A 144,179-nucleotide genomic window follows, 5' to 3' on the forward strand; every position below is an offset into this window, starting at 1 on the left:
ATTAGTTGTTTTCATGCCTTTTGCACAACATTGGACCATTTCATGCTTTTCATCTTCAAAAAGATCTTTCTTCCTCCCCATATTGCATGAGAACTGTGACTTGCTTAATAATGTGGAACAAACTCTAAGTAGGGTTTCCATAGACCTGGCAAATTATTTTGTCTGAGATTGATACCAGTTATCTAAAAAGACATGGATAAATAAACATCTTAGAAAAACTAAAATCTCAATGTTTATTGTACTGAAATCTTACTGATATGTCACTTGGATAATAATTTGGAACACGGTGTAATTATGATGGTAACCAAGGAGACAGGTGAGTGAAGGGAAACTGAACAAAGGAACGTGACAAATGAAAACAAACTGAAAGTCCATGAAAACAACACTAAACTGAACACAACTCTGAGAGTACACCCCTCCGAAAAGGTGTGACCTCACGCCACAACTGGAAGAAGGTAGAGGGAGCAGTGGAGGAGGTTTTGGAGGCGGAAGAGGATGAGGCGAAGGGATGGTGGCAGACAGATGACAACGAACACCCTGCAGCGAAGATGTCGAGTGCCTGGTGGCACAGACCCAGAGCTCCCCAGTGCCAACAGCCCACGGCAGAGTCGAGGGAGGAGCAGCCAAGGTGGTGTAGTGACAACAGCTGGGGGATGACCGTGGGAGATGAGGACGAAGGATCTATAGGCACAGACGGAAGACAGATGGTACTGAGCGGCGTCACTGGCACTGTAGACCAAGGCGCAGTCGCGGCGACAAGCAATGGAGGTGGAGCTGGAGATCCCAAGGGCTGGGCCAAAGCCAGTGTGACAGAGGACAGAGGCGACACTGAGAGGGAGGAGGAACCCGCTGCACCTGTAGGGGTGGAGAAACGGAGTGCAACAGATGGCCCGAAAGTCTGTGGTGGAAGAGGTGGGAGGACTGACCAAGGGGGAGCTGGCAGGACGAGGCAACCCTGTTAAGCTGCAAGTCCGAGGGTCTCTGGTGGAGCCAAATGTGGGAGGAGCCAAGACGGAGCCAACAGGTCAACAGACCGAGGTGTAGCGAAGGGATCAGAGGCCTGAGGCGGAGCCATAGAATCCACTTTCACAAGCACCGCTGGCGTTTGCATGACCTGCAGCTCGACATCAAAGCGGGGCTTCCACGGAGATGATGCAGGGCTGCAAACCACCGGCAGAGATGGGGCTGGAGGACTGGCGGAGTACTGAGGTGGCGTAGATAGGAGACTGGCCACCATGAGGAACACAGTCAACGCAGGTCAGTGAAAGGTTTAAATCCCAGTCCATAGCATCCTCCATGCTGTCATTAAATAGCGGTAAATCCAAACAGACAGATTTGAGTCGAAACATTTCTCATAATCCAATGAAAATTCTGATAGTGGGTGGGATAGGGAGGTAATCAACAAGTCTCCGTCGAAGTCCATCAGCCAGTCCTCCGTCTTCGTTCCCCCAGCTGCTGATGTCACTGTCTCACACCCTTGGTCAGATTCTCCGGGGAGTTCCTCCTCCAGCGTGATGGTGGGCGCTGTCCTCCCTTTCTTGGGCACAGGCTCACTAATTGCCACGAATAACTCCTCTGTCTCTGCGGGGGGCTCAAGTGACTCCCTAGCGGTCGTCAGTGGTGGAACGTGCTCTGGGTCTGGCTGTGTTCCGGATCGAGACGCAACACTCTCCAGACACCAGATGACGGTCTCCCTCCGGTGATGTCTGGGAGGTTGATGGATTGGTTGAGCGTAGCCCCGATCTGGAACAAGGTCCTCAGGGTCTTGTCGTCGAGGGAGCTGGTTATAGCTAACCATACAAACTCCCTCATAAACTCCAAAAAATCGAGACTCTCCTAGGGCATGGCGATGAACTTTGCCCGTTCATCCATCTCAAGCAGTCCGATCATCTGTCACGATACTTGCAGCAAACAGATGAAGGCAGAGGTATATATCAACACGACAAAGTTTAATAGAAATTCAGACAGGCAGTGCAAAACAACATAGCATAACAGTGATCAGACAAGGACAGAGTGAACAGGAGGAACTTAAGTAGCAAACACAAATGAGGGTAATTAATAGAACACAGCTGACACAAATTAACTAATGATGATGGTAACCAGGGAGACAGACGAGTGGAGGGAAACTGAACAAAGGAACATGTGACAAATAAAAACAAACTGAAAGTCCATGAAAACAACACTAAACTGAACACAACTGTGACATATACAGCATGACCAGTGAATTATAATAGTCAAGCCGGTTCTTTTTTTTTAGTGAATCAAAAATGCTGCAAATTCAGTCCATAAAAATAGAGCACAATGTTTGGTGTTAATGTGAAGGAAATCACAGGTGTTTTGCCCATATTTTGAATTATGCATTGCATTGTTTATTAGGGTTAAGGGAAATGTCCATAAAACTTAACGAATAATATTCTGGCAGAAAATTACCTGTACCTTTTCCTGTTTTTTTTTTTTTTTTCTTACAGTATGCTTCTGAATCAGTTGAAGCAGTTTCTCAATTAATCTGACTGAACTGTAAGTCATGAACCAAGTGTGTAGTTAAAGATGCAAATCATTGTTTTTTTCACTGGTGTTTAATACAAATAAAGGAATGAATGAAATATATTTGAAATAACAATTTTGTTCTTGTTTCATATTTATCAGGCTATTGAAATGATACCAGCATTTGGCAACTGAATTGTATTTCTTCCTTCCCCAAAGGTTCACGATGGAACATACTGTATAACCGGAAACAAGAAGAGCATTCCGAACTGTTAAATTTGTTATGATTCCCTTTCCATTTCCTTGTTCTTCTAATGAGCAAACAGATTTGTAATTGAAATGACTGTTTCACCTGTTTTTTTGTTTGTTTTTTTTGTCACAGACAAAAGACATTCTTGATTTTTGTGAGATTTTATTTTTATCGTGTGCTCATGTGGCAAGCAATAATGAAATAGCTTCTGCTACAAAATACGTTCATGTCTGTAAGGTACAGTTGGCACGCAGAATATGGTTACTAAGCTTTTTTTGTAATTGACAAGAGCAATTAGGGTGCTTTATAAGGCCTAAGTCTGTACAGTGCAGCTCACATATTACTTTCATTCAATAATCATAATTTGGAAACACTCATTGTAAAACCTTATTAATGTACAGTATGATGGTTTAGCAATAAAAACACACAGGAGCTCTGGTGCTGTTTTAGAGCACCAGCACTACACACATATAACATCTGATTTAGCTTTTTAAACAATGCGTATTGGACAAAGCTACAACACAAAGTTAATCTAAAGGGCTTGGCTGATAAACTGCAATGTGAATTGTTGCCATAACGATGCTGAAATGTTTGCACAATAAATAAATAAATAAAGAGATAAATATCTGGTGCAACATGGAGCAAGAAAAAGTCATTTGGACAGTACAGTATTGTGCAAGTACAGACATGATAATGACGGTGTGTTGAGGACTATAAAGCAGAAGGGTGGTGCCGTCTCTCGCTTCATGACTGCTAACAAGTGTAATCCCATTATGGTTTTAATGGAATTTAATTTGATTCTAAAGACACTGTTTGATTATGCTTGGTAGAATCGAGGAAATGTGCGAGGTCAGCACTGGTCATTATGATTTTATAGTTCTACGCAGAGCTACGATTAGCAGACACTTTCCTTTTGAGCTTAACGCTCATACAACTCATACTTTTAATGTTTGAAGCTTGGAAGGGGAAAAAAAGTACTCCTGGCTATGATTTAATAACCTCTGACACCTAAGGTGTTACTCTTTTTCATTATGGAAGCACTGGCTCAAGGCGAATTCCTCTGCTCTGGATTCAAAGGAATTCTTCACAGGTCAAACACTAACTGTTGTGGAGAAGTGACAGATTTTGCTCCCATTATGGAATCAATACCTTGTTTTTGATCATACCATGTCTTGAAAGTCTTCTTTGAAAGTCAGAAAATTTTAACTTTACAAGCTCCACATACCAGGCCCTAATGATTCTGAACAGGGAAGAATACCAAAGGATTTTCCCCCTCTAAAATGAGGGGAAATGAAGTAGTGGGTTCACTGGTTGGCAGATGCAACACACAAATCCTAAATTAATTTATTTTATGAAACATAATAATCACCACTATAAAAACCAGAAATATTGTTTTTGACATTTTTTCACCGATACCATTCCCTTTCGGTTTTATAGAGGTGACTGAAAGGTTAAGGAAATTTGGAGGGAACTGCATTCTGCAGAACTGGAAACAAATGTGAAACAAAAAAAGAACATCAAACAGCAACAGGATATTATATCACAAAGTAATGTGAGTTGCCAGTCATTTGATCTATTGAAGTGTTTTCTGATGCTATGATTCATAAAGTTCATAGGTCATCTCTTTTTGGAGGCAGCATAATAGAAGAAAGAGTCACAGAAACTGTAATAAATTGATTAGAAAAATAAAAAGTGAAATTAACATGACTCACAAACTTTTCCAAGCCACATTTTCAAGCCGGACAGCATTCCAGCAGATTCCAGTATTTCTCTGAATGGTAATAAAGATGTTAACCACTTTATTACTTGAAAAAATAGTTCCTTCACCACACTGTATCATTTTCGTTGTTTTGCATCAGTAAAAAGGAATGATGAAAATGTCCTGTCCAGAACTGATTGCAAAAATTGCTAGTAAAACACCACTGATGCCATAGTCTTTTGTCTTTGGTTTAGGAAAGCTTCTGCAAACATAATGTGGTAGATTTGGAAACGTTGTGGAGATTAAACTTTAGGTCATGTAGAAAGCCAGTGGTATATTAATAAAAACAGGTACCAGCATGTAGACACAAGTCATCATTATGAATGTGAATAGTCAAGGATTTAATGTTTTAGGTTCTGCTTTTGATTCCACTCATTAATAATTGTGGTCCCTTAATTGTTCTATTAACAATTCTTTTAGTGCTTCTAAGGAATAGATCCTTTTTTCAAAATGTTTTAAATATTTGGGGAAAAAATACAATATCATACTGCCAAATGATGATATAATTTCAACAATAAATACAAACCCGATTCCAAAAAAGATGGGACACTGTACAAATTGTGAATAAAAAAGGAATGCAATAATTTACAAATCTCATAAACTTATATTTTATTCACAATAGAATATAGATGTTGAAAGTGAGAGATTTTGAAATGTCATGCCAAATATTGGCTCATTTTAGATTTCATGAGAGCTACACATTCCAAAAAAGTTGGGACAGGTAGCAATAAGAGGCCGGAAAAGTTACAGCTGGAGGACCAATTTGCAACTTATTAGGTCAATTGGCAATATGATTGGGTATAAAAAGAGCCTCTCAGAGTGGCAGTGTCTCTCAGAAGTCAAAATGGGCAGAGGATAACCAATTCCCCCAATGCTGTGGCGAGAAATAGTGGAGCAATATCAGAAAGGAGTTTCTCAGAGAAAAATTGCAAACAGTTTGAAGTTATCATCATCTACAGTGCATAATATCATCCAAAGATTCAGAGAATCTGGAACAATCTCTGTGCGTAAGGGTCAAGGCCGGAAAACCATACTGGATGCCCGTGATCTTCGGGCCCTTAGACGGCACTGCATCACATACAGGAATGCTACTGTAATGGAAATCACAACATGGGCTCAGGAATACTTCCAGAAAACATTGTCGGTGAACACAATCCACCGTGCCATTCGCCGTTGCCGGCTAAAACTCTATAGGTCAAAAAAGAAGCCATATCTAAACATGATCCAGAAGCACAGGCGTTTTCTCTGGGCCAAGGCTCATTTAAAATGGACTGTGGCAAAGTGGAAAACTGTTCTGTGGTCAGACGAATCAAAATTTGAAGTTCTTTTTGGAAAACTGGGACGCCATGTCATCCGGACTAAAGAGGACAAGGACAACGCAAGTTGTTATCAGCGCTCAGTTCAGAAGCCTGCATCTCTGATGGTATGGGGTTGCATGAGTGCGTGTGACATGGGCAGCTTACACATCTGGAAAGGCACTATCAATGCTGAAAGGTATATCCAAGTTCTAGAACAACATATGCTCCCATCCAGACGTCGTCTCTTTCAGGGAAGACCTTGCATTTTCCAACATGACAATGCCAGACCACATACTGCATCAATTACAACATCATGGCTGCGTAGAAGAAGGATCCGGGTACTGAAATGGCCAGCCTGCAGTCCAAAGACTGCGACAAAGAAGACCTAAGACAGTTGAGCAACTAGAAGCCTGTATTAGACAAGAATGGGACAACATTCCTATTCCTAAATTTGAGCAACTTGTCTCCTCAGTCCCCAGACGTTTGCAGACTGTTATAAAAAGAAGAGGGGATTCCGAACAGTGGTAAACATGGCCTTGTCCCAACTTTTTTGAGATGTGTTGATGCCATGAAATTTAAAATCAACTTATTTTTCCCTTAAAATGATACATTTTCTCAGTTTAAACATTTGATATGTCATCTATGTTGTATTCTGAATAAAATATTGAAATTTGAAACTTCCACATCATTGCATTCCTTTTTTATTCACAATTTGTACAGTGTCCAAACTTTTTTGGAATCGGGTTTGTACATTTAAAACAATTTTTGCAAAAGGACTTTTCCCAGAGTTGACATAATTGTAGTCAAATAGTGATTTGCAGTCAAATAATTGTACTGCTTTTACTATGTAGTAGACAACCAAACAAAGCATGTGTTTGATTTCCTAACAAAAACCGACTTCTTTGAGTCATTCATTCAACAGGAATGTTTCTGATTAACTTAAAATATCCACCTCAAAACAGTATTTTGTTTGTGAATCAAGTTACTGATTCAGTAGCCATGTTGCACCTCCGCTGGCTGAACTTGAGTAAGTTTTTCCTGTCCATATCAGTGGAAGAATTGTAAACAGAACTTAATGTCATTCATAATGGGTTTTCCATAAGAGGTAGATTAAAATTAGTAGATGACACAAGAGGTATTTTTTTATGATTTGTCGGTAGAATTTCAACATGGAAATGACAAACTTTCTCCCTCCAGCTGATTGGAAACCACCAGAATGTGCTTTTTATGAAGGTTTGGTCAGCTGCTCATATGTTTCCCTAATTAAAATCAATGTAAGCGTAATAGAGGGCTTTCAGCTGTAATTGGAAATGAGAACAATGTACACTACTGATGCTACATGTTATTTAGCGCCCTGTTTTGCTGGAAACAAAAGAATTGTGGGCACATCTAAGCATGGGTAAAATGAAGTGGTAAAACCAAATACCAATGGGGACGACAATGCAATTTCCCACAACAAAGGAACACATTGTTCTAGCTGGAGAAGACGACCCAAAGGGCTAGATGCTTAAAGCTAAGAGCTTAAACTCCCACATTACAGCTTCAAAGAAAAGGGCATTTTTCACTTCCTGTTAGCTGACCTTTAATGCTTCCTCCTGCTGCACTGAGAGGAAAGAGGCCGTCTGTGTAGTTAAGTTCCCAGGCATCATAATGTGAGACTGATGCCTTTACATCTGAAATACAGCCAGTAACAACCGAGTGGCCGCAAGCCACACACTTGTCTTCTATCACTAAAGGTCCTGTAAGGACTCATCTGAGCTCGTCTTTCCTGTTGTCGTTCAACACCCTCGGCCCCTTCCGCCTTCATAAACTTGGAACCACAAACGATTTAATTTAATGTCTTAATAATCAGCATCCCTCGCGTTCCTCAGATTGTGTTTCGGTGACTGTAGTTGTGATTTTCCCAGCAGTTTTCTCCTCTCCTCCCTTCCTTTTTTTCATCATGTTCTCTGCTGCTTACTGTCAGGCGCTGTGGTAGGTCGAACTAATAGTCTGTTTGAAGGTTTTGTGGATGAGAACTAGGCAGACCTGTAGCAGGAGCTTTTATTGTCGTGGTCCAAACTCAAGGATAGGCTGTGAGCCAGACCAGTCTCAGTAGGGCATCACATGTGTGTACCACCCTGCTGCTTGCAGAATGCATGGAGCGGGCAAACAATTATGCACACTGCTCTATAAAAACCACCTTCTTTGTGGTTCCCATGAGTGTACAAGGGTAAAAGGGCACAGTAAGGCCAACCGGCCTGTTGTAACGGGAAAAACATTCATATTGTTAAAGAACATTTGCATGTTTGGATATGCTTTAATGTACAAACGCTATTTCCAGAAAAGCTGGAACATTTTGTAAAAAACTCAATAAAAATCTGTTATTTGTTAATTCTCTTGAACATTTGTTTAACTGACAAAAGTACAAAGAAAAGATTTCCAATGTTTTCACTGACCAACATAATTGTATTTTGTGAATATAAACAAATTTTAATTTTGATGGCTGCAACACACTCCAAAAAAGTTGGGACAGAGGCAAAAATAAAAGTGAAAAGATTATATAATATCCAAGTTAAACTGCTTTTAAACAGTCCACAATTAGCAGGTGAATTGGTAATAGGTGAGGATATCATATTTGGGTGTAAAAGAGCTTCTCAGTCTTTGCAAGAAAAGATGGGTCATGGCTCACCACTTTGTGCCAAATGTCATGAGAGAATTGTCAAACAATTCAAAAATCACATTTCTCAATGCAAGATTGCAAAGAATTTATGTCTTTCACCATCTACCATACATAATATTGTAAAAAGATTCAGGGAATACAGAGAAATCTCTGTCTGTATAGGGCAAGGTAGGACACTTCGGTTGAATGTGCATGACCTTTGAGCCCTCAGATGGAACTGCATTAGAAACAGTCACTATTACTGTGTTAAAGGGTTAGTTCACCAAAAAATGAAAATTCTGTCATTAATTACTCACCCTCATGTCGTTCCACACCCGTAAGACCTTCATTCATCTTCGGAACACAAATTTAGATATTTTTGTTGAAATCCGATGGCTCAGTGAGGCCTCCATAGCCAGCAATGACATTTCCTCTCTCAAGATCCATTAATGTACTAAAAACATATTTAAATCAGTTCATGTGAGTACAGTGGTTTAATATTAATATTATAAAGCGACGAGAATATTTTTGGTGCGCCAAAATAACGACTTATATAGTGATGGCCGATTTCAAAACACTGCTTCAGGAAGCTTTGGAGCATTATGAATCAGTGTGTCGAATCATGATTCAGATCACGTGTCAAACCGCAAAACTGCTGAAATCACGTGACTTTGGCGCTCCGAAACGCTGATTCGACACGCTGATTCGACATGCTGATTCATAACGCTCCAAAGCTTCAGGAAGCATTGTTTTGAAATCGGCCATCACTATAAGTCGTTATTTTGTTTTTTTGGCGCACCAAAAATATTCTTGTCGCTTTATAATATTAATATTGAACCACTGTACTCACATGAACTGATTTAAATATGTTTTAGTACATTAATGGAGCTTGAGAGAGGAAATGTCATTGCTGGCTATGCAGGCCTCACTGAGCCATCGGATTTCATCAAAACATCTTAATTTGTGTTCTGAAGATTAACAAAGGTCTTACGGGTGTGGAACTGTACGAGGGTGAGTAATAAATGACATTATTTTCATTTTTGGGTGAACTAACCCTTTAAATACAGACACATGGACTCGGGAGTACTTGGGAAAACAGTTGTCACTTAACAGTCTGACGCTGCATCAAGAAATGCAACTCGAATTATGCATTACACAAGGAGAAAGCTACACATCTGTTCTATGCAGAGATGTTGCTGAGTTCTCTGGGCCCGAGCTCATCTTAGATGGTCTAAAAGACAGTGGAAATGTGTGCTGTGGTCAGATGAGTCCATGTTTCAGCTTGTTTTTGGAAAAAACGGACATCGAGTTCTCAGTCCCAAAGATGAAAGGGACCATCCATCCAGACCAAACATCTGTCATGGTATGGGGGTGCGTCAGTGCAAACGGCATGGATGACATGCATTTGTGTGAAGGTACCGTTGATATGGAGGCATATATTTGAATTGTACAGAAACATAAACTGCCATAAAGACGAGATCTTTCCTGGGTAGCAAGACAATGCCAGGCCTCGTTCTGCACGTGAAATATCAGAGTGGTTTCTAGACACTCTACACCGCAGAGTGGATGTGCCTAACTGCCTGCCTGCAGTCCAGATCTGTCTCTTATTGAAAATGTATGGCCCATCATGAAAAGGAGAATCAGACAAGGATGACCACAGACTGCTGCGCAGATGTCTTGTATCAGGCGAGATTGGGTAAAATTTCCACTTGCAAAACTGCAACAATTAGTATCATCAATTCCCAAATGATTAAAAATTGTAATTAAAAGGAAAGGTGATGTGACACAGTGGTAAACATGGCTCTGTCCCAACTTTTTTGGAGTGTGTTGCAGCCATCAAAATCAAAATTTGTTTATACTTATAAAATACAAGCTGTTCAGTGAAAACATTGGAAATCTTTTCTTTGCTCTTTTGTCAGTTAAATAGAGGTACGAGAGAATTAACAAATAGCAGATTCTTGATTTTATTGCATTTTACAAAATGTCCCAACTTTTCTGGAAATGGTGTTTGTACAATATGGACATACTGGCAGCATCTAAAACATATTTACAAAGTAAAAAGTATCTATATATGCACAGAAATCTAAAAACCTATATGTATATTTGTATAGTTACATTATTATTATTATGTATTTAATTGAATTTCTATAAATGAGCGCAAAACCTGATTTCACCAAGTACAGCATGTTCCTGGATCAACATCTTTGTTGATCCTGGAACAACCTTCCAATCAACCAATCAGATTTGAGGAACAAGTTTACAGTTTATGTTTAGGCTTACAACCAAAGTTAGGTGAATAACACTGATGTAGAAGCACCTATCACTTACTTCTGATTTAAGGTATAACTTACAGTTAGGATTAGGTTTAGGGGTAGGGATATGGTTAAGATTACATTTTCAGACAGGAATGTTGTTCCAGGGACAACAAAATATGTAGACCTAGGAATGCGTCTAACTTGGCAAAATCAGTAAGTGCATAAATGTATAGTTACAATTTAAGTGACCATTTTTAAATAGGAATTTTGTGACTGTAACCATTATATCAACTTAGCAAAATGGGTAAAATAAATTTAATCATTAATCTTATTGATTAAATATAATAAAAATGTCATGAATTCAATATTCTTGCAACCCTAAAAGGATTTTTTAAGGTTTATATGTCTCTAAATTTTTAAAGGCGTTGTCAATACAGTATGTTTTGAGTGTCTTCGCACATGTACAAAAACGTAGAACCACACTTTATGTACCTATGATTACTAATGAGATTATGCTGGATGATCAAGTAATATCTAAAAAAGTGTCTTGATTTTTTAAGTGCATTATTTTGCTGTTCAGACAGAGCAAACATGCTAATGCTTTGTCAAAACAAGGGCAGGAGAAACAAAGGTGACTCAACACATCAAAAATCTAGTGATTGCTCAGCTTGTAAAATTATATAGCTTTTTCCATTTCGCAGTTCAAAATTCCGCCTTGCTTATTCAGTTGATAATTAAGTGTAAAATGAGATAATACATATGTATATGCTTGCAAAAAGCACTTTAAGAGGCCACTTAGCGAGACTATTATGCAGTTAGCTGCCATAAAGGCAGAGAATAAACATGCAACAAATGCAAATCCAAAGATTGCTAATTATTGAGAACCCACGTCCAACATCATCCATTTCTTACAGCACCCATGATGTTCCCATAGTTCTGGGGTTATTAATCCATTAATTCTGCCTACGTGGATTTGGTCTATGGACGTGAGATAGTGACTGGGGGCAATCTTGGCAAGGTCAGAGCAGTCAATGCAGATGTGGTTTTATAGGAAAGGCTTTTTGATGTTGACTGTCTGGATTTTTCCATGTTCTCACTCAAAAAACATTAAAAATAAGTTCTGTTAAGCCCAATGATCCTTTTCCATTTGGGGAACAAGTCACGCATTTGCCTCAAACATAGTAAAACCCATTACAAGGCCTATTCTAAACTAGGCTAATATTTAAGTATTACAGATATCAGCGTCAGTTCAAGCTGATATTGCATATTTCCATATTTACTAGTTGCATCAGGAGCCTAATTTATAGGAACCCCTCAGCTGGTGACATCTGATATTTCCCCCCAAAAAAGGAGAGACCAAAAGTGGTGACAAGGGTCTGGCTCCTGCCTCCCACCCATGCAGAATGTGGACAGCGGTCAGGGAGCACAGGAAGTTCACCAAGGCTGAAATAACACACCCAAACCAAGCCTGACATTCACGTGCCTGTTATCTACACAGGGCGAAGTGTAGAAAGCGGGAGAAACGCAGCAGCAATTAAGGAAAACTAGAAGACTGTTGAAACAAAGTTACAGTCAATGTTTTGCATACTTCACAAGTTCACGTACAGGTCAGTGAACAGAGAACGCATTTTACTTCTTTTTGCCATTTAAGAGAAGAGTTAATTGTCTCGTAAGACTGACATAACTATGATGTCACTTCCTTTACAGAAAGATGGTGCACAATTCAATACCTGAGACTGAGTTGATTTTGTAGTTGGGGAAATAGTTTTTTTTTCCTCCTATAGAAACACAATATGTCCTGCTCTTGTTCATATGTCTAAAGTGTCAATGAGCCTGTTTTTAAGCAATTGTATATCAACTGTTGCATTGAGAAAGCTCTCCTTGAATTGAATCCTAAATTCCTAGATTTCATTCTACATTAAATGCGACAAATAAATAAGCATGTATAATGGAAGTAACTGACATAGAAATATTCTTTTTATGTTTGCAGAATTAATACTAGTATGCCAATAATGTGCACTGACCTGATTTTTTAATCACATTATGAGAAAATCACAAACAGCACTTTTGCGCCCTTGAAGGGCACTTCGGGAAGGGGATGCCATTTGTAGGGGTATTCCAAATGAGAGTGAACAACTGAATCCCTTCACAAAGGGCCCTAAGTTCCTCAAGTCGAAAGGTTAAAGTGATAGTTCACTCAAAAACGAAAATTCTGTCATCATTTACTCACCCTCAAGTTGTTCCAAACCTGTATACATTTCTTTGTTCTGCTCAGCACAGAGGAAGATATTTTGATGAAAGTTTGTAACCAGGCCACTTTGGGGCACCATTGACTTCCATAGTAAGAAAAGAAATACTACGGCAGTCAATGGTGCCCCAGAACTGTTCTGTTACCCTCATTCTTCAAAATATCTTCCTTTGTGTTCAACAGAACAAAGAAATTTATACAGATTTGTAACAACTTGAGGGTGAGTAAATGATGACAGAATTTTCATTTTTGGGTGAACTATCCCTTTAAGGTACATGTGATGTTCACTTCAAGTAATTTTATCGTTTATGGTCATGTGACCCAGGGTGGCTAATCTTCGCGATGCATAGGGATGCTCACTTCCGATTGGAATTTGTCTGGAATTTATATATAATTCGCATAATTTTAGCAGCCACTATTCCAGTCTTCAGTGTCACATGACCCTTCAGAAATCATTCTAATATGCTGATTTTGTGCTCAAGAAACATTTATTATTATGATCAGTTGAAAACAGTTGTGCTGCTTAATATTTTTGTGGAAATGGTGATTTTTTTTTTTTTTTTCAGGAATCTATGACGAATATAAAGTTCAAAAGAACAGAATTTATTTTAAACAGAAATGTACTATTTACTGCTTTAGTGCCCTTGCTGAATAAAAGTATTAATTTCGTAAAAAAAAAAAAAAAAGAAAAAAAAGAAAGAAAGAAAATCGTACCAACTACAAACTTTGGTAACACTTTATTTTGATGGCACCCTTTAAACAATCTGTTGACTATAAAAGTAACATTGCACCTACAACTAATTCTCATTATAGTGTTCTCATTATTAGTATTTGACTGTCTGCTTAATATCTGCTAACACTTTATTGTGATGGTCCCCCAATAGACATTCTACTGACTATAAGTAACTTTGCAAGTATGTCAACTTATTCTACTAACCCTACCCCTACCCATCTCCTAATACTCTTTTTAATACTTAAACTAATACTCTAATGAGAGTTAGTTGACATGTAGGTGCAACGTTACTTATAGTCAACAGAACATCTAAAGGGGACAAAGTAAAGTGTAACCCAAACTTTTGTATGGTAGTGTATATATTATATATTCCTGTAGATACAAACATTGTCACACATATATTCACATGAACTGGTGTCTCTAGTCTCATTCAGATGGGCCGGAACATTACTCAGAGCTACAATGAGGATGTGGTGCCAAATATATCACTCTGTTATAACATGCACTGGATACTATAATGTGGCTATTTCTCTATAGTGTAACCTGGTTACAATAAATGTGAGAGATACAGTGCCCCTTCAAAACGGTGTCATACTCACCAGATTTACGACGTTATAACATTTAACATTTCCTCCCTGCACTGTTATGTGTTAACAAAACCCATGCAAGAGTACCCTACACCAAAAGAAAAGTGAACTGAGAACACTGTATTATTGTATCAAAGAATATGCAGTATGATTTTTTTTTTTTTTTTTTTAATCACTCACTTTACAGAACAGCTGGTAGAAATGCAATAGTAAGTTGCCGTTGGCTCCATGAATCCCTGGCTAGGCACTGGAGTGCTTCTAATTTGCTCTCAAGTCAAACACCCTGACCAGTCTGTTGTGGTTTGGCTTTAAAAGGTTAAATCTGCACATAAGGTGGTCCACAGATCTGGTGGGGGGAAAAAAATCAAATCAAATCAACACGGTTCTTTAGAACAGACTCCAGTTACATCGGACTCAAAATGGCTCAATCAGAAAAGATCAAAATATACAGAATATAATATATATAGGTATATATTTGATCATAGCATACAGTGCTCATGAGATACAAATATAGTTGATTTATCACAGTGAATTCATGATAGCAGAAGCTTTAAGGCAATTAGACGACATGCATCATTACAGTAAAACTGCAAAACATCATTCATAAGTCCGATAACAGAAATATCCATCTTGATTGTCAAATTAAGAGAATTGTTGTGAAACTTGTATATGAATGACAACTTTTTATAGATGCTCAGCATTACCAGAGGGGATGTGTGTTTGCATAAATGCAGTTATTCAGCTATATACTGTACAATATTTGGCAAGAGTATTTTTTTTTACTTAAATGCAAGGATTTTTGATTCATTTTACTTTCATAAATGAGTGATAGTGTAGATCCATGCACAGATGTGCAGAAAATAGTGTTATAAATGAGAAAAAAAAAAATTAAATTGAAATTACACTTCTTGTATTTTCTGTGACTGAGATAGGAATGCATTCTCTTTACTGTCGAATCAGTGACGTTTATGAAAACACCAAATACTTTCTTCTTTACATTACCCTCATTTTTTAAGAATAAAATGTAAACACTTCTGGAAATCCTACAGATTATGTCGGATTAACCCAAATCTCTTGACATTTCCTGTTCATAGAGAAGATAGTATGATTTTTGCCATCAGATAAATGTAATATGAGAATGCACAAAGTTGACAACAGATGCCCCTTGTGTAACACAGTTTTGAGATTCCAGTTTTACTAACTGTGACTCCACAACAGTTTATACTCACTTAACTAGGTAGAAGAGGAGCCCATGACCTGGTCATGGAGAGAAAACAAGCAATTTTTGTATTTTGTCATGTAACAGCTCATTCACAGGCATGTTTAGAAGTCTGGCAACTTCTTCCAGATGCGCCTGTTCATTTTCACTTTACAGAGTAAAAAGCAAAAAGGCACAAAGGCACCGGAGCCCGAGTGTAACATTTACACAAATAAACAAGTCTTTTATCTCTTGTTCTCATTCACAGCCCACATTCCACAAACATATATACATTCACACAGATATAGCCAACCCACAGTTGACCTCGAATCCATTTAGTGGGGATTTCGCTAAAGCAAAATAACAGAGTGTGATAGTAATCAGAGAGGTGGGCTTGCTGACAGCGGGGGATCAGCTAATAACCAGCCAGTCTTGGACCTTACAGCCTAACTGTACAAATCAGTGGTTAACCTAAAGGAAGGAAAGGAGAGGAACGAATGGACAGGAGGTGGTGCGACACGGCTCTGTCTCCCTCTCTCTGCGTGAAGGAAGAAGAAAGAAGCATCTGGCTGTGAAGAAAGAACCCTGTTTTACAGGAGACATGAAAAAGGATTAAACAGGCAGGGAGATGAAAGTGTAAGTGGGAGTTAAAGAGAATATTAAGTGAGTTCAGGACCAGGTCAGACACAGGGCAGGGAGCTTGATGTGTAATACATGTACAAACACACACAGATGATGTGCAACTTTCATGCATATAGGACTAGAACAGGCTAACGAACACATAAAGGCACACGCACACAAGACTTCAAATAATCTCAGCGCGTCTTCAGCTTTCTCTTGGCTTGCACATGTGCACAAGTAATCTCTCCAGTAGGACGGACAGAGATGCGTGGATGGATTTTTGGTGAGGTTGGTTTTGAAACGTGAGGGTCTGTGTCCTTTTTCCATCACAGTCTCACTGTGTTCCCTTTCCTACTCCACTGAAGGGTCCAACCATCTTCATAGCAGCATAGTTCTGTAAAAATTATAATAATATTTAAAAATACAAAATTCTAAAATGGGTATATTTACATTAATGTAAAAAAAATTATGCATGATCATTCTGATATGGTGCTCAAGTAACATTTCATCATCAATTTCGAAAACAGTTGTGCTGCTTAATTCTTTTGTGTAAACTGCAATACATTTTTTTAGAATTATTTGAAGAATATTGCAAAAGAGCAGTGTTTATTTGAAATAGAAATCTTTTGTTACATTATAAATTTCTTTACTGTTACTTTTGATTAATGTAATGCAGCCTTGTTCAATAAATGTATTAATTAAATAAAAAAATCTGTAAAATATTTTACTGTCCCCAAACTTTTGTATAATATAATATAAATACATTGAACTATATATGATACAGTACATTGACTATGTTAGACAAAACTGTATGAAATGTCTTCAGTGTGAATGACTCTGCGTGTATGAATGTGTCCGCAATACTGAATAACACATGCCACATTCCTGAACTACGATCAGAGACACACATCTCTGATTGCACTTCATGATCACAGAAACCCCCATTTTCACTTTAATCCTCTTCTTTCATTGACACAATTACTACCATAAGCTTGTACACACACATACACACAGATACTTACAGGGAAGGCGTAGAGAAAGACTCCAAGGAAGAGAATAATGAAAAAGAGTATAAAGAGGCCCAAAATAAGCCACTTAAACCTCCTCCACACAATGAACCTAAACGTCTTATATGGGGATGAGAACCAAAGGAATGAGGTCTCAGGACGCCTGAAGATAGAAACAGACACTATATTAGTAACCTTATATTAAATTCTATAAATCCCACCTTGTGATGAGGACCCATAAAAAGGCTAATATTAAAAGCATTTCTTTTTTTTGGTTATTTGGTGAGAGGAATGACTGTGATAGGCGTGCTTGACTTACTGTGGCTCCTCTAGATGAGGATTCATATTGGGCTCATCTCTGCCATGTCCTGCAGGCCTCTCATCCTGCTCCTGCTCCGAGACGATTTCCAGTGACATTTCCAACTTTCCCTGAATGACAAAGAGAGAGAGAGAGAGACAAAGTGGTAGTTGGAAAATGCATACTATAATATTTAATATTAATATTTTAATGTTAATATATAATATTTAAATGATTTAATATTTAATTTTAATATTAATATTAATATTTAATAATATTAATAATATATATATATATATATATATAAAACTAAATAAAACGGATTGAAACTAAGCAAACTATAAATGTGTATTATGCTATAAATAAATAACATATAATAGTGTCCATAAGTGATGTCCGGCATCTTCACCCTTTATTCAAATGTTAGATTTTGTAAGCATATTGTAAGTTGTGTTTGGAGTCAATTGTTTTATTTGTGATAAAGCAATGAAACAAATTGTGCAGACATCATTTTTGACCAAGCTGTAAAACAAAGAAATTATAAGCACATGCAAAAACAAGAGAGAACCAACAAAATATTATTAACTGATTATGTTGTAGTCAGTGTATGCTTTTTCCTGTGAGCTTTTTGTTTTTCTACACAGTAAAAAAGTATTTTCATGATTTGTTATCACAACATTTTTTCTTTTGTTAAATCAACTTAGATAATTAATGTGGTTCAGATAACATAATATTTTAAGTTTCTGTTGATTAAACCAATCGCGTTCATTGTATTAACTCAAATTTTTAATTTCGATGAACTCAAAATTTTAAGGCAACCAGGTAACTTAATTTAAGTTAAATCAACAAGTGTATGCATTTCTTTTTTGCATAGTAAAATAAAACCTGTAGCTGTAGTTTGCCTTTTTTTGCCAAATAATAATTGTCAGACAAATACCTTAAGCAAGTTTAGTGTTTCGTTCTTCCTTCATAGTTAAAATATTTAAAAAAATATATATATATATATATATATATATATATATATATATATATATTGGTAACACTTTACAATAAGGTTCATCGGTTAACTACATTAGTTAACATGAGCTATTAATAAACTGCACTTATACAGCATTTATTAATCTTTGTTAATGTTAATTTCAACATTTACTAATACATTATTAAAATCTTGTTAACATTAGTTAATGCACGATGCACTAACATGAACAAACAATGAACAACTGTATTTTCATTAACTAATGTTAACGAAGATTAGTAAATACAGTAACAAATGTATTGCTCATGGTTAGTTCATGTTAGTTAATAAATTAACTAATGTTTAACTAATGAACCTTATTTTGCTCATATTTTGATGGTTTAATCGAACTTGTAGACTCATTAGAATCAAATATCCCATCCGGACATCACTTTTGGTCTCTATTGTATTTACAAGAAAAAAAAGTGAATTTCTCAACACAATAATAACCCTGGTTTGTGTGCAGCTCTTACAGCAAGTATCTTCTCGTTTTCTCTGTCACACACACAAGGCCACCAGCCTTTTACACTTTTCTGCTCAAACAAAGACACCAGTTTGTCCTGGGACTGAGAGAGCATGTCAAGGCCACACTTCTCTGGAGACTTTGCTGGACTCAGCATATGGTTCAGGTCCATCTCCAAAGAGCCTTAGAAAGAGAGAGAGAGAAGAACTTAAGCACCACAATCGTGAAGTTCAATGATACACCACAGCAGTAAAATGTGCTGTTGACTTCACCTAAGACTGCACATTAAATATAAGAAAAGAGAATGTCTGTAAATTTAACACAATTGAAAATATGTAAATATATATTTTCTATGTGAAAGAAAGAAAGAATATAATGGAGTAGAATAGCAAAAGTCAGCAAGTGTTTGAATCTTGCTTTTCCCAATCATTTCCCATAATATCAGTCAGAAAAAATGTTTGTCCTTCAGCCTTTGCTGTTGGCAGTCTGTCATTTTCTTTGAGGTTTTCACATTGTGGTCAGATGCTAATTATTATGTTACGAATGTACATAGATCTGTGTATTTTATAGAGGTCTTTAAAGAGTCAGATCATAACTTATTTCTCTTCCAGTTGTGCTGACATGTTGGAAATTAGGTTCAGTTGATAATAATAACATTAGCAGTAAAGATGTTATAGAGGACCCGTGTGGTCTGAATGATGTATTTGCGTTAAGGTTGTTAAGTGCATTTATGCTGACGGTCACGCTTCATAATAATGTGGTGGGTAACCTAACACAGGTTAAGGAGGTTCAGGTTTTGGTAACCATCTCCCTGTGCACTCATATCCATATAGACAGACATATAGGTTAATGACAATAAACCACACACATGGTCCTATCAGTGTGGTCCAGTCCCACAAAAAGTTTTTCATCTTTCTTGTCAAGGCTGAAAAATTTGCTTGAAAAACAGCTTTGTGGTGCCGTGCAAGGTTAACACGACTAAATTTGCTGAGGGTAGCAAAGCTGAGGAAGGGAGTTGAGGAGTTATCTGGCACAAGGGATGACTATTAGGTCTTACCAAGAAAATCATCAAAGGAGAACTTGTCATTGTCCCAGATCTGGATAGAAAGTTTAGGAGGAAGTTTTGTTTCAACTTTATCCAGACTCCAAAAATGCTCCTGCAGAAAAAGAAACGCAGAGAGATTGACAGAAGTGCAATCAGAACTACTTACTAATTTGTCATTTTGCTGGTGTAAGTGTAACCGTTCATTTTATTGTGTTACTGTAACCATGGCAAGTGTAATTTTTTTCGGTTGTAATCGACATTATGTAGCAAATGTTGTCTAGTGAGCCTAACTTGTATATTACTTCAAGCAACCTGGACTAGGTGCTAGAGATGCACCAATATCAATATTTTGGCTGCATAAAAGTCAAGCCAAATAATGTAAGTCTTTTAAATATTAACTTAAAGGAGTGTTAGATGATGGAAAAGGTAATATAAATGTAGAAATAAGGTAAATGAGCATGCACAATCAAATATCCAAAATCGAGTGATACCAATAAATTAAAAAAGCATCAGTAATATGTGACCCTGGACCACAAAACCAGTCATAAGTCGCACAGGTATATTTGCAGCAATAGCCAACAATACATTCTATGGGTCAAAATTATGGATTTTTCTTTCATGCCAAAAATCATTAGTATATTAAGTAAAGATCATGTTCCATGAAGATACACTACATTGCCAAAGGTTTTGGGACGCCTGCCTTTATGTGCACATGAACTTTAATTCTTAATCCGTAGGGTTTAATATGGATTTGGCCCACCCTTTGCAGCTATAACAGCCTCAACTCTTCAGGGAAGGCTTTCCACAAGGTTTAGGAGTGTGTTTATGGGAATTTTTGACCATTCTTCTAGAAGCACACTTGTGAGGTCAGGCAGTGATGTTGGCGAGAAGGCCTGGCTCGCAGTCTCCGCTCTAATTCATCCCAAAGGTGTTCTATTGGCTTGAGGTCAGGACTCTAAGGGCCAGTCAAGTGCCTCCACACCAAACTCACTCATCCATGTCTTTATGGACCTGATTCTTGTTCTAATCTGAATGCCACATGAAGTTTGGAGGTCTGTAGCTATTGACTCTGCAGAAAGTTGGCGACTTCTGCGCACTGTGCGCCTCAGCATGCGCTGACCCCGCTCTGTGATTTTACGTGGCCTACCACTTCATGGCTGAGTTGCTGTTGTTCCCAATTGCTTCCACTTTGTTAAGATACCACTAAAATTTGACTGTGGAATATTTAGTAGTGAGCAAACTATCACGGTACCATGCTTGAATTCACTGAGCTCCTGAGAGCGACCCATTCTTTCACAAATGTTTGTAGAAGCAGTCTGCATGCGTAGGTGCTTGATTTTATACACCTGTGGCCATGGAAGTGATTGGAACATCTGAATTCAATGATTTGGAGGGGGTGTCCCAATATTTTTGGCAATATAGTGTATTTTGTAACTTTCCTACCGTAAATATATCAAAAATGTATTTTTGTGAGTGGATATGTATTGCTAAGGCAATTTTCTCAATATTTAGATTTTTTTGCACCCTCAGATTCCAGATTTTCAAATAGTTGTATCTCAGCCAAATACTGTCCTATTGTCCTAACAAACCATACATAAATGGAAAGCTTATTTATTCAGCTTTCAGATGATGTATAAATCTCAATTTAAATTGACCCTGGTTTTGTGGTCCAGGGTCACATATCTTTAGAGATAAGTTAGTATTAGATTATGGCCAAGGTATTCTAAAAAAGAAAAATGAGCATTAACAATTAAATGTATATATCAGATACCAGTACATTAAATAATGTCCAATATCAGCTAATAATTGATATATATTGTGCATCACTACTAAGTGCCTAACTTGTGAGATTAGCCCCAACAACCTTTTAGTTACCAGCCCAAGAAATGAGCTACACCACCAACAGAGAAGCAGAAACAAACTGACAGATCAAGACAACGACTGAGAAAGACAGAGTGAGGAAATGATAGCGTGAATGTGCGAAGCAGAATTAGAAAGAGGGTGAGAGACAGAGAGAGAGTGAGAACCACCAAGAGCGACAGAAACGTCCCAGTCAGAAAAGAGTGTTAGCGACTCCCACTACAGCCCTGACTCTGCACCCCACCGCCAGACAGGATTCCATCTGCATGATAGCATTCCCACCGTACTGTACCCATGATGGATGTGTGGACAAACACGACGAGGATAATAAACTGAACTGCTGCCGTTCACCGGTAAATAGGCCCCGTCGGTTTGCACATCCTGCCTGACAACCGCATACAGCTCCATCAAAACAAACACTGCAAATAAGCACTCACTTCCAATTATCACTGAGAGCAGTGTTTCATTCAAGAGAATCTGTTTCACTATGTATCGCTTCTATTGTGTATTGCTTCCAACAAAGCTCAGCCAAAGTGGATCTATCGTTTGACAGCTGTTGCGGGCCGCTCTCAGTTTAATGGGTGGAACCGCTATCTTCAATCTTACTATAACTGATCTCTTGCCTGCCAAAACCTCACTTTAAGTGCCTTGTCCATCACAGCTGTTTTCCCTGAGCTGGCTTGGCTGAAGTCTGGACTGTCTTGCTGTTACAAGATGTTCATGTACCACTTTCGGTAAGTGGGAGTGTGCCAGATGCAGCCTGCAACATATCTGGGTTTGAAACATTGCATTAAACACCTGCCAACTGCAGTGATATCCTTCAAAATGTGGGCGTTAGACAAAACCTCTGCAAATCACGCAGGGTGACCTTCGGATTCAACTATTCAGACTCAATCAAGGCAGAAGATTTGTGTTTCAGCAACATAGCTGAAGTGCAGCGTGCGGATATAAATGCTGACAGGGTTGGAGTTTCCCTTTCATTTCTTTCTCACTTGTTCTTTATTTCCACTAAACCTAGATTACGCCTCACCTTCTTATCAATGGTGCAGAGCTGTTCTGCAGGTAAATAGTGGAAGGGGAAGAGGAACCGCCAATTAAAGTTGCCTTCACCTCCCAGCGACCGATAGTGCACGTCAGTTTTCTGCTTGTTCTCTTCGTAGCCCTGCATCCAGCTAGGATTGAAAAAATAACATTCGCAATTACCCAACACATAATTTCCAACACATTAGAAGACAATGGAGCTTAGCTGTAATTGACCTACAGCTTGGGTCTATGGTTGCCTTGCAACTGTGTGTTTGTTGCTACTGATCGATAATTTTTGCATGCCGTTGTTACTATTGGTCACAGTGGCAACAGACAAGCAACAGGCCCATGACATGGGAAACAATAACAACTTAATCTAAACAGAGCTCATACACACAAACCCAGCAACCCATTTATGACACCCAGATGTACCCTTTCACATAAATGTCACTCATCTTCTCCCCAGTAACACTGACATCATCCAAGATAACATCTCTTGTGTTCCATATAATACAGCGCAGGAAGAACCTATGGGAGCAGAAAACATTGACATGTTATGCTTCTGAACGTGTTTCGAGACAAACTGATAGATATTAAACAAAGGCGAAGCTTTTACTTTTTAGCTTTGCGTGGTGTGATGTTGAATGGAGGTCCTGGTGGACCTAAAGATTTAGGGAACAGGTCCACCCACAACTGTATCCGCCCCTGTGTGTTGGCAAATAAAACCACTCAGAGAAGACTGACAGGACAACTCATGAAAAACATGAAAAAAAAGAAATAAATAAAAATAATAAAAATAATAATAAAAATCATTACATTTTTAAAAACAAATTAAAATGAAATAAAAAGCATTACATATTTAAAATAGAATAAAATAAAAATAATTAATAATAAATATATTATAAATATAATAATAAATAATTAAATGAATTGCATACTTAAAATAAACTACACAACTACTAAAAAAATCTACTAAAATAAACATTTAAATTAATAAATATAAAATAATATGTTTTTATATATTATTTAATATACAGTCAAACCAAAAATTATTCAGACATTTTTGATATTTTTGATATATTTTTACTAGTGGGTGCAGGAAACTATATTTCATTTATGTAAGTGAGGATAGCAAAATAAAGTAAACTGTGACATATTATACCCAAAAATTCTTCATACAGTGGACTACCAGTAAAATTGATAAATTATTCAGACACTTTGACCATGTTTTGCTTAAGTGTTAGCATTAGTTTGCATTAGTGACATAATTAAGATTCATTTTTTCTGATACAGTTTAACTCTGAGATCTTGTCATATTTTATTACCAATTTTTTTAAACTATAGTGACTAAACTGTATTAATGAATGAAATGTTCAAGGTGTCTGAATAAATTTTGGTTTGACTGTATAATATATAAATATATAATATATTTTTGGAATAATAAATGAGCCTGTGTAACCTGTTCTATATCTGGCTGCAGGGGGCTGTAGAGGGGTCGCGTCTCTACATGTTCAGGCACCAGACCCTGCCTTCTCAACACCAACAGAGCTAGACGCTCCATCACTGGTCCCAGGTAAGGGTTTAGAGGTTTCCCTTCATCTGAGGGCCAAATGTAGTCAACCATAAGGTCATTGTAGTTTATAGTCACATGATGCAGAAGGTCCAAAATGTTGAGACAACTTTTTTTTTAGCTTAAAATTGTTTAACAGTTATAAGGAAGATTCATCATAATGTTATTTTCCATTAAAACCATGAAATGGAACCACTATGTAACCTCTGATTTGATATGAAGAACATTTGGGCATCGGGTTTTATGAAGTCATAACCGAGAGCAGAAAAAAAGCCAACATTCATGAAGCATTCCACTTAAATAGTCGGAAATGTTTATCTTTCCCCGTTCCTCAGATGATGCGTTGATTTCATTGCTGTTGATCTAAGAAGAGAGTTTCCCCTTTCAAAAAGCATAAAAAGAGAGCGAGAGAAGAAAAAAAATAAACGTCCACTGTTGAGTTTATGGTTTGAAACCCTGTGTCATGTCCCTCAGGGAAACATGGTTGGAGTGTGGAGAAAAGAGGAAAAAGATTGAAGTGGAGGAAGACAATTTCTGCCATGAAGTTGGATGCCTGAAATGGCCACCTGATAATTGCTTTGACGCGCGGGTTGCCGCAGTTACGTGGGCCAAACAAAAAAATGTAGTATTCCTCCGCGGCGAGACACGGGAGCAGGAGGCTGAAAAACTGGCCACAGTGTTGACCTTGGCTGAACATGCTTGCATGCTAGTTCACCATAAATTTGAAGCCGACCTCGTCCCAAAGCATCATGGAAGAGAAAATGGTTGGAGAGCTTGGCTTTCTGTAGGCCCTGTGTGACATCTGACTGGTAGAAAGACGGCCATGGGACTTTAAGGGCTAAGAGGTCAAACCAGAAGTGTTGGGAGGATCTGATGGAGGTTACACATCAGTAAGATCAACATAATGCACACCTAATGGTGAACTAGCATTAGTTAGCATTGTCATCCCAAGGGCACACTTTAAAGCAGGTCGGGACGTCAGTTTGCTGTGGCAAGGAATGATATATTTGCTGTGAATGAATGACTATGTCAGAGGTGCTGTATGTTTACACAGGTCCTTCGTCTTTACAATATCGCACTTGTTTTTCTTCACACAGAGGAACAACTCACTCTTTCCGCTCATAGCGCCCGAGCAAGAACAGCCAAGCGGCCTCCCCGACAGCTCTGTGATCCCACACACACAGATATGATGTATGGCACAAACTGAGACATATATCGTTATTCTTTTTCTGTCAGTGTTTTCACAGAACCGCAGCCGATCTCGTGCTCGGCTCACTTTTTTTAATGACGGAAGATGTGATGGAGTCAGGCTGCTGCTTTGATTAGCTCTTACTCGTGACTAATGCTTTCAGCAGCTCCAAAGAAAAGACTTCCAATTTCTTTTTTCGCCATCCAGCCGGTGGGTTTGATAGGTCGTGATGCTCATGTTTATTCGTACGTACGCGCTCATGTGCATTGCTGCGCACAGTTCTCTAAGAAGCTGCTCTTTGGTAACAACAATCGCAGAATTAACGATTTAATATCATGACCATTCAATTCAGTGGTAGGAAACTAGGTCTAGTTGCAGTGAGTGTTTGGGACACTGACCAAGGTCTGCAATGGTGTATTCCTGTCCTCTGAAATAGACTCTATCTTGCTTGTAGACAGGCAGTTTGTAGTTTCGCCTCTCGCACAGACGATGAAGTAACTGGGATGGTTTTAGCTGATCTCGCCACTGGTTAACTCCTGACCTAGAGTCGGCACAGAAACATAGAGTTCATTTGTAATGCAAAACCAAGGTTGTAACTGAGCAGAATGTGTTATCACAGTTGTTGGGACAGCCAACAGTTACTCCAAACTTTAATTATTATTATTTTGTTTTACATTTAGGGCATGATTTCCCAAGTTTGGAGACCAGAAAAAACATCTTAAATCAGCTAAGACCAGCAAATGTCTTTAGGCTGGTTTAAAGGGTTAGTTCACCCAAAAATGAAAATAATGTCATTTATTACTCACCCTCATGTCATTCTACACCTGTAAGACCTTCGTTCATCTTCAGAACACAAATTAAGATATTTGTGATGAAATCCGATGGCTCAGTGAGGCCTCTATTGAGAGCAAAGCCACCAAACCTCTCAAGATCCATAAAGGTACTAAAAACATATTTAAACAGTTCATGTGACTACAGTGGTTCTACCTTAATATTATAAAGTGACGAGAATACTTTTTGTGCACCAAAAAAACCCCAAGATAACGACTTTTCAACAATATCTCATGATGGCCGGTTTCAAAACACTGCTTCATGAAGCTTCTGAGCTTTACGAATCTTTTGTTTCGAATTAGTGATTCGGATCTCCCATCAAATGGCTAAACTGCTGAAATCACGTGACTTTGGAGCTCTGAAGTACTGATTTGATCCGTAAAGCTCTGATGCAGTGTTTTAAAAATCGGCCATCACTAGATATTGTTGAAAATTCGTTATTTTGTTTTTTTGGCGCACAAAAAGTATTCTTGTCACTTTATTATAGTAAGGTAGAACCACTGTACTCACATGAACTGTTTTAAATATGTTTTTAGTACCTTTATGGAAAGTGGATTGCTGGTCTTCACTGGTCTACCAGCTTGGGTAAACTGGATTCAACTTGTTTAGCTGGTTGTCCAGCAAAACAGACAAGTCTAAACAGCTTGGCCACACTAGAAGACCAGTCAACTGATTTGAAACTGATTTAAGCAGTTTTTTTTCAGCAGAGTCAAAGAAGATGGAGATCAAATATGACTGAATCCATGGGATTCAAAGGTCAAAGGCTAGGTTATAGCTCCCAAAAGATAAAACTTAAACATGAATTTCCTGTTCTTTACATTTTTTATAATGACTACTAATAATAACTGGGAGGTGAAAGGAAATAGGATGAGAGACAGAGCCATTTCTTACAGACAGTAGGACTGTGGCAGCCCACAGCGAGCACCATGGCGCGACAAGAAGCGATTCTCCAAATCAATGATGGTCTCTCCGATTTTCTCATCTTTAGTGACCATGTCATAATCATAAAGCATGATCTTTAGGTCCTTCTCAAGAGGCAGAGAGCATGTCAGCTCAAACATTCTAAATGAGAAGCAAAAGAGACACATTAATACTTCCTTTTGTCAGAAATTATTTTGCTTAAAAGTTTTCAAAAGTTACAATTCACATGCTCTGTATTTTGTCTCTGTATCTTTTAGCCACCAGATCAAACATTCCTTCTTGCACGTATCCAACATCAAGACTCTTAGAATTAGAGGAGTCAGCATTATTATGAGTGTGGCGGCCCCTGCTGGTATAATCAGTCCTTGCCATGACGTATTTCTGAATGTGTGTGTGAGAATCTGTTTAAAGAGACAGAAAGAAAGAGAGAGAAAAAAGAGACATACTCACTTTCCAAAGACAGGGTCCAAAGTACAGGGTATGTAATTGTCGTGGTCATCGACTGATTTCTTGCCAAGTGTGATCTTAACATAGGGGTCACACTATGAAAGAACAAGAAGTGCTTGTTAGTATGTGTTAACATAGCCACACACTCACACATATATACTATAAGCAACAATATCCAAAAAAGCACACCCTCTTTTTGTACTTAAAACAACCGCTCTTTGCTCTCACGGTGGAAAAAAGCATCAAATCTCTGTGATCAGTGCGTGTTTCATAGGCAGCGAGTACATGTGTGAAATGTTCCATATCATAACTCCTGGCCTGAGTAGGTGATGAAAGGACGTCATCTTAGCATATTCGCAACTAATGAAGGGAAAGCCCATCTGACGCAGGGCCAACGGTGGTGGCGTGTTGGCTAGGTCTCGGGCAGCGATTGAGAGTTTATGGTTGTGGGTAAAAGGGTGGCTCCATGTTTTCATAAAGCAATTTCTCTGCTCTCTTATGACTCTGGCACTGCAGAGGCTTTCGCAAAGGGCTCGTCTGGCTGACAAAAAACTACAGAGATTTGTGAATGCATCTAGTGAAAATACAAGGGCTGTTGTAACAACCTCTCCCAACCCCGAGCCGTATACAAGGACACTGAAAAGCAAACGGCTAGTTACCATGTTCCTTTCCTTTTTGATGTATTTTATGTCGCACCTACCTTGCCATTGGCATCTTTGGGCTGTAAGCCATAGGCCTGGATGATGTAGACGCGTACCAGGCACTCCTCTATTCCGTTCGGGGGGAGTTTGCAGAACCGGCGTGGGGGTACAGGCATAGAGGGATCATCAGGCAATGGATAGATCTTAAATGAACCCTGAAGGAGGACGGGACAGGAGTCAGGGTAACTCATGGTGCAATTTAGTTTTACTTTTTTTTTTTCTGGAAACCTGCTGTCTGGGGCCTCCAGACAGACCTCAAATTACACTTTAATCCCTCAAATTTAGTTCCCTCAAATCCTACTAGAACTAAACCAGTTGTAATCCAAATAAACCAGAAAAAAACATCTACACTCTTCAAATTAAAGGTTCCAATTAGAACCAAAATGGGTTTTACAGCCATGTGCCGGATGCCATAGGAGAGTATTTTTAAAGGAATAGTGCACCAAAAAATGAAAATCATTTAGTCAAAATAAATCATTTACAAAACCAAAAGTTCCACCCCATATTATTGTCAGGAGACTTTTTTAGATTGTGTACAACTTTAATAAGTTATATGGACTACTTTTATGGGATTTTTTTGCTTTTTTTTTTTTTTTTTTTTTTTTTTTTTTTGTGGTGTAAAAAGTTTTTTTGTGTTAAAATTAAAACTATTAAAAATTGTTTTTATTAATTGAAATAGAGCTTAACTTATAAATATTACATGAAAACATTTTAAATTACCAAAACTAAAATAAAAACAAATTAAAGCTAAATAGAAAATAAAAATGAATAAAATTACAAAATCACAACTAAAACTTAAACTAAAATAAAAACTAAAAATATAAAATCAAAATATTAATAAATACTATACTTGTGTCATTAAACTTCTAGTCTGAAATTATATAAAACATCAATTGTTTACCACAGAAGAGAGATAATAATGACATGTTGACAACATTAAAATTTTTGTGGGAATATTAATTTTGTTTAACACAAATGTTTTATTCCCTATTCTTCAGAAACCATCAATGTACTGGTGATTTAAAGGGTTAGTTCACCCAAAAAAGAAAATTCTGTCATTAATTACTCACCCTCATGTCGTTCCACATCCGTAAGACCTTCGTTCATCTTCGGAACACAAATTAAGATATTTTTGATAAAATCCGATGGCTCAGTGAGGCCTCCTTTGACAGCAAGTTAATTTACACTTTCAATGCCCAGAAAGGTACTAAAGACATATTTAAAACAGTTCATGTGAGTACAGTGGTTCAACCTTAATGTTATGAAGCAACGAGAATACTTTTTGTGCAAAACAAAATAGCAACTTCATTCAACAATATCTAGTAATGGGCGATTTCAAAACACTGCTTCATGAAGCTTCGAAGCTTTACGAATCTTTTGTTTCGAATCAGTGGTTCGGAGCGTGTATCAAACTGCCAAAGTCACGTGAACCATTGAAATTTCAAAACACTTATGACATAACGTAGCCTTGTTTACTGAAATCACGTGACTTTGGCAGTTTGAACCACTGATTCGAAACAAAAGATTCATAAAGCTACGAAGCTTCATGAAGCAGTGTTTTGAAATCGCCCATCACTAGATATTGTTGAATGAAGTTGTTATTTTTTTTTATTTTATTTTTTTTTTGGCGCACAAAAAGTATTTTCGTCACTTCATAACATTAAGGTTGAACCACTGTAGTCACATGAACTGTTTTAAATATGTTTTTAGTAGCTTTCTGGGCATTTGAAAGTGTTAATTGTCTTGCTTGCAATGAAGGCCTCACTGAGCCATCGGATTTAAAATATCTTAATTTGTGTTCTGAAGATGAACGAAGGTCTTACAGGTGTGGAACGACATGAGCGTGAGTAATTAAAGACAGATTTTTCATTTTTGGGTGAACTAACCCTTAAAGAACCCAGAAACCAGTACAATGACCTGAGGAACCCAGAATGTATCTTTAAGAACATTTTAATCTCCATTAAAGCCATATAGCCACCCCAAGAACCCATAACATGGCTCTTTATAAGATGGTTACGGTTACCTATAGGCCCTGCAAAGAACTACTGAAGAACCTCTGATTTTAAGAAGCAGTGTCTGTAAAGAAGACACGTTTTGGGAGTTCACCAAAGGAATGGCATGAGACTCTATCTGTTGCAAAAAGCTCTAAATTAACAAATTATTCGAAGGTAAATTTGACAAAGTACAAACTGAACCTGCCAGATGCAAGTATGTGTTCAGATAAAGTCTCAATTAATTAGAAGACCCGATTCATTGACTTTTTATTAGCTCAGCTAATAAGCATTGACACCCATCCCCTGCTTCATCTGCCGATGTGTGAATGTTTTCCCTCTTGGAGACTGAGAGCACATGTGATTGCAGCTGATAGTAGCTGAGATATTATAATGACCCTACCTTGAACTCTCCAACAACAGAAGGGTCTTCACTCTCATTCTGGGTCCTTCCACGGTAAAGTTTAAATGTTTGACAGAAATCGGCAAACTGCTCAAAGCCTTCAGTTTTCTCCAGTTCTCTGTCATATACCTGAGAAAGGAAGCACATGAGAATGAGTATTTTGTGATATATGATTTGTATGCAGATCTAGTTCTTTAAAAATGTGCTCTAATCAACTCAAAGGGCTGAAAGGACACACACTATGTACAAGACATCCATTGTTTGTCTTGCCAAAGCAGTTTTCTTTAAGAATCTTGGACTCTGGGATCTTTAATTGTGGGTTTAACATTTCAGGCACAAATCAAACTACCTCAAATGCACCATTAATGCAAAAAGATCTGGAAATTCCTGATTATGAGAATGTTTAAAAACGGCAATAAAATGCGCAAAAACGATTTGTGCCCAAGGAAAATATGCTTTGCCGTGACATTACACAACTTTTAACTAGCGGCGCACAACTCTCCAACCAAACGGCCACCCAGGAGACAACTTAGTGACAAAAGTATGAAGGAATCCTCATAAGCGAGTCGCTCTGTTTTTCTAGTTGACTCACTCAGGCCCGGTCCCTGAACGTGTGACACGGCACACATCACATGAAACCCTCTCCCAGTCTCTTTTGCTCTTTCCCTGCCTTATCTCTCCCTCAGGCACCATAAGCCCAAAATAACAGCTCATCTCAGCAGTTTTAGGGAAAGTGTTTCTGTCTGCCGCTCCTCCCCGTGCGTGGGACACTCTCACACGGTGGCAGCCAACAACTGGGCCTGTTCCTCGCAGGTAGTCCTGAGACCCAAGGCCCCTGCCAGATGACTAATGGACACGTTTAGATTGGAAAGGTTGGAAAGAGTGGCTAAGGCAAGTAGAGAGCAAACGTGGTGACAGGGGAGATCGCTGACAAACCGGCCAGAGATCGAGGGATGATAGGGAGGTGTGGGCTGGGGGGAAAACGGCTCGATGACGTCAGTAACGGAGCCCTTGTCTGCACTTGGTTATCCCCCTGCGGCAACCCCGACATGAATTCATCGGAAAAGTTGGGAATCTGGCAGCCACTGGCTCTATTATAAATGGATAAGCTTGTGGGAAGTGGGCTGGAGTGGACTGGAGTTGGGGTGAGTGAGTGTTTGAAAGTAGGCATATGCACTCCCTAAGGAGACCACAGGGCTTTGAAGTTCGACTGTGGAGCTGATGTTTCTGCGACCTCTGATTCTGGCATCCTTATGTTGGTTTCGCTTGGGCACTGATAATGTCACTATAGTTACGATAAACTTTTGTTGTTAATCTCCATGTACAAATTTAATACCGCTGGGATCATGTTAGACGTGCCATTGAGAAGACATGAGTATGAATAAACAATGACAAAATGTTCATTTTTGGGTGAATTATTCCTTCAAGTTCCACAAAGAACTTTTTATTCTCTAGCTCTGTAGGAAAGCATGAACTGTTTTTTTCAAGAGGATAGTTCCCTCCAAACTGAAAGTCATCATTTACTCATGTTCATGTCGTACCAAACCAGTATGACTTTTTTTCTTCTGTGGAACACAAAAGATGATATTTTTTTAAAATGTCTTGAAGGCTTTTCATTCTAAACCCTGTGTAAATGGAATCCTGGGTTACTTTGTTTCACACTGCTCATACTTTACCCAGGGTTAAAATTGAATTCTGTGTATTTGTAAGCTGACGTTTCACACTGTTCATTTCTAAACCCTGTGTTATAGGGTTAGTTCACCCAAAAATGAAATTTCTGTCATTAATTACACACTCTTATGTCGTTCCAAACTTGTAAGACCTTTGGTCATCTTCGGAACACAAATTAAGATATTTAGTAATCCATACGACTCCAGGGGGTTAATAAAGGTCTTCTGAAGCGAAGATAGAAAGCGAGAAAAATATCCATATTTAAAACTTTATAAATTCAAATAACTAGCTTCCGGTGGACGACCGTACGCAGAATGCGCAAGTCGATTTGCGGCGGAAGAGTATCCTTTGACCTGACGCACAACGTAATGACGAACATGGAGGCGCAGAGGATAGAGCAAAACAAATCACCGGTCACGGATTATAAGTCTAAAACAATCATTTTTAAAGAGAAATGTTTGATGATTTCGATACAAGAGAAGAGGAGCTTAAATTTGTTGCACAGCCCTATTTGTTTGAACTGCGAGAGGCGTCTAAGCTTACAATACTCCAACATCCTGCGTCATACATCGCGTCAGGATTACTCATTTGGGCAAGTCGACTTGCGCATTCTGCATACGCTCGTCCACAGGAAGCTAGTTATTTGAATTTATAAAGTTGTAAATATGAATATTTTTCTTATAAAAACGCATTGCTTCACTTCAGAAGGCCTTTATTAACCCACTGGAGTCGTATGGATTACTTTTTTTATGGATGGATACATTATTTTTGGCTTCAAAATGCGGCCCCCCATTCACAACCATTATAAACCTTGGAGGACTAAGGATATTTTTAAATATATCTCCGATTGTATTCGTCTGAAAGAAGATAGTCATATACACCTAGGATGGCTTGAGGGTGAGTAAATCATGGGATAATTTTAATTTTTGGGTGGACTATTAATGTTATGAAGCAACGAGCGTTGTCATACGCTGTTGGCGTAGTGAACGCAGTGCAGCACTTCCAGGTCCTACATCAGAATGCCGACTCAGTATTGGCCGGCTCCTGCGTATTTCACATATACAGCGTCGGCCAATACCGAGCCAGCATTCGAACGTAAACACGGAAGTGCTGCACTGCGTTCACTACGCCAACAGCGTATGACAACAGTTCAAATTGTTGAATAAAGTCGTTATTTTTTTTTTGTTTTTGCGCACAGAAAATATTCTCATTGCTTTATAATATTAAGGTCGAACCACTGTAGTCACATGGACTATTTTTAGTAGTCTTTCTGGAAAGTGCAATAAAGTTGCTAGCTATGTCTGGTTCAGAAACCCTCGGATTTCATCAAAATTATCTTAATTTGTGTTCCGAAGATAAAAGAAGGTCTTACGGGTTTGGGACAACATGAGGGTAAGTATTTAATGACAGAAATTTCATTTTTGGGTGAACTAACCCTTTAATGTTCTTATTCGCAGATTTGCAGTGTCAAAGTCATTGATTGAACGAACACAGTATGCAACCTATTTACATAAAGGCTCTTGCATTGCACATCCTAGTAATATATATTGCCCTGTGCCCTGTATATATTGACCTTTATCAAGTTTTTCCCGTATGAGACTTTTTGCACTATAGAATTAAGAATAAAACATTTTTCCCCGCAAACATTGAAACAACACAACAGTGTTTCTGTGACTATCCAAAGCATGTGAATATGAGGCACGCAATTTGGTTTCTGTTTCTAGCTGTAACATTCTAACACAGCATTGTTTCACACTGCACAAGTTTGACACCGCAGAGTAGGTTAACACTGCAAAAGTGGTGCTAACCCTGCTCCAGAGCAGGCCAGGGTTTCATAATCCCGGGTAAAAAGTGGTGCTAACCCTGTTTCTAAATTATAAGTGTGAAACGTTCTATGCCCTGGGTTAAAAGCACAGTTTAGATCACTGATACCCCAGGGTTAAGTGCAGTGTGAAAAGCCTTAGTGTTTTTTGGGGGGGTCTAATGTTGTTTTGGGCCCCATTGACTTTCATTGTATGGACAAAAACAGTTATTCAAAATATCTTCTTTTGTGTTCTGCAGAAGTATGAAATCGAGTCGGTCATACGTGTTTGGAACAACATAAGGGACAACATTACTTTGATGTCTTACCTGCAGTGTATCGAAGCCCTTCTCCAGATAACTTCCGCACTTGTTCCTCTCACCTGTGGAGGCATAAAACTTGCTCCACCAGTCCATAAAGTCATCCTGCTGTTGACACAGAGCAAGAAAATAAGAGAACAGAAAGAACGAAACATTACAAGCAAGGATGGTCTATACATATCTGACACCACATCCCTCATTCAGTAGACCCTTGCTTAATTAAATCAGTAATTTCATGAATAGGAACGTCAAGTCTGAAAGCCTCAACTTACCCACCGCCCCATCTAAAGCATGTCCGACAAATTCAACACAAAAAAATAAGACAAGGTTAGAAAAAGTGAAGAAAGAAAGAGTCAAGAGAAAATGCCCTCAAATGTCAAAATATTTTAAGCAGACACATGCATGAGTGACAGTGACACCATCCAAAGACCAAACGACCAGTGGAAACAACCTTTTCCATAACTTAATCTTTCCCATAAGTGACTGATAAATCATTCCTCTGCTGTAATGCTGGTAATTGTAAACATATCAACTGAAACTAGAAAGAAAGCTTTTATATTGTCATTTTCCTGGTACTTTCACTGGTATAATTCAGGAGCGCTGATGTTCTGCTGCAATTTGATGTGCTAATCGCCACTGATACCGCTAGTCTCGCCAACGCTCACTCATTTCATGTGGAAAGTGTGGGAATTTTTCAAAAAGGTACAAATCAGCCAGTTCCCACCTTAGCCAGCACCACATTCCCATCCAAAAAAAAGACAAAAGAGTGGTGTTAATGAGGACAACACCCTCTGCAAGTGACACTGCCTCAAAACAAGAAACAAAAGAGTAGTCTGATTATGTGAGTCTTGTGCAAATTCATGTGTGTGTGTGGGTGTTTGACAGATGGATGAAAGACAGACTGAGCCACCATGGCATAAAACACAGTGTGTTTGAGAGAGAAGAGATCCCTCCGTTGGCTGCACCCACACACACTTCTTTCTCTTCTAGAAGGCCAGTTTCGACTCGAGGAACCAGAGGAGAGACTTCAAGTTTCACTTCCATCGTTCTTTTAACTTTTACGATGAGGGAGGAAAAACAGTAGTGGTGGAGCAATGCCGGGACGTGCTGGTTTTTTTTCCTCCTCTTAGTGGTTGAGGAGTGTGGCGGAGTGGTGTGCATTTTGGTGGCCAGGCAGGGGGGCCAACAGTGTTGCTTAATTACCCCACATGCCACTGCAGTGCCAAGGAATGTGTGTGTACTTGTGTCAAAGTGTGTCATATACCACTGCTGTACAATATTATGTGTGTGTTTACAGTATGTCTGTACATGGAGGCAATATCCTGTTTACTGTCACACACTGTGTTTGTACATGTGTGTTGTACAATATATTTATTGCCTATAGCAGTGGGTGCACTTCCTCTGACACATTGAGTTATGAATGAGTTATATGTGGGTGACATGAGTTTGAATCTACTTTGCTTTGGAAATGGTTAAAAAAAAAAAAAAAAAAATTAGCAAGACAAACTTTAAATCTTTCGTACATACAGCTTGTTTTGAATTATTCATAGTTTGCTAAAATAAAAAGGCATTAAATGAGTTTTTTTTTTTCTTTTTTTTTTTCTGTGTTTTCGTCATTTTACAGAGACTAATATAATCTGAGCAATTCTGGAGCTTTGTTTATCACACTTTTCATCTTACTATCTCCCTGGAAATATTACTGGCTTGTTTTGATCATATACATGCAACCTTGTTGCGCATAAGAGACTTCTTTCAAAAACATTTAAAAAAAGACCTTACTGACACACACTTTTGAATAGAAAGTTCAGTATTTTCTCTAAAGAATAATTTCAATAGGAGTCAAGTGTTTACATAAGAGACGTGTGCATAACCTGAAGTCAGAACAGGCTAAAGGACTGAGGAGAAATAAAGAAGAAAAATTACTCAACAACACTGGTAATCCACAGAGAGAAAGAGATGAGCAGAAAAAAAGCAGGAAGGTGAAGGTAACATGAAGGGAATGTTTTTGGGGGAAGTGTCCCCTGGTTCAAGCGTCTACCCAGAGGCGGCACACGGGGTAAATGGGACTGGGTGTGCGGAAAGGATTTGCAGTGTATTGTGAAGCAGCCTTCAGAATCACTTAAGCTGAGTTGGCCTGGCTGTGCAGCAGCCTTAACGGCCCTGAATGGTGCTTTTCATAGTACTGCCACATGTCTCCTCTCTTTGTCTGACAGAGCTATTAAAGCAGAGCCTAAGGACGCCGTGACAGCCATGTTTCCATCTGAGTTACTGTGTGTGCGTCTTAGGTGTTTGTGCGAAAGTTTGTGTTAATCGGAGTGCATGTGACCAAGGAAATAATGTTCCATTTTGCCTCTGAAATGATGTGTAATGAGCGTGTGTGAATGTTCGTCTGGTCACCCAGACACTTCAAGTGCACCAGATGTATGTGTTTAGTTATTCTATACTCTACCCAAAGGTTTTAGGGCTTAAGGGTATTATTAAAATAAGTACTGCTCCATATAAACCTGCGTGTATATGTGCGTGCATGCTCGCAAAAATGGAAACACACCGTCGAAAGAGATGTTATACAGATGAAAAGATAATGTTATGGGTATGATAAGATTTCAGACATCAGGAACTTAGAAATTTATGAAAATGAGAGTATTTATATTGGTTTCTATGCCCCAGGGTGGCTTGGTACTGGAACAGGGTGGTCGGAAAGGCAGAGGGAAAACAGGGAACTTCACTGCTCCTCCAAAAATTCATTCATGCAAAACCTGTTAAAATGGTTGCAAACATTCTCAATTCCTGAGGTAAAGGTTGATGTAGGGCACTGGTAGTGTTAGCTTTGGGTCTAAAAAGGCTTATATGCACTAGTAATGAAAAATAACCAAATAAAGTTGGTAATAATTGAGCACTGAACAAACTTTTGAATATACTGTACATTCAGAAATATAAACATTATCCTAAATGGCTTCAGGAATTTGTGACAGAGTTGGTGGAAAACCTGTAGGTTCTAAAGTAGGTTAAATTTCTTCCACGACTTTACAATTCAGTCCTTAGTTTTTCATGAATGCTGTGATGGAGTGCAGTAGAGGCTGCCAGCGTATACATATATACATATACCAGGGGTGGCTAACGTCGGTCTTGAGAGCCACAGTCCTGCAGAGTTCAGCGCCAACCCTAATCAAACACACCTGAACAAGCTAATCAAGGTCTGAAGGGTTGCTAGAAAGCTATAGGCAGGTGGGTTTTTATCAGGGTTGGAGCTAAACTCTGCAGGACTGAGGCTCTCCAGGACCGGAGTTCGCCACCCCTGATATATACTAAACAGTATACATTCTGAAAACTACAGTATACTTCTGTACTCTTCTACCTGGTGGAGCAGTACAGTAATGCTGTTTAACAGCAAAACTTCACTAGTCTGTTTAGGCTACATTCACACAGTCATTGTTTGGGGATAACAGCCGTATTCACTAGTAACTGTGCCTGCATCCAAATATGTCTACTTTCCTACTATATAGAAGGCGATAAACAGTACGTGGACCAAAGTATGTCCAAAATTCATGGTATTCATAAAACAGTAGCCAAAAAGTACCTACTACTTCCGTTGAGTAAGGTAAGGTGACATAACTGACATAACTGACACTGCAAGTCACATGACAACATGGCAGATCCGAATTTCATTCATACTACACGCATACATACTATGTAGAACATACTATTTTAACAGTGACAAGGTAATTTCTTATTTGAATGAAGTACCTACTCAGATATCATGTGATTTTAGACGCAGTGAGTAAATATAAAAGATGTCGATGTAAATCGCAAAGTCTTACCACAGTTGACAACAATATTTCATAACTGAGTCCAATGGCGGTGCAAGTTCATTTGTCAAATTGTATGTGTACAGCACTTGACTGATATGAGCAGCTTCAATGAAACTAATTGGATCTAAAATCTTCAGATGACACACAGCTCACATTGTCTCTTTGAGTGACATGGGTCGGCAAGGGTCGGCACATGGTACATAATCACTGGCACATGACAATAGCTAGGTATTTAATTTAATTTTATTTTATTTTATTTTATTTTATTATATATATAAATATATATATATATATTTAATGTGTATTTCATTTAAATAAAGTCCCTCGAACTTGCATACGGACGTACATTTCAACTCCTTCTCTTTGCTTTTCACCTTTTTCTAGCTTGTTTCCTAGTCTAGCTTTCTAATAAACCCATTGGACACTATGAATAGTTATTTTGGCTCTGTGACAAACTGCATATGTTCCTCTATTGTAAGTTGCTTTGGATACATAATTTTAATTTGGAATGTAATTGTATTTAGCATCCACAATATCACATCAATATTATACCAACGCTGGCCTTCTTAACCAGGAAGTTGGCTAGACCTAAAGGGACTTTTCAATGCAAGTATATATTTATAACTGAATTTATTTTGGTTTTGGGCATCTCTTGTTCACTAAGAAGTGTGCTGTATTCCTTCACTGTCTGCACATTTCAGCAGAGTCAAAGCATTCTTTCATATAACCTCCAGCATATTTGCATGGTCTGAAGAAAATGAAGCCACCAACCAATATTCCATTTTATGAGCAACCACAGTTTCTTTTTCTCCTCTCAAAACTACTGATGCGTTTTGGATCTCGACTGCTAAGACCGAAAAACTGGCAAAACTGTTGAACTGTTGTCCTCCGGAGTGTCTGAAGGTTTGGCAAAGACAATCACAGTGCAGGGCCTATGTGCATGACAGTTCTCACAAAGAATAGAATAGAATATAATAGAATAGAATAGAATAGAATAGAATAGAATAGAATAGAATAGAATAGAATAGAATCTAAATTAGAAAGAATCAGTTAAAACAGTTTTCAAACTTTTTGATACCAAGGACCTCAAAATATGATGATCCCCTTGTGATGGAACTTATCCAAAAATATAAAGTACATGTCATGTACTAGGTCAAAATTATACTGCACACTGCAAAAAAATCTGTGGAAATATAAAGAAAAAATATTTAAATGGTTACTGTACTAAAGACAATTAATAAGCAAATTATTAAAATCTGGTAAATGTTTACTTTGTATTGAGCTGAGAGTGTCTTTCTTTTTCTATCCACTATTAATGTTAGATGAATAAACCTGAAGAGACTGAAGACTTTTTCAACAAAATTGGTGAAGCGCTTTTCACAAAAATATTGCTCCAAAGCAGTAGGGTTTTTTTTTTTTTTATGTTAACTTAAAGTAATGCTAACTTTGACAGCCCTAAAAACACATTTTGTAAAATCTTTCTCTTTTCTCTTAAATATTTTCCAGACCCTCTAGCACCCCTTTGTGGATCCTAGACCCCAGTTTGAAAATCCCTGAATTAGAAGACCTCAAAATAGTGAAGCACACCTCTTTATAATAACATTGAGGAAAAAGTGTGATGAACAGTTCTCTCCTCTCTATCTTTTCTCTCTCCCTCCTGAAAGCAACAGGACAGGACAAGCATATAGAAAGTCTGCATCTTCAAAATTTCATTAGAGAAAAACTGATTGAATACACATTTTCGTCTCTCTCTCTCTTTCTCTTCCTTTCACTCATTCTTTTTCTTTCTGTTCTTGACATTTGGCAATGAGGGGAAATGCACTGGGAATCTTTTAACAGCCCTATTTACTTTGGCTCTGGTGAGAGAGAAAATTTGGGTTTTTGATCATCTGGTTTTAATGTTTTCTAATAAAATAAATATCTTTGTTTGCAAAAAAAAAAAAAAAAAAGAAACCTCTATGTCTTGGCAAGAGTAGGGAAAGAGTACTACATTTAAAGTGTGATATAAACAAGAAGTTGTATCAAAGGATTCTGCTTAGTCCTAGCCTGGTGTAATGTAGTTGTAAGGACTAGAACCAAAGCCCTGAAGATGTGGAGATCATTTGACTACAACTAAATTGGACCACACTAATACCTGCATGACATCCAAGAGCAGATGGGCCTAAAAAGATGATCCTCCTATATGCTTGCTTCTCTTTTCTCTGTCCCTCATTCATGATCTGACTTTTTTCAGTTGGAACTAAATTCCTGAAACTAAAAAAGTGCAGAAAGAAGGATAGTTTGAATCCATTAAGTCTCATTGATCTTAACACAAAACAGGATTCATCTCCGTGGAGGAATTGTGTTCTGCAACCAATCTGAAGCGTAACAAAGCGAACTTTACAGAGTCGAAGACAAATATGAGAGCAAATTAGCTTTGCCTCAGAAATATATTTAAAAAAACAAACAAAAAAAAAACAATAAAATTAAAATAAAATAAAATCACCCAAAAGTACAAAATCCTTCTTTGAGTTAGAAACGTTGAGTAACCACTCATAAAGCCAGCTAGATCTCCCACTTGCATATATCTTCCTGATTAGAGGCACCCGCTAACCTAATTAGACTGGTGTAAATATCATTTGGAAATACACTTTATGGTCAGAAGTATATGGACTCCCGAACACCACACCCTTATGAGCCTGTTTGGACTTTGTGTAGGCCAGTCAGGTTCTTTCACAACAAACTCAGTAAACCATTTCTATATGCTAGAGAAGAAATGGCCTCAGGCAGCTGAATGCTTGATTTTACGCACTTAACAGCCAAATCAATTCCTTAAAAGAGGGTATGCACATATTTTTGTCCATGTAGCGTACTTTACATTATAGTGTCAACATTACACATATTACGCAAATACAATGACTTAAAATAGCACTTACAATTCTTACAGGGAAGAAAAATTCTTACAGGTTAAATAACAGTCAAATGAAAACGCTCCCGTTAATTATTCAAAACTTTTTTTCTGTCAAATCAGTATTGTTATTATTTACTAAAACTAAAACCAATAAAAATCATTTGTGGTGTGTAATTGAAATAAAGCTGAAATAAAATATAAATATTAGATGAGAAACATAAACTTAATAAAGCAATAAGCCCCAAGAAGCCATGGTTTACAGTAAATTTATAAATTATAAAGCTGTTATAAATTCACTGTAAACCATGGCTTCACGGTTTTATAAAACGGTTACCACACAATATAAATATTAAAGCCAAAAAATATGTATCAATGCAACTTTCATGAAGTAAAATCATTAAAAGCCTTCCTTCCGCTGGAAAAACTAGTCCCTGACCATGGACAGCAACAGAAGTTACATTATTACGCCATTAGACGGCAGAAAAGATTGTCTTTATGAGCGAGTCACTCAGTCGCAAAACTTTTGATATTGAAACTTGTTGTGAACACGGAACAAGACGCAAATGACAAATGCTTTGACTACCGCTGTCAGTGTCAGCAGGATACCGGAAAACCCATTAAATGTTAAAAGGACAAGATCGCAGCAGACATTCAAACGGATTTTTTATTATGAACACAGGACTGACCTGAAGGAAAATGCTAAATTTGAATGCAGGTAATACACTCACTCACTTGATCTCTTTCTCAAAATACTCTTATACACAATACAGTAAGCTTTAATGAACAAAATCAATTGAGAACAAACATATGTTTACGTTGCTAAGAGTGGTTGCTAAGACACTCAGTGGTCAGCTGTATGTTTTCGGGAATTTTAATAAAAAAGAAAGAAAGTCATGCAGTTTTGGAACAGTATGAGGGTGAGTAAATGACATCTTTAAAAATCTCTTAACATCCTTAAAGTAAGATACAAATTAAGTGAGAGGCACAGTGCCTTAGTGACATTAAGACTTGTTTCAAGAGAATGCATCTTGACATCTATTTTGTCATATTTATAAATCTTTATGTAAATGTCAGATCTTGGTCTGGGTGATGTCACTTGTCCAAGCATCATTGCATCGTCATAAACCAAGGGCATGCAGCATAAAACACAAGCCACATTGACTTTGTCACAGCTATTCTGACTGAATAAAGATGGCATGCCATGAGCCACAAACATATAAAGAGACAAATAAAAAAAAAAAAATCTAATATTATCCACTCAATAAGCTTTAGTCAGGATGAAATGAAGGTTGCAGAGAAATGGAAAGAGATGGTGAAAGGGGTGATGATGTCATACGTACATGGAGGCTGGACTGAGAAGGCGATATGTTAATAATGGCAGAGCTGGTGCCGTCTGCCTGTTATAAACCAGAAGCATTGGTTAGTTGGTTAACGTTAGTAAACACCCTTCATTCACTAATCAACACACTTTCAAAAACATCCAATCATAGTAAGAGGAGCATTCATAGTGTCTAAGAAAGCTGAATCTTTCAGTTTCGTTATTCCTGGTCTAAAGCAAAACAGTGTTTCCGGTTTAAATGGTAAATGTTAGAGGTTGTAATTGGAATGTATAATATTAAAAATCCTTATCAAGACAAATCTAACTGAACTACACGTTATACCACACTCTAACAGTTCAATCCTGGCCGCAGTAATGATGAGATTTTTTTAATAGCATAATGAGAAATGACATAAAAACAGAGCAACACATTAGATCAGCTGCATATATGGATGAAGTAAGATGACAGCATATATTACGGAGCAGACAGTGGATTAGATCGCCAGGTCTGGAACTCCCAGACTAAGATGCAACAGAGAGCGTCAATGAGGTACAGATGGAAACCCTACCGAAGGCTCAGACTTGAACCTGCGGTTTGTGAACTCAGACAGGACTGTGTTTCTAGCTGATAGATAAATCATTACCAAGGTCAGGACCATGAAATGTGATTCCCCGATGAAGAATGACACCCCAAAATTGTTGTTTTTCCTGGATGGGGCTCAAAAGTGTTTTTTTTTTCCCCCCTCCCAATAATAGCTTTAACAGATCAGGGGCCTCTACAGTAGGATAAGTTCATGCTGCAATGTATGCGCTAACGCTAATTAGCTGCAGACACAACACGCATTTATATTCCGCATTGTTGCACCTCCCAACGTTAAATTAAACCATTTTTTCTATGGGAACGTGTTGCAGCGAAAGTGCCACGCCAGCTATTAAACAACACTGGTGAAAATGCATTTTGCGGACAGAACAATGTAATAAAATAATTAAATTCTGAGGAGAGAGCTCTCTAAGGAGTAACAATAAGCTAGTATAACAGTATATTTTTCATTTTAAAGACATTTGTCCCTGTACATATTATGAGATGTGTTGTAATAAATAATATAATCAGGGCAAACATTTAATATAATTCAAGTTCAAATTTTATTACATCTATGTCAACAAATGCTCCCCTCAAAAGGATAATATATCATGCAAAACATAACAACAGCAGTTCTGCTGTTACATGGAGAATAAAAAGCTCTATTATAGTTTGTTAGGGGTCAAAATATAAGTTAACGTGTGTGTTTAAGCAAAGATAAAACAAAATAAAAGAAAAAAGTAGCATTAATTGGTCCCACTTTATATTAGGTGGCCTTAACTAATATGTACTAACATCAAAAAATAAGTACAATGTACTTATTGTGTTTATATTGTATTGCAAAACACTTTTGCTGCTATTGAGGTGGGATACAGGTAAAGTTAGAGACAGGTTTGGTGGTACAGGTAGGTTTAAGGGTGGGTTAAGGTGTAAGGGATGGATCAACAGTGTAATTATAAATGTAATTACAGAAATTAATTACAGATGTAATTATATGCAGGTATTTTTTTAAAATATAAGTACAATGTAAAAACATGTATATACACAATAAGTCCATTGTATCAAATAATTCATTTAAATGTAAGTACATTGTAGTTAAGGCCACATAATATAAAGTGGGACCCACTCATTTAAAAGTAATAATAATATTCCATTTCTATTCATTTAGTTTAATATTAATATATTAATTTATTTTAATAATTATCAATTGATCATTAATATTAAACTAAATAAACAAAAACAGAATTTGCATATATTATGTTTAGGAAAGATGTACCCATAAAAAATAAAAGTTTATACTGCAGGGGGGAAAAATAATAATAATAATAATAATAATAATAATAATATGACATTAACTGTATTTTGTTTTTCCTGAAAGAACCAAACAAGTTTCCTCAAAATTGTCCAGTAAAGCTGATTCTTAAGAAAATAATAAGGTCAAAAGTACTATTTTATTTTACACGAAATCAGTTTCTCCTCATAATACCACATGCACATGTTTAATATTTTCTGCATAATTAATTAGCACAGCTAAATATATTTTGTGATAGGTTAGATGGCAATAAATAAGTGACACACCTATCTCTATTAGGGCTATTTAGTGAGCCTAAAACTATTAAAAACATCGTTGTTAATTGAAATAAAGCTGAAATAAAATAAAATATAAATTTTAGATGAAAAAAATATAAACCCATTTAACTGAAATAAAAATAAATTAAACCTAATTTTTTTTTTTTAAACTAATAAAACTGACAAAAACACAACACAAAATAACAACAACAAAAAAAAGTTAAAATGAAATTAAAATGAAAAATCAGAATATAAAAATGCTAATTCAAAATATTATGCAAATAATAATACAATAACATTGGTCTCTATCTTGTGTGAATTGGTGATAAGCATTACATACAGTACATTATTTATTTTTACATACATATATCCTGAGAAGTAATCTAACCCAAAAATGTCTTGCAACAGCTTTAGCTAAAAATGAAATTTTACACATCCCATCCTGATGAGCCTGGGAGACTGATGCACATGGTGTGGGTGATTACAATGCTATGGTACGCTGGTGTTACAAACAGCAGAGCCGTGCCAAAGCTGTGTCTTCCCATGCAGCAACCACATCCTGCTGAAATTATGTGAAATCAAGCTTACTCTTTTACACAGCAATCTAAATACAATCAAGAATGCTGGATGTGGTGTTAAACATCAGGAAATAAACTGGCTAACTGTTCTAATAAGTGCAAAACATACTGACAGTTCATCCTGTCTTTGCAAACATTTTCCTAAAGACTCATATAAGAAAGTCCCGAAAACTCCGATGGCTCAACAAGCCATCAGACTGGCTGCTCATAAACAGCGACCTGGTCGCAAAGGCCTGTCATCGAGTGCTCTCATTCCCCCAGAGTCGACCCCTAGCAGGGGAGGTGTGGGGGTAGGGGGTGGCAGTTATTGTGGCGCCGGTGGTGAGCAGCCAGGAGCGGGGGGATGCAGTTGCCCAAGACGAGGACTTACCACATCAGAGGGAGGACTGAACCCTCGCAGCGCCTTCTGCTGTGTAGTGCCAGGGCATAATAAATACAACAAGAGAGAGGACTCCACACAGCTACTCAGTAGAACAGCTAATTAGGACCAGGCCACTTTGTTTGCTGTTGTCCTCCAACTAGAGGAGTTGCATTACAGAACATTTTGAAGTACACACATAAGTAGGGCTGTTTGCCTCCCTTGCTGTCTAAAGGCCTTTGGGCGAAGCCACCAGGACGTAGGATCAAAATCAAACCTTTTCAGTAGTTCTCCCTCAAGTTTAACCTCAGAAACCTCTTCAAAGCTCCTCTACATGGGTACTTGCTTTTAGCGCCCTGTTTCTGGAGTATATCGTTTAACCCACTCAAAACCATAGCAAATCCACAAAGCCACCGGATTGGTGTTACTTTCCCCTATGAGGTTGTGTTTGGCCTCATCAAAAACCTGCTTTAAAGGAACACTCCACTATTTTTGAAAATAGGCTCATTTTCCAACTCCTCTAGAGTTAAACAGTTGAGTTTTACCATTTTCGAATCCATTCAGCTGATCTCCGGGTCTGGCGGTAGCACTTTTAGCAGCTGCATTTAGCAAGTTTTAAATAGGAAAAATATCGAAACTCTTTGGTCATTTTTGAGCGAGATGCTAACGGTCTAATCAGATTCAATGATCTATGCTAAGCTGCGGCTAAAAGTGCTACCGCCAGACCCGGAGATCGGCTGAATGGATTCGAAAACGGTAAAACTCAACTGTTTAACTCTAGGGGAGTTGGAAAATGAGCCTATTTTCAAAAATAGTGGAGTGTTCCTTTAAGTGATGAACCTGATCCAGTGAACTTTTTTTATGAGACCGCTAAGGAATAGTATTGGGGTCTGGGCCAAGCCAAAGCAAAGTCTTTGGGGGGATGATGGGGCTCGAGTTTCATTTAATGCACAGGGGAGTTCGGACCAGCTTGCTGTACCACTCTGTACACCACCAAACAAAAAATACAAGGCATTAGAGGTGAAGATATTATAAGTTATAATGCTTAAGGGGGAATACGTGAGTGCTAGAGGCTGTGGAGGATGCAACAGACTATCAAGATCTAGCATAATTTAGTGGGACTATACAACTGTCATGTATTTGGTCCAATCCAAAACGCTTGATGAAGATACTTTTAATTCACACAGAGAATCACACAAGAGAAAACCAGGAGAAGCAGCTGCATAATCCACACAATTACTAACGACAATATCTAACCAATACAGGGGACAAATAGAGGCATCTAAACTAGACACAAGGGAACAAGGGAATTAAAGGAATAGTTTATTCCTAAAAAATAATTCCAAAAATTAAAATTATCCCATGATTTACTCATCCCTCAAGCCATTTTGGGTGTATATGACTATCTTCTTTCAGATGAACACAATCGGAGATATATTTTAAAATATCCTGGCTCTTCCAAGATTTATAATGGTAGTGAACAGGGGGAGAGATTTTGAAGCCCAAAAAATGCATCCATCCATCACAAAAATAATTAAGCGAAGCGACGGGTTTTTGTAAAAAAAATGTGACGCTCTACATTATACATCTCATCAGGGGTTACTCTTGTGGTGCAAGTCGTCTTGTGCAGTGTGCGTACGGTCATCTGCCAGAAACTAGTTATTTTAGTTTATTAAATATGGATATTTTTCTTACAAAAACTCTTTGCTTTAGAAGGCCTTTATTAACCCTGGAGCCGTATGGATTTTTTTTATGATGGATGGATGCATTTTTTTGGGCTTCCAAATCTCGCCCCCTGTTCACTACCATTATAAAGCTTGGAAGAGCCACAATATTTTTAAAAATATCTCCGATTGTGTTCGCCTCAAAGAAGATAGCCATATATACCTAGGATGGTTTGAGGGTGAGTAAATCATGGGATAATTTTCATTTTTGGGTGAACTATCCCTTTAACAAGACTAAACTGAGGGGCCATTTGCACAACACTGTTTTAAACTAAAAACGGAAAACTTTTTTATGCATTTTGGCCATTCATTTAAACGACAACTGTGTTTTGGGGGCCTGAAAAAGCAAACTTTTGAAAACAGGTTTCAAAGTTTTTTCAAAACGATACCATTATCGTCTCCGTGTAAGCTACATAAAAGCGAATCTGTGAAAACGGTGACAGCATGCATATGCATGTTACGTTTTTAGTCTAGAGGCATGTGCGTTTGGTGCGAGTGCTTTGTAAAATAATGCGTATGTGTGCAGTCTCTTTCTTAACAAAGTGACGTCGCCAACCGCTGGCCTGGCATGCATAATACAGCATTTTTAGTCGTTTTAGTACATTGTTGTCATATAAACGTACCCTAAAAGGAAACACAAGAAACATAGGTACATGAATGAAAAGACAAGAACACTGAACATAACCCTGACAACATCACATAACTGCTGCGATTCAGGCACCTAAATCAGCTCAGCTGAATCAGACTCAACCATTCAAAGGTTTTTGGTCAGTAAGTTTTTGTTTATTTGTTTGTTTTATTATTAATTTTATTCAGCAAGGATACATTAAATTGATCAAAAGTGAGAATTAAAAAAAAAAAAAAAAATTATATATATATATATATATATATATATTGTACAAAAGTTTTCTTTTTTAATTAAATGCTGTTCTTTTGTACATTCTATTCATCAAAGAATCTTGAAAAATTGCATCATGGTTTCCACAAAACCACAAAAAGTTAAACAACTGTTTTCAACATTGATAAGAAAATTCTTGAGCAGCAAATAATCATATTAGAACCATATTAGATTTCTGAAGGATCATCTGACACTGAATACTGGAGTAATGATGCTGACAATTCAGCTGTCATCTGAAATTAAAACACTTTAAAATAAAAAAGAATTATATTAAATTGCAATAGTTTCAAAAAAACAAAAACAAAAAAAAACTGTTGAATGGTTGTGTAGGTTTTTTCACTTAAATACGGCATGATTTTTGTGGATTCTGCACTCTTGCAAACTGTCTGAGGTTGATTTTTGGTAAATTGTGTAAAACATTCTCAAAAAACAAAATCTCAAGACAAGCCACAAGATAAGGTATTTTTGACCAAGCTTAGACATGCAGGCTTTGTCATTTTTGCTGTGTTTTTGTGTTCTGTTTTTAAACAGTCAAAAGTTACTCTGCACAGGATATTGATTGAAGATATTAAGTATCTTCTTTCCAGATCTCACAGAGCAAGTATTAGACCTTTTACTGCCACCCAGTTCCAAACAGTAGCCGCATGGAGACGATCAGATTTTCCTCTGTGGCTTTTCCTGGTTTCCTGAGTGGATCACAGCAGCCTCAGGCTCCCACTGGAATGCTAAAAGTCATGCGGGATTGTGGCCCAGGGATCAAATTGCTTTTGCTTCTAGTGCGATAGACCTCTGAAACTTCACTCTGAACCAGTGCAGCTGGCCGTTACAAAAAACCTTGCTACTGTATGTCAAAACCACCCTGGAGGAACCTGAGATATCTATGAATGCTACATGGTATAAAACAGAAAACGTAAAATGAAGATGAGCTGCCAAAACTACTAATCAAATGCATGTTCTACATGTGCGAAACAAAAACAACTACACCCTCAAGCAAAAATAAAATGTGATGGGCATAGAAACCCGTGCAACAATAGCCCTTTACAAAAGTGAACAGTTACCATACCCATTTTCCCACAGTTCCTTCACTTCCTATATACCATCAAACATCTTTGATAGACAAAAATGAGGGTCATTGGGGATTCTACCACAGATGACTGTGGTTGTGGTCCCTCTTTTATTTATTTTAGCAAGAACGAGCCATTTGATGGCAGCCCTCATACAAATGCACATTTATAAATCAAGCCCATAGTGCAGTGGTCACGAGACATCTGAAATCAGGAGCAGAACTGGAGGGGGTGTTTACTGTGTATTCAGCAATACATTTTCAGAGTCAAACATGTGGTTATTTCTTGAGTATTCAACTGATTTCAGTCAAACCACAAATGGTGTGGCCAATGATGCCATCTGAATCGCCTTGAGCATTTGGACGTCCAGGGGTGCGTTTTCCAAAAGCATCGTTAGCCAACTAACATTGCAAGTTCCGTCATTACTAACACAGTTCAACAATTTGGTGTTTCGAAACCATAGTTCAAATTAACATTCACAAACTGCATCGCAAACTTGTGTGGTTAGAACAACAGCTCTCCAGCTATGGTTGGAAGCATAGTTTCTTGTTGTTATGACATGTGGACTTAAAGGTGCAATATGTAATATTTTCTGTCCGCTAGAGGTCGCTAGAGGCCTATTCAAAACAAAGGTGTAGCTTGATGACGCCAAGTTTGAGAGCGGAATCTTGAAACATGTGGTCTTCACCTCACAGCCGGTGGAAAACAATTGGGATAGGACTCGGGCAGAAATCATGTTCATGGATGCGATTATTAACATTACTGTAGCATGAAGCAGAGCAGGACCGAGTGTTGTGGGAAATGAACGAGGCCGCTGGAGCGATTGTGCAACACACGCCGCAAGCAGCGGAACTTTTATTATGCCACAGTCGCCGGCGCTGCTTCCGCTTTCCGGTCATGAGTATGAGGTAACACAGCTCTGTTTATCATATTAGATACATTTGAGTGTTTAAAAATGTTATAACGTTACTCTGTGCGTTCGCTCGGTGGCTGCTGTGAGACACTTGTTGCACACTGCAGTAAGCTAGATCGATATTAGAATATCGTACTAACGTATTGTATGATGGAGAAAATTCTGTATTAGTGTTACTAAAAATAAAGCTGCATCTGATTACTTCACAAAATAGTGTTTTTCTCTGAGGAATGGTAAAGCATGGTATTCGCAAAAAAAAAAAATCAAGAAAATTAGATTTAAACAACAAGACTAAACGTGTTGAGCTATATAACAATAATTAGTTTTCTGTCTATAAATATATCAAAATAGTTGTTCCCTTGTCTATTAAAACATGTAAATATTAAAGCGTCTTTGGTGTTTCCATGGTTTCTACAAAATAAAACCGGAAACCGAGGGTAACGCGGGTATGACGCAATTGACAGGCGACTCCTCACACGTCCCGGAGCCTTGGTTAAAATTGCAATTTTCTTACAATTTACAAATAGTTGCAAACATTTGGGATATTGTAAGTATTCAAGTGAACAAAATATATAACACTGGCCTAGTGGTTTTTGGATATTTTACTGCAAAATTCTTACATATTGCACCTTTAATAAATTGTTATCTTGAGCAAAATAAGCAAGCTGACATTAAGTACAATGTATATCTTTTATTTTGAATATATACAAATGTCATTTACATATTTTAGTTTGTCAAGAGATTTTAAGCACCGAAGAGAGCGCATGTGCGTACGATGTGCTCTGGTACGTAAGAACGAGACTATGATTGAATCTGGAAATAAAGCAAAATAACATGAGAATTAGTCCTCAGATGCCATGTCCGTAATTTATAGCAAAAAATCTAGCATTAATTCAATCTCAAATGGATTCATTTAAAGAAGTTATTACTCTACCACCTGCATGACATCATTCACCAACGTGGCTGAACGACAGGTTTGCGACAATACGGATTCAGGAAACAGTCGTGACTAGCTAGTTGATTTGTTCAACGATGCATCGTGCTATGGTAGTGAAGCAGCGAGTTACGTTGTTGTACGGGAAACGTACCCCAGGCCAGTGGCACCATGTTATGTGACATTTCAGGTTCATCACACAAATAGATGAAATTAAGGCAAGACATTGCAGGTACAAACATTACTTTGTCACATTCTATGGAATACAAAGAAATTGAATCTTGGTCTTGGATTAGATCAACGGAAAAGGTAGCAAGTGCAGAAGAAAAAATCCCCATTAATGGCTCTTAACTAGAGCTGGGCGTGGGCTTATAAAACTGAGCTCAAAAGGGCAAGCGTGAAGTATTCCTCTTTCCATTCAGCAAACGACAGAACGTCTTACATCCACAGCGAAGCACTGCCAGCCAGGCTGGAAGGTCAAAAACCTAAATAAACTGCCGTTTGTGAGTACGATACATTTCCAAGGAAACCAAGTGGGCCATGCGGGCCCGAATCTGATATTCTAGTCTCCTTTTTCTCCCAGTGACTGAACAAGAAAAGGCTGAGAGGTTAAAGCTGAGACATGGAAACAATTTTTAAATTTTCCTAATCCCCCTTGATCATTTTTTATGTTGTTTTTATTTATTTTTTGGGAGTATTTTTAGGTCGTAGTTATGAGAGGGAATTGATGACAGCTCGAGGAGGCGTCATTAAAGTTGGCTCTCTTTTCTCAGAAAGCGAAGCGTGTCATTGTCTCAAGATGGTGTGAACCTTCATCATACATGCTAGTGCCAAACAGTATTCCATCATGTTACTGAATTCATGATTTCATCACACACCCACCCCCAATTATGCCGTAAGTTGACTAACATGGCACCATAGCAACATTACAAGGCTAGTTTGGATACATTTTACATCTCATCTTGAAATCACAAGTCTAAAAGGAAATTCAAGTAACAGATTTCGAACTAGATTTAGAAACAGCATTTCAACTCTTTAGCCTTCTACTAGTCACTTTCTACAAAAGCCTCGCTTTCTTGGTGCCACAGACATTGTGTCCCTCTGGGGCAATGCTGTAACCCAGACTTTATAATGAACAGGATGTGATTGCCATGTTTCACAACTAGAATCACACTTAAATTCCACCAATAAAGGCATGGATAAAACTACCCCTAGAAGATCTTATAAAGTGGTGTGCATGCTCAGAAGTGCTTAACCTCGCCATGACAGCATACCTCATACACTAACAAGGCTCTAAAGGAAACCTGGAGAAACCCAAGCTATGTGACCAATGAGCTACTGACTAACAGCCAAGAGGACTAACATCATAACAGACAACAACAACAACAACAACAACAACAAAAAGTGTATTCATAGCCATAAAGCAATGGTTCTCAACATTTTGACCTCATTGTCCACAACAATATTTAAAGGCTCCATAACTTTTCCAGTTGTTCATGATTTACTGGATAAAGATTTAGGATAAAGATTTTTACGTGTACCCGATTAAACATTTCAGAGCATTTAAAACATTTTATTGATTTAAATGACTTTCTGAGGCTCCCTTAAAATTTTGCTGAGGCCACCCTGGTTGAGAATGACTGCTATTTTTCCAAAGAGCATTTCTGAGGAAGTTTCTGAAGAGATCTGGATACAGCACTACATGTCACCTTGTCAATCAGCTAAAGAAAAAGAAGGAAATATTGCAGGTAATTATTGCAGGTAAAAGGACAGATCATACCTGTCCAGGAATGAGAGGCTCCTTGTCATCGATATCAACCAGAACTTCATCTCTAGGGGTCTGAGCAATCGCCTCTGTAGATGAAAATACACCAGAAATACTGTAAGCATAAAGTATAATGTGTCATCAATGGAACCAAGGATCAAGAAAATCATTTGATTCTTGCAATTTGTTTGTTTTTTGAGTTGGTTCACAATAAGAGCCGGTTCTCAAATCCAACCCTAAACAAAAGTTCAAAATAGATCTAATTTTCTCCAATATGATTGACTGATTGATCGATTGATCGATTGGATGGATGGATGGTTGATTGGCTGATTGATTGATTGATTGATTGATTGATTGATTGATTGATTGTGACAAGCAGAACACACACACCTTTAAATGTATCTGTTGTGTTTATAATATTTCAAATATGTTTTGATGTGTACTTAGGAACAATATGGTTCAAACAGTTAAGTCATTTTCTTATTTCCTCTGTCTCACCAAATTCCTCTTCGGTAGGATCTCTCTCCAGGTCCTCTGGCTGACAGTGAAACTCATTCAGTGAGTGGACTGTGCACTGGCCCACCACAGGCTTCCTGCCGAACTGTCGGTTGTCTATAACCTTGATCACCAATGGGGGCATGTAGAGCTCTTCCTTGGGCAGTCGCTAGAGTGTAGGAGAGATTATAAAAGGGCAGAGATGTGAACAAAAAGAGATGCAAGACTTCCAAACTTTTAACTTGTAACATAATGACTTGTTTATTTCTCTATTTCAGTTGTTATTCCAAAGAACCTTCCTCTCTCTCTCCTCTCGTCCTCTGTGAAAGTATTTCACACCCTAAACTGAGTCAAACATGACACAGTATGGCACAGGACTGACCACGACTGACAGTGCAAATAACTTTCCCAGTCATTCAGCATTCTTTCCATGCGATGCCTCCCAATCTTAGATGAGTATTGGAACGGAATCCAGACTATCTTACGTTTTAGAATTAAGAACTGACGCGCACTGCTGGGGAACATTGTTACTGTGCCAGTCATCACTCATGAAACATCCACCATGTGAAGGACACCATGACCACATTGTATATAAGTTTGTCACAACTGGTTAGCAGCATGCTGTAACAAAAAAAATGTGATACCTTAACTGGATTCCTACATGAAGAATCTATGAGAATCTCTGAAGAGGACTCAGCCAAAGGTCAAGTGTATTTACTATTAACCCTTGATAATTACAATATATGTTATTTTTGTTTTCATCCTTGATGAATGCATATTCAAGTTGAATCTTAATTAATTAATTAACACCTAATTGTACCTGCTTTATTTCAACAAAATTATGTAGATAACTGACAAATCAAGATCAAAAGCTTACGACATCAATGAAGAGGGTGTTGACGTCAAAGTTAGGGTTCTTCTTAGAATTTCGAATGACGCACGACTGAACCACACATGCTCCACATTCCACCTGAAGGCTGGGAGATGTCACACTGGCCAGCTGGAAGCTCTTCAGGTTGCGCAAACCCCATGCCAGTATCTAAGAGTTTAAAGGTTAAAAGGTTGTCACATCAGGTGCAATGGTAATACGGCAATGGCAGTAATCATAAAAGGTAAAAAAGCATTGTCAGTGCATTTTGTAAGGTTCAAATCAAGTCTACACAGTGCTAGAAGTTGGCCAGAGGAGAACTGGGCCCCTGACCAAGCCTGGTTTCTCCCAAGGTATTTTTCTCCATTCTGTAAACTTATGGAGTTTGGGTTCCTTGCCACTGTTGCTTCTGGCTTGCTTAGTTGGGGACACTTAATATTCAACAATATTATTGATTTGACTGCACTGACACTATTGGATGAGAACTTAACTTGATGATCTTTACAATGGAACTGAATCAACACTGAACTGACTTCAGCATCATTGAATCAATTCCTGTTATCATTGTAAAACTGCTTTGAAACAATCTGTATTGTATAAAGTGCTATATAAATAAAGGTGACTTGACTAGAAGTGTTTTTAAACTGTGTAAATGGATAAGTGAGGATAGGTTGTGAGCCCACCTCAATAGCAGTGCGCTGTAGGACAGGTTTTATCCCCTGTGGCACCATGTAGACATTTGGTTCCCTCTGTGGTGGTGGATAGGGCAAATCAGAGTCCTCTGACTAACAATAAAGAGCAAAACATAATAGGAAAAGTCAATGAAGATCAGGGTTATTACCATTAACTAAAACTATTAAAATTTAAATAAAATAAAACAAAACAAAACAAAAAACAAAATAAAATAAAATAAAATAAAATAATAAAATAAAAGACAACATTCTTAAGTGTTCCCTTGGTGACTAACTGAAATAAGTTTAAGTTAAAGCACTAAAATAAAAATAAAAAATAAAATGAAAATAAAGTAAAAATAAATTAAACAGAAATATATATAAAAAAAAAAACACCTATAAAAACAGCAAAAGCACATAACTAAAATTAAAATAAATAAATCATAAATAAAATGAATAAAAAAGTATATGAAAATATAAAAATAAAAGCTAATTAAAATATTAATAAAAACTGTAATAGTATGTAAATAATACTAAAATAACACATAAGGATAAGGATATTCTGTATGTAACTATATAAGCATACACATATATACTGTATAATATATGTAAGAAATAATTGACGACCGGCCGTTGGATTATTAGAAAATAATGCACACCTGAGGTGGTAATGCGGCCATAATGCAAAGCATCTGAAAGCGTCTCTCTCTCTTTTACGTTTGAAAGAGAGAGAGAGCGGGAGAGAGTATGCGCTTTCAGGGCATAATAAAACGTATTTTGTGGCAAAAACCATGACAATAATTTGGCGTTTTTATCCTATTGTTTACTATATTTATTTGCTTGGTCAGTGTCGTTGTGGGTTTTGTTTCTTTTGCGGTTGTAGGCTGTAAGGACCTATTGAAATAAATGAAATCATTGGCGAAGTGATATGGAACTGCAATGCGGTTAAAACCTGCCTATAACTACTTTAGCCGTGCGTTTTCCTGAAAACAATTGTACACCTTAGAACGTTCAGCAACCAATCAGAATTGAGCATTCAATAGCCCCGTAGTATAAACGTAATATATATATATATATATATATATATATATATATATATATATTCTCTTTTTAGTGCAAGGAAAGATGGCTGAAAATGCATTCACAGTTTCAAAAGCCATGTTATCTTCACATAATTGAAGGAGACAAAGTGTACATTTAGAGGGCTCAACTTCACAAACACTGTTTCCATTCTTCTTTTAGGAGTACATTTGCATGACGCACCCAAATTTGAAAATGGGTGTGAAAACAAACAAGAAATTGGTTACTAATAGCAGCAACAAAAAGTCAAACATCATAACTTCACATGCCAATCAAAGTTAGCAATCACGCCACAATACACACGCACACACAACGATTAGCCAGGACTGCATTGAGCCAGTGCAATTGTTTGATGAATGGCACTACTGTTGAATACAATGGTGTTCTGTGCAAAGGGACCTTCCGAGATATGCTTCAGCCATGGAGAATTGTGATGCCTAACTTTATTAAGATGGATTTAAAAGAGCGCCATTAAAGTCAGCATGAAACAAAAGTTATGATAGTTTTTTTCGAACAAGAAATGTAGGGTGCGACTTGATTTTGTCTATTGGAAATTGATTGGATCGTTGTGGTTTGCTACTGCTGTGATCTCATGTGAGTGACAGGTTGTCCTGCCCTTGCACCAGTAAACACATCATCAGAGAAGAGATGTCATTGTAAGAGGGAGAGAAAGTTAATTTGATTAAAGATTATAAGGGCACATGAATTTTTAAATTATAATGTGCACGGATAAATTATTTATAATAAATGCTGCAATATTCCACAAAAAAGATTTGTCAATTTTGATTTCATGATGACTTTAAAATAAAGCATTGATAATCTACTTGATAAATGAGAATGTTTCCTGACAATTATGCAAACTCAGTGCTCAACATGCTCAAGCCTTTAGACACAAACATCATTTTGGAAAGGCCACTGTATTCACTGTATTCAAAGGTTAAACAGAACTTTAAAAAGAAGGTTAAATAAGATCTTAATAGGGATTCACAATATGCACTTACATTTATTCATTTGGCAGATGCTTTTTTAAAGTAACTTAAATTGCATTCAAAGTATACAATATATCAGTCCATGCATTCCTTAAGAGTTGCTAGTGCCATGCTCTACTGTTTGAGATACAGGAATGCAAAAAGAAGAAAAAATGCAAAAAAAAAAAAAAAAAAAGAAGAAGAAAAAAGAAATATTGTATTACACATTCCTTATTGGCCAATATAACTTTTTTGTTTTAAAATTACTGGTATTGGAAATTTAATTTTGCATGCTTTTTCCCCCTTTTTTACATTTAGATTACATTTTCTGCCATCTAACGCTAAAGTTATGTAATATTTATGTAGTATTACATATGTAATATTTACCAAACTGAATATTCATGATGAATAATTGAATATCCATTTTCATACTGTACATTACAATGCTGTGATGCACTTGTAACATTTAAAACAATTGATTTTTAGTGTTTAATTTGTTTAGACAAAATATTATAGAATTTCAATATTGATCATTTAAAATAATTGTATTCTTAGATATCATAATTCTAGATGATATCATGCAGTTATTTACAGAAAAAAACAAGGACAGTAAGGTGGAGTACAGAGGAAAAGGAAAAGTGCAAGACCATGAACCCTTGTTTTCAGCGCCGTATTTCCCATGTATTGCCAATGTTTTCATTTACTATTGGCGACACAAAGCACATGTGCTAGTCCAGTGTGTTAAAGTCCCTAGTGTGTTTGTATATAATGAAGAGTGGCTATTATGCAGTCTAATAGCAGCATGTTAGTTCCACCATTAGCCCATCACTTTGTGTTTTTTTGAAATGCCACTGCAGAACAATACAAATCTTTGTGCAGATGAAGTAGAATCCAGCAGATAGGAGAGCTGGGAATACAGACAGATCAGAAAGGGCTCTCAATTTCCAAGCCACCTCCCACAAGATCTTGTCCTTGGCAGGCCTCATAAAAATTGAGGAGGTGCGTAGAAGTACATAGAGTTCTGGAGGAATCTACCCACCAGGAATAATAATAAAAAAAACAATCTAGATCTTAACACCCTACATCTACAGCCTAATGAAATCCAGTGGGAATGACAATTTGGAGCTAACTAAACTGGTTCAAGCTCAGTATCTTCCATTTTGAGTTATGTTGTAACATTTGAAGAGACGTTTGGCTGCTATGGAGATCTGAAGGACTTTTGTAATCCTTAGGTTTTTTAGTTTAATATGATGGAACCACATGCCCTGTGTTTTTTGAGTCAAAAGTTCCAGCTAAATAGAATAAAATGTGTTTGCGTATGTGTGTGCATGCTGAATTGTACCCATTGCTGTTGACTGTCAGAGAGGAACCCTGGAAGCACAAGCTTGAAGATGCCCAAAACAAACAGAGAGGGGAAAATGAACAAGAGAACAGGAAAGAGATGCCATGGGACAACTGCAAATAAGATTCATTGTCTATTCACTGAATCCTCTACCAACACTTACCTCATTCATGATATGTGAGGGTGGTATAATATCCCCCTGGGGGGAAAATGAAAAAAAAATCAAATAAATAAAGTGTTACTGTGTGGGCATTTGTTTGTGTGTGTGCGTGGGTGGGTGGCTTGACTGTTCTCTAAGGGTTCACTTTAATTCAATTTCCCTTTGATTATCCCACTCTAACAGATGCCAGCTGGTCAGGTCTGGACTGGGTGGGGCCTCTGGCACTCTTAAACTCCACTGGCATCTCCAATCAGTCTCCTGGCTGTCTGCATTGCCCAGACAGGGCCGTTTAACTGAACTGAGAGCTGCCGAGTGGTGCCAGTCTCCAAACAGACAGGGCTAGTGAAACCGGTTCAGATACAGTGGTGTTTATGTCATTTACAGCAGCTCTATCCAATTACTTAGTCGTGCGTGACTGAGAGAACAGGGAGTAGCGGTAACTTGAAGGAGGACAGGAAGTGTGTGTGTGTGTGTGTGTGTGTGTGCGCATGTTTTATATATATCTAGATTGTTATATATATAAATCTATATATATATATAGAGAGAGAGAGAGAGAGAGAAGACAGAAAAAATGACAGAAAAGGGCTTAAACTTAAAAAAAAAAGACTAACCTCTTGACCTGGGATGTGATGAACTGCAGGCTGTGAAGAAAGAAAAAAATAACAAATTAATACATTATTTCAACACACATCTATGTGTACACAGATGTACTATAAAAACTGAGAGCGGTTTTGAATTTTAATTCATATGTTGTCAGACGCTATGCATACAAATACAACTGCGTGGGTGAAGGAGCCACTAAACTTCCTCTGTGGTGCTGGAGAAGCTGTGATATGTGCCATGTAAACACTTGTGGGTTAAACTCATAACAAAAGCATCTCTTTCAACAGAGATGCTGCGGACAACAGCTGTGCTAGATGTGTCTAGAGGACGCAAAGAATCCCGCAGAATCATCATTAAGGTCATCTTAATTATGATGGATGGCGACCCTTATGGCCTTATCATCACTGTGGTATCATCACTGTGCCCTTTACAAGGAGCACCAAAAATTGGAAAATGAAGGCCAATGATGCCAATTACAGTATCACAACTTATGGTAATGACTATGAATGATAATAACTGAGATAACTCTTACTTTTTCTCTACGAATCAGCTCGAAAGCAGCAAGCAGTTCTCCAGCAGCCTTCCCAGCTTTCTGGATGGGATACCAGGCGAGACGAGGGGAAGACACCATTGAAGGTTGGCAAACACAGCGGCCCATAAACTCATCAGCACCCTGTAGAGGTCAAATAACTTGTCAAGAATTTTCTGTTTCAAGACCTGGTTAACAGGAGGATACTATGACTGTTCCTGGGAAAAACTAAACACAGCAAAGATTGTCAAAGTTTTTCAAAGTTTGCCAAGTTCAGGCTGGGATTGAAACACTCAGAGTTTTGTTTGAGACGTTTGGTAGCAAGCAAACTTGATATTTATACCTGTCTTAGCTTTTTGTCTGTGAAATAATCATATAACATTATTTGAATTAATTTTTCCAGTGTTAGGCTATTACTGTGGTATCATTAACCTGTCCCTAAATGGCATATAAAACAAAATTAACTGTGATTAGTTGTGGTACACCAGGGATGGTGTACTTGTACAAATATGAATTCGAGAAATTATAACACTCAATATAGATTCTGTAGTCCTGCTTTCGGTTAAAACCTGTTTGTTTAAGAATACAAAATTCCAAATAGCTGGACCAGCCTGAAAAATAGCATTATTAGTATTATTTATATACTAAAATAGAATTTTGCAATGTGTATATTCTGTTTTGGTTTGGTTCTGTTGTTTCCGTTTTCCTGTGTTCGTTGTCACTGTTAGTTGACCTATGCTGTGTTCGAAATCGCCCCTTATGCTCTCATTCACTATTCCTTACATTAGTCCACTAATATAGTCCACTTGAAGAAGTGAATGAAAACAAGTGAGTGAATTTGGACGCTGAATGCGCCGGAAGGGCTGTCGCTTTTGCATAGTTTGTGCTTGCTGTTTAATAATCATTTGAAACTTAGCAAACTGGCAGTTGCAGTAGTAATGAAAAGATTTATCTTGAACTCGGTCATGTAAACTAGTAGGCCTGGGACAATACATCGATTCTCGATACAATGAATCTGGATCGATCCTGATATTTTCCCTCTCAAATCGATTCTAAGCTTAGTTTTAACAGCAGATGGCGCTCTAGGCTAGTTTTTAACAGCACACTCAAATGCTCATGAAGAAGAATGCTGGACAGCGATCGTGCGTTCGGCAGTCAAGTAAGTGGTTAAATATACTTGCGCCACGGCTCAGAATGCTTTTATGATGCGAGATTAATGTAAACACAGCCCACGGCAAACACCCTTGTGATTCACTTCAACCTTTTCAAACGTTATGATTATTTTAGGTTTAAGTGGTGTGTGTAAAGGAACTGGAAACAAGCAGAGTACGGGTGTTTCTAAAGCACGTAGTGCCATCTGCTGTTAAAAACTAAGCTCAGAATCGACTCGAGAGATTGTGATACATCAGTAAATATCATAATCGCTCCAGATTCTTTGTATCGTGAATCAAGAATCAGTGTGTTGTCAAAGCCCTATAAACTAGCATGTATAAACCTTAATTAAACAATTTAATAATCAAGTAAAAATGAATTTATACCTGTATGATATTACACTTCAGCCATATTGGTAAGTGGATGGATGGAAGATTCAGCTGCGGGCGCCATCTTTGGCGCTCGGCGTGACTCTCACAGAGCATTATGGGTATTCCCTAGCCGTTGAGTGTACATTGGTTGTACACTCATTACTGCGGGATTGAATGAGTGCACTCGGTAATGTCCACTATGGTTTCCTGCCACGTATTTGCTATATTCTTCTTCTTTGTGGATTATCTTTTGTTTTTGTTTAATAAAAGTGCTGCAATTCCTCCTTTTGCCTGACCACACCATGACAGATTTATTATTTTAAAATATTTTATCAATTTTAAAGTTTACTAATTTTGTTATGTGCTTCATTGTTGATAATTTTTTTTAAATATTTCTATTTAGCTTTAATGTATTTTTATTTCATTACTTATTTTATTTCAGTTAGTTGTTAAGACAACATTTCTTATTTTTGTTTAAGATTTTCATGTAATATTTCAATTTTATTTTATTTCAGCTGTATTTCAATTTAAAAAAAAAATAGATTTAGTTTTAGTTAACAATAACATCACTGGTATAAGAAGTGCAATTTATGATACCAGCATTGTCAGATTTTAATAATTCAATTTAAAATACATTATTGAAACGTACATTTGTCAAACAGTTAAATGGATTTCAGTCTTTTCTAATTCAAGTAGATAAGAGCTGTAATTGCTTGGCGTTATAATCTCTGCCTGACAAAGTTGGTGGTTCTCAACCTGAATAAGCTGTAAATTGGACCAGACTTCATGTCACTGGTCAAAAGTCTGGCTACGCAAGACAAATTTGACATGAAACACACCAGCTTATAAAATAACACATACCAACACAATGAAAACTCACATAGGTGTCCTGATCGTACAGCTCCACCACAATGTGTGGAGGGCTCCTCTCAGTCACTTGGCAGTCTCCAAATATTTCCACTTCGTAGAAGATGAGGGTCTGGTCCCAGGTGGGATTGAGTGTGTTCCGAACAGTCACCGTCTTCTGACTTTGATGCAGGAAGGACACAATGGCATAGGGATCTAATCAAAGAGTCAAAGATCAAAGGTCACTGAATCGCATCGCATTTTCATGTCAGGATGAATGAAGTAGTATGGCATGAGTTGCGAGTTCACTTTGAGAGGGAATAGCATAGGTAACGTGCATTTGTATACTGTCAAAAACGAGATCTAAACTGTCAAGTGAAATGAGAAAGACTTTGTCAGGTCAGATGGAGGTTATTGCCACGTAGATGGGTAAATGCAATGGAAAGAACTGCATCAAGAGTTGGGAAAGATGTGCAGCCATCAACTCATTGAAGTCTGTTTGCCATCAAGACTGAGGCAGTGCTTCGGTACGTTCTCCTCAGAACCAGACTTTCAATGCATCAGTAAACACAATAAACACAAGTATTTCTGTTTTTATTTGGTTCTGTAATAAGGGTGACTTTGCCAAGAATATAACATCAATTATGGAAGTGAAAAGAACCAGAGATACCCTGAGTTATGGTGCAGGGAGTGTGAGACCATTTTTTGAACTTTAGTAGGTCTATGTAATGTCTGAAAGATGATGTGTGGTTGTGAGACAGAGAAAGGGGGAAAAAAGTGAGTGAGTTAGCGAAAGCATGTGCATGTGTGAGTGTTTATGTATTTAAGTGAGTGTTTTAAACAGATAGTTCATCCAAAAATAAAGAATTATGTCATTGTCATTCCAAATCTCTATGTAGTTAGGTTCAAATTTCAATTTTTTTGTCAAATAGGCATGTGTGACATGTCTTAAGAAGCCAAATTTCAATTTGAATGCAAGCCTAAATTCAAATTTGTGAGCTTTGTCAAAACGGGAATTTGACCCAAGCTTTAATATGATTTAAAGAACACTAGGAACATAACGCACAAGTAGTACAGATTACTTTTTTGTCCTTTCTGGAGTATGACAACTGTGGTCACTATGAACTGTCACTGAAAACAGATTTCTCTGCATTAAATAACATCATATTCGTTTTAATGACATGAGGGTGAGAAAATAATGGCATAGTTTTTGTTTTTGTAAACTATTCCTTTAAAATGCACAACATCCAATCATTTATATTTGTGTGTGTGTTCGCGTGTGTGTGCGTGTGTGTGTGTGTAGAAAAATAATACAGTGACATCAACTACTTAGGAATGCCAGAGATTGGAGGGACAGTCAAAGTTTATTATTTTAGTCGACGTAAAGCAGCCTCAGTGGGATAGTTTCACTTGGGAGGGAGAAACAGACACTTTTCCCAGCTCTTATTAAACTAGCCCAGTTACACACATACACACAGCTTCCCACTTCCCACAAACACAGTGGCTCAAATAAACAAAGGGATAAACAAGCTATGGGGAGCGTGCACTGTTACCCAGGAGCCAATGGGAAATAAACACAGGCAGTGTCTAATCTGCCTGCTTACAGTGAAATGTAAATAAACTGTCTTCCCCAAGGGCATTGTGGGACTGGACATGTCGACGGCTGCCCACGTGTACGACTCAAACATGATGCATGACCCTTGGGAACAATGACATGCTCAAAGAAAATAGAGAAAGGATTTTGGCAGTGGATTATTTCCCATATATCAATACTATACAGTGTTTAACTGTACAAAATCTTATTCTAATGCATGTCAAAAATACTGTTTGTACATATTATGTGGACTTTAATTTGATCTGTTTTGTGTATGTATAAAAACTTATAAATAAAATATTTTTTAAAAAAAATGTCAAAGTACAGTAAACAATAGTTTGAAAGATCAGTAGACTTTAGATAGATAGATAGATAGATAGATAGATAGATAGATAGCCAACTTTAGCACAGAGGGGGCCTACAACCATATAGCATCTGGCAAGAACCTCTGATTTCATCTAATCCCCCTGCGGTAGCCAAAGCACTGATGCTGCTCTACATTTTTCCCTCCTTTATAAATATTGTGGTCCATCGATCATTTCCCTTTACCAAACTCCTTCTCAAGCGCACCAAGGACAAGTGATTTCTGCCTCAAGCTTGATTTATTCATTTTCCTCAGAGCTCAGAACCCTGTAAAAGATCTAGGTTGGGTTTTGTGCATCAGGAGACTGACCCAAAACTATTTGTAGATTTGAGATCAGAGCGCCAGACTGGCCTGATTTATACCAGGCCTGTATTTTTAAAAGGATCCTCAATGTTTTTTCATCTGTACTTGCGGGTTCAGAATAAACCTTAAACGCATAGCCCGGGTAGCTACATTTCCAGGATTTCACAAAAAACAAAAAACAATATACTTCAGATCTTTCTCCACCTTAAAGTCTCTTTTCTTTTTTCTTTTCATCCTTGTCCGCTTTGTTCCCATTTTTAGACTATGGTTTTTCCATGCATAGGAGATTTATACCAGACATCTCTAATGGGTGATAACCAGCAGGCGTATTTTGCCTGCATTTTAATGATGTGGAGCACTCTGGGTTAAAAATTTCACTACCACAACTTAGAGCTTTAGACCATGGCAACACTCGCTATGGTTTAAAGGGGGTGAAATACTGCTCCAGTGTTGCCAAGAAAGCTCTTTTATATTTGACTTTTTCAGGGACTGTTTTTTTGCCAACATCAACAATCAGTGTCACATTTTGAATGAAAACTCACTTCATGTTTATTAATAGGTAATATTAATATAAGGTAATAACAAGGCCCACACGGAATCTGCACATTTATGAGGGAAATTCTGTGAAATGGCTTAAACAGAGTCAAGAGCACTACATATATTGGTGGCTGAAATACATTTACGACTCTTTCAAATTGCAATTATTAAAAGAATAACCAATAAACAAACAGACAAGTGGCAGGACGGTGCAGAGCTTTGGGAATGACAAACTCTGTGGATCTGCAAAGCTTTCTGTAGATTTTTGTGGAACCTGATTCCGTTTTTTCTTTTAACCATGAAAAGAAAAATTCACAATTCCACAATATTCACTACACGACTATAACAATAAAGCATTAGTGAAAAACCTACAAAAGGTACAAAAAAAACTACAAAAAAAAAAAAAAAATCTATAACCAATAGCTTTATGTTACAGCATAAAGATATGATTATAAAGGAGAAAGAAGCACTTCTACAACTGCAAAACCAGAGAATGTTTCACCTGAAATTTGTAAAGAAAAAATTCATCCAATTTTTTATATCAGCTATGCATTCCGTTAATTTTGAGAATTGGTAAGTTTCGTCAGGGCGCGAAGAAATATAGAGCTGAATATCATCAGCTTAACAGTGAAAACTAACGCCATGCTTCCTAATGATATCTCCCAAGGGTAGCATGTACAAAGTGAAAAGCAACGGTCCTAGTACTGAGCCTTGCAGTACTCCACACTGAACATGTGATCGGTGTGACATCTCTTCGTTTACTACTACAAATTGATAACGGTCAGATAAGTATGATTTGAACCATGCCAATGCAATTCCACTAATGCCAATATAATTTTCGAGTCTATTCAAAAGAATATTGTGGTCTCGATATTCAACAATGTTTTTGATCAGCCTGCACTGACACCATTGTATGCGAACTGAACTGAGTTGGACGATGACATCACTGTTTTCTCCAGAGCCAATGTATAGATGAATTAACTAAATTAATAACTACTGCTTTTTACAAAGGAATGAATCAATACTGAATTTACTTAAGCTGGACAATGACACCATTTTCTTCTAGAGCTGCTGTGCAGCCAAAATTATTTGCCAGTTATCACTGTAAAGCTGCTTTGACACAATCTGCATTGTAAAAAGCACTATATAAATAAAGGTGACTTGACTTGACCTGATGTGTGTGTTTAAACAGTTTACATAAACTCTTTGTGCTCTAACCACAATCCCAAAATTAAGTCCCTTCCTTTGACCCAACAAAACATTACATGTGCATCTTGAATTTAAAAAAATACATGCAGTGCACGTGCTTTATGTGCTCTTGTTTTGATACTTTTTCAAGGACACAAGTCACGGAAGATTATTTCTTATGAAAAATTAGCTTGGCAAAAAAGAAACCAGCGCCAGTAAATCAAAAAGAAAAATGGCAGAGCGGAGCAACAAATTCAGCATATAATATCTCATTTTTTTCAGGGCTTTTCACTTTTTAAGATTCAGAGAAGGCAGGATGTGATAGGGAGAGAAATAAGGGGGTTGCAAGCCAGATTCAAACTTACTTCGTCCATAAGAGTAACAGCATCAGAGCTCATGCACTAACCACTAAACCATGGCTCCGACTTGATTTGTTTTACTTCATGTACCACCTCTTCTCAATACAAATGACATTTTTTATATCTTTGCTGCCAACGTCTTCTCTCATGGACACCATTGTAAATCTACTTCATTTCACTTCTCTGGGCTACAGTTGACCCAAACTGCCTTGGCCCAGCCTGTGCCAGGCACAATATTTCACCCCCTCTGACGTAAGCTCAGTTAAGGTTCCTCTACCATTTCATCTCAAAAGACTTCACTTTTATGATTTTGTTATTTATAAAATGCTCCTATTATTCTAGGCAATACTGACCTTAAGAAAATCATAAAATCATAATTCTGCCGTGTTACGCTATTGCTCTCAATATGCTTCACATTAGGACTACACATTGACCTCAATTCGTGTCACCACATGACCTGGAAATATGTATCTTATTTTATGTCAACTTGACCAAAATGTCATTGCAGCTGGCACAGCACTCTTCATGCCATGTGATATTGTAATAAATGTCTTAAAAGGCAGATTTCACCGATGCCTGCTGTGCGTCTGAATGTCATGTTATTACTGCATTCAGAAGAGTATATTACTCAGAATCCATGCAAATAACCATAAGTTCAGGATCTGAGAGGTCACAGTGCAATACAAGCTGCTTTACAAAATGAATGACTGTACATATATTTCTTGGTACTATGCAATAGCTTTGATCAGATTTTACCAAACAAGTTTGAGCCACCTACAAAGCTTTTGTTGATTTTTCACCAAGGTTGGGCTGAAGAATTGGCTCCTTTTAATGTCTTAATTTCTCCTTTTTCATACCCAGACCAAACAGAGTTAGCTTCTGTGCTTTCAGCAAGCGCTATATGTGAATCATATGTCCTATTTATTGTTGTCTGTCTCTTGCACGAATTCAAGCACACACATATATATATATTATTATAGCGAGCGAACAGCGATTCAGGAAGTGTGTTCATCCCTGCCCACGTTTTTAATCACAGGTTGGGATACACATGTTCTGTGTGCTGTTTGTTTGGGAGCGCAGCATGCTTAGTCATCCTTCGAGGGTGCTGAATGTGAGCACTGTAAGCAGCTATCGTTAAGAACGCTGCCGTTAAGAACGCCCGTTCTTACGCTGCCTTTAAGATACCCGCCGGGCGCTCTTTGAGTGGGGGCGCCTCGGCTCGCAATTCCTCATTGCTCGGGTCCCGCTTCTGCTGAGGTATAGCAGCGGCTCAGGTCGTGGTGTTCACAGATGAATTATTTATAGGGGTTAGAGATGGGCCTCGCCCTTTCTCTGCCTTCACCTGCCAGGTCCAGTGTTTCATCTCAGGGTTTGGAAGCACACTCTGTGGTTACTTCCGCAAGCTATCTCTCCCCCGAGTCTGCATCGTCCCTTAAAGCCCCGACGATACCCACCAAGCCACTGAGAGCTACATTGGCGCTGGTGGTTAAAGCTTATTCGGCTGCAGGTCAAGCTGCGGCATGTCTGCATACAGTGTCCATCTTGCAGGCATTCCAGGCTGACCTGCTTAGAGATATTGGTGAGGGCGGGGAACCCAGCGCTGACGCGATTAAATATCTGCGTCAGGCAGCAGATTTATCTCTCCGGGCCACTAACGAGACGGCCAAATCAATCGGCCATTCTATGGCAGCCCTGGTGGCCACGGAGAGCCACCTGTGGTTAAATCTGTCTGGGATAAAGGATAAAGATAAAAGCTTTCTGCTAGACACCCCGTTATCTCCTTCGGGCCTGCAGAAAGACTGGGGGTTGGGGCGATGCTCTGGGAGAAGTACGTTTCCACCTCATTATACGGTGCACATCTCCTCTCTGTGCCCTCAGGGGGCTGTTCTGCCAACCCCGCCACCTCATGTTTTTCAGGGCGCAGGGGTTCCCAGTGAGTGCACATCCCAACGTCCACCCGGAAACGTAGCGGCGTCAGGTTGCTCGCTTCCTCCGAGGAGGAATCTAGAGCAGTCAAGTCAGTTGTTCCCTGCCGGTTCGCTGCTTCAGGGTGCTGCACTAGCTGCTCAAATTACACCAGAGGTCAGTCTCGAGAGCCTGGTTCCCTTAGTAGATTTTTTGACAGAGTCTCGCTCACCCCAATTCAGCGGGGTTTTGCCCACGGTGGTGGGCCCCGAGCAGGCTCTGGTTATGGAGCAAGAAGGAAAATCCACTCTGCATGATCAAGGTCACGTGGTGATGGCTTCGTGCATTAGCCATGTAGAAAAAACAAGGACCTGCGCCGAGAGCTCCTTGTCGTCACATCACACTAACGACGGATGCATCCCTCACAGGCTGGGGGGGGCGATCATGAGAGGTTGCTCGGCTCAAGGTCTGTGGTGGGACCATCATCTCTTGTGGCACATAAATTGCCTCAAAATGCTGGCCGTGTTTCAGGCTCCGAAACACTTCCTCACAGACCTAAGAGGCCATCATGTGCTTACAGACAACACATCAGTGGTCTCTTACTTAAACCATCAGGGTCGTGCCCGTTATACAAGCTGGCTCACCAGATCCTCCTCTGGACCCAAGGGAAGCTGCTTTCTCTGAGGCAAGTTTACATCCCGGGGTATTTAAATCAGACTTCACCCCGAGGTATGGGTTAAACAACTTCAGATTTTTTAAAGTTGACATTTATGTGATTAAAGTCGAGTTGACGTCGACTAGTCGATGACAACATCATTAATGAACAAATATGTTGCCGTTTACACAGAAGGCGTTTTTCCATTCCAATGTGCTACTTTTCCATAGTTTTTCTATTTAAATACTTGCTAGACAGACAGTCTTGCGTCTTTTGCATGGCGTTCTAAAAACGCATCGCTCAAGTTCAAATCAGTTCAACTTTTAAAAAATGCGTCTCGAGACCTTGGGGTTTTTTCCCTATTCCACTGCCCACGTTTCGCGTTTCTGAAAGCAAAAATGCGTTCTGTGTGAACGACCTTGAGCTGAGATTGGAGTGTGGGTTGCCTTGTGCACAGCTATGGCATGTGACACAGCGCTGCCCACAAGCCTATGCTCCAACGTAAGTTTTTTTTTTTTTTATCAGTTATTTTGTCTTTGGGTCGTTATATTTCTCACAGATTTCTGCTCATTCTAAATCAGAAACAGATAAAGTAGCACAGTAAAGATTACATTTATATGAATGCATTAGTGAGAGAGCAATTGCATGTGAATTAGCTCTACCTGGCAGTGTCTCTCTACTAATAGTGAAGCTGTGTGTTTTATTTACTTAGAAATATATGCTAGAACTTTTCAGGTTCTAAACTATTTTATTGATAAATCACAGAACAGTAATGACAATACATTTCTGCGCTACTGAATGATTCTGTATGCGTGCGATCTATCTGCACATGATGTGCACATGTGTAGTGCATGTGTAGCAGCGCAGTTTAGAATGCCGATTAACTTACCTGTACAATAAGCTGTTTAAAATGTGCATTCACCCGATCAATATTGATGGTATAATCAAACTTATCTTGTGGAGCGCTCTCGGAGTATGCATTTATTTATCATTAACTGTAGAATACGGAGCGTAAAGGTGGACTTCAAAGATTTTTTATCCTGTTGCACCCATAGGCCATGATCAGCGACTAGTCTGTGAAACCCCTACCCCAAGGTGGTGGAGCTCCTGTGGGAAAAGTTCATCAGAGCCAAAGTAGATCTGTTCACATCTCTGGAGACGATACACTGTCCACTATGGTTCTTCCTCACTCATCCAGCTTCTCTTGGGCTGGACACTATGAATCAGACATGAGGTCGCATCTGTATGCCTTTTCCCCGATAGCTCTGCTCCTGGGAGTTCTGGAGAGAGTTTGCCGGGATGGGGTCAGTCTTCTGCTTATAGTTTGTGTTGGTTCACCCAGGAAGGGGTTCCCGCATCTAAAGCCCCGGGTATACGTCGGCTGTCCGCGTTCGTGCACCGTCTGCATGACGTAATTTTCGTCATGTGGAGGGCTCGCGGCTGGCACGGTGCGCGTGCAACAGCGCATGCGCAAGCAGGACAGAAGAGTCCACTAGGTGGCAATACGCACAGTACTGAGCACAATGTGCAGTCGTCGAAGAAGAGTGTGTAAAGAGCGATTCAAAAACAAGACGAGTAAACTCAGAAGCATGCCTTCTCCATCGTTTTTGATTCCTATTCTCTTGGTGTATCTTCTGAACTATATTGCAATGGTGGATGCACTATTTTTCTTCTCCGATCCTGCCCAGCGAATGTCCGGTTGATGACACAATGTCTGGTAAAAGTATAGAAAAAAATTTACTGTGCATGTGTCGAACTCGGTCATCCGCGAGCATCCTTGATTTAGTATACTTTAAAAGATGTGCGGACGCGACTGGAGTATACCCGGGGCTTAAGAAGAGTATGAGCAAGCGGGTGGTCAAGGCCATTTCACTTGCTTATGAGTTAGTTGATCAGCCTTCACCTCTACGGGCCCACTCTACCAGGAGTATTGCTGTTTCCAAAGCATTGCTTTCAGGATTTTCTCTCCAAGATGTTTGTGATGTGGCAGACTGGTCCTCACCGCACACGTTTGTGAAGTTTTATGAACTGGACCTCGGCTCCACTCAAGGGATGCAGGTGCTCTTGTCTTAGTGTGCACATACGATTTCACACGGACAGGCACTTGTTCGTACGGCGGCGTGGGTATAGTGTTCCCACAGTGTTTCGACGCAGTGCGAGTTCCCTTGAAAGGGAACGTCTCGGTTACGTATGTAATCATGGTTCCCTGGTTCCCAGCCTATCAGAAGCTAACTCTGTTTGGTCTGGGTATGCTTTATAGTTTCCTGGTCGATGACATCACCCGCCTATGACGTTCTATCACGCCATAGGACTGATTCCATATGTGCTTCACAAAGCAATCACACAGAGGCATTCCCACAGTGTTTTGACACAGCGTCTCATTCCCTTTTCAGGGAACCATGGTTACATACGTAACCGAGATGTTATATGTATTAATACTACTTTCAAATAAATGCTGTTTTTGAACTTTCTATTCATCAAAGAATTATGACAAAAACAGCATATTAGAATGATTTCTGAAGGATCATGTGACACTGAAGACTGGAGTAATGGCTGCTGAAAATTCAGCTTTGCCATCACAGGGATAAATTGCATTTTAAAATACATTTAAAAAGAAAACAGTTATTTTAAATAACATTAAAAAAAAATACTTGAATTGTGCACAACCCGGATTCACACAAACCTTGATATGTCTGTAATAGCTATGTTTGGGTCATTTATGGTATGCTCACCTGAGAAACTGTCCTTATCCATTGCCATCAGGTCTCTGGCCTGATACAAGTAACATCGCAAATGATAAAGGGTCCCATCTGAAGAATCAAGAAGAAGCATGGCAGTGTTGTTTCAGTCATCATTTAAACCTGTTGTTATTTTAAATAAAACAAGAAAACTAACATGTTCGACTCACTTTCGAAGAAGCAGGATATGGTTGGGCGGTTGACACCAAAGGTTGTTGTAACTGATTTATCATCATTTTTTTCATCAGTAACACTGCTCTGTTGACAAAAAGAAAAAAGAAAAAAACACTGTGAGACACATTATGTTACTTCAACCTAAACAGTAGACTCACACATTTTGGCGTTCAGACAAAAGCATTCATGTTGGATCAAATATCACAATATTCTGACCAAAAGGGTAAACAGAGTATGTGTTAATGATAACTGCTGTCAGTTGTGGAAAGGGCAACTGTATATGTACCACAAACCACTGGCATGAAGTGATTACATGTCACCACCCCAAGACACTCAAATATCATTTTGACACATAGAAAAATCCTGATCTTCTCTGAATAAAATGCCTGATGATGTCTCTGAACCAAAATGAAACTGCTATGTCATTTGTGGCTCACAATATTTACATAACCCAATACCCTTGTACAGTTTAGGAGAAAAAAAAGAAAAGAAACACACCCTCCAAATTGCCCTCTAAAACAAAAACAGAAATTGGAATTCAATTCCAACGAGTAGCTGTGTAGTGCAAGCAAACACTGAATCGCTATTTTTAATGTCACATTGTTCGCACATGCAGCTTTTAGTGCTAAGCAAGCTATAATCAAACCTGCTTTTCGGTCTCTCATAGGAAAAGTTAGATTCATTACAGTTAATCAAATCATCCTAACTCTCTTGCATATGTAGAGGTAGTCTAAGCCTCAGACGTCATGCACACAGACCGTTGGCTGTTGTCTGATGCATATGACACACAAAGGCTGTGTCAGAAAACTGAAAAACGCTGCCTTTGGAGGACGCATTCCAAGGCAGGAAGGCATCAAGGTACGTCCGAATCTAATGTTAGCTTCACTTCCTGTCTGAGATACCTTCATCTAATCGATTCATAAATGTATCCTTCATTGCCTTTGATATCCCACAATCCTTTGCTTTTCATTCTGTGACAGTTGAGTTCAAAAAATAAAGATGGCGTCTGAAAGTTGTGGTTGGCAGTCAGTTTGTGTGTAAATGTACGTTTTTGACCAACGTTTTCCACTTCTGAAGTCATTTCTAGCAAGAAATTACTAGTTATTAAATATTTGCTTAGTTATCACCAAAGCTCGCTCTATTTTGTTGTGGATCATTAAACCGTTACGCTGCCTCAAAAGTCTCTCCAAAATTAATGGAGAGATTTTTTGTAAGGTACTTTTATGCGCAAACGCTGGCTGCAAAGTCACTGGCTGATATAGGGCAGCGAGGCAACAAGTCAACTGCCTGCATTTTCGGACACAGCCAAAATTGGAAACACTTCAGGAGTTTCAAAGTCGTCATCTGATTGGTTGAATTCTATAGGATTTCCAGGAGACGTGTGTGTACCTTTCTTTACTGGTCCACCTGGAAACAAAGATGCCATGAGGCGAAACATCAGATCAGATCAAATAAACGCTGGATTTTCAAAATTATATGAAGTATGTTTTGCGTAAAATACGTCCGAGAATTATTTGGTCTGTTATTGTAGGGACATCGACGTTATATTCTCACGACCCTAAAATGACGCTGAACAAAATGAACTGTGATTGGTTGCTTTACATGTCAGTCGCACGGCGGTCCTTGGCCAATGAAAGCTGCCATGGAGTCCAGACCTGCTGCCGCCAGTCTGAAGGTCTGGCTACGCGAGACTAATGTAGAGATGGCAAAAAGCGTGATTCATTGGACAAATGGACAATAGGTTCATCTTAAAACAACTCTGTATCTCTCATATGTAGCAATGAAAAGTCTTATTCACCTAAACAACTTTTTTATCTGTACTAGTGGTGGAAAGTTTAATTCATTCTAGTAAATCAATTCATCCAAAATAGCTCTCTCTCATATGTAGCAGTGAAAAGTCTGAATCATTCTAATAAACTAGTCTTAAACTGCTCTCTATCTCATAAATAGTGGTGGAACATCTGATTCATTCTAGTTAATTGGTTCACTGTAAATAGTACTATCTCTCATATGTAGTGGTGAAAAGTCTGATTCATTCTAAAAGACTCTCTTTCTCATATGTACCTTTAAATGAAATGTAAATGAACAGATTATGCTCTAGCAGCGGAGCTACAGGAAGAGCAGGATTTAAAAACTATAAGTTAAACACTCTACATCACATGAAAATAATTGAAAAATGACTAAATTATGCATTTGATGTGATTAATTGATGTCTATGGATCAGAATTTTCAGAAACATCTAGTGCACTACTGCACCATGGATCCATTCCAGACCATCGTCAACTCTCAATTTTTAACCCAGCCAAGCCCACATGACATCTCGTGCCAAAGCTGCCTGGAATAGACCCTGTAACAATGGGCCCAGTGGACCAGACTATGAGTAAAAGAATAAGCATGCTAACTAGACTTTATGCATAGACCGTCTTTCACACTCACTGCTCCATCTCTGTCTCCCTGTAAATGATATCCCATGATGCCCTTATTTTACCATGCTGATTCCACTTTGCTTGCCCAGTCTCTCTCAGCACCTCCGATTCGTCCAAACTCAAAGCCCTCCACACCCATTCTCGCCTTTGCCTTGTCTAAATTGCATCTCGCCTTCGTTTGATTCTCCTCGACCACTTTCCTTTCCTTCCATTACTGTCTCTCTTTCTAAATCTCACCCCAATTCCAACTCCACATCACTCAAATAGTCAACCCTCATTACCAGCGAACACTCCAAGGCAAAGATGGCTGCCGGCCCCGTCTTTTCTAATGGTTCCATACGACATCTCCAGCGGCGGCGACGGAAGGAGTCCGTCTTTTTCTGCTTGAGGTGAAACTTCCAGCCAAATAAAGAGGCATACTCCCAGCCCTCGCGTTCTGACTCGTCCGGACGCTGCTGTAGAAGATTGAGCACACACAGAAAAAGACTAATTTACATAATTGAACTTGATTATATTAAAGTATTTTTCTCATATGCATGTTCTGCATGTTCCAGTGGTGTACAGTGCAATAAACATTAAAAAAGACAAATAGCAGACATGAAGATCTTTAGATTAGTGAGGAAAGGATTAGTGAGGAATTAAAGTTATCTAATAGAGTAGAAAGACGGGAGGTACCACAAGAGAAACGTTTCTAAATCTGTGCTTAAAGAGTGCCACCATGAGGACACTAATTTTACTCATAGCAACCCCAAAAACTATTTGGACACTTCAAAAATATATAATACTGCATTAAATAAATTATCTAAGTGGTCTTTTTTTTTTTTTCTATTTATTTATTTAAAAGCACACTTTTCAAGCAAAACATTTCACAAAAACAATTTATACTTTAATAAATTATAAAATGATGGATGGATAAATGCTTGAAATTAGAACAAAACTGCTCAAAATTAGGATAAAAGACTCCATAGTTAAAGTGATGAACCAGGTCAAATTTAACATTTTATTAATAAGTATATTAAAAGTAATTGCAAATTTGCAAAGTTACAGAAGTTCTGGAAGTATTTCTAGCATGATTTGTTTGTCTTTTGTTTCAATAATAAATTAACTGCATAAATAATATACACTACCATTCAAAAGTTTAGGGTCAGTATAATTTTTTTTAAAGAAATTAATACTTTTATTAAGCAAGTGACAGTAAAGACATTTGTAATGTTACAAAATATTTCCATTTTTTAAAAAAGCTGTTCTTTTGAACTTTCTAATCAAATAATCCTAAAAAAAAATGTATCATGGTTTTCAAATGATTGTTAACTGTGATAATTCTTGAGCACCAAATCAGCATATTAGAATAATTTCTGTAAAAGAAAACAGTAATACTGTGAAATATTATTACATTTAAAATAACTGTTTTACTATTTTTGATCAAATAAATGCAGCCTTAGCATAAGAGCACATGCTGTAGACTTTTCAAAAATATTTTAAAAAATTCTTACTGACCCCAAACTTTTGAACTTTTAGTGTATTAATAGATTTTTATTTATTTAGTTGTCCAAATACTTTTTAAAATAAAAATGTAAGTAAACAATATAATGCAAACCACCTTTTGAACTCTCTCTCAAGCACCTGTACCTTGTAGTTCTTTACCCACAAACGTAAACACTCTGAGCCTCATTCAGGAAACACGAGCAGAACAAATTAGTGTGTAAATCGTTCATAAATCCATTCTTATGTAAACTGTCACATCGAATTGAATGTGAAAATTTACATAAGAACGGCTTTACAAACGATTTACAAATTTGTTCTGCTCGTGTTTCATGAATGATGCCCATTGCTATTCTCTGTGACTCTAAAAAGCAAATATGTTGATGTTGTTCAGACTAACATTATTATTATCAGAAACAGTGATCTCCAGATTTTTTTTTTTGATCTTTATTAACAAAGTGTGTTTTACCCAAACTTGTTTGCCTATGTGGATAAGAACTTTCACAGATTAAAACAAAAAGTCTTTATCGCTCTCTCTGTCACACACACATGCCCCTACACACACCCTCACACAGATGATGAACATTAAACATATTTGCGGCGGGACTTTAAAGTTGGACCCGGGTTTTCCTGCCAAGTGGATTAGAGGTGGGGGATTGATTTCAGATTATTCTCAGATGGCATGATTAATTAGGTGTCCTCTCAAGCTCCATCTGCCTCTCACCAGATGCGTTCAGGGACAGGGGAAGACCTCCTGAGACTACACAGAGCTCTTTATGTCACGCCACCCTGAGCTTTACCAGAATCCCCCAGAATTCAAAGGGAACAAAACGAAACTTGTGCCAAGATTCTTCATTTTGTTTATAAGTTGCTCTCAATGCGAAACTTCATTATTTCTTTGACTGAAAACAAACCGAGCGGCAACACTTTGCTAATGACTAATGATGTACTTTTCTGAGCGCCTCCATTTTCTGCATATCTCTACGACGGAGACGGATCCAACGTCTCCGGCGGTTAGTGTGGTACATCTTCTCAGATGGAACCCAGGATTTTGGCCGGCGGTCCGGAGGGAGGGTTATTCCATATTCCCACCCTACAGGTAAAAGCAGATTTATTGTGGAGATGCGTTGCTTTTGAAAATCATCTCTATATACAAAATAATGAAGAGCAGAAGTCAGTGGTATAAGACTTCTCAAAGTTTCCATACCTTGATCATCCACTGCACGCTTCAGATCCTCGCTCCACTCAATATCCTCCCACACCCAGCCGGGGGGACACTCGATCTCATCTTTAGGCACGGCCTTTTCTCCATTCTGCCCCCCGGTGGACACATAAAGAACAAAAAGGTCACTTCCTGCCAACTGATTTTACTGTAGAACATATTAGTCCACTTTTTAAAGTAAAGTATTTTTTTAAATACACTTTGACTAAGTATTCCTATGTGCCTCAGGAATAAAACTAATAACTACAACACTGTTCATCAGTTTCATCAGTTTTGTCACAATACATCTACACACTGACCACATCCGTGTACCCCTCCGACATGCCGATCCACTGTCCTCCTGGCAAACGCATCTGATTTTCAAACACCTCTTCCAAAAAGCTTGTATGGCCTGCATCAGCGTCGTACAGCATTCTGGGCATCATGGGTATAAAGACACATCCATCTTATGCCGTTTTACAGGGTGTTCAATGATGTTGATATCACTAATGCTAAAATGTCTGTGAGCAAATTTAATGATAAGATGGTACTCACGTTTTCTCTGGGCTGACGTACCAGTCTCCTGCCCAGCTCCATCCTGGAGAGGGTTTGAAGCTCTCCTTTGGCAGTTTGATTCTGCCAGTCACATCGCTGAACTTGGGGTATGTCAGACCCGTCGTACCCCAGTTCCCCACCAGGGCCAGTTTAGTCTGGTTCTCATACTGTGGATCAAAATAGCTCCTTTAGTAGCTCAGTAACTCAAACACATAATGCTAAAAGACACATTTAACTCAAAAAGAAGCTATTAAAGAAATTTAACCAAAGAATGTAACTGTATAAAAACAATGTAATGTACTGTAATGTACTGTATAAAAACAAAGAATGAGCACCATCCTGAGATGCTTTGTTTTATTTCACATACACTACCATTCAAAAGTTTGTTTGTTCTTTAATGTTTTTAAAAGAAGTCTCTTATGCTTACAGAGGCTAAATATTGCGAAATATTATTAAAATTTTAAATAAATTTATTTTAATATATTTTAAAATGTAATTTATTCCTGAAGCTGAATTTTCAGCAACATTACTCCAGTCTTCAGTGTCACATGATCCTTCAGAAATCAATCTAATATGCTGATTTGGTGCTCAAGAAACATTTCTCATTATTATCAATTTTTGTGTGTGTGTGTGTGTGTGTCTGTGTGCATGCGTGCGTGCTTGTGTGCGTGTGTGTGTGTAAACCATGATGCAGTATTTTTTTCAGGATTATTTGATGAATAGAAAGTTCAAAAGAACAGCATTTATTAATAACAGTATAATTCTTTGTAACATTTTTGATTAATTTAATTAATCATTGCTGAATATAACTACTAATTTCTTTAATAAATACTAATTTCTTAAAAATGTACTGACTTTTTGAAAGGGAGTGTAACTGTACATAATAGTGTTTTTTTCAACTTCAGGCATTTTATGTCACAATAGATTTCAAACTTTTTTCTCACTTGGAAAAAAAATTATATGAATTAATATAAGTTAATAATAAAAATTAATAAAATATGAATTACTACATTTAAAATTAATAAAATATGAATTGCTGCATTTTTAAAACTTATGATAATCTAAACAAAAAGTGAAATAAACAATTTCAATGTGTACTGTGTGAGATTGATTTCCATATAAATAAGTTGCATATACACTGCTCGACATTGTTACTAGACAAATTAATATGTAAGTAATAGAGTGAAAAAGGGTTTAGTAAAATTCCACAGGGCAAAAGTGCCAACAGGTGAAGAAACACCAAAAAAAAAATTGCATGTTGGGCAACTGCCCACTCACCGTTTCTGCATACACAGAGAGTTTGCCCTCTGCAAACTGGTTAAAGGACTTGACATCAGCAGCGAGTCCGAACCACAGCTTGACCCTGATCTGAGCTGGGATCTTACTACATCCCACGTCTTCCTGCGGATACTGAGCACAACATTACTTACAGAGATTTATCAATACCCCTACAGTTCCATTCATCATTTGCACTGTAGCATTAGTATGTGTTTTGCCTCCAAATAGTGTATTTAGTTACCTTCATGAAAACCGTTTGAAGTTGGCCGCAATGCTTGCCACAGTAACCCTGGGAAAAGAGAACTTGATGGGCGGGAATTCTGTGGTAGGCCACTCGTCTGTCTCCCTGAAGCATCCAGATTATTATATCTGGAAGACTGTTCTGGGGCTGAAAGAAAGAAAGTACTGCTGTCAATTGATTAAAAAATATCTAATTAATCGCACATTTTTAATAATTAATCAAGTTTTTTTCCTCTATTTCTGGGGATGAAATGAGTAATTATAGCCATTCAACATTACAATACAATTGAAAGCCAACATTTAAAGGTGGGGTATATAGTTTTTCAAAAACACTGTTTGGAAGTTATTCGGGCTAACACCAACAACAGACGTGTAGCCAATCAGCATTAGGGTGCGAATGACGGTCGAGGAGACAGAACGAGCAAGAGAGAGATTTGAAGAAAGACTGCAGAAAGAGAGATGATAAGACACAATACAAAAGAGCTCAAAAGAATATCACTGGAATGAAGGTTTATGACTGGGCAAGCACTTTAGAATCCGCGTTAACCCTTTCGCACGTAAGTTTAAAATATTCTGGCTGACCCCCCAGCGTGAGTTTTTTAAGGCGACCGTTATTTAGAACGTATCACTTTATTGTTTCCATGGTGACGCGTCATTGCATGTCACATAACACACCACAACGCTGTATGACTGATGATCTGCTTTTATTGAATTTTTCCTTTCTTATTCAAAATATTCACAAATTTGTTAGCTATAGCATGAAATATCTGATATTCCAATTGTCAAATATGCGCAAGTGGATGTGTTTGGCTGTTTAAAAACTTTTATAACGATCGCGTTAGTTGAGCCATATGCGCGATGGGCACGCCATGTTAGTTTGCGCCGCATAGAGAATCGGATATGTTGGATTTACAACACGTGAATTCATCCACTTCTCCCGAAATACATGAAAGTAAGTGAGTCGGTGAACTGGGGAAGAATTGAGTAAACTTTAAAGTTACTTTCACAATGTGTATCTGATATGAATAAAACGTGTCGTCTAATTATAATGGAAAGGGTTGTTATTTCCGCTTCTATAGACATCATTGTGTATTATACAAACTCTAAATATATTGTTTTGTTAGTACTCATGTGTATTTAAATGTCTGAAACCTAAAAAAAAAAACATTATTTGGTTGAAAACACTGCATATATGTGATATATGAAAGCGCTGCGCGCGTCCGTCTCTGGTTTAGCGCCAGCCAAAGCGCGAAAGCACATTTGAATTTGGCAGCTGATCACGTGAGGCGCTGAACGTTCTAATCACACCGGTGTGATCGTACGCTCCTGGGACCAGCCAAGACTGATCACGCCGGTGTGATCGTACGCGTCAAAGGGTTAATATTAGAAAAGCTTTCAAGCGCTCGAGAGAGCTGGATGGAGGCTGCTTTGATTCTGCTTCACATGTGAGTAACACTGGGTTTGAGTGTCATTGATTGTCTGGAGCTGCTGTGCTGTTTGCAACTAACAACGAACACTTTGTACTTACTCTTGTGTACTGTACATTAATTTTTTGTGCTTCCTTGTCGTTCGTTCATCATCTGTGCTTTATTTTTCATGAAGCATTTTGTCGCACGTCAGCTGTGATAAACAGACATCCACTCTCGCATTGCGTGCGTAACAGTGGTCAGCTAGTGAGAGTTGCACTGACGACTGCTAGAGAATGCGGTGTCTAGCGTTGTTGTTAGTGCACTTGTCTTGCCTGCCAGCAGCGATCGGGCCGGGGTTCGAGACCGACTCGGCGCAGAGTGGTTAGGATTGGAGGGTGAGTTTGGAGGCGGAGCAATAAAGAGAGTGGTGGGTTTGTTTGGGTTGATTTCAAATATCAACAATTTCCAACAGCGTTTTTGAAAATCTACTTACCCCACCTTTAATAGACTTTAAAATGATACCTTTTAATTTAACTTAAAACAATCTTCACATAAACCCATTAAGATAAATGCTACATTTAGCTGTGCGTTTAATATAGCAGGTCTCAATGCCCCAACTTGTTTTTTACCCATGTAACCTTGCATTTTAATAAATAAGGTTATGACACCAACATTTTACATATCAGTGAAATTTCACAATCAGTTCTCACTTACAACTTTTATACCACACCAAAAACTGTTAGCTAACTAATATAAAGTTCAAACATTTTTAAAGACAAGCAAACAGTCACTAACAGACTAACTTTTTTCTCAAAACATGACTTTATTTTCAAAATGTAATGATTTTATTGTATTTGTTTAAACTCGCATTATAATGACTTTAATCTCAATATGGTTTTATTTTTTTATTATTGCTTGGTACTAATCCTCTTCCGTATTAATGACACAGACTGCAGCAGGTATATTAGGCTGCTGTCACTATTTGAATCAGGTGCAGGTCACACAAAACCACCAAAATATATAATTTCGACATGCAAGCTACATCTTTTTCACCTCCTCAGCGAGGTGACGTAGTCTCATGGCCCAGTCCTCAGCCTGCTCCAGCACTGCAGTCAGCTCGGTCTCTGGTCCGTGTTTGAGCGCCAGTGCCACCTGCACTATCTGCTGCATGTTAATCTTGCGCAGATTCCTCAGAGCTTTATCCAACGGAGTCACACAGGGCCATTTATCCACCTCGGGGAGCTCCTCACTACAGCACATACACACACAAGAAAGCTTTAGTTGGTCATAGTGAGTATGGTACAGCTTTACAAAACACTTGAGCACATCTGCACCTGCAGTCGGCTATGACATCATCAAGCAGCTGGACAACCCTCTCCTCCAGATCCTGGTCGTCACTTCTTGCTTTGAGCTCCAGCTGTACCTGCTCCAGGTTTGATTCCTATTATGATGAACATATTAGGAAATACAATTATAAGGGACTGTGCTTTGATATATGTGCTTTTTTGATGTGTTGACCGAAGGAACGTTCCTCACCAGTCGGTCAACTATGCTGAGCAGCATGTTCAGGGCCTCTATGCGAGGGCTGATATCCTCCCACTCTGAAGACAAGACCACCACAGGTTTCACATTTCCCCATGGCAGGTAGTAGTAATGGCAGCCTAAATAACAATGTAAAACAATGGAAGTGATGTTAGATACCTGAGTGAGTATCACTCATTGGCTTATAGGTGATAAGATCCTTCGAAATAATCTAAACTGAAATGTTATTGGGCATTTCATGTAACATAGAGCTTCTTACTATTTTGTTTTTTTAAATACTTTAAAAAAAAAATCACAAAATCACATAGGGCTCTGCATGCACTATCGTTTAGAAGTTTAGACTAAGGTAAGAGGTAAGAGGGCACAGTGACCAAGGCTGCCTTGTGGCACTGACACTGTATATAGGGATTCAAATTTCTTTTAAAGGATATTTATTAAAACAATAAGAGGAATATTATACATTTTTACAAACAGTTATCCATATCCACCTGGAATTAATAGGTAAAATCACATAGAATAAATGTTCTGGTGTTTCTGTTAGAGTAAAAACAAATGCCACAAGCATCCACTTCAAAGTAAAATAGCAGTATGAGATATTTTATGTGGGGCATTCCAGAATATATGTTTGAACTAAATATTTCATTAGGTGGTTTCTCACCATCAAACACAGCCCTGCTGAACTGTGTGGTGGAAGCCAGAGGCATACAGGTGTTGTCGAACTTGTTGCCGTAATTACCAATACTGACTTCAAAATGAATTGCATCATCTACATCCTGAAGAAGAGTTGCTGAGTAGAATGCAGCAAAGAGGGAGAACTTCCTCTTCCGCATGAATTTCTGTGTGACAACACAACAGAGGTCTTTCAATTACATTTAATGACGCATCCTGTGTCACATGATCTCATGTCTGATGCTAAACCCAGTAGGAATAACTGTGATCTCACCTCTACCACCAGCAGGTCATCCGGGTGTATATCTTCAATCTTTTGCTCCACCTGATCAGACAGCTTAGTAATGAGTTCTAACAGCACACGTCCTCGATAGGCCACACCCTCTCCCTATGTCAAAAAACACACACATATAGGAACTTCTCATTTCATTCATTTCTAAAATAGTTAAGTTTTATTAAGTAATATTAAATGGGGCTATATGTAAGAATTTTCATATACAAACCCGATTCCAAAAAAGTTGGGACACTGTACAAATTGTGAATAAAAAAGGAATGCAATGATGTGGAAGTTTCAAATTTCAATGTTTTATTCAGAATACAACATAGATGACATATCAAATGTTTAAACTGAGAAAATGTATCATTTTAAGAGAAAAATAAGTTGATTTTAAATTTCATGGCATCAACACATCTCAAAAAAGTTGGGACAGGGCTATGTTTACCACTGTGTGACATCCCTTCTTTTTTTTTATTACAGTCTGCAAACATCTGGGGACTGAGGAGACAAGTTGCTCAAGTTTAGGAATAGGAATGTTGTCCCATTCTTGTCTAATACAGGCTTCTAGTTGCTCAACTGTCTTAGGTCTTCTTTGTCGCATCTTCCTCTTTATGATGCGCCAAATGTTTTCTATGGGTGAAAGATCTGGACTGCAGGCTGGCCATTTCAGTACCCGGATCCTTCTTCTACGCAGCCATGATGTTGTAATTGATGCAGTATGTGGTCTGGCATTGTCATGTTGGAAAATGCAAGGTCTTCCCTGAAAGAGACGATGTCTGGATGGGAGCATATGTTGTTCTAGAACTTGGATATACCTTTCAGCATTGATAGTGCCTTTCCAGATGTGTAAGCTGCCCATGCCACACGCACTCATGCAACCCCATACCATCAGAGATGCAGGCTTCTGAACTGAGCGCTGATAACAACTTGGGTTGTCCTTGTCCTCTTTAGTCCGGATGACATGGCATCCCAGTTTTCCAAAAAGAACTTCAAATTTTGATTCGTCTGACCACAGAACAGTTTTCCACTTTGCCACAGTCCATTTTAAATGAGCCTTGGCCCAGAGAAAACGCCTGCGCTTCTGGATCATGTTTAGATATGGCTTCTTTTTTGACCTATAGAGTTTTAGCCGGCAACGGCGAATGGCACGGTGGATTGTGTTCACCGACAATGTTTTCTGGAAGTATTCCTGAGCCCATGTTGTGATTTCCATTACAGTAGCATTCCTGTATGTGATGCAGTGCCGTCTAAGGGCCCGAAGATCACGGGCATCCAGTATGGTTTTCCGGCCTTGACCCTTTACGCACAGAGATTGTTCCAGATTCTCTGAATCTTTGGATGATATTATGCACTGTAGATGATGATAACTTTAAACTCTTTGCAATTTTTCTCTGAGAAACTCCTTTCTGATATTGCTCCACTATTTTTCGCCGCAGCATTAGGGGAATTGGTGATCATCTGCCCATCTTGACTTCTGAGAGACACTGCCACTCTGAGAGGCTCTTTTTATACCCAATCATGTTGCCAATTGACCTAATAAGTTGCAAATTGGTCCTCCAGCTGTTCCTTATATGTACATTTAACTTTTCCGGCCTCTTATTGCTACCTGTCCCAACTTTTTTGGAATGTGTAGCTCTCATGAAATCCAAAATGAGCCAATATTTGGCATGACATTTCAAAATGTCTCACTTTCAACATTTGATATGTTATCTATATTCTATTGTGAATAAAATATAAGTTTATGAGATTTGTAAATTATTGCATTCCTTTTTTATTCACAATTTGTACAGTGTCCCAACTTTTTTGGAATTGGGTTTGTATTAATCACTTTTTTTTGAACTTAGAAAACGAAAACTTCCCCGGCTTCCTAGGTTGTGTATAAAAGACTGTAGACTGATTTTTTTTTTTTTTTTTTTTTGAGAAAGACTCGAGACGTTTTTTTTCTGGGGAAAAAAGGGTTCTGATGTTCATGCATGCTCCCGACAGCCTCTCTTTCCCTATCAGTGGCACATGAAATGAATGCTTATACAATGTTCAGGATAATGCTGAATGAGCCATTCTGTACTGTAATGTCAATGTGTCATGCAAAAAACTGTAATTTAAATGACCTCATCTGTCGACATGATGCCGGTGAATTGCAGAGCTAGTGCAAACATATCCATATCGCTATGATCAGATGCTTTCTTAACTGCTGTTTTCTCACTGCTGTCATTTTTGTTGTTTTGTTGTTTTGTTGTTGTTGTTTTTGTGCTCAGCACATATTTACTTAAAGGTGCAGTAAGCGATTTTTGAAAAATGCTGTTGAAAAGTTGATTGGACCGAGCACCAAAACAAACTTGTAGCCAATCAGCAGTAAGGGGCATATACACTTATGACTGGGGAGGTGAGAGAGCTCAGTGCATAAGACAGACATTAGCAGAAAAACTATAGAAAAAGAGAGATGGCAGAGAAAATACAAAAGAGGAAAAGGCCAGGGGAATATAACTTCAAAAAGAAGGGTTATGATCAGGCAACATGTAGGACCTGCGTTAATATCGGAGAAGCTTTCCAGCGCTGGAAAGACCTAAGAGAGAAGGACCCCAAGGTTGCTTTATTATATTCTCTATACGTGAGTAACGTTGGTTTTCCTGTTTCGCAGAACTAATATATGCTGTCTTTTGCATGAATATACTCATGTGTCATCTTCGCTTGTTTGTTCATTTGCATTATTATTATAAGCTTGGAACGTCTAAACCTCCACCGCCCGTTTCAAGCATCAGCTCACAAAGTGAGTCTGAAAAGTGAGATAATATATTCCTAATATATGATTTTTCTTTTGGTTCCCCTTTTAGTGATCGCTATGACCCTTTAATCTTGTCACATTTGTAAAATATTAGTTACTTGGACTGTCGTGTTATGTAGGGAGCTGTTCATGAAAACTGTGTTTGTTTTTGGGGATAGAAGGGATTACTTTGCCATCAAAGGAGTAGAAGAGCTAGATAACTATTAGACATTTGAACTTGCTTTCACTTATTGACGACATCATACCCTCGGGCGGAAGGCACAGCAGATTCCGCCATAGTCGTTGCCTGTGTTGCATAGCGTGTACAGGAATGTGGAGGCGGAGGCATCAAGATAGTGGTGTGATCCGTTTGTTTTGGTGATTTCAACTATCAACAGCATTTACTAGAAATCGCTTACTGCACCTTTAATCATCTAAAATGTCGCTCTCAGCAGCATGGATGGCGTCCAGATGTTTTTTAACAGTATATCACTGCAAAGATATTCCAAACTTCTTTTTACTTCTAAGCAAAAAACAAAAAAGAACTTTGCGGTGAGTTTATTACCGTGGACACTGAAACACATCCAGTCTCTTGTACGTTACATGTGCATGAATGTGAGCACGAGCAATAAGTTGCTGACTGCAGTTCACTTAACGGCCACCGGTGTCATAATAACAATGGTTTCTGAATTCTACATATATCCCTTTTAAGTATTAAGAAAATACTCAAACTTGAATAACTAAGAGTTTATAGTCAGCTATAAGTATAGTCAAAATTCTCTGCCACTCTCCAAGTTATTTCAATTAATTTGAGGAATAAGCGAAAATATGAATATAAACGAGTTGTAAAAAAAAATTAAAGATGTTCATAATATTTCATATTCTATATTTACAAAACTGATGTATTTGAAACCATTTTGATGTTTAGGAACTTAAGTTGATTTTACAAAGAAAATTAAAGATGTTCATAAAAAGAAAAGGTTTAATATTTAGAAATACAAAGTAGTGAAACAACTTTGATGTTAAGAATACTACAAAAATATGAATATAAACGAGTTGTAAAAAAAAATTAAAGATGTTCATAATATTTCATATTCTATATTTACAAAACTGATGTATTTGAAACCATTTTGATGTTTAGGAACTTAAGTTGATTTTACAAAGAAAATTAAAGATGTTCATAAAAAGAAAAGTTTTAATATTTAGAAATACAAAGTAGTGAAACAACTTTGATGTTAAGAATACTACAAAAATATGAATATAAATGAGTTGTTTATACAAAAAATAAAGATATTCATAATACATAAATAATTTAATATTTAGAAAACTCTAATCTGGTGAAACAATTTTGGTATTAAGAAACAAAAAATATAAATGAGTTGTTTATACAAAAAAAGATATTTATAATACAGAAAAGATTTACTAATGTATGAAACTAATGTAGTGAAACCATTTAGATGTTTAAAAATGGAAAGACAATATTTTACAAACAAGCTGTAAGAAACTCTGTATAAGTCTTGTATTATTTTTATATATAGTAAATCTCACCTTTCCCAGGTTTAGTGTCTCATGCGGGTCTGAGAAGGCTGTGAACTCTCGAAGGCTCCCATACATGTTGACATAGCAGGGGCCAAACGTCGGAAGAAAGCCTATATTGTCATCCACTTATTGAGATAAAATGGAGGAGAGCAAGAATTAGACACAGCAGTCACCTCTAGCTTTAGGAGCAGTAAAAATAAATAGCAAATTGTAAATGTGACGAAAATGCTGTATTGTCATATCGCTTGTTGACATAGATTCAGCGGCCAATACGTTTGCCACCTTATCTAAAGACCATGGAAGAAAGCTATAGGCAACTTATAAACTACAAGTACTACAGCCCAACAAAAGGCCAAATCTGACACAGGTGTGATCTACAGGAAGGGTAGCACACATATTTAAGATCAGAGAGACACACATACTGGTGCTGTGGAAGGTCCTGGGAGGGAACTCATCTGAGTGCAGAGGGAAATAGAAGTATTGAATTGAGACACAATGAGGATAGATGAAGTGAATGATGCAGGCAGTGCAGCCGATGCCATACAACCTGACTCGTGCACATGCCTTTATTAATCACGTCTGCACCAGACATAGAGTTAGATTTGCAAACCAAATTCACTCTATGCAGCTCACAAAATACCACAACCAACTGCTAACTGCTAACATAATGAAACCAATTTCAGTTACGCTGAAATATACTACAATTATTTATTTTTTTTCCCCCAAATGCAACAATACTACAATTCTGATCTGTCATACCTCCTTGGCAGTAAAAAAAAAAGAGTAGCTAAAAAACTGTAGTAGTTTGTGTCATCCTTGTCTCTAATTCAGAGTAGAACACAAAAGCCAGTTTAACACAACACTCCCCAAAATGCAGTGTTAATGTCATTCTCTAGTTTCAAATCACATTACTCATATGATGACAATACGAATTGGTACAAAATCAAGACATCAAATCAGCAAGCAAACAACAAGTGTTTTTCTCACTTCAACACTGGAACCAGCACATTACTCAAAAAATGTGACGCCACTCAACATTGAAAATGCAATTAAAAGGTGAAGAATATTTTCTTTTGATGATACGTCATTACAACTATACAAGCTAAACAGACAGAGACTACAAATAAATTACTTCCCAAAAAATGTGGCAAACATTGTGGCACAAGCACTGCTGTGTGAGTGACTCAACATGTCAAGTTCTGGCTCAACCAATGTGATTTTTGGGAAGGACTGATTGTAATAAGCTTTTGCACTGGGAATTGACAAGATGTACCATTTTTCAGCAGTTATGTTTGATGTTGTTAGTTGTGCAGAATTAATACACTTCATCTTTAAATTCTTTAAACAGTTAGTATAGAGCAGTGGTTCTAAACCAGGGAGGGGACCAGGGCCCATGAGGGGACCTCAATAAACTTCCAAAGGGATCTCAAGATGACTCAAAATGATTTAAAATTAGACAAAACAAGCATTAAAATAAACTAAAAGTACTAAAAATCAAGATTAAAAAAAAAAAAAAAAAAGTCTTGGAAAACCTGTATGAGGTAGCCTAATTTTAAAAGTGTGATTTCTAGACTTGGAAAAGCTCTGTGGGCATTTTCAAAAATATTTCAATCATTTGTATCCTTAATCCTTTTGCAGTAAGCTACAAAACGACTTGTGAAGTCATATAAATTCATTGGTTAATAAGAGTGGGAACCCTAAAGAACATTTGGCTCTTAAAACTTCTAGAATTCTGAATTTTAATTGGAGTTGGGGGGTATCTTTGAATGTTGTCGAGGACAATAGGGGGCTTCGGAGTCAAAAAAAGGTTGAGAACCACTGATATAGAGTACAAAAATTGTAAAGCAGGACAGTGACACTCTAGATTCGATACTACCACTTAACAACAGCCTTCAATCAAACTGTATTTTTAAGCTATATTTTTGAGCAACAATTTGTACACTACAAAACAGCCTACCTTCAATATCTCCTCCAGGGGCTGAGATTTTGGACATACATAAGTGTGTAGTGCCAATAACGTCATTGTGGCTGGCACGATCCCTGAGAGAATGAGAATGGGAAGGCATGTAAGATAACATTTTAATCAGAAATAAAGCAATCCATATTAACATATGGTTTCAAACACGTGAAAGAAAAATTTAACTCACCAATCTAAAATGCGTATCCTCATCTTTTCACACATGGATGGAAACTGGAGTGAAAAACAGACTGTTAATAATTCTAATGAAGGACTTGTTAGGTTGTTCTGTGAGGTGAGTGTATGTCCTTTACCCTAATGGGCAGCGTGAGGCTCTGGTTCCACTGAGGGTTGGCGTTTTTCTCCAGAATCTTACTACTGATCTAGAGATATAAAAATATAATATCAGTACCTCTTGAGCAAATTATTAATCCTATAAAGCATGGCATATAAAATACTGTAATAGTCGAAAAAAATTTTTTTTTTTTTTTTTTTTTTTGTATACATTTTATTCAGAGGCCCAAACTGAACAAAACTATCAAATATTTATCCAATAATTTAAACCAATGAGATCTTTATAACACGATAGCAGACTACTTGCATACATTGCACTTAAATATCAGTTCTCACTCTATATCTTTCGATTTTATTGTGGGGGGGGGGACATATCATAGCCTGACGTATCATATTTGATACTCACATTTTAACCAGATTTTTTCTTTTTTTTTTTTAAAAAGATATACACTATATTGCCAAAGGTTTTGGGATGCCTGCCTTTACGTACACATAAACTGTAATGACATCCCATTCTTAATCTGTAGGGTTTAATATGGAGTTGGCCCACCCTTTGCAGCTATAACAGCTTCAACTCTTCTGGGAAGGCTTTCCACAAGGTTTAGGAGTGTGTTTATGAGAATTTTGGACCATTCTTCTAGAAGCGCATTTGTGAGGTCAGGCAGTGATGTTGGCGAGAAGGCCTGGCTCGCAGTCTCCACTCTAATTCATCTCAAAGGTGTTCTGTAGGGTTGAGGTCAGGTGCAGGCCAGTCAAGTTCCTCCACACCAAACTCGCTCATCCATGTCTTTATGGACCTTGCTTTGTGCACTGGTGCGCAGTCATGTTGGAACAGGAAGGGGCCATCCCCAAACTGTTCCCACGAAGTTGGGAGCATGAAATTGTCCAAAATGTCTTGGTATGCTGAAGCATTAAGAGTTCCTTTCACTGGAACTAAGGGACCAAGCCCAACCCCTGAAAAACAACCCCACATAATACTCCCCCTCCACCAAACTTTACACTTGGCACAATGCAGTCAGGTAAGCACCGTTCTCCTGGCAACCGCCAAACCCAGATTCGTCCATCGGATTGCCAGACAGAGAAGCGTGATTCTTCACTCCGTAGAACACGTCTCCACTGCTCTAGAGTCCAGTGCTTTACACCACTGCATCCGACACTTTGCATTGCACTTGGTAATGTAAGGCTTGGAACACCTAAATTTAATGATTTAGAGGGGTGTCCCAACACTTTTGGCAATATAGTGTATGAATAATCAAGTAAACTGCCGTTGCTAGTCCAGTAAATGTTCATCTTGAAATATTACTAAGAATAAAAAAAATGATTCCTACTTTTACTTCATAAAAATCAGTAAAGATTTTGCAGCAAAAAGACACGTATCTCAACCTGAATGGGGACATTTTTTTGAATTATACTAAAAGGCCTTTTGCTTGCTAAAAAGTATAAACTCCTTAAGATGACAAAAGGCATGTAATAGATTCTGAACAACAGCAAAGTTTTGATAATTTATAGGTCATAGAAATTTGCATATCAAATATGGGGTTTATAGGCTTGAGTCCCCATCATTAAACTAGTTACAAAGACAGAAGTACCGTTTTTCCTGCAAAGTTGACCTCCACCAATGGATCCACCAGGTTCTTTCGATTGGTTTCAAAACCAAGGAACTGTTTGACACCATCCATGAGAGCATCATCCACTGTCCGAAGAGGAGAGCACATTAACAGATGCAAACAGAAAACACACATCTACACACAGATGTGTTTGATACTCACTCTGAGGCAGATCTTCTGCCCTGTATACTCTGAGAGTAAATGAGGCGCCCCTCAGGGTAAGACCAGCTGGTCTCAACAGGTTCCCCTCTATATCCTCTTTTTCTTCCAGACCCTCTTTCTTATCCATCTAACACACAGAATTGATGTTTTCAAAAGAATGAGAGAAAACTTCCGATTCGTTAATATCCTGAATCATGCTCGATCTCCCTCTCACTTACCGGAGGTTCATCACCTGCGGCCAGCACAAACATGCTGACCTTCAAATAACCTCTGGCCCCTGCAGAAAGATCATCAGGGTCTGACAGCAGCAGCCATTTCCTGAGAATAGCATGTCCTGTTCAGTGGAATAGAAAAAAAACTATGTGTATAAAACACTTTTTAGCTTCAATTTTAGAGGCAACAAGCTTAATTGAATCTCAAAACTGACTTGTCCAGATCTAGAGGTTTGTTTGTTCTGAGACAATCAAAATAGTGCTTTGGAAAAGAGTAGTTAACATCACATTATAACTATGTGGTACTTACGGTGTTCATTATACACCAAGCCAACATCCAGCTGAAAGAGAAAACACAAAATCAGCACTATTATTAGCAAAGCCTGAAATAACAGAAACATGTCTGCTGAAAATGATAGATCTAAGAAAAAACATGCCTGTGACCAGTAAAGAAAATCAAGATAAAGATATCCTGGAACTCAGTGAAAATGAGAAACCACCAAATGAAGACATGATTAACAAGAGATGGATAGAGGGAAGAAAGATAAGAAATAAGAGCAAAGCTACCTTGAATTCTCCAATGACAGAGTCTTTCCGTAGTGACTTGGAGTCAAATACCTTGAAACGGACATAGATAAGATAACTGCAGGTTTGTGTTAAATAAAAATAACAACAGCATTAATAATGACAATAATATAACTTACGGTTATAAATATAGGTTCATCAAAAAGATCTGAAGGTTTCTCATAGAAGTTTAGAAAGAAAGTCTGAAAGGAAAGAATATATTCATATAATTACATTTCAGCATTTACTCAATTATTTACATTTTTTCTCCCAGAGTGATAAAACAGGAAAAAATAGTTACCTCATCAAAAAATGGATTATTGCCCTTCCTGATGCGTGTTCTCTTCGTCTGTCCTCCAACTGTAACCTTGACAACTGGTTTAATGTTGACACCAGGGAGCTGTCTTCCCTCAATGATGCGCAGCCGTACCTAAAATTAACGTACAATAAATGAATGTTTCTAGACTTTTGTAATCAAAACCACTCAGAAATACATCAGCTAACAATGGCATTAAAGCACTTTTAAACTTATCTTTGGATAAAAACTTTGCTAAATGCCTAAATTGGTAGTTCTCAACTGGTTTTGCAAGTTTTCATCAAATGGTGACCCAGTATCAAAATTCTTCATGATACAAAAACATCCTTAAATTGAAAGAGTGAAATTTTATTATACATTTTATAATAATTATTATCTGTATTATTGTTATTGCTTATAATTATACTTAGTATTAATAATGAAATTCAGCAAGGCTCTACCAAATTAATTTTACTATTGTTTTGTTAGTTGGATTTTAATATTTTTATTTACCTTTTTTCTTTCACAAATCTTTCATTTGAGCTGAGAACCACTGTCTAGTCTAGTCAAAGGTTTCAAAATCTAAATTAAATTCTTGGTTATTCTTGGATCTATTCTGCAATCCAATGTTTAGATGAACAGACTTTCTTGCCTGGAGCAAATGAGCAAGTAGCCAAAATAGCCAAAATAAATGTTTGACTTACTGCACAGTACTTTACATTACCACAAGGTGGCCCTATTTTCAAAGTAGAAGCATAGAGTGAAAATGACAATGGCTAGAGTGGACACTGGACAGTGATTGTCATGTGATACAGATACTGTACATTTAATTAGGTAGTCCATTCTGTACTGAGTAATAAGAAAATTAAACTATTAAACGCTTTTTACAATTTATAGACGTTTTAAGTCTATTAAAGTCTATCTTGTTGTTAGAATCTGCTTGACCGGCACAAATATAAAAAAAAAAATATATAAAAAAAAAGTTATATTGTCAGACGTCTATAGAGACTAGCCACACATGACAAAGCAATTGTAGATTCATAGACACATACAGAGATGCACACCCAAACAAAGATTCATACTCATATACACACCTGGAGGTCCTGGGGTTTGTCAGAAAGGGGGGATTTGTTTCCGTGGCGTTTCTTTTTTTTAAGGCCATGGTTAAAGTTTGGTGGAGCCTTTTTGGGTGGTGCTGTAGGGGCCCCGATGTCCTGCCCCTGTGGCCCTGGAGTAGGTTCAGGCTCCTCCACCACCTCCATCATCAGCATGCTCTCAGTGTCCTCCTCGCCCAAAGTGTCCAATGAGAAAACTGCGCAGTCATATACACAGGTCAAATGAATCACATCGCACAAATGTAATGTCATACTGATGCAGCCCTTAGTTAACAAATATTAGTGAAATCAAAGCAATGAAACTCTTGCATCCTCTAACAGGGAACTCACAGTACATGTGTGTAGGAATGGGACCTATATATTATGTTAGTAGACTGACCTGTAACTGTGTCCAGCTCCACTGGGGTGTGCTGGGCCTCTGGCTGTGGAGGAGGCTGGAAGATGGGTGCCATCCCTGGAGGAGGGATGTAGGAAACCTGCAGGGTTACTGTGGCCTGGCAGAGGAAATACAGATTGAAGATATTTTGACACTTCTCAGAAAGAGTGAAGAAAAGAGCACAAGATCTGCAATGATGCAACAACAATGTAAAAATCAGCAACAAATAACTATTTCCAAAAATAAGTATTTGCTGTAATAAAACTCACAGTTGCAACTCTGATATTTTCTCATCATATCACAGTCTGTCGTCAGTTATTCCTGAATACATTTATTTGTAATCTAGTAGATTTATTATTATTCAAAATGATAGATGTGGGGTGTATTGATCCAGATGGAATTATATTTATTATTCATACGCCTACAGGAAACAAACACATGTAGTGTACATCTCCAATATACAATAACCTGAATATACTAATAGATGATAGATGTACTATCACTATCACAGATTCACAGCACTAATGTATACTATCATACAAAAGTTTGGGCTCAGTAAGAGTTCTTTTTAAAAAAAAAAAAAAAAAAAAAAAAAAAAGGATGCATTAAACTGATCAAAAGTCACAGAGACATTTTTATTTCAGATTAGATTACTATTTCAAATAAATTATGTTCTTCTGAACTTCATCAAAAATGTTTTACAGTTTCCACAAAAATAAGCAGCTGGAATGTTTCAAAATCATCATATTAGAATAATTTCTGAAGGATCATGTGACACTGAAAATTCAGCTTTGCCATCACAGGAACAAATGACATTTTAAAATATATTAAAATAGAAAACAGTTATCTTAAAATGTAATAATATTTCATAATATTACTGTTTTTACTGTATTTACGGTCAAAAAAATGCAGCCTTGGTGAGCATAAGAGACTTCTTTCAAAAATATATTTAAAAAAATCTTACAGAGCCCAAACTTTTGAACAGCAGTGTACTAATAGATTGCCTGTAAACACATACAGGGCCCTGTCTGTTATTCACCACATACACACACACACATTTACATCACAATGCTCATACAATGCTACATACAGTGGCAAGAAAAAGTATGTGAACCACTTGCAGAATCTGTGAAAATGTTAATAATTTTAACAAAATAAGGGAGATAATACAAAATGCATGTTATTTTTTTATTTAGTACTGTCCTGAGTAAGATATTTTACATAAAAGATGTTTACATATAATCCACAAGACAAAAAAAAAATTAGCTGAATTTATTAAAATGACCCCATTCATAAGTATGTGAACCATTGATTCTTAATACTGTGTGTGGTTACCTGGATGATCTACGACTGTTTGTTTGTTTTGTGATGGTTCTTCATGAGTCCCTTGTTTGTTCTAAGCAATTAAACTGAGCTCTGTTCTTCAGAAAAAATCTCCAGGTCCTGCAGATTCTTCAGTTTTCCAGCATTTTTTGCATATTTGAACCCTTTACAGCAGTGACTGAATGATTTTGAGATCCGTCTTTTCACACTGAGGACAACTGAGGGACTCAAACACAACTTTTAAAAAAGGTTCAAACATTCACTGATGCTCCAGAAAAAAAAACATGATGCATTAATAGATGGGGGGTGAAAACATTTGGAATTTGAAGATCAAGGTAAATTGTATTTAATTTGTCTTCCGGGAAACATGCAAGTATTTTCTGTTGCTTCAGAAGGGCAGTACTAAATGAAAAAAAAAAATGATATTCAAGTGAAATAAGAAAAATTTGGACCTCTTCATCCTGTTGAAAAGTTTTCACCCCCCGACTCTTAATGCATCGTGTTTCCTTCTGGAGCATCAGTGAATGTTTGAACCTTTTTTAATAGTTGTGTTTGAGTCCCTCAGTTGTCCTCCATGTGAAAAGATGGATCTCAAAATCATTCAGTCACTGCTGTAAAGGGTTCAAATATGCAAAAGATGGTGGAAAACTGAAGAATCTGCAGGACCTGGAGGATTTTTTCTGAAGAACAGAGCTCAGTTTAACTGCTCAGAACAAACAAGGGACTCATGAACAACCATCACAAAACAAAAAAACAGTCATAGATCATCCAGGTAACCACACACAGTATTAAGAATCAATGGTTCACAAACTTTTGAACTGGGTCATTTTAATAAATTCAGCTATTTTTTTGTCTTGTCGATTATATGTAAACATCTTTTATGTAAAATATCTTACTCAGGACAGTACTGAATAAAAAATAACATACATTTTGTATGATCTCTCTTATTTTGTTAAAATTTTGCACATTTTCACAGATTCTGCAAGTGGTTCACATACTTTTTCTTCTAACTGTACATATACATATTACAATTCAGCAAAAACACATACACCTAATGTTCATTTATTTATTTTTGTCTTATTTATCTCAAAAGATATTAAGCACCTAATCAACCTTCTTCTTTCTGTTGCAAGTCTATCTCTGTTTTCCCTTTTTTTCCTCTTAGTTCATTATTTTGTAGCATTTTGTATCTGTATATTATTGCTAAATGTCAAATTTCTTGAAAAATTACTTGATTTATTACTTGATTTATTATACAAGGTCCTAAATGAAGATGTAGCTTTTTTTGGGAGGGGTGGGAAAGAAAAGCTAAATGCTGGAGTTGTTTTTGAGATTAGACCGGCGTCAGGGTGATACCTTATAAAGTACTTTCCTGAAATTATTTCCGGATTCAGCTATTTCAAGAGAACACGGATGCAAAGGAGCTAAGAAAACCAACTCCACCTTTCCCTCTACTTCTTTTCGTTCTCTGTCGCCCAACGTCAACCTACACGCATACTTAACCACACAATTCCAGGAAGTGGCACTCTGTTGTGTAAGAAATAGCCTTGTAGTATTTCTTCAAAATATATTTTCTTAAATTACATGAGGGACAGGGGTGACATGAGTTTGAGATTCAAGTGAGGTACAGACTGTGGTAGACATGAACCTGGGATGTTGCTACCAACAATGAAGGTCCAGGCTGCATGTAGTTCCATCATTCAACTTAAACATAAACGTGATAGACAATGTAAAATGAAATGTGAAGACAAACAGAGAAACACACCCCTGTGCTGTTCCTTTTGGTGTCTACCAGGGACACAGTGAAATTAGCAGCTAGGTTTGGAGAGTTGAGCACATCTCGAAGAGCTACTCGACACTCCCCCAGAAACCTGTGAAGATACACAAAGGGCTTAACAACTGTCATGCTATTTAAAGGTGAGGATTAACAATCTGATGCCAAGAAATAAAAATACACACACAGACATGTCTGGTTCGCTATTTTTATGGGGACTCTCCATAGACGTAACAGTTTTTATACTGTACAAACTGTATATTCTATCCCCCTACACTAACCCTACCCCTAAACCTACCCATCACAGAAAACTTTCTGCATTTTTACATTTTCAAAAAAAACTCATTTAGTATGATTTATGAGCTTGTTTACGCATGGGGACCTCCATTTAGGTCCCCACAAGTCTGTGCGCATTCAGGTCCCCACCAGGATAGAAAAACTTGTACAGACACACACACACACATACAGAGACAGACAAACAGTTACTAAAGTTAAAACAATTGTGACACATGACTAGGCATCTGACCCTGAGTGACAGATTTTTCAGTGTCTGGCCAGCTTTTCTAAAAATTGCTGTTCTTCTGTTGCTTTCTGAGGCTCAGATAAGGTTTGAAAGGAAAGAGAAGACATGACAAACCACCCTGAGTCACTTCCTGGGCATTCCCCTCAATCCAATTGGCTTTTCCTTCCTTTTCTTTCCCTCTTCTCCTATTACTTTATTCCATCATTAAAGTGACAATATTTCACCCAAAATTCTGTTATGCTAACATGTGACCGTGGACCACAAAACCAGTCATAAGGGTCAATTTTTGAGATGTATGCATAGCTGAATAAATAAGCTTTAAGGATAGGATAGGACAATATTTGGGCGAGATACAACTATTTGAAAATCTAGAATATGAGGGTGTAAAAAAAATCGAAATATTTAGAAAATCGCCTTTAAAGTTGAAGTCCTTAGCAATGCATATTACTTACAAAAAATTAATTTTTGATATATTTACATTAGGAAATTTACAAAATATCTTCATTGAACATGATCTTTACTTAATATCCTAATGATTTTTGGCATAAAAGAAAAAATGATCATTTTGACCCATACAATGTATTTTGGCTATTGCTACAAATATACCCATGCAACTTATGACTGGTTTTGTGGTCCAGGGTCACATATAGTATTCACTGACACTATTATCATCTCTGTTATATATTTGTGTGTAAGCATTTATTAAGTATGTAGTGTATCACATTCACATGACATTTTGAGCTTATGAACAGTCTATAAATTATAAATAAATTTTACTAGGTCTAACATTGATGTTAACATTAAGAGTTAAAAGACAAAACACAATTTCAGGTCTAACGATGAAAAAAGATTAATTAATTAGAAAAAAAGAATATTAGAAAAATTAAGCGAAAGTGACACAGGATGAAACTACATTTTAAAATACATTTAAATAGAAAACAATTATTGTAAAGTATAATAATATTTCACAAAATTAGTTATTACTGTATTTTTGATTAAATAAATGCAGCCTTGGTGAGAATAAGTTATATAGCTTAGAAACTAAAAATGTAAAAGTGTCAGAGTGGGATTCTGAAGTAGACTCAAAGACTGTAAGATGTACTATAGATACTAATGTGATAATATAGAGTGTAAAGTCTATGAATTTAAAAAGCTCATTAGGATGACATTCACTACCTTTATAGATGTACAAAATGGCCTAAAAGATTTAGTATGTCCTACAGTATATCTGTCACGATTGAGTCAACTGCACCAGATCTCCCGAACCGCCGGAGGGAGCCGTCACCGGAGTATTAGTTGACATTGGACTTCATTTCCCATTCACCCACATACCTGGGACTGATTACGCTTGCACCTGCCAACAATCATCTCCACGCACTCTCACTATAAAGCTCTCACTCACACTCAGTCTTTTGCGAAGTCTTGATTAGCCACGGTTGTTATTTCTGAGCGGTTTATTCCTGATTGTTGTTTTGTTGCTGACTTGGACTATACTTTGGATTGTGATTCTTGCTGCCTGTCCCGACCTCTGCCTGTTCATTGTTTACCCCTGCCTGCCGCCTGCCTTGACCCTTTGCCTGTTACTGTTTATGCTGTCTGCCGCCTGCCATGACCCTCTGCCTGTTTCCTGGTTTATGTCATCTGTATTGTCTGAGTTACTGAATAAACTGCAAATGGATCAATACACTTCTGACTCGTCACAATATCAGCCTAATTTCATGGTGATTAAATACAGAAAAAGGCCAGTTAGAAACCATTTCTGGTCATGAGGAGGATGTGGCTGTTTACCACATTCTGCACTTATGCCACTAGTCATTTAAACAATGGTGCATTCCATAAATTCTACAGCTCTCCCAACTGAATTGTTAAGCAATTGTTTCATGTTGGCAGATAAGTTGCTTTTGCGTAATATTCTGAGAGACACATTCTTACATTCTCATGAACCGAAAGAAAAAAGATGAGAGAGAGAGACCTTACCTATTTCTGCCCATTTTCTCATGGTCCTTGACAACAACATGAAGCTCTGCTGCAGAATCTAAAGGAACTCCCTTCAAGTCCCACTCAAAGCCCTGGAAGAAAGAAAAGGGAATGATGGAAAAGAAAGAGAATAATGACTTGGAAATTTATAAAGCTCATTATGGTAACAACAAGTGTTAGTGTTTAACTCAGTTAGATGTAAGAAGCAATTTACCAACCTCGTTCCAGACAGGATTGACATTATTTTTGATGACTTTGGTCTTCTTTTTTGTCCCTACAAGAACATGAAAAAAGGAAGAGTACAGTCAGTGTGTTTGTCATTAAGAGATATGCACTACTGTTCAAAAGTTTCAAAATAAAAGAAAGATTTGAAAAACTATTTGAGCAGGGAGACATCTTTTCGGATCGGGGCATATGAGGACAGTGTAACTGACGTAATTTTCTGCAGTGGCTGGCCTCCAATAAATCCGTGATGAAAATGTTTTAGTGAGAGGAAGATGGACAATGGGTACTAACTTCCACCTGACAAATACAGATGAAAGATTTCCACAGGGACACAGATTAGGCTTGACATTGAGCCTGAATTGGTGAAGGACAATTTATAGCTGATCTAATGAGCAGACACACATTGTGTGTTTGAGACCTCTTGCTACATACAGTAGTCACATGCACAAACAAGTATACCAACAGTATGGTATATCTATTGTATCCATGCAAATCACCACTGGTCTGTCACGCTATAAAGTGTTTTAGGAGGAGTTTCCTGTTTTGATTGTAGATGTCAAGAGGTGTGAATAAACCAAAAACAATCTCCTTTTGTAGATATTCCCTCAGTGGCATTGTGGGAAAACTCTCTTCGCCTTCCTGAAATAGACGTGGAGCCAGAAGAGGACAACAAAAGATTGAGGAAAAAGGCAAACACTGGCATGCTGTGACATCCTTAACCAGAATGCGATGGAAACTGACTGGAAAGTAACCATCTAACCCTCAAAGTCTTGGGCTTTTTTGGTGTAGAATTCAAAAACACATTAGATTATAGTTGATGGGTGGAGACAATCTGAGTAATAGCCAGGAAACCGGACCTTTGATAAGTATGAGTTAAAAATAACAAGACTGAGATATCTTCATAAACCCGACACAGAAGGCAGCAACACAGAAGGCACAATCCATATACAATGTAATGTACTAATCAATGTCATCAGTACATGTTAATACCAGTTACACTTTTATTAACTTATTATATTTTTAAAATTAGCCTTCACCTTTTTTGACTGGGTCTGCCTTGATTATGAAGCATTATACTTGTCAGTCATGTATTTGTATTATATTTCACGTTTTGGTGTATAACTCCATTGCTCTTTACTCATCTTTTCGAAATGTATGTGTGACGCGTCAGTTGAAGATATCTATGAAGTCGCTGCAGATCTTAAATAGTATTTAGACTAGTCAAATGTATAGATATATCTCGAATTGAATTTCTTACTAGCAATTATAATTGCAGATATCTCTAATTATCATTGTGACTAGTCAAATTATAATTATGACTCCTCAAAAATACAATTGTAACTACCTAAAATATATTTATGAAAAGTCAGACCATAATTGTATATGCCAATTTCATCTGCCATAGTGTGAGCGCTCTGTGGACTGTGTGAAAAAGGTTTCTGTTTACAACGTGTTGCATTGTAGCCAATCACAGGCCTGTTTGTTGAGCGTATGAATGCAATGGCCAATCATAGGTGTTTAAAGGAACACTATGTAGCGGTTAAAAAAAACAAACATGTATTTTGCAAAAGAACATTACTTTGGGTGTGCTTCGAATATGGTTATCCTACTGCTCATAAAACATTCACTACTAGGCTGAAAGGGTTAGTTCACCCAAAAATGAAAATTCTGTCATTAATTACTCACCCTCATGTCATTCCACACCCCAAGACCTTCGTTCATCTTCGGAACACAAATTAAAATATTTTTGATAAAATCCGATGGCTCAAGACAGGCCTCCATTGCCAGCAATGTCACTGAACCTCTCAAGATCCAAAAAGGTACTAAATACGTCATTAAAACAGTTGACGTGACTACAGTGGTTCTACAATAATTTTATGAAGCGACGTGAATACTTTTTGTGAATAAAAAAAAAAATAAAAATAACAACTTTGATCAACAAGTCCTTCTCTTCCGTCTGGGCCTCTGACGTGCACTCACGAAAGCACTACAACGCATGCGCAGGAAGATGACGTAGAAGCCGGCATTCTGACATAAGACCTGGAAGCGCGGCACAGTGTTTGCAAGCAGAGGAAGACGCGCTGTATGTAAGCTATTGAATTCTACATTGATTGTGCTTTAGGTCTTGGTGTAGTGTTTAAAATGGTGCTAAAATGTGCATTTACTGGATTCCCGAAACCGCGAGAAACGAATAAGAGTACGTAAAAGTGCCTTACCAAAGCCGCGAAATGAATGGCTTATCTTTCACCATTTCCCATCGAATTATTCTGAGCGACTGAAGCTATGGCTGCTGGCTGTTCATCAGGACGTTGATTTACCACTTCGATATGTCAACAAATGAATTTTTCACCAGACGACTTCAAACCAGGTCAAGGAAACACTCGACGACTTCTGAAATCAACAGCTGTGCCCAGTCGAAGACTGTTTATGTACAGAACGCTTCTTCCTCTGCTTGCAAACACAGTGCCGCACTTCTGGGTCATTTGTCAGAACGCCGGCTTCTACATCATCTTCCCGCGCACGCGTTGTGGTGCTGTCATGAGCGCACATCAGAGGCCCAGACGGAAGAGAAGAACTTGTTGAACAAAGCCTTTATTTTTATTTTATTTTTTTGCGCACAAAAAAGTATGCTCGTCGCTTTATAAAATTATTGTAGAACAGCTGTAGTCACGTCAACTGTTTTAACAACTTCTTTAGTACCTTTCTGCATCTTGAGAGGTTCAGTGACATGGCAATGGAGGCCTCTCTGAGCCATCGGGTTTTATCAAAAATATCTTAATTTGTGTTCCGAAGATGAACGAAGGTCTTAGGGGTGTGGAACGACATGAGGATGAGTAATTAATGAGAATTTTCATTTTTGGGTGAACTAACCCTTTAAGAGATAGAACCAGTTTACATGGAAAGGATCTCAAGCTGACTAGCAAAAGGTGTTACTGTAGCTAATAGACATGGCACTTTATTGAAAATAAATTCCAGCACAGCGCTACAACAAACCATAATGAACTGAGCCTTCACAATAGATAATGCTTCACAATGAACTACACATGGAACTTTATCTGTTCAATGAAATACCTTACTCACCTGTTGAGTAATAAAAACACGGTCTCCGCGTTGCTTTTACAACATTTCAAACCCCTCAGTACTCGCTAGGGGTGTAACGGCACATGAATTCGTCCCGAACCATCATGGTTCAGTGCATTCAGACGACAAACACAATAACTCCAATCCAGAAGGGGAAGCGTCGAAGTAGCCAGACTTTTCTCTTTTTATGGATATGACGAGACGCGCACGGGCGAGTGGCGTATTTTGTTACTGCTTTTTTATTTAATATTTTTTAATGCAATGCTTACTTATTTAAACTATATTTAAAGGCTACATGCTAATGTTTTAATGTATTATTTATGAATAGCATTAATAATCAAATATTTTAATGTATTTAATATTTTTATTTTCAAATAGTTAAATAAGAAAATAAAATAGTTGCAATAGTGTTCTCTATGGTACCGAAACAGAGGTACAGAGAACTGTAAAATTTTACTGCTATTGGTACTGGCCACTGAAATTTTGGCATTGTGACAACACTAGTTTGTATTAAACACAATCTAGATCTCATCTCTGGATGCAGGAGATACTGATGCCATTTCAGATTTGCCATTTTGTCACTCAGTTAAAGTTGGTTGTCAGCAATGGCAACAGCCTACGTTTCTCTGTACAAAGTCTCATGCTGTATCTCTCTCTTGCGCAGTCTGCATATATTGTTGCTTACTCAGAGCTCAAACTAAGGACTCTGGCAGTTGGACCAGGAGGATAATTTGCGCCTGTGATGTCTATAAATGGAGATGGTATTTGATACCGTGCCTGAGGAAAAAAACACTTACTGCAGCTACTTGTATGTCTTCCAGTCCCATCCCCTCTCCCTAACATTCACATACACCGGAAGACATACTGTACACACACACAAACATAATTAAGAAAACACAAGATTGTTCTGATTAGAATAGAATCAGACTAGTTAGTAAAGTGGCAGCAATCTGAAAATAAAACCAAAGATGCTCATCTATAGAATTATTAGAACAAAGTAAAGGGAAAAACAAAAAATAAAAAGGTGACCCCAAATGTCACAACTACAAGCCCTAAAGCCATGACCTACTCTTTGTTCAAGTCAGAATAAAGGCCAGGACACATAATTTTCCTTCAATTGTTTGGTGTCTTTGTTTATAGAGTGGATAGAGTGACTCAGTATCTGTTTCTGACAGAATGAGGGGAAGCCTTTACATCACATGACAAAGAGGTGGAAAAAGAGATGACCCTCAGTAATGATACGGAAGTTCACAACTGTTATACACTATCGGTCAAAAGTTTGGAAACATTAGTATTTTTAATGTTTTAGAAAGAAGTCTTTTCAGCTCTTCAAGGCTTAATTTATACAGAAAAAATACAGAAAAAAACCCAGAAATATTGTGAAACATTATTACAATTTAAAATAATGGTTTTCTATTTTAATATACTTTAAAATTTAATTTATTCCTGTGATCAAAGTTGAATTTTCAGCATCATTACTCCAGTCTTAAGTGTCACATGATCCTTCAGAAATCATTCTAATATACTGATTTATTAAATCAGTTAAAAGTTAAAAATAAAAGTTAAAAACAAAATAACAGCATTTATTTAAAATATAAATCTTTTTTAACAATATACACAGCCGTTCAAAAGTCTGGGGTCAGCAATTTTCTTTCTTTCTTTCTTTCTTTTTTTTTTTTTTTTAAAGAAATGTATACTTTTATTCAGCAAGAATGTGTTAAATTGATAAAAAAAAAAAAAGTGATAGTAAAGACTTATATTGTTAGAAAAGATTTCTATTTTGAATAAATGCTGTTCTTTTTAACTTTTTATTCATCAATGAATCCTGAAAAAATTATCGCACGTTATAAAAAATATTAAGCAGCACAACTGTTTCCAACATTTATAATAACTGAGTATCAAATCAGCATATTAGAATGATTTCTGAAAGATTATGTGACTGAATACTGGAGTAATGATGCTGAAAATTCAGCTTTGTATCACAGAAATAAATTATATTTTAAAGTATATTAAAATAGAAAACCATTATTTTAAATTGTAATAATATTTCACATTATTACTGTTTTTTCTGTATTTTTGATCAAATAAATGCAGGCTTGATGAGGAAGAGCAACTTCTTTCTAAAACATTAAAAATACTAATGTTTCCATACTTTTGACCGGTAGTGTATATGACAAGCTATGAAATAACGTGCATGGAAAAGGGGGTTTAAGGAATCTTTCCAACAAAATTTAAATAAATGTAATGAACAAAAATGAATAAACAAAGTAACAAGAGAATGAATAAACAAACAAACAAATGAACAAATCAGTGTTAATGTTAACTAAAACTTGTTAACTAAAACAAAAGTATTAAAAATGGTTTAACTGAAATAGTTTAAATAAAATCAAATATAAATATTAGATGGAAAACTTAAATGACTAAAACAAATTAACTGAAATGAAAGTAAGTTTTAAAATAATTAAAACTGAAATAAAAATAGAAATAATAGAAATAGAAATATAACAAAAGACAAACACAAAAAACTAAAACTTAAACTAAAATTAAAATGAAAACTAAAATAAAAAATAAAAGCTAATTCTAAATATTAATGAACACTATAATAATGCTAAAAAACACTGAAACGAATGAATGAATGAATGAAGATATTGAAGATATTGATAACAGATAACCAAATTAGCGTTGCAAAAGTATGCAACTCTCTTTGTAAAAAAAAAAAAAAAAAGTATCCACATGAAATTTAGAAAATCTGTTTTCCTTGATATTGACCAAAACAGTTTGCCAAGATAATGATCACCAGTGATCTGCTAAATAACACAGGCAGGAACTGCATTGTTTCTCTGAGCATCCTGCAAAAGCATATCAGAAAATAACTAAATGAAGTCATACTCAAAACAAACCTCAACTTTATTAACTTAATATTTATTAACTTAATTATAATCATATGATTTTGTTGATTGTAATAATTGTGAATCAAATGGGATCATGATATAAGAAAGAAATTGAAGGATTTTGTTGCCATGGAAACTTGGAATACAAAAACACTTCAAGCTCATCAATCCCACACGCTCACAAACGCATGTTCCTGTACATCCCTGTGCTAGAACAGGAAGCATGGAACAATGAGAGGAACTGCCACTCAGTTTGCAAGGTAGTCTACAAGTGTACGTTACATTCATTCATTCAACACAAGAACTTATACAATTTTTAACAGAGCTCAGATCTATCCAGAAATCAAGATTATCTAGCATTTTCCAGTGATGGCATCACTCTGCAATTGACTATAATTATCTATTAATCTATCTAGAGCAAAGTTATCAAAACATTTGTCATATACTTGGCAGAAATCTGCTATCTTTACCTCTCAAAAATCAATGTCAGATTGACAACTCTACAGGAAATTATTTCAACATTAATTGTGTAAAATAAATTGTTAGTAAGGGTGAACACTTCCAAAATTCTGCTCCCGTGTTCCTATTCCAGTTTGAAATTAAAATTCCTGATAATTTAACATAAGCATCCACAATTAGCATCCATCTACCCTGAAAGAGTCTTAAAGACTGAATTCTGAAGATCTTACTTCTTCATGCCCCTAAAAAAGCCGGTCAATCATGTTTTTGGTGTCAATTCTTACCTCTGAAAGTGATGCTAGCAAGTGGGTCACTATGCCTCTCCCCCTTTTCTACATTTCTCAAGTTGGTTGCCCTCTGTAGCAAACACCTCAACATGCTGCCTTGATGGCCAAACTCTCCAACAAGAAACAGGCCAAACTACCATCAGACTACAGAAGAGGGACAGATCCCGGCAGGCAGGACCCCCGCAAAAGTTGCTCTGAAGATAAATGCGTCTTGTGATCTTTAGGTCCAAAGCTGAAGTTGAGCGTGATATCCAGAATGGAATGTATCAGGAGTTGCATAAGCTCACCACTATCCTGAGAAAATCAATTTTTGTCCTTGATAAGGCGTCTGAATTGATAAACGAGTCTCGCAATCTTCCCTTACGAGCGCTTCTTACATGTGTACACAGAGACTGTCATGTAGGAACTTGTGGAGCCAAGCTTACTCTGGACCACACTTTCCTCTCCAGTGACCCAGCCCATAACTCAAGAGGAAATTTAAACATTTCCTGCAGCTTGTTCTTCTCTCTCCTCATCTATCTTTTCTCTTGTGCTATTTTACTTTTCTTTATATATAAAAACCTTAAAGAATATAAAATCTCTTTAAGTTTTAAAAAATTGCATAATGCAGTGATCCACATCTTGTAACAATTAATGTAAGCAAAGGTATTTAGGGATTTAATGGTACCGGTAATAGCCATCAATAATAAAATCCACTTATTTAGGTACTTATGCACATTAGTTTATCATAGAGAGTTATTATATTATGTCAGTACTACTATACTTCTCAGTCTCTATGGTCTCTGTGTAGGCTTGTTACTTAGCTGACATTTCCAGGCGAGGAGCACCACCTACTGCCATGACTCAGTCAGATTACTGAAGCCTGAATCCTCATCTCCCTGAATCTTAAAGCTTGTTTTGTTTTAAGTTAAAATACTTTCAACTATCTTTAATATGTAGAGACAACTATAAGTTGATTTAGCTGAAAAAGAACACACCTTTATAGAGCCTCCTATAACCAGCATGACACAGCAAGAGTGGCTAAGCCAATGGTGTAAGTTTGGGGAGAGACTCTCTGTTTGTTCGACCAATAGCAGATGGAGGGAATGTTCACGAAAGTGTGGTCTTATTTTTGCAATACAGTTTGTTCATGCTATCCTACACTACCATTGAGCTTACATCATCAATCCATAAAAAATGCTGATATGGATTAAGATGTTATGCTAAATTTACACTTCAAGGGTGGCACAGAAGTGCTTCTGAAGTGGCATTTACGTCTGGCTTTTATCCACCATTGCGTCTTTACACTTACACAAGCACAGACCAGCCTTAAAGGGTTAGTTCACCCAAAAATGAAAATTCTGTCATTAATTACTCACCCTCATGTCATTCCACACACGTAAGACCTTTGCTCATACTCGGAACACAAATTAAGATATTTTTGATGAAATCTGAGAGGTTTATGACTCATCCATAGACAGCAATATAATCAACACTTTCAAGGTCCAGAAAGGTACTAAAGACATCATTAAAATAGTTGATGTGACTGCAGTGGTTCAACCTTAATGTTATGAAGCAACAAGAATACTTTTTGTGCGCAACAACAAAAATAACAACTTTTTTCAAAAATATTCACTTACGCTGTTTACTTCAGCAGTACGACGCATGCGTGTGATGCTGATGCAGGAGCCGGCCAATAATGAGTCAGCGTTCTGACGTAGAACCTGGAAGTGCTGAATGTAAACAGCATATGAAAATGACACGGAAGAGAAGATATTGTTGAATAAAGTCATTATTTTTGTTTTGGTTTTTCCCACAAAAAAGTATTCTTGTCACTTTAGGGTTGAAATTAGGGTTGAACCACTGCAGTCACGTTGACTTTTTTAACAATGTCTTTAGTACCTTTCTGGACCTTGAAAGAGGTGGTTTAACTGCTGTCTATGGAGGAGTCAGATACCTCTCGGATTTCATCAAAAAAATCTTAGTTTGTGTTCCAAAGATGAACAAAGGTCTTACGGGTGTGGAATAACATGAGAGTGAGTATTTAATGACAGAATTTTCATCTTTGGGTGAACTAACCCTTTAACTCGGCTGTGTAAAGACGTCTAAAGATATAGGAATGATTTACAGGAGATTTAGTCAAAACAGGTCTTTAAAACCTCAGCAATAAAAGATGCAATAACAAAACAGTGCGGATCAAACCAGTAAAACTGAGAACACACAATTATAAAACACACATATTGGTCTAATATTATGATTTACTGTAGCACTTTAATATAGCCATCTCTGATTGTGCCTGCTGGTATATGATTGCCTCATGACTACAACAACTACAAACCATCTATTGAGCAAACAAACTGCATTCCCCAAGAAACACAGAGGGTACAGAGGGTATAAACCCTGAGGGTGACTAAACTCCTACGTGTGTCTTTGAGAGATTCAGGTCAATGTACTTGATTAAGAGAAAATATTGCACAGACAGCTGTTTGGTTAACCAGGATCAGAAATATACAGTTCAAAAGTTTGGGGTTGGTAAGATTTTCAATGTTTTTGAAAGAATGCTCTTATGCTTTTTGGCTGCATTTATTAAAAAGATACAGTAAAAACAGTAATATTATGAAATATTACTACAATTTTAAAAACTGTTTTCTATTTTTATATATTTATTGTATTCCTGTGATAGAAAAGCTGAATTTTCAGCATCATTACTACAGTCTTCAGTCTCATGATCCTTCGGAAATCATTCTAATATGCTGATTTGGAGCTCAAGAAACATTTCTTATTATTGTCAATGTTAAAAACAGTTGTGCTGCTTAATATTTTGTGGAAACCATATTCAATTTTTTCAATATTGTCTTTACTGTCACTTTTGATCAATTTAATGCATGCTTGCTAAAAACAAAAACAAAACAAAAAAGCATTGATTTCTTTTTTAAAAATCTTACTGACTTTTGAATGGTAGTGTATTTTTTTTTTTTAAATATGATGTTTTTGTCTTAATATTATAGTATCATCAAGATGATACTATTTACAAAAAAAGAAAAAGAAAACAAAGAAACCAACCAACAGAACACCTGGCTGACATAAGAGGAGCCTCTCTGATCCATCTCATGAATTATGGGCCCCTAAAAGCTTTGAACGTAAAGCAAACAGGAGCCCCACATTGAATCAAACTGTGATGACATAGCATCTCTTAGAAACACAGAGCAGCTCTGCAGCACTCATTCAAACACGCATATTCCAAGTGCAACAGGACACCCATAAATATACACAAGAGAGAGAGAGACTGCAACTGCTTTTCCAATAATAGCACGCTTGATGGAATGTGGAAAGTAGGAAGACTGACAACAAGGCAGTGAAAGAGAGAGAATAACTGTGATTGTGCAGAAAAGAAAATGCCATTCTAGGCAAACTCTCTCTACAACATATTTTATATAAAACCCCTTACTAATTTACCCTGGTCTGGCTCCTACCTTCATAAGTGACGGTGCAGTAGGCATCGCTAATGTCCTCATCATGCGTCAGCACATTTCCGGCACACAGGATAAACACACGCAACATGGGTGGACAGTGGTTACAGCAGGGTCAGCTCAGCTACTAGTAACACTTGAGAATCACAATACAGCTCACCGTGGTCCGCAGAGATGGACCACTAGGGGTGTGTCAGGGACCCAAATATGTCCCAAAGAATCACTCTGGTTTACCCTCCAAGATAGAAAATGAAAAGAGATGACAGGAAGGAGAGAGAGTAGAGAGAGGTAGATAGAAAGAGAGAAAAGCTCTGCAATAAACTGCGCATAGGACAGCAGTCTGTTGGGACTGTAGCTGGTGTGGTTGCTGCCCCACCTCCTGGCAGCTTGCACACACTGGCTCTAATGCCCCTGACTCATATACACACTGCCCTTTCAATCACAGACTGCAGCTCCTCTTAAAGGCACAGGATGCTTTTGGTCAGCACCTGTTAAAGCAACTGTGACTCGCAAGTTTTGGAGAGATCACTTCTCCTGCTGCTGTCTATGTCTCAAGTAAATCTTCCTTTAAAAAGCATTGAAGATCTCATAAATAGATTTTAACATTAATAACAATGCTATTAGGCCAATAAATTATTGTTTACAATACAAAATATTTTTAGCAGGGTTGTATACTTAAAATTTCAGTCATGCAAGCAAGAATGGTTTGACAGCGCCAATGGCCAAAAACATCCACAATTTTTCTGAGACTATTAACAATGTGTGATTTCAATTTAAACAATTGAATTTGAGTATATTAACATTTCTTACAAACACGAAGCCATCCATTCATTCTCCAAACCACTTGTCCTCTGTAGGGCCACTGGAAGCAGAGACATTATTTCTAACACAGCGCTACATTAGTGTAGCGACTAAATTTTAGCATTAATTTTTATTATTTTAAATGCATTAAATAGCTTGTTCTTGTAACGTGTATATTTTGTTTTGGTTTGGTTCTGTTTCTGTTCCCTGCATGTGTATGTTCACATAGTTTCCTTGTGTGTACAAGTTAATCACTAAATAAAGGGTTAGTTCACCCAAAAATGAAAATTCTGTCATTAATTACTCACCCTAATGTCATTCCACACCCATAAGACCTTCAGAACACAAATTAAGATATTTTCGATGAAATCTGAGTGCTGTCTGACTCCTCCATAGACAGCAATTTAACCACCCTTTTCAAGGTCTAGAAAGGTACGATCACCAAGATAGCTGGAGCCGTTTTCTACCATGGACCAAGTATGCACAGAACTCTCTACTTCCAGTGCATACTTGGCTACCAACCGCCCCTGTTTCCCTGGTCAGGTGAGCTATCCAACGTTCCAGCTATCCATCATTGATTCCAGGAGAGCAAGAGGGTCTGGGACTCAGTTCACATCCACCTACAGAGGGAAAAAGGCCAGAGGAAAGATCCTGGTTCACCTTATATCGTCTCTTGTGTTTCAATAAACTCTGTTTGGATATTACCTGTGTTTGCATTCTTTTGTTACGTGACAATTACAACATTATTTTTTAAATTATGTGGGTTTTCTCATCCACTATTGACACTCAATGGTTGGTGCGAGATGCATTCTCTATGTGTGCCTGGCTTTCTCAAGTCCGCACAGGTCACCTCTTGGTGCATTCTTAATAAAATGGTCGGAGCAAGAACATTTGAATTTTGTTCAGTACTTGTAACAGTACTTGGGCAGCGACTAATAACATTTCACAAGAACACAAGTACAGACAAGAATGCATATTGAGAAATGGCCTTGTTAAAGTGGACGGCATAGCTGATTGCATCACTGCAGCGCGACAAAGGCTATCCCAATTCAAAGGCTCCTTCAAATGCAGCCAACAAATGTGGCCATTGTTTCCTGTGAAATGAAGGATATACAACTGATCATCCGCGGCCTTGCCTGCCACACAATTTACTCATCTGAAAAATTTAGAAATTTCCAGATTACACTTTTAAATGTAAGTACTGGGTTTCAATTAACTCAAATAATCTAATGTATGTAATAATACAAATAAAAAAATTCAATAAAAGTTCAAATGTTGACTTATATGTTACCAACATATAGTTATAGTTATATACTGTAGTTCTTCTCTATATTATGTGGAATTATGCACTCATCCCAGATGATGTGACCCTGGCAGAAGCCTTACCATGGTCTCTACTGTGGCAGGCTGGCAGCCTATCCAGGTCCAGCAGCACCACCAGGGTTTCCCTGCTCAGCTCAATAAACGTCTACATACAAATGTTTTCTTCCAATCTGTTTTATATACTGTTAATTTAAACGTTTATTTTGTTTTTCTGATCTTGAATGTAACTTATCTTTTTAAATAGTTGTAAAAAGTACTGTAAGTAAAAATGTATAGAACAATTTATTGTTTCATTTTCAAATTAATTGAAATGACAAAAAATGTACAAAATACTTTTATTTTTCATTTACAAATTTTAACTTGCATTACAAAAATAAACAATGTACAGAAATAACTTTTTTGTTTCATTAACAAATTATAACTTACATAAAATAAATAATGTATAGAACAATTTTGTTTCATTTACAAATTTGATTTTACATAACCAAAATTTTATTTCTCTACCAATCTCTCATGAAGAGAAAACAGTCTGTCCATTCTCACCCTGCTCTCCTGTGATCTCCTCTCCTCTGTCTCACGTTGAAACTTCATGTTCTCCATAATTAGCCTGAACAGCTCATCCTCTCAGTCTCTTTTTCTCTTTGCTGGTGCTGGCTCCTCCTCATCTTGGTCATCCACTGCTGAATTTGGCCCTGGTGTGTCCTCAGGGATGGAGGCAATTAGGACAGGGGGGTTGTTGGAATGCCTTTGTCCCAGCACCTCATCCATGAGGACAAACCACAGCCAAGTTGCAGCAGTGGGTTTCCCACTCACTCCCTCCCTCACCTGTCCCAGGACACTTGCAATCCTAAACAGGGATGGGCAGTATTTATGATACATGTATTTTAAATACGCATTTCAAATACAAAATAGTATTTTGTAATTTGTATTTGATAGGGTTGATGAAAATGGCTTTGTATTTTGTGTCAAAATACTTTAGTGTTTTGTATTTTTGTAGTTTTAAAATACTGTAAAATACTTTGTAAGAAGTCTACATGATGACATTATACAAATGCAGCCTCTGATTGGTGCCTACTCAGTAGTTTGCCCAGACTTGTTGAGTTCAGAACAGATGTTAAGTTTTGGAATAGTTTACCAATTTACATAATGCTCTTGAAAACTATTATACCGAGCAGCAGCCCCCTATATTTATGATTTACAATCAATTGATTAATTAGTTAGAAACTAGTTGCTATGAGTACAGGTGCCATCAGTTGTCTTCTTATGAATGAGTCAGTATTGCTGATGCAAAGTAGGCCCTTCATTACCAAACACCAAGTAACTAAACTAGGATACAACTATGAGTCATTCACAAACTGTTAAACATTAAACTGTTGGTTACTTTAAAACTAACCTTCATCTGGGAGATCACAGGGATATGGAATATTTGGAATATTTGATCTGTTAAAGCCACAATATGTACATTTTTGCTGCTAGAGGTCGCTTATCCTTCGTTTTGTGGAATCATGGGAGGTGTTGTCTTCACGTCTACAGCCAGTGGAAAAGAATCGGGATTGGACTCGGGCAGAAATCATGTTCATGGATGAGATTATTAATGTTACTGTGGTATGAAGCAGAGCAGGGCCGAGTGATGTTGGAGCTGAATGAGACCAATGGAGCGATTGCTAATGAGAGACGGGCGTGACATGTCTTGAGTGCAGCGGAACTTTTATTATGCCACAGTCGCCGCTTTCGCTTTTTCCGGTCTAGTGTATGTGGGGTAAAGCAGTGCTGTTTATCATATTAGATACATTTGAGTGTTGAAAGTTGTTATAATGCTACTCTGCGTTCACTTGGCAGCTGCTATGAGACACTTGTTGCCTATCAGTTGTGTCCTGGTTAAAATTGCTTATTTCTCTGGATTTAAACATTCTTGGAAACATTTGGGATAATAAATATATAACATTGTTCTAGTGTGTGTTAGTGTGTGTAATCCTACTGTACATATTGTGCCGTTAACTAATTGCATATGTCAGATTTATTGCATGCAGGGCCGGTTCTAGACATTTGGAGGCCCTAGGCAAAATTTATGTTGGAGGCCCCTCACTCAGCCTCACAGACATGAGAAATATATCTATAGAAACTTGAAATGTCTACTTTTAAACGAAATAATTCAAAACGAAAAGAAATAGGCTACTCTCTGATGATCATCCAACTGAAATGTACATTCTTTCTCTAGGCGGAGATGATGAGAGTCAGCAATGTCAACTTCATCTTCGCAGCCGACACTGATTCAGAAATAACTAGTTTATTAATAAACAACTAAAATGTCTCCTTGCTCCTTGTCACATTCATAATCATTACTTTTTTATGGCAAGCTTAGCATTTTGCTTCGCATCACCCACAGGATGTGTTCGTTTTGGCGAGTCCATCGGACCCACTCTGACAAGGCGACATTAATTGGTTCGACATTAAGTGACAATTCAACTATATCCAATGAACAAAGAAGCTAGTATTTTGCTCCCCTCTTGACTGGTGGACTAGCGTCAAGGGATGTTGCGGTTATGGAGGCCCCTCCTCAAAACCCGAGGCCCTAGGCAATTGCCTGCTCTGCCTATAGGTAGCGCCGGCCCTGATTGCATGACTCAGGCAGTTGCTATCAAACATTGTTTACTTAATCAACTGAGTCAGTGTAATGGTGAAGGGATGATCAAATAGGACAATTGATGGAAGGTTTGCGAAGAAATTTCATGCTCCCTTGTAAAAGTATTTTTCAGTATTTTTAAAATACAAAAATACAGTAATTTATTTTGATACATGGTGTGACTGCTGTATTTTGTAGTTTATTTTGATACACTTAAAATGAAGGTATTTGGTATTTTATTTTAAAATACATTTTGATGTATTTTTGCCCAACCCTGATCCTAAAGCCCCGGGTATACTTCACTTTTTTCAGACAAAGGTCTTCTTAATGATTTTCAGTTTTGTTCAAGATAATTCAAGCAACAGTTTTTCAATAAAGGGTGAATATGTAAAAGTGTGGTATTTGGGGTAAAAAGCGCCGCTGATGTTGGGGCAAAAGGCACAATAATTAACATGATAATGAATAGCTGGCTAACTTTTCCATTTGATTTGATGACATGACATGGTTAGATTCACATAGCAAATATCATATATCAAATTGGGTATCCATCTTAGAGATAATACCCATATTTATAATGAAACAATCAAATTTTAAAATATATTAATCCTATCATAATAAAATATAATTATTGTTACTACTGTAAATCTATATTAAATAGGCTATTATGGGATATCCTTCAATGCTTTCAGAATCTTTACTTTTTAAAATAATTTTGTTTCTGTATTTCTGTATTTTTAAAATCTATTTTTATATTTTATATATAAAACGGTGCGCGAACGCGGACAGCGGAAGTATACCCGGGGCTTAGGAAATAAACCATGCCTGTTAACAACAACATCAGCACAATACATTTCAGCAAAGATGTGTCTATTAATTTGTTTACTTTGTATTTTTAAGCTGTCCTCATTTTTTTTTTTTTTTTTTTTGCCTGCAAGGGAGTGACCTGAAGGAGGCCCATATTCTCCAGAATTGTTCTAAAACAAGAGAAAAAGGAAACACTTATGAAAAATATTAGACAGACAGGAGTGCAATCTTAAAAATATGACACAGCAGTACATGTGTACAAAATACTCCAGAAATCATATTTCTGGATACTCAAATTTGGTTAAAACATTTGTATCCAGCTGCTTCAGAGCAGAGTTTCATAACCCCGGGGAAAAAGTGGTGCTAACCCCTCTTCTAAATTACAAGTGTAAATCGTTCTTTTACCCAGGGTTAAAAGTGGTGTTTAGAACGATGTCTTATCAGGTGTTTGAGCTGGCAACATTGTGCATAGCCATGGGATTGCTAGTGGAGCACAAGGGTATGGAGGAACATAAATTGGATAAATTTTTTAATGTTAAATTGAAAGAGGATGTTTACCTGAATCTCCCGTCCCCGCTGATCCCATTCAGCTCGAAGTCTCCTGAGTCCCCACTGGTCCTGCCCAGCCTCCCTCTCCCACCTCCTCTTCCAAAGTCAGTCAAGTCTGTCTGCCCTGCCTCTGCTGTTTCCCTTCAGCTCCTCAGCACCTCCTTAGTCTACTCCACTATACTGCATGGATGTGCCTATGATCTTTCGGTCACCAGCTCCGCCTAGTCAAGAGCTGCCAAGCTCATCACTCTACCTCGGCTCGTCAACCAGTCAGCTCGTCATCTGGTTCCTCTCTCCCTCGGCTCCACCTGGGACCATCGTCCTCACGGCTCCACTGGGCTCCCTAGTCCCTCTGGCTCAGTCTTGGTCAGACATCGCTCTGCCTGCACCACGGACTTATGGGCCATCAGCTATGCTTTGTCCCTCCACCCCTTTGGCTCTGTCAGTCTCTTCCTTGGTCCTCAGTCACACCGGCTTCGCCTCAGTCCTCCACACTGGCTCCACCTTGGATTGTTATTGCTGCTGCTCCGCCTCGGTCTCCAGAGCCATTGGTGTCGTGTGGTCCCATCAGCTCTCTGTCTCCACCTGGGTCTCCCCTTTCATCAGCTCCATCTCCGTCCATTGTCCCCCTGGTTTCATCAGCCAAAACTCCACCAAGACTCCTCCCTCCCTTGACTTGACTGTTCTCTGGGTCCCCGCCTGGCTACTCTGCTCCTGGCTCTGCCCACCTTCATTGCCACCCTGGTTTCTCCCACCGTCTCCTGCACTTTGCCTGCTCTGCGTCCTCCTCCAGAGCCCCCTCTGCTGCTTCAGTTGGATTTGTTACGGCACAGGGACTGGGAGGGGGGTGTAATGTAACTTGTGCATTCTGTTTTGGATTGGTTCTGTTCCCTGCATGTGTATATTGAGGCTAGGCTATGTTCACACTGTCAGTCCAAATCCAATTATTTGTTTATCCAATTGGAATCTGATCTAAAATTATTGACGATCACATTGTGTATCACAACTGTTCAGATCCGATTTGTGTGTCCGTGCCACTCTTTTTTTCCGGGAATATCTGCATTGATTTCTATTGCAATGACTTTATGTTGGTAGGCATACACCAAAAAACAACAACAACCGCAACATGAGGGTTTTGCAATACAGATGTTGTCTTATTTACAACAGTACAATGTGTAGTTTCCACGCTGGACTACTGCGTCTTATGAAATGCATGTGCCGGTTTAAAAACATGTCTCCTTTATATTGTCATTTTCTGCTCATCTGGCACTTTGCAACAACACATAACTTTGTTTTTGCAGCAACTGTCAGCATGTTTCATATAACAACGGCTGACGTTTACATTCGGATATGGACAAAAATCGGATTTGGACTGACAGCCTAAACATAGCCCTAGTTTCCTTATGTGTGGCAGTTAATCACTAATTAAGTTCACCTGTTGTTCGTTCAGTTCTCTTGTTTACCTCTGTGCATTTATGTCCTTATTCTGTTTCTAGTGTTCAGAGTATTTCAAGTTCTGTTAATAAAACCAGACTGCTGCGATTATATATACTACTCTTATATTAAGAGTTCCATAGTAAAACTTGCTCTTAAAGGAATAGTTTACTTTAAAATGCAATTGTTTCTTTTTCAGACTACAAAGGGGGATATAAAAAAAAACAATGTCCTGTTCACGCTCGTCCATATAATGGCAGTGAATGGCAAACGATATCAAGCTTTTTAAAAAGATGCAAAAGTATCACAGAATGATACCAAGTGACATGTGCCGTATATTCCAAGTGCTCTGGGGGTACATAATAGGGTTTGGTGAAAAGCAAACCAAAATTTAATATATTATTTAACAAAAACCCTAACTTTGGCCGCTGGTCTTCTGTACAGTTCACTTACCCAGAAATAAACACACAAGTTGTGAGAAATCAAGATTAACAATATATATATATATATATATATATATATAAATCCACTTCCCCTTCAATGTTTATCTTTTGAGTGATTTAAGGTATTAATCAATAATCAATATTGATCCTACTACATGTTACATGATATTAATTACTTCTTCAAGCTTCATTTACTTTACAGTACTTGTCATCTTCAAACAGAATAATGATGAATACTGTCTGTACCTCGTACTGTGAGAAAAGTACAACTTATCTATATGTTTTGGGGAAATATCCTGCTCAACCAACTTCAGCTTAGAGAAGCTATGCATCCTTTGTATCTGTATATGTGTGCTGGTATTCTTGTTACAGATCAGTATTGGTGAAAGATGAACAACTGGTGCCCAGAAACGCTTATCTGTGACCTAAGTCACTCTGTGCCTAAACCAGGGTCCTTCCGATGGAGATGTGCTACTGTCTATCAGTCCATGTGTGGACATTTTCTAAGTTTATCTATTTCTTAACCAATCAGAATCATTCAACCTGAAGTAATGACTAGTTAGTGGACTCTGTTAGAGTATAATTGATGCTGTATTGAATGTCTATGCAGGGCAGCCTATGCACTCCTTGTGAGTGTTGAAGCTGACTTCTGCTGATGAAACTGCAAACTATTCTTCAGTAAAATTTTCTTCAAATTATTATTTTTTTTAATATGACTCCTGGTCTTCATTCATCATTTATGGTCTTCGGGTCTTTAACTGTAAATTCCCCTACAATACATATACACTATATTGCTAGTATTGGGACACCCCTCCAAATCACTGAATTCAGGTGTTCCAATCACTTCCATGGCCACAGGTGTATAAAATCAAGCACTGCTTCTACAAACATTTGTGAAAGAATGGGTCGCTCTCAGGAGCTCAGTGAATTCAAGCGCTGTACCGTGATAGGTTGCTACCTGTGCAATAAGAAATTCCCTCACTACTAAATATCCCATGGTCAACTGTTAGTGCCATCATAACAAAGTGGAAGCAATTGGGAACAACAGCAACTCAGCCACTTAGTGGTCGGCCACGTAAAATCACAGAGTGGGGTCAGCGCATGCTGAGGCGCACAGTGCGCAGAAGTCGCCAACTTTCTGCAGAGTCAATAGCTACAGACCTCCAAACTTTGTGTGGCCTTCAGTTCCAGTGAAAGGAACTCTGAATGCTTCAGCATACCAAGACATTTTGGACAATTTCATGCTCCCAACTTTGTGGGAACAGTTTGGGGATGGCCCCTTCCTGTTCCAATATGACTGCGCACCAGTGCACAAAGCAAGGTCCATAAAGACATGGATGAGCGAGTTTGGTGTGGAGGAACTTGACTGGCCTGCACAGAGTCCTGACCTCAACCCGATAGAACACCTTTGGGATGAATTAGAGCGGAGACTGCGAGCCAGGCCTTCTCGCCAACATCACTGCCTGACCTCACAAATGCGCTTCTAGAAGAATGGTCCAAAATTGCCATAAACACACTCCTAAACCTTGTGGAAAGCCTTCCCAGAAGAATTGAGGCTGTTATAGCAGCAAAGGGTGGGCCAACTCCATATTAACCCCTACGGATTAAGAATGGGATGTCATTAAAGTTCATGTGCATGTAAAGGCATGTGTCCCAAAACCTTTGGCAATATAGTGTATAATTTTCATCTCACACATCATTGATCTACATTTAAATGTTTTTTTTTTTTTTTTTTTGCAACAGGACGTTTTCTATGCAGACTGTTATTTGATTTAATCAGTTCTTTTTAATATATAATTAGCATCAAACAAACAATATACTTCTTATTCACAGTGATTAAAGATTATTAAAAGAAAAGATTTATAACTACCTTTAAAGAGATAGTTCATCCAAAAATGAAAATGCTGTCTTTAATTACTCGTTCCAAACCCATAAGACTTTCGTTCATCTTCGAAACACAAATGAAGGTCTTTTTGATGAAATCTGAGTGTTTTCTGTTTTTGTGTGAACTAACCCTTTAAAGTAAAGACTTCCCCGAATTTATCCCCAATATTTTGTGACAGCTTGCAGCAGTAAAAAAAAAAAAAAAAGAAAAGGAAACACTTCAGTGTGCATTTTAGTTTACATTTTGTGAAATGCAAATACTACGGACCAAAACAAAGACTAGTACGTATTTAATAAAAAGGCACTTGTAAAATATTTTCCTTCGCTGTTGCGAAAGACACAAAGGAATAGTTAAAGGCATATGCCTGTTGACATTTGGGATAGTATGACGTACAGATCATTTAGCACACACCTTTAAAATAAAGTGAAACTGAAACTATATCACCTTAAAAAACATTACCTTTACTGAACATTAAGTTCTTCAGTCTCTGGTTTTAAATAACATGGACAATCAGTTCTGCTGTGTATTTTCTCCTAACAGTCAGAGGCAACACTAATAGACAGGTGAGAGGAATGAGTTTTCTTACGAGAAATCACATGATTATAGGCTATATGTGGTCATGTAGTCAAAACTCTTTGCTTGAAAATGCAAACTGAAATGCAAATATAATAAATTGTTCATTGTGTCAAAAGTGAAACTGAAATGAATTGCCTTGTCTGGAAAAAGCAACATTAGGGTCTTAAATGAAACCGAAAATATTTTTAACAGATAAAATACACCTTTAAAGGTAATATAGAGCATGTGATTCAAATTACAATGAACAGCCTCATGTTATCACTGTTTCTCCACTAACAGCCTTGACTTCCTCCAAATGTTGACAGGCAACTGCAGTGCCATATCAGGAGGTGTGCACTGACCCAGTCACCACTTCATATTGACACAACTTCTGTAGTGTCTGTATTGAAAGATGTTCAGTTTAAAGTCCGAATCCAAAACTGAAAACAAGCACAGATTCTTTAGAGGCGTCTGACAACATGAAGATGCAAAAAAAGTCCAAACAAACCTAATGTTTAGTGTGATGCCTGCCATGGGAATAAAAAACAAATGGCAGTAAAGTCATGTTTGCAATGTGTAATATCTTTCTGTGAGACTCACTTGGAAAATCACAAAACAGCAGCAAGGCTCAAAAGGCACAAACTGATCGACCCTGTGGAGAACCTGGAAGATTATATCTGCGGGAAACATGAAAAAAACCTGGAGTTATTCTGTCAAGATGACCAGACATTTCTCTGTCTGTTCTGCATTGAAGCAGGACACAAAACTCACAATATTGTTCCTATAGAACAAGAGAGTAAAATTAGGAGGGTGAGATATATGACACAAATATCTGAAGATATTTAAGTAACTAACATTCTCTGTAAATCAAACCAAATCTACAAATTCACTTAAAAGAAGGATTTGTCTGCTTTTTGTCCTCAGGCTCAGCTGGAAAAAACTCAAGCAGAAGTCAAGATGATGATCCAGGATAGAATGAGGAGATAAAAAAAACTCAGTGAAAACTAACAAGGTGCAGTTTCAGTGATTCAAAACTATGAATACTTGACATATGGTTTTTGTAATGATTGCTCACCTTGTGGAGCTGGGGCTACTGAATACTTAATATAAACCTTAGCTCTAATGTTTTTCTTAACCTAACCAGAACCACAGTGTCAAAATTCTCACTGCTCTGATCAACTGCATTGAAAGATGTCAATCTGAGCTTTTGGAAATGATGGAACAGAAGCAGAAAGCAGCAGAGAAACAGGCCGAAGAGCTCATTGAAGAGCTGGAGCAGGAAATCACTGAGCTGAAGAGGAGAGACATTGAGCTGGTGCAGCTCTTACACACTGAGGATCACCTGCACCTTCTACAGGTCACCATTCTTTACTCGGTAATATCTCTTAGAATTCTTTAATCAGAGCAAACCTCATGCTCAGGGATCTCCTCTCTCTTGCATTACTCCAGACTTGCTCATCTGCATGCAGCCCTCCACAAGTCAAGTCCTGGACCAACAACAACACTGATATGAACATAGATCTGAACTTTGGAGAAAGCTCTCCAGAGGCTTCAGGAAAACGTCAAAATGGAGCTGAAGAAATTCTTTGAAATCAGTAAGCATTAAGAAATTACATGAATCTTTAAAAAGTGTAGTTTTTCTACTTCCACAAGTGCACATTTTTTTTGGTTTAACGTTTTTTTTCTTTTTCTTTTTTTCTTTATAGTCCATTGTCCACACAGACCTTCAGTTGTTCAAGAACTAAACGTCTCTATACCAACATCAGAGTTTTCTGCATCAGTTCTTAGGAGTACTGATAGAGATTCTGTTCCCTCTCATCCATTACTGAAGTCTGAAAGTTCTTCAGTGATGGAGAAAAAAGATGGTAAGACAGACAGTAGAGGAGATCAGGATGCTTTTAACTCTTTTCGCTTTAAAATCTTACAGTAAGAACACTTACTACAGTTAGTGGGTTTTTTGTGCCATTTATCCAAAACTTTGGTATAGCACGCGTTCACACTTGGCAGGTTTGGTAGTGCGGTTCATTTGCCACCAAACAAGCTGGTTCATATTTCTGGCGAACCACACCAGAGTTTGTTTGAAAGCGGACTGAGACCCCCTGAAAAGGTTTCAAACAAACTCTGGTGTGGTTCGCCAGAAATATGAACGCAACACTGACCAAATACATCTAGACGAACCAAAAACAGAACGTCACAAGATGCGACACTAAAAAGGACAGAATGCTCAAGTATACCTGGTTCCTCTTGTCATAGAAGCTTCAAATCTATTTAAAAAAAAGGAAACCGAAAACACCCTATGCTACAACCTCTACAATCTCCACTACTCCATGCAACATTTCTTTTGCTGGTTAGGTGTTGATGATGATTAATGGTGGTGGATACTAACATTGATTATTTCTCCATTAGCAGATCTGAGCACAATTCAGAAACTTTATGCAGGTAACCTTTACATGATTAACATTAACAAAAGCTTAAATTTCTTTCAGATTGAGCCTTTAATTATATTCATCACTGTACGTGTGTTTCTCTTGCAGTGGATGTGATTTTGGATCCTAACACAGCTTACCCTAAACTCATCCTGTCTAAAGACGGGAAACAAGTGAGTCATGGTGGAACCTGGACAGATGTTTCCAATAACCCTGAGAGATTTGACTCCTCTGCCTGTGTCCTGGGAAAGGATGGGTTTTCCTGTGCGAAATTTTATTATGAGGTCGAGGTCGGTGAAAAAATGGAATGGGACTTAGGTGTGGCTAGAGAGTCCATTAGGAGAAAGGGGAAAATAAGAGTGTGCCCAGAGGATGGATTTTGGCGTATATGGCGGGATGGGGGGTGAATATATGGCTAATGAATCCTGTCCTGTTTCCCTTTCCCTGAAAGACAAGCCCCAGAAGGTGGGGCTGTTTGTGGATTATGAGGAGGGTCTGGTCTCCTTCTACAATGTGGAGACCAAGGCTCTTATCTACTCCTTCAATTGTCTGTCTTTTACTGAGAGAATCTATCCATTTTTCAGCCCTTGCAACAAAAGAAGAGATGTGAACACAAAGCCTCTGTTTATCTCAACTACTAGTTAGTGTAGCTATTAAATAATCAATGTTCCTTTAAAATATAACATTTACAACAAATAAATGTCATCGGTTACACACTGCCCTAAGATTGAACTTCAAAACTTCCATATAGATTTAATTGATTAGCTACATTCACACATCTGAATGTTTTGATGGATTAGGCTTACTTGTCTTTTATGCCATTTTTATTGTATTATAATAGTATGTTATTCAGTGGTGGTATTTTAACTATTCTTAAACTATTACATATTGCACTATTCTAGAACAGAAATTGTATGAAATATTGCATTATTCTAGCAAAAAAAAAAAATGTGTGGTGTGGTTGCACTACTTGTATTGTGTTCTTATTATTATTTAATTATTGATTATTCGCTCATTTTTTTTCCAAGTAGATTTCATTGTAAAAAATTTAATTTTAAAAAAAGGTAAGATTTGAGAGTGGCCAGAGAAGGACAAGAATTAATAATGTGAATGAAATGTGAATTGTGACGAATGCTTGTCCATATTTAATATTACTTTAATGTATGTAATCTTACTATTTAAAAATTATGATATCAATACATTTAACAGAACAACAGAAGGTACTCAAATGTAAAAAAAAAAATTAAAAAAAATTAAATGTTTATACAGTTATTTATCCACTAAAGTTGCAATACAAATATATATATATATATATATATATATATATATATATATATATATATACACACACACATTCTTGTTTATGTATTGACACAATGCAATCTCTATATCCTTGCCTAACCCTACCCATCACAACTAAAGTGTTGAAACCAAACCCTTACCCTAAACCTACCCTTAATCTAATTATAACTGTAACAGTGGCTGTTTGAGAGGAACGAGAGTAGGATCCAAGTGCAGTAAACATTTATTCAAACAAACATAATAAAAGTAAATCCAGGCAAAACTGATAAATCCAGACACGGGCAAGGAAGGCAAAACAAAACTGACAACAAACACGCGCACACGCTCCCGCACGCACGCACGCGCACACACACACGTAACATCACACACTTACTTGAATTGCTTCTATCATTACTGCTAACAAGGTTTAAATACCTTTTTCTTTATCTTTATCTTTATTATTTAACATAATATTTATAAACACTTACCCCCGGTTTCACAGACAATGCTTTAGTGTATTCCAGACTAAAATGCATATTTGAGCTGTTTTTACAACATATATTCAAATATGTCAGTGCCATTGTTTTGTCTCAAGATGCACATCAATAATGTTTTTTTTTTTTTTTTTCCCCTAAGGCATGTCCTTGAACTAAGGCCTAATCCTGGCTTAATCTAAGGTGTTGTTGGCAGTATTACGTAAGATTTACACAAATAATAAAACCAACCTTTACAGTGAAGTGAAACTGAAACCTTCCTTACTTCACTATAAAAACCTGTCGAGTTCTTGGTCCTGAATAAATGAGGAGCTGAGATCTGCTTTGTACTGTATTCTTCTCCTGAGTCCTGAGAAAACACTAACAGACAGGTGAGATTTCATAGACCAAAACTTAAAGTGATGTATTGTAAAGCAATTAACTTAACAATGTTACTTAAATATAAGATTAGATTATATAAATCTAAGAAAGAACAAACAGAGAACCATGTTGTATGTAGAATATAGGCTTTGTTAGAACAATAAGTGACATTTCACATGTAAATCAATCATGTAAATGATTATTTTTCATATAGATTTTACGGAGACTACGCCGGTTTCACACTGCAAGCGTAAGCAGCGCGTGAGCAGCGTGTATTTTTTTCGGCGTGCACGTTAATCAGTGAGTGCATTCACACCAGCAGCAGGAGCGTCGCGTGAGCAGCAGTAAAGCGGGGGTTTCGGCGCCGAGTCTATTTTTGCTGCGCTGCTGATGGACAAAATAAATATAATTTCACACAAAAAGTGTTCAAAATGCGCAGAATAAGCATGTCTAATGTGTTTTAACATGAATTTGAGTACGACAGAAAAGAAAATTAAGAATCAAAAATATTTATAGAAGATTTTCCCATTTAAACTTGTTTTTAATTATTCAGTTTGTGTTAAAGTATGGTGTACTATAAAAAACTAAAGTAAACTAGCCAGAAAATATGATCTATAATAACATTATATTAGTTATTACACAGAGATATATAGGCTGCAGCATTCCCAAATCAAACCCGAGTTTGCTGGCTTTTCTCGCTGAGTTTGCTGTCTTGTAAACTTGCACGCGTTATTTTACGTTTATTTTACGTTTATATATGAGTGTTGTACATCTTGCATGTTAACAAACTTTCAAGACAAGTTTATAAATGACCAACTTATAAAAACAAATTTATAGTTGTCTTTGTAAAGAAATGCTCACTTTATATGCAGCTTGGAGCCGCTGCTGTGACGCTGTACAAACGCTTCCAGTGTGAATACTCGCGCGTCTCTGCAGGTGCAGTTCACGCTCACGCGCCGCTAAGGCCGGGTTCACACCGCACGCGTTAGCAGAGTGTATTTTTTTCGGCGCCCATGTTAACAGATGAGAGCATTCACACCGCACGCAGAGGCTGCGCGGCAGCGCGTTGCAGGAGCAGAGCAGGAGCAGCAGTGCCGCGATCATTTCGGCGCTGGGTCTATTTTTGCTGCGCTGCTAATGCTCAACTAAAGTGAAAGTAGAAGATTTACTCATTTAAACTAGTTTTTAATTATTCAGTTTGGGTTAAAGTATGGTGTATTATAAAAAACTAAACTAAACTAGCCAGAAAATATGATATATATATAAACATTATTTTAGTTATTACACAGACAGCAATATAGGCTCTTGAATACCCAAATCAAACCCGAGTTTGCTGGCTTTTCTCGCTGAGTTTGCTGTGTTGTAAACATGTTCACGCGTCAGATTATGTAAAACACAAAGCTTACCTCATTTGTGTGCAGCAATGGATAACACAAGGCTATTTATTTTTATTTAACATTTATATGCGAGTGTTGTACACCTCCCCATGTTAACAAACGTTCAAGACTATCAAGTTTATAAATGACCAACTTATAAAAACAAATTTATAGTTGTCTTTGTAAAGAAATGCTCACTTTATATGCAGCTTGGAGCCGCTGCTGTGACGCTGTACAAACGCTTCCAGTGTGAATACTCGCGCGTCTCTGCAACTGCAGTTCACGCTCACGCGCCGCTGAAGCTTGCGGTGTGAAACTCACACTAGGCACGGTTGCCTCGAACCGAGCCCGAGCGCTATTGTCCCCCCTCCCCCTCCCCCTCCCCCGCTGGCCTGCACTCACACTGCACTTAAACGGTTAGTTCACCCATAAATAAAAATAATGTCATTTATTACTCACCCTCATGTCGTTCCACACCCGTAAGACCTTCGTTAATCTTCGGAACACAAATTAAGATATTTTTGTTGAAATCCGATGGCTCAGTGAGGCCTGCATAGCCAGCAATGACATTTCCTCTCTCAAGATCCATTAATGTACTAAAAACATATTTAAATCAGTTCATGTGAGTACAGTGGAGTGGCTCAATATTAATATTATAAAGCGACGAGAATATTTTTGGTGCGCCAAAAAAACTAAATAACGACTTATATGGTGATGGCCGATTTCAAAATGCGGCATCGGCATCTCGTAGCGGCACTTCCGTCGGCATCTCCAGCAGCCAGGGACTTCTTCGGCAGCTCTCCCTACAGCGGCATCTCCAGCGGCCGCGGCATCGGCATCTCGTAGCGGCACTTCCGGCGGCATCTCCAGCGGCCAGGGACTTCTTCGGCAGCTCTCCCTACAGCGGCATCTCCATTAGCCGCGGCATCGGAATTTAGAGCAGCCAGGGACTTTATTCGGCATCACCTGCCGCTGGCCCACATAATTCGATGTAATATATATATATATATTTTTTTTTTTAAAAAGTACATTTCATCAAAATACCATTATACCAGAAGACTACCATTTGTAATCATTTATCACAAATTTTGTTCAGTTAATACAGAAATTAATTTCTGATAGGCTATGCTGCACAAAGCTGAAATTGCGGCATCTGGTAGCGGCACTTCAGGTGGCATCTCCAGCGGCCACGGATATTCTCCGGCAGCTCTCGCTACAGCCGCATCTCGGAGCGGCATCTCCTGCAGCCACGGACTTTCTTCTTATTTTAAAAAGCTACATTGCAACAAAATAGCATTATATATCACAGGACTGTCATTTGTAAGCATTTATCATTAATTTTGTTAATACGTAGTTAGTTTCTGACGCTGCAGTAGCCTACATCAGAAAACGCTGAAATTACTGCGTGTGTATGGCAGTCTTGTGGTAGGCTATATTATGTAATGACAGTCCTGTGTAGGCTATAGCCTAATGTTATTTTATTCAAATGTAGTTAATATTACATTGAATTAATGTAATTGGCCAGCGGCGGGTGCTACAAACATAGACATCTGTCTACCTAAAATAAAAATATTTTATAAAACATAGCCAAGTAAAACGCTCAACGTGACAATACAAACAACAATAACATCAGAAATGGATTTTAATTGTTAGCGCTCCGCTTAAAGACGGTCTGGGATTCGTGATCGCGCTATTTCAACTAGCCTATTAAAGTCAGCGCGCCGCAAAGGCGCGCACCATTATTTCAGAGTGACAGTATGATATTAATACAATATTTCTGCTCAAAACATATTCTGTTGTGACCTAATGCAGATATTAAAATAAACTGACGCATAAATGTATATTATGAGACCGAACGAAGAACCGTCACCGTAAGGTGGGAATTATTATGACGCAATATTGACTGATGGATTGGCAGATAATCTTTCTGCGAGTCATTAATAATTTTCTATTCTATCTAAAGAAATGTGAGGTAAACATGTGAATAGCTTACACATTTCTCAAAATATGCGTAATTTGGACTAAATGTTGGACTGTTGTGTGCAGAAGCACTGTGATCAAAAATAAATGTGATCATAAATAAACTACCGATTGATTTTGTATTCCTATCAGAAAATAAGAATTACAGGTGCTGGTCATATAATTAGAATATCACCAAAAAGTTGATTTATTTCACTAATTCCATTCAAAAAGTGAAACTTGTATATTATATTTATTCATTACACACAGACTGATATATTTCAAATGTTTATTTCTTTTAATTTTGATGATTATAACTGACAACTAAGGAAAATCCCAAATTCAGTATCTCAGAAAATTAGAATATTGTGAAAAGGTTCAATATTGAAGACACCTGGTGCCACACTCTAATCAGCTAATTAACTCAAAACACCTGCAAAGGCCTTTAAATGGTCTCTCAGTCTAGTTCTGTAGGCTACACAATCATGGGGAAGACTGCTGACTTGACAGTTGTCCAAAAGACGACCATTGACACCTTGCACAAGGAGGGCAAGACACAAAAGGTCATTGCAAAAGAGGCTGGCTGTTCACAGAGCTCTGTGTCCAAGCACATTAATAGAGAGGCAAAGGGAAGGATAAGATGTGGTAGAAAAAAGTGTACAAGCAATAGGGATAACCGCACCCTGGAGAGGATTGTGAAACAAAACCCATTCAAAAATGTGGGGGAGATTCACAAAGAGTGGACTGCAGCTGGAGTCAGTGCTTCAAGAACCACTACGCACAGACGTATGCAAGACATGGGTTTCAGCTGTCGCATTCCTTGTGTCAAGCCACTCTTGAACAACAGACAGCGTCAGAAGAGCTGGGCTAAAGACAAAAAGGACTGGACTGCTGCTGAGTGGTCCAAAGTTATGTTCTCTGATGAAAGTAAATTTTGCATTTCCTTTGGAAATCAGGGTCCCAGAGTCTGGAGGAAGAGAGGAGAGGCACACAATCCACATTGCTTGAGGTCCAGTGTAAAGTTTCCACAGTCAGTGATGGTTTGCGGTGCCATGTCATCTGCTGGTGTTGCTCCACTGTGTTTTCTGAGGTCCAAGGTCAACACAGCCGTATACCAGGAAGTTTTAGAGCACTTCATGCTTCCTGCTGCTGACCAACTTTATGGAGATGCAGATTTCATTTTCCAACAGGACTTGGCACCTGCACACAGTGCCAAAGCTACCAGTACCTGGTTTAAGGACCATGGTATCCCTGTTCTTAATTGGCCAGCAAACTCGCCTGACCTTAACCCCATAGAAAATCTATGGGGTATTGTGAAGAGGAAGATGCGATATGCCAGACCCAACAATGCAGAAGAGCTGAAGGCCACTATCAGAGCAACCTGGGCTCTTATAACACCTGAGCAGTGCCACAGACTGATCGACTCCATGCCACGCCGCATTGCTGCAGTAATTCAGGCAAAAGGAGCCCCAACTAAGTATTGAGTGCTGTACATGCTCATACTTTTCATGTTCATACTTTTCAGTTGGCCAAGATTTCTAAAAATCCTTTCTTTGTATTGGTCTTAAGTAATATTCTAATTTTCTGAGATACTGAATTTGGGATTTTCCTTAGTTGTCAGTTATAATCATCAAAATTAAAAGAAATAAACATTTGAAATATATCAGTCTGTGTGTAATGAATGAATATAATATACAAGTTTCACTTTTTGAATGGAATTAGTGAAATAAATCAACTTTTTGATGATATTCTAATTATATGACCAGCACCTGTAGGTCTACAAAGCTGAAATTTCGGCATCTCCTGCAGCCACGGACTTTCTCCGGCAGCTGTCGCTGTTTATAGCACCTGCCGCTGGCCAATTACATTAATTCGATGTCATATTTTCACTTAAAAAACTGCATTTGAACAAAATAACATTAAGCTATATACGCAGGACTGTCATTACATAATATAGCCTACCACAAGACTGCCATACACACGCAGTAATTTCAGCGTTCTCTGATGTAGGCTACTGCAGCGTCAGAAACGTATTAACAAAATTAATAAATGCTTACAAATGACAGTCCTGTGATATATAATGCTATTTTGTTGCAATGTAGCTTTTTAAAATAAGAAGAAAGTCCGTGGCTGCAGGAGATGCCGCTCCGAGATGCGGCTGTAGCGAGAGCTGCCGGAGAATATCCGTGGCCGCTGGAGATGCCACCTGAAGTGCCGCTACAAGATGCCGATGCCGCGGCCGCTGGAGATGCCGCTCTAGCGACAGCTGCCGAAGAAGTCCCTGGCTGCGGGAGATGCCACCGGAAGTGCCGCTGCGAGATGCCGATGCCGCATTTTGCGCCAGCCCCTGCTGGGCAAACTGCTGAAATCATGTTACTTTGGCGCTCCGAACCGCTGATTCGACACGCTGATTCATAATGCTCCGCTTCCTGACGCAGTGTTTTGAAATCGGCCATCACTATATAAGTCATTATTTTGGGGTTTTTTGGCACACCAAAAATATTCTCGTCGCTTTATAATATTAATATTGAACCACTGTACTCACATGAACTGATTTAAATATGTTTTTAGTACATTAATGGATCTTGAGAGAGGAAATGTCATTGCTGGCTATGGAGGCCTCACTGAGCCATCGGATTTAATCAAAAATATCTTAATTTGTGTTCCGAAGATTAAAATCACCCAAAAATGAAAATTCTGTCATTAATTACTCACCCTCATGTCGTTCCACACCCGTAAGACCTTTGTTCATCTTCGGAACACAAATTAAGATATTTTTGATAAAATCCGATGGCTCAGTGAGGCCTCCATTGACAGCAAGCTAATTAACACTTTCAAATGCCCAGAAAGGTACTAAAAACATATTTAAAACAGTTCATGTGAATACGGTGGTTCAACCTTAATGTTATGAAGCAACGAGAATACTTTTTGTACTTGATGGGCGATTTCAAAACACCGCTTCATGAAGCTTCAAAGCTTTATGAATCATTGGTTTCAAATGAACCACTGAAATTAAAAAACATTTCGAAACACTTATCATGTAACGAAGCCTCGTTTACTGAAATCACCTGACTTTGGCAGTTTGATACACGCTCCGAACCACTGATTCGAAACAAAAGATTTGTAAAGCTTCGAAGCTTCATGAAGCAGTGTTTTGAAATCACCCATCACTAGATATTGTTGAATGAAGTTGTTATTTTGTTTTTTTGGCACACAAAAAATATTTTCGTCACTTCATAACATTAAGGTTGAACCACTGTAGTCACATGAACTGTTTTAAATATGTCTTTAGTAGCTTTCTTGGCATTTGAAAGTGTTTATTATCTTGCTGTCAATGGAGGCCTCACTGAGCCATCAGATTTTATCAAAAATATCCTAATTTGCGTTCCGAAGATGAACGAAGGTCTTACGGGTTTGGAACGACATGAGGGTGAGTGATTAATGACAGAATTTTCATTTTTGAGTGAACTAACCCTTTAATGGCTTTTCTACCTTGTTAAATAATATATAGAGCCTATATAGAGCCTCATGGTGTCACTGTTTCTCCAGTAACAGCCATGACTTCCTTCAGCTCATCACTCTCTGATGAGCTGCTCCAGTGCCATATATGTCTGGAGGTGCTCATTGACCCAGTCACCACTTCATGCGGACACAACTTCTGTATCAGCTGTATCGAGGCATGCTGGGAAAGTGGACAAGGCTTTCTGTGCCCTTTCTGTAAGGAAGAGTTTGAAAGTAAACCAGAATTGAAGATAAATGCAGCATTTAAAAAGGTTGTTGACCGTTTCAATGTGCATCGACGGCCAAAGAAACTTCAACACCAAACAAAACATTTTCAACAACTTTTATGTGATGTCTGCTCTGAAAACAAGCAAAGGGCAGTAAAGTCTTGTTTGCATTGTGTAACATCTTTCTGCAAGATTCACCTTGATACTCACAAAACTGCACCAAGGCTCATAAGGCACAAACTGATCAACCCCGTGGAGAACCTGGAAGATTATATCTGCGGGAAACATGATAAACCACTGGAGATGTTCTGCAGAGATGACCAGACCTGTCTATGTCTGTTTTGCACTGAAACAGTACATAAGACTCATAATGCTGTTCCTATAGAGGAAGAAAGTGAACACAGGAAGGTGAGACTAAAAGCTTAGAATATATTTTATCATATTTATTCTATTCTACTTAAAGGAACTGTTCACACAATAATGTATTTACTCATCTCCATGTCATTCCAACTTCTCCTGTGAAACAAAGATCAGCTCTTTTTCATTCCAAAAAGGCAATGCTGATTTATAATGTCAAGCTTCAAAAAGACAAACAAGCAGCATAAAAGTATCATAAAAGTAGTCCATAAGACTCACATATTATAATAATTTTTGTGAGTCAAACAGTCCACAATTTAAGTTATTGGCTGATAATTTTCTCCACCACAAAGCTCTGAAAGAAACTATAAAAACTGCACATTGAAACTACAGGAAAATATCAGTTAATAATTTAAATTTTGGCTTGTTCTTCACAGAATGATACACACATGAGTGTGGGTTTTTTAATGATGACAAATTTTTCAAGTCTGGGGTGATCTATTCCTATTCTATTTAAAAAATGAACCGTACTGCCAAAGTATAAATCAAATAAAGCATTGTAAAGTAAATTCAGTTGGGGAAATCCACCAAATCACTGAAAAGAATATTTTTAGGATAGTAAGAGAACAGTTTAATACAGGTAAGGTTTACACTTTTTGCATTTGCTTTAACATAATATTGCTTTCTGTCCTCAGGTTCAACTGGAAAAGACACAGGCAGAAATCAAGGTGATGATCCAGGACAGAAATAAGAAGATTAAGGAGACAAAAAACTTAGTGAAGTCCAAAAAGGTGTGTCGTTGCTGACAAAAACATTACTATAAAAATACAAACTGGCATATTTTTGAGTCCTAAAGCGTGGTGGAAAGAATAGTTTGGAATTTGATTGTGATTTGACTGTCTAATATTCTTCTCAACATGAACAGAGCACCACAGAGAGAAATAAAGCAAATAAAGTTGAGCTGTTCGCTGATCTGATCCACTCCATTGAGAGATGTCAGAATGAGCTGCTGGAGGTGATGGAGCAGAAGCAGAAAGCAGCAGAGACACAGGCCGAAGAGCTCATTAAAGAGTTAGAGCAGGAGATCACTGAGCTGAAGAGGAGAGACACTGAGCTGGAGCAGCTCTTACACACTGAGGATCACTTACACCTCCTACAGGTCAGTGTCCCTCTGTCTGCTCACATCATAGGACAACACTCCTCATTCTAAAGCAATTCTCCTCTCCTGCATTTCTCCAGGTTTACTCATCTATGTGCAGCCCTCCACAAGTCAAGACCCGGACGAACATCAACATTAACATAGATCTACTGAACACAGAAACTCTAGAGAAAGCCCTTACTTGCCTCAAGAAAAAAGTCAACAAGGAACTGAAAAAAATCCATGAGATCAGTAAGCATTATGGAAGTGAATTTATATATGAACCAGCATTCTCAATCAATTCTGAATGGTGCAAAACCAGCATGCTTCTAACTGACTTGATCCTAATTATTTAAGAGGATTATCATGTTTAAATTATACAAGAATATCCACAGTTAGACCACTGAGAGATTTCTAAACAAGTATTAGTACTTTAAATTGCTATTAAAAGTGTAGTAAGCGATTTCTGAGAAATGCTGTTGAAAGTGGATCGGACCAAGCACTACAACACGCTTGTAGCCAATCAGCAGTAGGAGGTGTATTCACTCATGATGGAGGAGGAGAGAGAGTGAGCAAGAGTGAGATTTGAAGAAAGACTGTAGAAAGAGACATGGCTGAGAGACATTACAAAAGAAAGGTCAGAGGAATATCACTGGAAAGAGAAGGGTTACGATTAGGCAAGCGCTTTAGGACCCGCATTAATATTAGAAAAGCTTTCCAGCGCTGGCGAGACCTGAAGGAGAGCAATGAAGGGAGGGGTGTGTTTGTTTGGACTGATTAAAGATTGTTCTAGTCGACTATTAGTCAATCATTTAAGCCATTAGTCTACTAATCGCACGTTTATATTAATTTAATTACTTTAATATATACTGAGAAGAATACTAAACCATAATGAGCGTTTAATATACAGGTGCTGGTCATATAATTAGAATATTATCAAAAAGTTGATTTATTTCACTAATTCCATTCAAAAAGTGAAACTTGTATATTATATTCATTCATTACACACAGACTGATATATTTCAAATGTTTATTTCTTTTCATTTTGATGATTATAACTGACAACTAAGGAAAATCCCAAATTCAGTATCTCAGAAAATTAGAATATTGTGAAAAGGTTCAATATTGAAGATACCTGGTGCCACACTCTAATCAGCTAATTAACTCAAAACACCTGCAAAGGCCTTTAAATGGTCTCTCAGTCTAGTTCTGTAGGCTACACAATCATGGGGAAGACTGCTGACTTGACAGTTGTCCAAAAGACGACCATTGACACCTTGCACAAGGAGGGCAAGACACAAAAGGTCACTGCAAAAGAGGCTGGCTGTTCACAGAGCTCTGTGTCCAAGCACATTAATAGAGAGGCGAAGGGAAGGAAAAGATGTGGTAGAAAAAAGTGTACAAGCAATAGGGATAACCCCACCCTGGAGAGGATTGTGAAACAAAACCCATTCAAAAATGTGGGGGAGATTCACAAAGAGTGGACTGCAGCTGGAGTCAGTGCTTCAAGAACCACTACGCACAGACGTATGCAAGACATGGGTTTCAGCTGTCGCATTCCTTGTGTCAAGCCACTCTTGAACAACAGACAGCATCAGAAGCGTCTCGCCTGGGCTGAAGACAAAAAGGACTGGACTGCTGCTGAGTGGTCCAAAGTTATGTTCTCTGATGAAAGTAAATGTTGCATTTCCTTTGGAAATCAGGGTCCCAGAGTCTGGAGGAAGAGAGGAGAGGCACACAATCCATGTTGCTTGAGGTCCAGTGTAAAGTTTCCACAGTCAGTGATGGTTTGGGGTGCCATGTCATCTGCTGGTGTTGGTCCACTGTGTTTTCTGAGGTCCAAGGTCAACGCAGCCGTATACCAGGAAGTTTTAGAGCACTTCATGCTTCCTGCTGCTGACCAACTTTATGGAGATGCAGATTTCATTTTCCAACAGGACTTGGCACCTGCACACAGTGCCAAAGCTACCAGTACCTGGTTTAAGGACCATGTTATCCCTGTTCTTAATTGGCCAGCAAACTCGCCTTACCTTAACCCCATAGAAAATCTATGGGGTATTGTGAAGAGGAAGATGCGATATGCCAGACCCAACAATGCAGAAGAGCTGAAGGCCACTATCAGAGCAACCTGGGCTCTTATAACACCTGAGCAGTGCCACAGACTAATCGACTCCATGCCACGCCGCATTGCTGCAGTAATTCAGGCAAAAGGAGCCCCAACTAAGTATTGAGAGCTGTACATGCTCATACTTTTCATGTTCATACTTTTCAGTTGGCCAAGATTTCTAAAAATCCTTTCTTTGTTTTGGTCTTAAGTAATATTCTAATTTTCTGAGATACTGAATTTGGGATTTTCCTTAGTTGTCAGGTATAATCACCAAAATTAAAAGAAATAAACATTTGAAATATATCAGTCTGTGTGTAATGAATGAATATAATATACAAGTTTCACTTTTTAAATGGAATTAGTGAAATAAATCAACTTTTTGATGATATTCTAATTATATGACCAGCACCTGTATATAGGCATTTTGTAGCCTATTCCGCGCTCAAGCGTACGCATAAAGCTTGCTGCAAAGCACTAGCAAAAGTAATGATTATGAATGTGTCAGGAAAAAAATAGCAAGGAGACATTTTAGCTATTTATTAATACTCTTATCTGTATGACCAAAAATGACGGAGTTGTTTCCGCTGTTATCAGAAAAAAATGCAAAAGATTGCGCCGGCGCCTCAATGTCAGCGCGCTAATACTTTAGCTTCCATACTCTGCACAAAAACTTGGATATGTGCCTAATAATAGCGCAAACTTATCTAGGTTAACATTAGAGAGAGCGAGCATTTAAAGTTGCTACTACTTACATGTTTCGAATGATAAGCCATATTTGAGGTCGATGGATGATAGGCGAACATTTGGATTTCCTGCCCGACATACTGTAATTACCACATGGACCCGCCATTAACGATCTGTCCCTCACGGACAGCGTGACTTCGCCACAACTTTTTTTTGCCTGCGACTAACCGACTAATAAAAATTTTTGGTCGACTAAGCCTCTTCTAGACGATTAGAATTTAGTCAACTATTAGGGGGCAGCCCTAGAAATACCAACAGTGTTTCTCAGAAATTGCTTACTGTACCTTTAAATGTGACTGCAAGTCAACTTAAATATATGCTCAGGTTTTTTTTTTTTTTTTTTTGTCACATTCCTGATTGCCAGCAACATTTTGTATAAGCTGCAGCTATCTAATGGTGTGTTTTGCTCAGTTCTTAATCTAGTGATAAAATAAGGCTTGCATCAGTCTTGTTGTTCACTAAACATTTAAACATCTCAGTAAATTTTCACATTTACTTTCACAGCTCAACTTTCTGTTATTCAAGGATTCAACTTCATTCTACCAACATCACAACCTTCAGCCAATAGGATATTTGTATTTGGCAGCACTAACACAGATTCCGTTACCTCAAGTCCTTTATGGGTACCTAAAAGTTCTTTAGTGACTGAAAAAAAGAATGAGACTGTGAATTTGAGAACACAGCACAGCACCCTGACAGAGATTTCAAAAATCAAAACAAGCAAAGTTCAGACAGAGGGCAAAATCTACTTTACTCTGGGTAAAACAGACTGCAGCACTCCCTCAACGAAGAGAGTGGGAATGATTAATGAACAAGTGAAGGTCTCACGCTTCGGTGTGGGTACTTCTCCATTAGCAGATCTGAGCTCAATACAGAAACTTTACGAAGGTAAGATAAATATGAATAATAATAACATGAGATTCAGGGCTGCTTGTAATGCATTCATCGCCTTACCTGTCTTTCTATTGCAGTGTATGTGATTTTGGATCCTGACACAGCTTACCCTAAACTCATCCTGTCTAAAGACAGGAAACAAGTGAGGCATGGTGGAACCTGGACAGATGTTCCCAATAACCCTGAGAGATTTGACTCCTTTGCCTGTGTCTTGGGAAAGGATGGGTTTTCCTGTGGGAGGTTTTACTTTGAGGTCCAAGTCAGTGATAAGACTGAATGGGATTTAGGTATGGCTAGAGAGTCCATTAGGAGAAAGGGGAAAATAAGAGTGTGCCCAGAGAATGGGTTTTGGTGTATATGGCTAAGGAATGGCTGTGAATATATGGCTAATGAATCCTGTCCTGTTCCCCTTTCCCTGAAAGACAAGCCCCAGAAGGTGGGGCTGTTTGTGGATTATGAGGAGGGTCTGGTCTCCTTCTACAATGTGGAGACCAAGGCTCTTATCTACTCTTTCACTGGTCTGTCTTTTACTGAGAGAATCTATCCATTTTTCAGCCCTTGCAACACAAGAGGTGATACGAACTCAAAGCCTCTGATTATCTCTACTGTTAATAAGTCTAATTATTAGGGATGCACCGATACTCGTGGAAGCTCGTGTACTTGTAGCTACTCGTACTCGTAAAAATACCCCCGATACCAAAGACCGATACCTCGCGTGACGTAACTGACAGAATTTTCCATGCACAGAGACACTGACGGCATCTTTCATAGGCAAGCTCTGTTATCCTGGTTACTGGCGTAATAAACACAATTTCTCTCCCCACAGATGTTTGATATGGAATAATAAAGATATTAAATACAAGAATACAACACTTTTTTTCAATATTGGTTTAGAAACAACATTTTATTGGTGACACAGTTGTTTCGCCATGATGGTCACTTACTTTCATATGGAGAATTTCTAAATAAATTCAAACTTCCTATATCTGCAAAGGATTATGCAGTTGTTTTTGATGCTATACCTTCTGGTCTCCTTCAGCTGTTGCGAGGTGCTAATGCTGTTGATTTGGATGCAACTATTGATTTTAATTTAAGGTTAGGTGGTATAAGTATTGTTGATAAAAAATGCAACAATAAATTCCTTAGACAGATTTGTCATTCACTTAGGATACCCCCAGCTAAAAGCTTTTGGAATTCATTAAGTGGGAGAAGGCTTTTTTAGTTTCCAGGAGATACTGTGTCACCAATAAGATTCATGAGGTTTCATTTAAAATTATTCATTGTATTTACCCAGTTAATCAGGTTATAAAAAGATTTAAGAAAGATATTGATTTGAAATGTCTGTTTTGTAATTTGAATGATGAGACTATTTATCATCTTTTTTTTTATTTCAGTGTATTTGCACTAAATTGTTCTTTTGTGATTTTGAGGTCTTTTTTAAGGAGATCTCTGGAACTGACATTAATCTGAAGGACAAAAATATTTTATTTTTTTATGATAAGCCTTTAGAAAAGAAAATTTGTTTTGTTCTTAATTTGTTTATTATTTTAGGGAAATATCACATTCATAAATGTCGATGGGCAAAAAATACACCTAGTTTAATACAATTTAAATTTGAGCTTTGTCATTATCTTAAGTCATCGGAGGGTGTAAGGAACAGCAAAGCAAAAAAGACTATAAACTGTTGTAAGGCCTTGAAATTCTATCCTTTTTAAAAATCTTTGTATTTATTTTGTAATTAGAGCTATGGATTTGATTTCAATACCCCTGTGTATATAGTTATTTATCTTTGTATTATCTGTCTTTAATTTATTATTATTATTATTATTTTTTATTATTTTTATTTTTATTTTTTTTGGTACTATTGTTATTTTTGTTTTGTAATGTATGTTTTTTACTGATTTTCTTGCTGCTGCTGTTATTATTATTATTATTATTTTGTATTATTGTAATTTTTATTTGTTTTGGGGGTTTTTTTTGCTTGTTTGTTTGTTTATTTGTTTTTTGTTTTGTTACTGAATAAAGCATTTAAAAAAGTGAGAGACACCGACGGCAGCAGCAGAAACAATGTCAGCCTCAGGGTTGTGGAAATACTTCAAAATTAATGATGACAACCCACACATTGAGAACTGCATGCTTTCAATCACAATTCGTTATCGATTAGTGAACGCGGGATAGGCGGAATCGCGCTAAATGACACAGACCAGACGCGCTCTCTCGCGCGCGCGTGCGATCCCAGTTCTCTCAGACAGCGCGCGATCAGTTCTCCTCGCGCCTGAATGGTCAAATGCATAGTTGTCAAAATGTCCATCATGTGGAGTATCTCACGTAAATACAGTCGGTTATGGCTTAAGTCGACGTAAACATTTGGGTGAAAACAGGATATGTGTCAGTATCCATGGATTCGGTCTTAAAGGGACCGTAGCCTATATTTGTCATTAATGTTAATAAAACAACAAAAGATGTTAAATAAAGGTATACATGGTAAATAAACCTACTGTATCTGAAAAAAAAAGTTTATTTAATTTGTATCTCTATAGTATTTGTTGTATTGTTTGTAAATTTTTTTCCCCGAAAAGGCATAAAAATCTGTATGTATTTGTTAACTGTTAGTTGTAATAAGTGTTTTGAGTAATTCGCTGTATGTTGATGATAATGCAACAGAGAGAGAGAGTTTAATGCGCACTTCTTGTGCTCTGTAATGTTTAGCTTTTGTGGTGATTTGTTTGGAGTGAAAACGGACGCAATAAACTTAATAAAACATCGGTAAAGGTTTGGTCATTATTCGGATAGGGTCTGCTACACTTATGAAAGTTACAGAAGTTATTTAGTCAAGAATAGTGTGTGATTTTTTGTTATTTGATTAACATTAAGCGCAGACAGCTCAGTGCCTTCACGCAGTTAATTAATAAACCATCGGTTTGTCATATCAGCCTTTTTCCTCCTACAGCCGATATGCCTATGGTTGTAAATTGAGCAAAAATCGGCCGATAAATATCGGCGGCCGATACATCGGTGCATCCCTAATTTTTAGTAATAATAAAGAAGCTGTCTTACATTCATTAGTCTCACTGTGCTTGGAAAACTGCAACATCACCAAAAAAAAAAAAAAAAAAGAGAGAGAGAGAGAGAGAGAGAGAGAGAGAGAGATTAATAAATGTATAGGCATCGGTGTCGACCAGTACCAGAAAAAAAGTATCTGTACTCATACTCAGTCCTTAAAAAATGTTATCGATGCATCCCTACTAATTATCCTATGTTTCTGTAGAAAATAAGTAATACAACAACAGAAAGGCCATTGTTTAGTGAACACACAATTATGATTATGATTAAAAACACACTAATTAAAGCTGTTGTCCGTAACTTTTTTTTAGTTAAAAATGATCCAAAATCAATTTTTGAGCAAGTACATAACCGGACAGTGTTCAAAACTATCTCCTTACCTTAGCCCGATTCACAACGATCAGCTTGTAATAATGTTTTGTAATTCGGGTGGTACTGGTGGGTTTCCGCAGGAAGTTCGAGCATGCAGCCGTTCAATTTTGCGTCTTTGCGTCATTACATCACGTCTGTTTACATAAAGAATGAGGCCCAGCTAGTAGGCTATATCATGTGAGGATGCTTCCACAGCAGTTGGAATAATTAAACTTATTTTGATGGGGGATTGTTTGATTGACAAATGGACAATTAGAGACTGTACAGAAATTGAAATCTACAGGTAACGCTAATACACACTAAATACATGTAGTCACACAATGCTGATGTTGTTAACTAACAATTTGAGAACAAAGTATAACAATAATAATAATTAGCATGGTTTGATATGATATGAGCTAAGCGATCGTTTGTTTTGATCACCATTGAGTGTGATTTATTGTAATGTTGTTTTTTTTTCAGTTGGTCAGAACAAAAGTGACAGATTTGTTACTTACTTGTTCAGATGACATTCTCCAGTGAAAATTCTTATTTGGTCATATTTACAAGACTACAATCTGTAATTTGGAAGTACAGTATCCACCAGTGCGGTGACAGCCACACATTCTCCTCAAAACATTAAATTCATCCACACTAAGGAGCCGTGCCAATGCACAACCCACGTAAAAATTATAATTCCACAAATAACTGCAATTGCAGGTTTCGAACAGAGATGGCGACAAAGAGGCAAAACTTACGGACTGCAGCTTTAAATGTTTACTGATAAACATTTCATTATTATTGTAGTATTTAATGGAAATTTGGTATGGCACCACTAGACATGTATTGTTTTCTTCCTTAGATTGCTTCTTGTTATGTTCCTTTGTTGTTTTGGGTGTGGAAAAAAGTCTAATAAATGAATAGCCTAAATGTAAATGTAGGTGACATTTGACATTAGGCTAGATTTTATGGCTTGAGTCAAAATCCTGACCAACTCATCAAGTACACAAAAGAGGAATATGAAAAGAGGTAATTCCATGTATGTTATTTACGTTTTAATTTAAAAACAAGAATAAAATAACTATTTCAACAAAGCATCACTCTTTACATGTGTCCAATCAAACAAAAAAACAAAACTCAAACAAAAAATGGCTAACCCTCAAAGATTAAAGGGGTCATATCATGAAAATCTGACTTTTCCCGTGTTTAAATGCTATAATTGGGTCTCTGGTGCATCTACCAGCACAGAAAATGTGAAAAAAAAGGACAACCCAGTAACTTTGTTTTGGTAAGCCTTTCTCTGCAAGCATGAGACAAATTGAGCTGATTTTGCTCCCCTTGTGACGTAGGAAGGGGATCTTATTATAATATTACCGCCCCCTGAATCTGTATGTTTCCACCCAAGGCGCCGCCATTGTTTTCGCAAACGACGAGTAACACTGGTCGTGGAGTGCAGCAGCAGCAGCTGTCCCACAGTTTGGCTACAACCCTGATCAAACACACTTGAATGTCTTCAGGATTACTAAAGCTACGTGAAGGAAGGTGAGTTGTGTCAGAGCAAAACTCTGCAGGACAGCAGCACTCAAGAATGACTGTCCCTGAGCTCGTGATATGTCTCAGCTATGTAAACATTATCACTGATCTGTTAACGGTTATAATAGCAAACATATGTGTCTCCATAAACTCCCTGGCATCTGAGCCACTAAGGACGCAGTGGTGTATTTTTATTTATGATGGGAATGTGGCTAGATAAATTCATATAGCAGTATGTGTCATTAACACTAGAATGCTTCACACGATCGTCAGTAAAACACAGGTTTTGCACAGAAATTGATTCTCAAAGATGAATCGATACCAACTGATCCAATTTCATATTTCGTGATGTTTGCAAATTGCCTTCCTGAATGTGTTTAGTTAACACGTTGCTAATGTACTGTTAAATGTGGCTAAAGTTACCATTGTTTCTTATTTTATTTACGGAGACTAGAGCCATGTCGTTATTTTCATTTTTAACCCAAAAATACGTGTAGTCTGTATAATTCATAAACAAATCTTCATTCGTATTGAGTCTCTCCAACAGTGTGTAGCTTTAGCCCCGTTAGCCGTGCGTCGCGCTATCAAAATCATTCAGAATCGAATTTTAGCAAACATCCACAAATACATGCCATACCTATGTTATATGCTGCATCAAGAATAGTTTGTAACGATCCATTTTGCGAGTTTTATTTGCTGTTATCTTTTGTACGTATGCCTCAGTGTATTGGAATGACGAGCGTGGGGGTGGGGAGCACGAGCTCATTTGCATTTAAAGCAACCCACCCACAAAAACGGCTTGATTTTTCTCACACCCAAATCGGGGCAAATTTGACAAGCTATAATAAATGATCTGTGGGGTATTTTGAGCTGAAACTTCCAGAGACTCATATTACGTCTTGTCAAAAGGAGCATTATAGGTCACCTTTAAAATATAGGCTATACACAAAACAATAGGCTTGCTAGGAGGTTTGTTTATTTAAAATATCACATAAAGCTAGAACTGGTGCACCCTCCAACACCCTATTAGCGGACGCGCGCTTCTGCTGCGTATTTCTGCGGCGTCTCTGTATATGTTGAGTATTTACTTCATTAACGAAAGTTACCGGCCATTGAGAACTAAAAATTTGATCATAACAAAATGTAATTTACAGAAGGACGACCACATTTACATCCAAATAGGCTACTAATGTAACGGAACAGCATCAAATTGCAGGATGTCACATGGGTGAAGATCGTGTTGATGGGGCATTTATCTTAATTTGTGCGCAGTTTAGAACAAGAGACGAAATCAGTATAGATACTTATTTAGAAGGGTTTTTTTTAATGTTTTGAAACTTTTATATTACCAACAATCACTGAACATGAATATTCACATCATAGCCTACCTGTCCAGGTAATGAAGTTCAGCAAAGTAGCTGTTGTTTCTAACTTATTTCAAAAGCAGCTGCTTCACTGTTGTTTCTAACTTGTTTCAAAAGCAGCTGCTTCACTGTTGTTTCTAACTTGTTTAGCCGATATTTTCTTAGCCATGCTTCAACAGAAGAACATGTCAAATAAAACCGCCTCCTGAGAGTGCCAGATCGGTGAGGTGGTCGCGCTAAAGTATAAATTGCTTGGATTTGTGTTAGCATGACACGCAGCTAAAATGGGCATCATGTACAATAATATCTTTTGCAAAGCGATATTCTTATTCCATGGTCATAAAGCTGGTAAACCCAAGCATGTGTAAAATACTTATTTACTCTATTCGAATGATGACCACGCAGGGATAAAAAATAAAGGGACGGCACGTGACTTAGTCATATGCAAAAATGCTTTTTTTTTCTCCTTTTTTTTTTTTTTTTTTTTTTGGAATAGCATAATATTGTGTTGTATCTTGTAGAAATAGAGAAAAGCCCATTTCATCTACCTTGAAAAGTAGTCATGCTGCAAAAGGATAATTTAGACAACTTTACAAACCAGAGGGCTGTTTCATAAAAGACACTAAGAAAAGCGAGGATTAAACTCCAAAACGTGACTTGAATGAACCTAACAAACGAGTTGGGGCTAAAGCGGTTTTATAAAAG

At 37.8% G+C, this 144,179-nt stretch overlaps 2 protein-coding genes and 1 pseudogene across 15 annotated transcripts; 2 read left to right on the forward strand and 1 right to left on the reverse strand.

Annotated features, from left to right (window-relative positions):
• Positions 1 to 14,710: 14,710 nt before the first annotated feature.
• On the reverse strand, positions 14,711 to 110,285 carry dysf (dysferlin, limb girdle muscular dystrophy 2B (autosomal recessive)). Of its 11 annotated transcripts, none has more exons than XM_051899607.1 (57): positions 109,886 to 110,285; positions 99,709 to 99,764; positions 99,491 to 99,582; positions 96,982 to 97,087; positions 93,897 to 94,011; positions 93,497 to 93,714; positions 92,409 to 92,537; positions 92,248 to 92,310; positions 92,111 to 92,161; positions 91,854 to 91,884; positions 91,550 to 91,665; positions 91,332 to 91,458; positions 91,152 to 91,255; positions 89,583 to 89,651; positions 89,459 to 89,502; positions 89,269 to 89,351; positions 87,734 to 87,766; positions 87,321 to 87,436; positions 83,009 to 83,122; positions 82,724 to 82,901; positions 82,060 to 82,184; positions 81,858 to 81,964; positions 81,577 to 81,772; positions 79,116 to 79,262; positions 78,875 to 79,006; positions 77,597 to 77,763; positions 77,362 to 77,476; positions 77,048 to 77,153; positions 76,791 to 76,933; positions 74,640 to 74,813; positions 71,929 to 72,016; positions 71,753 to 71,830; positions 62,150 to 62,331; positions 59,750 to 59,890; positions 59,226 to 59,255; positions 58,618 to 58,653; positions 58,455 to 58,496; positions 55,077 to 55,178; positions 54,403 to 54,564; positions 53,529 to 53,694; positions 53,046 to 53,119; positions 42,670 to 42,726; positions 34,640 to 34,738; positions 30,839 to 30,967; positions 28,444 to 28,599; positions 27,747 to 27,838; positions 27,267 to 27,437; positions 25,943 to 26,085; positions 24,245 to 24,384; positions 23,402 to 23,490; positions 23,218 to 23,313; positions 22,793 to 22,934; positions 19,915 to 20,014; positions 18,868 to 19,040; positions 17,401 to 17,510; positions 17,097 to 17,244; positions 14,711 to 16,468 (listed from the first exon to the last, which is right to left on the reverse strand). In XM_051899607.1, the coding sequence occupies exons 1-57, from the start codon at positions 109,971 to 109,973 to the stop codon at positions 16,409 to 16,411; spliced, it is 6,351 nt and encodes a 2,116-aa protein (XP_051755567.1). In that variant the 5' UTR covers positions 109,974 to 110,285; the 3' UTR covers positions 14,711 to 16,408. The 11 variants fall into 11 exon arrangements, with proteins under 11 accessions (XP_051755567.1, XP_051755566.1, XP_051755565.1 ...); XM_051899606.1 differs by lacking the exon at positions 109,886 to 110,285 and adding an exon at positions 106,431 to 106,872 and having other exon boundaries at positions 74,640 to 74,810; XM_051899605.1 differs by lacking the exon at positions 109,886 to 110,285 and adding an exon at positions 106,431 to 106,872 and having other exon boundaries at positions 34,640 to 34,735.
• An 8,877-nt stretch (positions 110,286 to 119,162) lies between these two features.
• LOC127515705 (tripartite motif-containing protein 29-like) lies at positions 119,163 to 122,224 on the forward strand (annotated as a pseudogene).
• A 2,517-nt stretch (positions 122,225 to 124,741) lies between these two features.
• LOC127515700 (tripartite motif-containing protein 75-like) lies at positions 124,742 to 140,313 on the forward strand. 4 transcript variants are annotated; one of them, XM_051899631.1, is made up of 7 exons: positions 124,742 to 124,871; positions 131,745 to 132,331; positions 132,976 to 133,071; positions 133,206 to 133,439; positions 133,520 to 133,670; positions 136,774 to 137,157; positions 137,241 to 140,313. In XM_051899631.1, the coding sequence occupies exons 2-7, from the start codon at positions 131,753 to 131,755 to the stop codon at positions 137,789 to 137,791; spliced, it is 1,995 nt and encodes a 664-aa protein (XP_051755591.1). In that variant the 5' UTR covers positions 124,742 to 124,871; positions 131,745 to 131,752; the 3' UTR covers positions 137,792 to 140,313. The 4 variants fall into 4 exon arrangements, with proteins under 4 accessions (XP_051755591.1, XP_051755594.1, XP_051755590.1 ...); XM_051899634.1 differs by having other exon boundaries at positions 124,774 to 124,871; positions 132,116 to 132,331; XM_051899630.1 differs by lacking the exon at positions 124,742 to 124,871 and adding an exon at positions 131,082 to 131,625.
• The last annotated feature ends 3,866 nt before the right edge of the window (positions 140,314 to 144,179 follow it).

This window comes from Ctenopharyngodon idella, chromosome 7, assembly GCF_019924925.1.
Source record: "Ctenopharyngodon idella isolate HZGC_01 chromosome 7, HZGC01, whole genome shotgun sequence".
NCBI lineage: Eukaryota > Metazoa > Chordata > Actinopteri > Cypriniformes > Xenocyprididae > Ctenopharyngodon > Ctenopharyngodon idella.

Bases quoted from the DNA above. Each gene is read 5' to 3' on its own strand.
- dysf (XM_051899604.1), bottom strand. From the start codon at position 106,524: ATGTTGAGGTGTTTGCTACAGAGGGCAACCAACTTGAGAAATGTAGAA. The intron at 92,162-92,247 runs GTAAGTTATATT...GTCCGTTTCAAG, and splicing joins ATGAACCTATATTTATAACC to GTATTTGACTCCAAGTCACT. The intron at 87,767-89,268 runs GTAGGCTGTTTT...CTCTGCACTCAG, and splicing joins CCCTGGAGGAGATATTGAAG to ATGAGTTCCCTCCCAGGACC.
- LOC127515700 (XM_051899630.1), top strand. From the start codon at position 131,478: ATGTCTTTAGTAGCTTTCTTGGCATTTGAAAGTGTTTATTATCTTGCT. The intron at 131,626-131,744 runs GTGAGTGATTAA...CTGTTTCTCCAG, and splicing joins GGGTTTGGAACGACATGAGG to TAACAGCCATGACTTCCTTC. The intron at 133,072-133,205 runs GTGTGTCGTTGC...CAACATGAACAG, and splicing joins ACTTAGTGAAGTCCAAAAAG to AGCACCACAGAGAGAAATAA.